The 121,896-nt window shown below is 43.3% G+C and overlaps 1 protein-coding gene across 2 annotated transcripts; it reads left to right on the plus strand.

The window, feature by feature from the left end:
* The first annotated feature begins 18,103 nt into the window (after positions 1-18,103).
* XPO6 (exportin 6) lies at positions 18,104-121,154 on the plus strand. 2 transcript variants are annotated; one of them, XM_041748196.1, is made up of 24 exons: positions 18,104-18,314; positions 49,067-49,157; positions 52,690-52,802; positions 53,784-53,981; positions 59,423-59,582; positions 61,491-61,568; positions 71,383-71,836; positions 75,146-75,272; positions 80,736-80,845; positions 89,798-89,906; positions 91,598-91,690; positions 92,934-93,003; positions 99,502-99,661; positions 102,427-102,519; positions 105,210-105,354; positions 106,938-107,084; positions 107,959-108,148; positions 112,523-112,678; positions 113,703-113,817; positions 113,992-114,163; positions 115,616-115,777; positions 117,986-118,084; positions 118,263-118,493; positions 120,447-121,154. In XM_041748196.1, the coding sequence occupies exons 1-24, from the start codon at positions 18,312-18,314 to the stop codon at positions 120,546-120,548; spliced, it is 3,378 nt and encodes a 1,125-aa protein (XP_041604130.1). In that variant the 5' UTR covers positions 18,104-18,311; the 3' UTR covers positions 120,549-121,154. The 2 variants fall into 2 exon arrangements, with proteins under 2 accessions (XP_041604130.1, XP_041604131.1); XM_041748197.1 differs by having other exon boundaries at positions 91,601-91,690.
* Positions 121,155-121,896: the final 742 nt, after the last annotated feature.

A 121,896-nucleotide genomic window follows, 5' to 3' on the forward strand; every position in this document is an offset into this window, starting at 1 on the left:
GCATCTGGTTCACATATCTAGACTGATGGTTTTACCAGTCATTGAGGATGGTATTGAGGACCAAGCAGGCAAGCCTGGCCAGGGACCTTGGAAACACCTGGGTGGAACTGTGGAGCAGGAAATTAGTGCTACAAAACTGAAGCTCCAAGGTAGGTTCAGACAAACAGCAATTAAAGCCAAGGGTGTGTGTGATGTCAAGTAGGGTCAGCATGGCGTGAAAGGAACCCAGCCTTGAGGAATCCCAACACTGGATTGCCACATATGGGGCATGAACCTATGAAGGGAATGGAGGAGGGAAAGGCCAGCATCACAGAAGTCAGCTTTTCAAAAAGGAGGAAGGGAGGGTCAGTCAACACGCTGAATGCCATGAGGGGATCAAGCAAGGTACATGAAAACTTAGAAAAAGTCCATCAGATTGAACTCCAGAGATACTCTTAATGCTGGGAATCTCAACGTTGGCCATGTTGACATTTGGGCTGGATGATTCTGTGTTGTGGGGTCTGTCCTGTACCTTGGAGGATGTTTAGAAGTTTCCCTGGCCCTTACTCACTAGCTGCTGGTATCACCCCATCCCCCAGCTATGACAACAAAAATTGGTGCCAACATTGCCTGATGTCCCCTGGAGGGCAAAACCACACCTAGTTGAGAACTCCTGCTTTGGCAGTGTTTTGGGTAGGCTCACAAATGGAGGCAGTGACATTAGATAGATGTTTCTAGAAGTTTGCTTGTGGAGAAGAGATGAGAACTAGGATAGTGCCCGGAGAGCACAAAAGAGACCACTTTGAAAATGTATAAATAGTAGGGGCACAGTCAGAAGAATATGCGACTCTTGATCTCAGGGTTGTGGGTTTGAGCCCCATGTTGGGTATAAATAATACTTTAAAAAAAATTAAAAACTTTAAAAAAGAGAAAATGTGTAAATAATGATGAAATGTTAACCTTTGGATTTTTTTTGTTACTCTTTAATAGGTGAAAAATAGCCTCTTGGTATGGGTTTTTTTAAAAAATATTTTATTTGAGAGAGAGCACACAAGCAGGGTGAGGGGCAGGAAGAAAGAGAAGCAGGCTCCTTGCTGAGCAGGGAGCCCAACGTGGGGCTCAATTCCAGGACCCTGAGATCACAACCCAAGCCGAAGGCAGATGCTTAACTGACTGAGCCACCCAGGCACCCCATGACATGGTTTTGATGTGCATTTCCCTTATTTATTTTTTTTAAAGAAATATTTTGCTCTTTTTAAAAAAAATATTTTATTTATTTATTCATGAGAGACACACACAGAGAGAGAGAGAGAGAGACAGAGACAGAGACAGAGACAGAGAGACAGAGAGAGAAGCAGGCTACATGCTGGGAGCCTGAGGTGGGACTCGATCCCGGGTCTCCAGGATCACACCCTAGGCCGAAGGCGGCACTAAACCGCTGAGTCACCTGGGCTGCCCTGCATTTCCCTTATTATGAGTAAACTTGGTCCCCATAAGTCTGAGGAAATGATTCTTCAGAGACTTTTTTTAAATGTTTTTAATCCATTTTTCCTATTGGTTCATTGGTCTTTTTATTATTGATTTTAAGAGTTGCATATATTAGGCAGGAGAGCTCTTCATTTGTAGTGTGAGTTACAAATACTTTTCCCTAGTTTGCCATTTTTCTTCTAACTCTAGGGAGCCAAAAGAGACACAGACAGTTGTATATATTTCTGAGAGGTTTTGCAAATGTGTACAATTCTTGTGATGGACAATTTGTCACTATCTATCAAAATTACAGGCGCATTTATCCTTGACTCAGCAGTCCTGCTTCTGGGAATTTATGCTATGGAGCTACTTGGAGTGGATAAAAGTGTGTGTGTTGGTTGGTCATTGTTGCTGCTGACTTTTTTCTCATGAGACTGGAAATAGCCCAATAGGGCACGGATTAAATAAACTATGGCGCATGCATAAACGGAATATTTTGCTGCTATAAAAAAAATGAAGAAAGTTTCTATGTGCTGTAATGGAAAGATACCTAGGATATACCATTAAATGAAAAAAAAGAGGCAATGGGAAGAAGTCTGTATTTGATGTACCATCTTTTGTGTAAGTCATGGGGGAAATGGGAAATATGAAAATATTTCTGTATTTGCTTATATTTGCATTAGAAACACAGGGAAAAACAGTAAAACATGGTTCTACAGGAAGTTGGGGCATGGGGATGACAAGGATGACAAATATAGCTTCATTTTTGTTTTAGGGTTTTTTTTTTTTTTTAACTGGTGAACTATCTTTAAAAAGTTAATGGGATGAGTCCAGTTGAAAGGGGTTGAAAATACAGAAGAGAGAAGTTTTGGAGAAGGTGGGAGAGGGTGAGATTCAAGGCCCAAGTATAAGAGTAGGGATTTGCCTCAGTTTCTCCATCCGTAAAACGAGGGTTCTCAAGCTAACCATGAAAGGCATCTAGCATGGACCTTTTTTAGATGTAACTCTCATCTCTTTTCTGAAGCCCAGGGCAGGCTGGCCACAGGGATGGGCCTTGTCCTCAGCTCCTCCAAGTGCATTACGGTGGTCAGTGGAGGGCCTGAGCTAGTCCCAGCTTCCTGGTGGGAGAGGGAGGGAGGACAGGAGGGAGACTGTGGGACTGCAGCCAGCACTTTGTCATCTGCCCACACCCTTCTCCAGCTACACCAAGCCCACGGTGGGGACAGATTGGCCCTAAATTTAGCTCCCCAGAGGGAGCTTTTGAGAAGCAACATGAACAGCAGCCCTCAGCCTGGTAAGGACCTTGCTTCACAAAAGAGGAAACTGAGTCACAGCAAGGGCAGGAGTGTGATTTACGCAGAGCTGCCTCACTCGCCTCCTGCGAGCAAGGGTGTGTATGAGCTGAGCGGCGGCGTCCCCCCTACAGTGCACGTGTTGAAGTCCTAACCCCAGCAGCTCCGAGCGTGAGACGCAGTCTTTAAGGAAGTGATGAAGGTAAAGACGAAGTCATTTGGATGGGCTCTAATCCACTATGACTGCTGTCCTTAGAAGAAGGGGACATTGGGACACAGAGGGAAGACCATGTGAAGACAGGGAGAAGGTGGCCATCTATGTGCCAAGGAGGGGGGCTTGCTGATACCTTACTCTCAGGAATTGTGAGAAAATGTTTCTGTCCTTTAAGCCGCTCAGCCTGTGGCACTTTTTTACGTCAGCCAGGGCAGGCTGATGTAGTGCGTCTCCCACTCGTGTCAAGGACATCTGGAGGCAGGCAGTCTTCGTCACAGACTCAGGCTCCACTTTCTCTCCCATCTTCTTTATTCAAGGTCACCTCCTGGACGAAGATGCCTGCTGGAGCTGCCTATGCCAGACAGCAAGGAAGAAGGGATAAAGGGCAGTCGCCTCCCTTATTTATTTGTTTATTTATTTGAGGGAGAGAGAGAGAACTAGTTGAAGGGGAGGGGCAGAGGGAGAGAGAGAGAATCTTAAGGAGGCTCCACATACACTGCGGAGCCCCACTTGGGTTCTATCTCACGACCCTGAGATGATGACTTGAGCCAAAATCAAGAGTCAGATGCTTAAGTATCCAAGCCACCTGGTTGCCCTAGGTCCTTCCCCTTTAAGGCGACTTTCTGTTAGTCCCACAGAGCAGTTTTGTTAATATCTTTCTGGCGACCATGTGGTCACATGATCACACCTTGCTGCAAGGGAGTCTGGAAAATGTGTTTGGCTAGAAGTAAGGACGTCTTTCTTTCTTTCTTTCTTTCTTTCTTTCTTTCTTTCTTTCTTTCTTTCTTTTCTTTCTTTCTTTTTTTTTAAGATTTTATATATTTATTCATGAGAGACACACACAGAGAGGCACAGAGGTAGAGGGAGAAGCAGGCTCCCTGCAGGGAGCCTGATGTGGGACTCTATCCCAGGATCAGGACCTGAGCCAAAGGCAGATGCCCAACCACTGAGCCACCTAGGCATGCCATGGATTTATTCCTAAGAAACAGAGGAGAATGGATGTTGGAGGAGGCGACCAGCCATCTCTATCACGGACTATCGCCTCAGTCCACATACTCAAGGGTGCATGAGTAACCCTCTTTACGTTTTTCATAATTCATGATCATTTCTATTGCAAGCCAAGAAGGTACATGCACCTTTCTGTGTGAATGTGTCTAATTCCTGGGTGGCTTTTGAAGTGTCAAGCTATGGTGGCTATCCCGAAGGCCTTTGTCCTTGCAGGTATGCCGAAGACCTCATCAGCTCTTAGCCACCTACCCCTGACCATCAGCTCACACAGGCCACTTAGCTTCCATCTGCACAGCTACTTTGGCCTCTCCTGGACCATTGCCAAGACTCCAGCATCATTCTGCTGCTCTCATGCCTGCTGGGAACCAAGGTACTCTGGGGAGCATTTTTTTTCCATCTGCTCTTGGGTTTCCCAAACCTTCCTTTCGAATCTTGCTGCCTCCCCCACAAGAAGGAGGATTTGAGGCCTGGCCTTCAGAAACCTTCCAAATTCTCTCTTTTTTTCATTATGTCTCCTCTTTCTTTTCTTCCTTATATCCCAGCAGAATATTCCTTTTTTTTTTTTTTTTAAGATTTTCTTTATTTATTCATGAGAGACACAGAGAGAGATAGAGGCACAGCCACAGGCAGAGGGAGAAGCAGGCTCCACGCAGGGGATGTGGGACTCGATCCTGGGTTTCCAGGATCACACCCTGGGCCGAAGGCAGGCGCCAAACCGCTGAGCCACCCAGGCTGCCCCCAGCAGAATATTCCTGATCTGGAGGTGGCAAACCCTATTTTCGGCTTTTATGTTTCTCCGATAAGGACTTAAAGTATTGGGACACAAAGCTAGATTCATGGATTTTTCTCTTTCTCTTACTTTTCCACATTCCTCTCTTGATGTGACCAGCGTAGCTTTTAGCATGATGGCAGAGAAGAAAAAAAAATCAAGAAATTGAAAAGAAGGCCAATGTCTCCAAAACATTATCCTACCATATTTATAATAAACTTTCCTGTGGTTGACATTATTTGTCATTCCTCACTCCTTCTCTCCTTTTACTGCCACTATAGTCTAGTAAAGTAGACTGTCTCCTTTCCTAGCTGCTCTTGCAGCTTAGGGAAGCTGTAGTTCTCAGTTCTGATCAATAAGATGGGAGCAGAGGCTGCTCAAGGTTTATAGGAAGTGGGGGGGCCAGGTGTGGCTGGCACATTCTCTTTCCCTATGCTTCTTACTTAGAATGTGAACACAACGTCTAGAACCACAGCAGCCATCTTGCCACCATGAGGGCAAGGCCAAGAGAATCACAGAGAAGCCATAGCACCATCAGCAGCCGAGTCTACACAGTGTCATATCATTTAATTATTATTATTATGCAAAAAAGCCCTCATTTTTAAGTCTTTGTTACTTATTGCTAAAAGCATTCCTAACGTATATACTATCACTGTACTTAAATTAGCTCAAGTGGGTTTCTGTTTATTGTCACACATGTTGCCTAAACAGTGGCGGCCTCTTGAATTCTGGGCCACGTGGATACAAGACAGTTCCTAACCACACTTCAACCTGTTCAGCCCAGGCCCCACCACCAGTTCTGCCCGAGTGGTTCCCATGCCAGCCTCTATTTGTCAAAGTGAGTCATGTGGATAAGATAATGCTGCTCAGGGGTACTGAAGAGAACATTTTGTTCCTTCAAGTGGGCTGGAGGATGGGGATAGTTCACCAGCTATTGTCAGCCTTGGAACCTACCATATCTCTTTGGCCCCCTTTTGTCCACCAGAAGCCTCCATTCACTGAATGTTTGAAGAAAATCCAGGCCTGTCTACTAACAGTATTTTCCAGGGTGAGTCATGATATGTTGGGCAGGTTCCTGACTGCTCCAAGAAGAGGTGCCAGGCTGAGGTCTCCCTTTACGTGGGGAGAAGTCCCTTTGCTAGTCTCTCCCTTTTGCATCCTTCCTCACCAGAGGTTACCAAGGTCTGGAAATAGAGGGGTGACAGAATAAAGATATGTACCCTCCAGGACTTCAAACTAGATACTACCCAGCTCAAAAGGAATAGCTTAACTGAGAATAAGTCATAGGACCCTTACCAGAACAATTTAGGAGAAAATCATTCTTTCCTTTAGACTTATTCCTGAGAGGATAGGAGTCTGGTACAGCCAGGGTCCACCATGAGGGGAGAGCTTGGCCAAGAGCAAAGGATAAAGTAAAAGACAGTGAGATCAAGTTCCAAGGACCTGGTAGGAGTTCCTGGATCAATCTATGCCTGAAGGCCACCCATACCTGGACTTTCAATATATATGAATCAGAATATATACCTGTTTTGTTAAAGGCAGTTTGAATTGTTTTTCTCTCAGACAAACTAAAACTATTTTGAGAATTTCAGCCCAAGACAGATAGTGTGGCAAGTGAGCAGCGAGGCTGAGACTTAAAGCCCAAATTGCCTGCTGTTGAATCCAGTATAGCATGCTGATGATCCATGCCTGGATCCAAAATGGCTCCGTGGAGAATTTGTGTGCACGTAGCTTCTCTTGATGTTTGAGCTCTGCCTTGTCTCTGAGGATTTCCCAGATCATTGGGTTCAGCCCAGAATGCATCTCTCTGTGCTCCACGTTTGTCTGTGCAGTGTATTCGGCATGCAAGTTGTGCCATTTCATTCCAGTGTTGTCCTGAGCTGGTCTTTAAATCTTGGCAAACTTGGGCTGCTCTCCAACTTTTCTCTTTTGATGTGAACTCCTCCAGGCTAAGGGCTGGCTCTTATCGATTTCATTTCTCCACAAACTCAGGACTCAGCGCACAGTTGGAACTTTTGGGTGGCAGCATGCAGCAATGGAAGGAACACTGGCTTTGAATCCTGGCTCTTCCACCTACTAGCTGGGTGACCTTCAGCAAGTCACTTAACTATTCTGAGCCTTATGAAGGTTATTATGAAAACTACACAATATTACATGTCACTCATTTGTTCATTCAGTAAATATTTATTGAGTGGGCATTCTGTGTAGACATGGAATTAGGGGCTGAGAATACAATGGTAAGTGTAACTTTGCTTTGTGGTGAGCAGTGGCAGCAAACCCTGTTTCTATTTTCATCATGACATGAAAACCTCATTTCTTAGCTTCCTTTGCAGTTGTGTGGGGCCATATGACTATGTTCTGGCCAATGGAAATTGGGAAGAAAGTGATATATGATCTTTCTCCTCCTGAAGCACTTCTGGAGCAATCCGCCACATTATCTTCCCTATTGCCAGCAGATGCAGAGGATCTGATGGCTCCAGGGACCCAAAGAGGGTATTGAGACCCAATATAGAAAGAGTCTGGGATCCTGAATGACTTGCCAACCCTCTGTGACTGTGACATGAACAAGAAATAAAATTTGAGTGTGTTACGCTACTGAGATTTTAAGTTGTTATTGTATCAACTATGGCCAACTTAAGCAAAAGTGAATTTCTTGGAAGGAAATGGGCTGTTCATGGGGTCAACAGGAGCCTTTGACGTGGGCAGCTCCAGAGGCTAGAAAGGAGGACTTGTCACATAGAGGGGACACACATCTGGAATGTCAGCCCAAACATTTCTATCTTTTTGTTCCAATATTCAAATTCATAGGAGGGAGGTCCATCTAGCCTACTTTTTGCCATATGCTCCTTCCCTTGACTAGAGGAGAGAAAACTTTTGATTTCAACCCCTACTCACTGTATTTAATGAGAGGAGGGAAATCTCAGAAAGGAATTGACAGGGGATGGATATTAGGAAAGCTGAAAATACATGCTCCCCAAAGCGAACAAATATTCCCTTCCCTCTTAGAGCTCCAGCCACAGGGAGGTGCTGACTAATCATGTCCTCCAACAGTGCAGCAGAGTGACTGGGGTGACCCCCCGTAATGGACAAGTACAGGCCACACAGATTTGGACAGAGAGGTTAAGGAGAGCTTCCTAGAGGAAGTGACATTTGATCTTGAGCTGTAAGTCTGACAGAAATCTACTACATAGGGGTGGCTGAGTGGCCCAGTTGGTAAGCATCTGCCTTCAGCTCAGGTCATGATCTCCAGGCCCAGGATTGAGCCTGCTTCTCCCTCTCCCTCTGCAGCTCCCCCTGCTTCTGCTCTCACGTTCTCTCTCACTCATGCTCTTTTTCTCAAGTAAATAAATAAAATCTAAAAAAAAAAAAAAAAAGAGAGAAAGAAATCTAGTATATAAAGGGAGAGGAAGTGACAAAGGAGTGGACATAAGTAAAGCTAGGAGGTACCAAGGAAGGTGTGAATTTCTTATTTCTTCCTCCTTACCAAACATGCAGGATTTGGAATCAGGGAAAATGCCCTTCTCTATTTTCAGTCATCTCTATGAAATGAAGAAAGGGAGGTTTCCTTCATATAGATCTTTTTAAACGTAATCTCTATGCCCAATGTGAGGCTTGAACTCATGACCCCAAGATCAAGAGTTGCAAACTCTATCAACTGAGCCAGCCAGACGCCCCTCAGATGATATAGTTATATACCTGGAAAACCCAAATGAATCTGTTGGGGAAAATAAAACAAACAAAAAAACAATAAAAATACTCAGTTGGCTGGGCCCAAAATTTAACAAAGGAAATCAATAATAGCTTCCCTATTTTTACTAACAACAGCCACTCAGAAGAGATAATGGAAGTGGTAGCCCCCATTTACAACAGCAGCACAAAAGGTAAAAGACCTAAAAATAAACTTAAGAAGAAAAGCATAAGATCTCTATGAAGGAGAGGTGCCCGCTGGCTCAGTTGGAAGAACTTGCAACTCTTGATCTTGGGGTCGTGAGTTCAAGCCCCACGTTGGGCGTAGAGATTACTTAAAAAAATCTATATGAAGGAAACTTCAAAATGCTATTGAATGATACAAAAGAAGACCGGATTTATTTTTTTTCTAGGCTTTGTCTGGAGCACATAAGCAGCTACCCAGGCCTCTCTCCTGGTTTCCTTGTGTCCTTGTGCTGACAGGGATCCTGAGTTTGCTGTCTTCTTGCTGTCACCCTACTGGAATGTAGTGCTGCTCTGGCTGTCCTGGCCAGTTCTGGGCTTTTGTTTTCTTTCTTTCTTTTTTAAGATTTTATTTACTTATTTAAGAGAGACAGAGATAGCAAGAGAGAGCACAAGTAGGGAGGAGAGGGAGAAGCAGGCTCCCCGCTAAGCAGGGAGACAAATGTGGGGCTTGATTTTAGGACCCGGGGATCATAACCTGAGCCGAAGCTAGACATCTAAATGACTGGGCCACCCAGGTGCCCCCTCTTTTTTTATTTTGTGCGTTGGATTCTGGCAATAGGTCTGGCGTCTTTCTGGGAACCAAATGACCTTACTCTGTGCCTGGTTTGGGTTTAGATTCTCCTGTCTCAAACAACAGCTTGAATTCATACCTGTACACCAAAATAAATTCAATGTAGATCAAAGATTCACCTGTGTTTTTTTTTTTATTAAAGGTATAAAAGAACTTGAAGAGAGCATGGGTAAGTTCCTTTAAACATTGGCATAGGAACATCCTTATTAAGTATGTCTCAAAATTCAGAAGTCATAAAAGATCAACTAATTCAACTATAAAAAATACATCAAAACTTCTTCATGGAAAAGTAAAGCCATAAGCAAAGTCAAAAGACAACAATCTGGGAAAAATATTTGTAAGTCAATATCACAGAGAGTTAATCTCCCTATTGCATAAAGAATTCCTGGAAATGTAGCCAAAGAGCCCAAAACTCAATAGCAAAGAGGGGCAAAGTACAAAGACAGTTTACAAAAAAAAAAAAATGTGATGTTGGGGCACCTGGGTGGCTCAGTTGGTTAAATATCTGACTTTGGCTCAGGTCATGATCTCCAGGTACCAGGATCAAGCCCTGTGTTGGGCTCCTCAGTCACTGGGGAGTATGCTTCTCCCTCTCCCTCTGCCTCTCCCTCTGTTTGTGGTCTTTTTCTCTCAAATAAGTAAATAAAATCTTCAAAAAATTATGATGTCACTTCTCAGGTGGGGAAAAATCCAAAAGGTTGACTGTATTTCCTATTGGTCAGTGTGTGTAGAAATACATACTGTCTGTGTAGCTGGTATGAGTAGATAACTCCTATAGAAGGTGATTCAGGACAATCTATCAAATCACAAAGGCATTTACCCTTTGACCTAGTAATTCTACTTTTGTGAATTTATCCTATAGATACAACTGCACATTTATGTGTAGGCGTAAGATTATTTTTTTATAGCATTGGTTTTAGATGAATGGAAATCACATAATCTTGGGTCACATGCTTACCTCTGACATCAAGTAGTGGGGTCAGCCCCATTAAAACTTCAAAAACTGAGTATAGGGACGCCTGGGTGGCTCAACGGTTTAGCGCCTGCCTTCAGCCCAGGGAATGATCCTGGAGTCCCAGGATTGAGTCCCACATCGGATTCTCTGCATGGAGCCTGCTTCTCCCTCTGCCTGTGCCTCTGCCTCTCTCTGTGTCTCTCATGAATAAATAAATAAAATCTTAAAAAAAAAACCTGAGTATAAAGGAAAGGTGGTCCTTCATAGCAAAACGAGTCATCAGAAGGGATGAGAGAAAAAAAAAAAACAACAACAAACCAGATATTCCCTGTACCATCTATACCCTTCTTGTTTCACATGATGGAGACAACTTTGTTTATTGGAATGCTCCAGACTAAGCACAGGTGGTACAGCACTTGGGTGTGGTCAAGTAACCAGCAGTGGTGGCTCAACCACCATCTACAGATGGTGGGTTCTATTAATGTGAGGGCCCTTTGCTCTGCTGAATACCCATAATGAGTGTGAACGTACAAATACGGGATAGCATCATGGGCAGTGTTGAGGTGCCTCTCTGCATAATAGTGAGAGAAACTTGATATTTGGAAAGAAATTCTGTAGGAAAGAAAGATAAAGTAGACAGTCAGGCATTATGAAGATTGAGGGGCTAAGGCAAAAATGATTTAGTAGCAGTCTGGCTGGCTGATAAAGGATTGCAGAAAATCACAGAAAGTGGGAATGAAAGCTTTAGATTGTTTGCTATGGGATGTGTGATGTAAGTCCCCTCTTCTGTATCCTTATAAAGTCTTCAGTAAAGATGGGTCCCTATTGTTTTGGTGCAAGGTTTCTCTGCTGAGGGTGATACTGCCTCCAGGAGCACTGGAAGCATGTGGGCTTTGTTTTACTTGTCATAATGACCGGAGGGGGCTGGGGGCATGGTCATTATCGACTTGGTAACCAGGATCATGCCCCCTGGTGAGATAGATGTCTCTCACACAAGGCCAGTTGTGCCCCCACTGGAAACATTGCTTTGGTGTGAGTGGATTGTTAAGGGAAACTTAAAGATGTTCAGAATTTTGTATTTGGGTTGAAATTGGACAAAACCAAAGCACACAGGAGCCAGAGGACAAAGGAACAGCTGACACCTGGGTCGCACCTGTATTGAAGACTTTGATGATGTATATAATCACTGCTTAATGAATCTTTTTATATCTTCTTTCATTACAGCTTTAGTTTATTTTCTCATTTGTCATCTGCTTTATAATAAGCTGCCCTTTTAGTTTTCTGCATTTTATACTTATTTTTTTATTAGTTCTAATCTGCATATAAAATAGAGGTATTTTATACCTAGTTTGTATTCATTGGTCCACAGACCAGGGCTCATCTTTTCTTTTGTCAGCACCATATTTTTGGATCCATTTGTGATCTTTTATTATCCTCCCCATTTTGTGTGCCATTAAAAAAGTAACTATTGTTCCATAACACACTGGATTTCCTAAAATTAGGTCTTGTTCGGGAAATAATTTAGATAAAAATAACTATTACACACACTGTTCAGAATGGAGGTACTGCGATATCACAGACTTTTTCCTATTAGTTATACACATGCCCTGCTTTAGCACTTTGTCATTTCTTCCGAAGTTTGTCATACCAGAGAAATCTGTTTTGGCAACTAGTTTACAGTGAAGGTGATGGGTTGGGCTCAAGCTACAGGGTCTCTAAACTGAAGATAGCCTGATGCTCACTGAAGCTGGGAGACTTTGGGTCTGGATGAGGGGTAACCTCGTATAATGTGAGCCTCGGGTACTTTCTGTCTTTTAAGGACCCAGCCAACAAAGATGGGCCAGGTCTTTTATTAGGGTGTTGCCCAGTGACTGATTGAAACTGGTTATGGACAACCAATTTTTCATAGTCCTCCAAGAAATGAGCTGTGAAGATTCCTTATGAGTCTCCTTAAAGGTCAGAACCTTACTACAGTGTTCAAGTTATATATTGTTATATCCCAAAAGATAATGACTTATAATAACAGCTCATTATTATCCCTCATAATACAGCACAGTTGATGGGGCCTAGCTGGGTGGTTCTCATTTGAGATGTCTCATGCAGTTGCAGTCAGAGAGGTGCCAAGGGCTGGAGTCTTCCCAAGTCATGACTGAGTTCAATGGTCCAAGGGTGCACTCTTGACTAATAAGGCTGGTGCCTCAGCTGAGCTAACTGTGATGGATGAAGCTGGTCAGGCAATACTCTTTTCACATGGTCTTTTCATATGTCTAGCTAGAACTTCCTCACAGCTTGGTGTTCTCAGGTAATCAGGCTTCTTACATGCTAGCTGGCTTGTCCCAAAAAAAAAATATCCTAAGAAATCCAAGCAAAAACTGTGCAGCTTTTTAAGACCTAACTTTGGAAGTCATGCTCCATTCCATTCCGTTTTACCAGTCAGAAATGAATTCACAAGACCAACCTACAGTCAAAGATAGGAATTCTGACAAACATGGTTCAGTGGGGGCCCTTCTTTGTAGACCAGCTACCACACATAGTCTTGTGAGCTAGTCCAGATAGGTCGGGTTGTGCTGCGGTAACCAACCACCCCTAAATACCAGTGCCTCAAAACACAAAAGTTTGTTTCTTGCTCATTCTACTGGCTTGGTGGGGTTGAAGGCAAGATTATGCCCCGTGTAGTCACTCCATCTCATGGTGCCCTAATCTCAGCATGATGCCTCAAGGGTCACTATGGCAAGGGAGAGAAGAACTAGAGGGACTTGGACAGGCAAGGACATGCTCGGGCCCAGAAGTGAAATGGGTCACTTCCACCCAACTGCCATTGTCCTGTACAATTGCAAGGCATGGGAAAGTATAAACCTCCCTTGTACTCGGAAGAGACCTGAGACAGATTTCGCTGAACATTAGGGATCTCTCTCCCATCATGGCGTGGCTGTAGATAATTTCTGTTGGATATTTCTGGTGGATGTCACAGCTAGGTAAGTCTTCAGATGAGATTTCTCCCTTCATCATTCTAATGGATGCTTGTAAGGAGCTATTTATTTACACAAGGAGGTCACTCAGGAGGAGGCAATTGAGTTGGGTCTTTGGGATGAGTAGGAATGTAAGGGAAGAGATGAGGAAAAGGACATTTCAAATGATGGAATGACATAAGCACAGGCTCAGAGACATGAAAGAGCCTGCTGCTTTCCAGGAGCCATGAGAAGTCTAGCTTGGTGGGCTTGCAGAGGGAAAGGAGATGGTAGGGTGGGCTGCAACTCAGATGGAAACAATAGTCAGTAATTAATAACTAAAAGTTATTGAAAATATTTTTGATGTTCCAGCCACAGTTCTAAACACTTTGCGCGCTTTGCCACAGTGATGGTAATGCTCTTCTGGATCTCTTCCGCGTGTACTTCTGGAATTCCTTTCCCCCATCTCTGTGTCCAGGAGGTTGTCCCCAACAGCTACATCGCCAGGCTCCCTTGCTCTCTGGCTTCTGGCTGGATTTGTCCAAAGGGGAGCCCCGACAGGAGATAGAAGGAGGGAAGAGAGTGAGGTCAGGGTATTTATTTCACTGGCTTCCTTCCTACAGGAACAACTTGGCTGCCTATTTCCCTCATCTACTCTCACATGATTCTCCCTAGAGAGGCAACTGTTCCTCCTCTTGCCCTTTCAAGCCAAGGGGTACTCATAGTCTTGCTGTTACTAGACTGGGGCTGCTGTATTATCTTTTGTTGGGTTTCCTTATACTCCTTTAAAAATAGCTTCCTTGTCAATTCTTCAAATTCTAACTAGAACTTCCTGATAGAACCTGACTGATACAGGTCCCTAATGGACCAGGTGGGTACTAGCATTGTTCTCATTTTATGGATGAGTTAACAGGTACAGAGTTGTATGTGTGTACAACCTGCTCAAGGCCATACAGCTACATAAGAAGAGTAAAAACTCAACCAGAGAGTATGACTAAAGGTTCAAACACCTTCAAAGCCTCTGGATCCCATGTTAAACAGAATTTTCCTATCATTTAAGAGGGTGTCATCTTTTATTCCTTTTTCATTAAATCCATATTGAGTGATATGCCTATGCCTTTTGAGAAACCAGTGCATTTCCAAGCAGGACACGTGAGAGAATTCCTGAGGCTCTGTTGGCCTCACAGAGCTGTGGTGGGGCTCAGTGAGATTTTAGCCATAGAAAGAACTATTCTGGAAATTGGGGTGGAGCATGTGACTGAGGTCTAGCCAATCAGAGCATCACATTCCCCTGGTCACAGCGACTGGCTTAGGAGTGATCCAATCAGAAGCCAAGGGGATTATTTTTCTGAAACACTTGAAAAGAGAGGCATGCTTTCTTCTCTATCAGGCTTCCATTTGGGAGAAGATAAAGCCTGGATTTGCAAGGGGCAATGGTGTGGATAAAGGACCCCCCAGCCAAGGAATCAGAACCAAGAAATGGGGAGAAACTTCGCTCTGTGATGCCATTTCAGACTCTGCATGCAGCCATGTCTGAAATTCATGTAAATCTTTGGAAGATTCTCTTACATGAGACAATAGAGTCCCTCTTCCTCTCTGATAGAGTTCCAATTACAGAGTTGCAACTTCGTCACTTGCAATGGAAAGAGTCTTGATAACAATGGGAGAGCTTGAAGTGGGAAGGGGAATGGGGCCTCTGCAGCAGTCAGATGAACTTCTATTCATCCAGCAAGACCCAATGAAAATGTTACAATCTTTGTTCAACCTTCCAACCACTCCTCCCTTCATAGCTAGCTGCTCCCTCCCCTCTTCCTTGCGTACTTAGGTTTGCACACATCTCTATTACAGTACCTTCTTGTACTAAAATTGTCAGGGTGGCTGTTTCTGCTATGAGGCAGTGAATAATTTGCCTAAATTGAATTCATTTGCAAATTTTTAGTCTTTAGGAAAAGGCTTGGCATAAAGTTGACGCTCACTGAATGTTTGTTGAATGAATAATCCAGTGAACGGGACCAAGGCAGGAACAAAAGGAATGGGCAGGAGGAGATGGATGGGGGGGGGAGGGGAGGCATCTCTGCAGTGCCAACAAAAAGTAATAGCAGCCTTAAATCTTTTTTTTTGGAATAGACAGGCTTGAGATTAATATTAATAACAAAGTGTTATTTAGTTGACTTGGACAAAATCCCTGGAGTAAAATTAACAATAGCTGTGATTTATCGCATGCCTTATGTGCCAGGTGTTCTGTGCACATTCAATTTAATATTAACTCCAGCTTGGCGATGGAAGTGTGCTGAATGTGTGGGACTCCACCACAACCCCTTTATCCTGGGGAGTCAAAATCAACTCCAGGGGAGTATTCTCATGGTCAATCATAGCAATTCCATCCTCCTGGGCAGTGGCGGGTTCAGGGATGGATTGGCCTGCACCAATGAGGACCAGTAGGATAAAGTTTATTGTCACGAGAAAGGATGTGAGATAAGGTGCTCTCTCTTGCTAGATGCCAATGTGGATGTTTGTGGTTCTGGCTGTTCCTGGCATCCAACTTGAGGACAAGACAGATCCACTGAGGAGAGCAGAGTCAAGAAAATCCTAGAGGAATGGATGCAGGACTTCCATTACTCCCAGCATGAATCTGACCTATTTCTTTCCTTTTTTTTTTTTTTAATTAAAAAAATATATTTTTTAGTGAGCTCCCTGCCCAATGTGGGGCTTGAACTTAGGAGCAGCCAGTCAGGTGCCCCAAACCTGAACTGTTTCCAGATGTCTGGTTATGGGAGTTACGTGAGTCAAAGGCATACCTCTGAGTCTGAGTTGAATTTCTGTTATTTCATCCAATTACACAGTGAGGAAGCCAAGACTTTGATTTAACATACCTCAGCTAGTGGTAAGAGTGGGGATTCCATTCCAAATCCTCTTACCCTACAGCCTTTGCTCATCCCACTAAGCCGAGCCAAGAAAGGTCAAGGCACTTGATCTCAGTTCTGAATCATCCATTTACCTTCTGATACGGATTCTCTAATACATGCGGTTTCTACTGCCTAGAAAAGTCTATGCCTCCTCTCTTTGCCCAGCAAACTACAACATGCCTTTCAGGCCTCAGCTTAAATAAATGTCACTTCCCGACATCCTCCCCCTTCCAACCCTGGAAATCAACTTGGATCCCTTGGCCTTTAATTCCCATGGTGGTTTATATTTTTCTTTCACATTCTTGCCACTATTATAATAACTATCACTTATCATATAATACTTTAAAAATAATGTCTACTTCAAAAGGGCACACGTGTATCTGCTTTCTCTGCACTGAATCCTCGGAAAAGTGGATGCCAATAAATATTTGATGAAGGAATAAACAAAAGCTGTTACTTTCTGCGGGCTGTTGTTCTGGGAGCGGTTCTCCAAGCGTGGTCCCCAGGACCCGCGAGCATTAGCATCACCTGGGCACTTGTTAGAAATGTCAATCATTAGGCCCCACCCAGCCCTAGTGAGTTACAGTCTCCGCGTAGAACAAGCCCTCCCGGTGATTGTGGTTCTCTCTGGTTTGCAAGCCACTGGGTTATACAGATTTGCTCTCGGCTATGCAGCGCGCACACCCCAGGGCTCAACCTCGTTTGATGGGGGGGGGGGGGGGGGGGGAGGCTCTTTCCTGCTTCTGTGTCTTAAAAATCAGGACTTTCACAAGTAGAGCGGTTTGGAGGATAGAACAGGAACTCATCATCACATTTTAAGCCCGCAGAACCTGTGCAATTGCTGTCCTTTCATTTTTTATTTTTATTTATTTTGAAGTCATCTCTATTCCCAAGGTGGGGCTCAAACTCCTAACCCCGAGGTCAGCATGTTCCACCGACTTGGGCCAGCCAGGCGCCCCCCACCCTTCCTTGGGCTTTTTTTTTTTTTTTTTAATAAATTCATTTTTTATTGGTGTTCAATTTGCCAACATATGGAATAACACCCAGTGCTCATCGCATCAAGTGCCTCCCTTGGGCTTTGATCCCCATTCCCACCACGGACTTAACATTTGCATCCCTCCCCGCCGCTGGCTTGCTGCGCTCAGAACGTTCAGAGCGGGCGGCCCCTCCTTCCGGTTAACCTCTCGCTGGGCCCGGTCGCTCCTCCGCCTCCCCGCTCCCCGCTCGTCCCCCGCTGCCTGCAGCAGTCCTGGCTCGCGGGCCGGCAGCGCTAGCACGTGCGTGAGCCGAAGGGCTGTCAGGCTCCACGAGGGCAGAGGCTGCGGGCCACGCGCTCCCGGCCCGGAGCCCGGGGCGTGGAGGGCGCGCGTAGAAGGCCTCCCTGCACGTCTGCGGAATGAATGCACGGGCCGCCGAAGTGAAAGGGAAACCGCCCCTTTACTAAGATGGCAGGCCCGGGCCCTTTACCAACATGGCGGCCGGCCCGCGTGGAGGGGCGGAGGGCGGGGCCAGCGGGGGGCGGGCCCGGAGGGGGCGTGGCCAGGAGGGAGCCGTCAGGTGCGGCTCCGCCCCGCGCGCCCCCCCACCTCCCCTCCCTCCCCGCTCGATTCCGGATTGGTCCGGTTCCAGCGCCGCAGCCCGGCGGCCGCGCCGTGGGGCCGCGCCGGGCGCTCGCCACTTCCGGCGCGTTGGGGCTGTTGGTCGGGGGCGGCCGTGCGGCGCGAGCGGGCGGCTCCGGGGCGGGCGCGCGCAGGGATGCTCCGGGGGGCGGCGGCGGCCGTGTGGGCTGAGGCGGCGAGGACAGCGGGGGCCCCCGGGCCTCGCCCGTGAGCCGGCCGCCGAGGCCCGTTCAGCCCCCGCCTCTCCAGCCTCCGGGCCGGGCCCGCAGCCGCTTCTGAAGGCGGAGGCCGGGAGCCCCTGCCTGGGCCCGGAGCCTCCCCTCGGGGGTCGGGCCCGGGCGGGGGGCGCCCCCTGTCCCCGAGCCGCTGCCCTCCGAGCCCCATTTCCTGCTTCTTTTTTTTTTTTTTTTCAGTTTCCTTGGGGAGGGCCGGGTGGGTCTAGATGAATCGTTCCCGGGGTCCTCGATGAGGCGGGCCGGGGGGCCGCGCTGCTTTTAGAGGGTCCCCGCGGGGCCCGGGCGGGGCCGCGGCCGTGTCTGCATGGGTGGGGGACTTCCCGATCCGGCCTGGACCATGACCTGAAGTGTGCGAGCGGGACGTGTCCGGAGCTCGAGAGCCAGCTCACCTGAGCCGCCCCTCCCCCGGCCAGCATGGTAAGTGGGGTCCGAGCCCCCTCTCTCCCCGGGGCGGGAGCGGGCCCCGGGACTGCTGAGCCATCGCTTCTCCCCGGGGCGGGGAGAGGCGCGTGCCGAGCCCGGCAGTGACACATGCGTGCAGGCTTTGCAGCCCCGGCTCCGCGCTCCCCTCCCCCCTCCCCTCCCCTCCCCCCCTCCCCCCAGGGATGCCTCAGGACTGGGAGGGACCTGGAAGCGCAGCAGGCACTACCCTCGTGTCCGGGGTTCGCCCCTCTCACGGTGCAGCTGGTTTGACAGGAGCCCTCCTGTGTTTACGGAGGGCCTGCGCCGAGGGGTTGGCTGGTGTTGCTTAATGAGCCCACCCGCGCTCTCCTGAAGTGGGGAGACCGAGGCACGGAGCAACCGACTTACCCGGCTCAAGGTCACTCAGGTGACAGTGGCACGATTGGGAGCTTCGGCAGTTTGACTTCAGAGCTTCTGTTAGACACAGCACGGAGTTGGATGGGGTCTTGCTGTCGGTTTATACCGAAGGAAACACAGGGTTTGTGATTTGCAGAGGTCACTTACCCGGATCGTTGCAAAGTCAGGAACAGGAGTGTGTTGTTTGGACTCCCCAGTGTGCTGCTGTTTCTGCCTCATGCTCTGGCCCTTTCCCCCGCTCGTGCCTGGAAAACTCATCCTTCCACATTCAGCTCAGAAACCACCTCTTCGCTTTCCACGCTTTTTCGGACCCAGAGACACTCTCAGTACTCCCTTAGATTTGTGTACTCACATCTGCTTATTAAGCTTTTGTCTTTATGGTCATAATTGTTTCTGCACCTTATCTCTCTGCAGCAGTAGGTTCAGTTCCCTCAAAGATGAAATTGTCTGAATCTTTTTATCTGCCCCAGCCCCCGGTACATGGTAAGCCCATGGGGGAGCGGTTGATTGCACGGCGTGTGTCTGAGCACCTCCCGTGAAGGAAGTGTTCTTAAGGCTGTCCATTTTACCCCTGTTAGAGATTTAGTAGAGAAAGGGACATAGTGATGGCATCTGTGATGGAGATGTTTAGGCCGGTGGGATTTTTATTTCTTTTAACTTTTTATTATTTTTATTTTTATTTTATTCCTTTGCCAGTGGGATTTTTAAGACATTCAAGGGGCCTGTGGGTGTTGTGTTAGGTTCTGGGCATAAAACGAAGGCCCGCAGTCATGGCCCTTTGTCCTCATGGGGTCACAACCAGTGGGGTAAAATAGACCATGAATGCTGAGCAGCACCGTGTAGTAGACAATGTATGTAGTGTAGTGGCAGATAGGTTAAGCTCTCTGTGTCCCAATTTCCTCATCTGTAAAATGTGGTGTTAGGAATTCCTTAATGAATAATCCAAAGGTATGAGTTGGGACGTTTAGTGAGTGATGAAAGTAGTACTCTACAGTATTCCCTTTTCCATTTACTCTTTCAATTAATTTTCTTGTTTCTTTTTAAGTTGTAAAATACACAGAACATAAAATATACTGTTTTAACCTTTTGTAAGTGTTACAAGTCAGTGGCATTAATTATAGCTGATCAGTTGAACAACTCGGGGGTCTGGGCACTGACCCCCGTGCAGTGGAAAATTGCGTATAACTTTTGACTCCCCCAAAACTTGACTGTTTGTTATTCTACTGTTGACCAGAAGCCTTACTGGTAACATTAACTGTCGATTAATATTTATTTTGTGTGTTAGATGTATTATATACTGTATTCTTAACAAAGTAAGCTAGAGAAAAAATCATTAAGAAAATCATAAGGGGGCAGCCCCGGTGGTGCAGCGGTTTAGCACCGCCTGCAGCCCGGGTTGTGATTCTGGAGAACCAGGATTGAGTCCCACGTCGGGCTTCCAGCATGGAGCCTGCTTCTCCCTTTGCCTCCTGTGTCTCTGCCTCTCTCTCTCTCTCTCTCTCAATAGATAAGTAAATAAATAAATCTTTTTTTTTTTTTTCTTAAAGAAAATCATAAGGAAGAGAAAATACATTTACAATATGATGCTATGTTAAAAAAAATCCATGTATAAGTGGACCTGTGTGGTTGAAACCCATGTTGTTCAAGGGTCACACTGTACATTCATATATTGTTGTGCTTCCATCCCCAGAACTTTTTTCATCTTGTAAAACCGAAACTGAACAATAACTTCATTCCCTTCTCCCTCATCCCCTGGTGACCATACTCTATTTACTGTCTCTGTCAATTTGAGTATTCTTGAGTATCTCATGTAAGTGGAATCATACAATATTGGGTCTTTTTGTAACTGGCTTATTTCACTCAGCACAATGTCAAGTGTGTTTTAGCATGTGTCAGAAAGTCCACTTTAACGCTGAATAATGTTCTGTTGTGAGTATATACCAATTTTGTTTATTCATTCATCTGATGGACACCTGAGTTGCTTCCACCTTTGGCTGTTTTGAGTCATGCTCCTGTGAACAGGGGGTGTACAAATCTTCAGTGAATTTTTTTTTTTAAAGATTTTTAAATTTATTCATGAGAGACACACGGGCAGAGACACAAGCAGAGGGAAAAGCAGGCTCCCTGCTGGGAGCCCGATTCCAGGCTCAATCCCAGGGCCTGGTGATCATGAGCCGAAGGAAGAAGCTCAACCACTGAGCCATCCAGGTGCCCTCTTTCAGTGAATTTTAAGTTGCCACTAAACACCAGGCTCTGGGGAATGTCGGATGAGAAAGCAGAGGAGCTCCTCCCTCCAGGGAACTTGCTAGGAATGTTGCTTTAGGACCTCTGGGCAGAATTTTATTGGTTTTTGACTCAGCTAGCCAAGCACCCTTGAATTCAGATTTCATTTTAATTAGCAATCAGAGCATTATGAAAATGGCCACTTTTGAGCAATCATTGTAAAGTAGTTGACTTCAGATTACAATGTACATTTTTTTCTTAGGGGTAAGTTTTGAGTCAAGGTTTTTGTAAGCTAGACCTCACATGCTTAAGCACAAAGGGGGTGGCCACAGTGGCTGTGACGAGAATAGGACCTGCTAATCATGTCCTTTCTTCATTACTGACACCGGGGGTTCATATCCTGTAGGTGTCCCAGGGTCAGGGGTGTGGGTGGGGCAGGGCTTGTCCCCAGAATACAAGGAAGCTGTTCCCTGGTGTGTATCTTACAGGAGGAGGAGGCCGCAGCGGCGGCTTTCCCTGAGATCACATCTCTTTCTTTAGTCCAGGAACTTTTTCCTATTTCTTACTGACTTAACATTTTTACTTTTAAGAGTATTAGTTGACACGTTTGAGCCTTTTGAGTGCATGTGTGTGCACAAACGGGGTGGGGGAGGGTCAGAGGGAGAGGGAGAAGGAGACTCCCCGCTGAACAGGGAGCCTGATGCATTGTGGAGCTCTATCCCAGGTCCCTAAGATCATGACCAAAGCTTAAGTCAGACCCTTAACTGACTGAGCCACCCAGGTGCCCCTATTTGAGCCTTTTTTTTTTTTTTTATTTGAGCCTTTCTAGTGTCTGTAAAACTTCAATCCGAATGAGGTAAAAATGGTGTAATATGATCAAACTACCATTTATCATGTGTCTTTTGTAAGGTAACTGTTTCTCATTTGTTCATTTTTCTTATAGTCACTCAGTATCTGTATCTGCTCTGGTTAACCAGACCAACCCTGCTAGGTTACATTATGCCAGTTTTTCCAGAGGGGGAGGTGACCGACCAGCTGTAGGATACCTGGGTGGAGCCACATTTGGACCAAGGCACTCTACTCCAAATCTTGCGTTTTTGGCAGGATAGATCTTCCTCAATTTACAGTGGGGTTATGTCCCGATTAACTTATGGGGATATAAGATATCCCCATATCTTGATCTTATGATAGTTTCAACTATAAGTCAAAACTATCATAAGTCAAAACTGCATTTCATATACTTAACCTACCAAACATCATAGCTTAGTCCAATTTACCTTAAATGTGTTTAGAACAAGTAAGTTAGCCTGCAGTTGGGCAAAACCATCTCACACAAAGCCTGTTTTATAATAGTGTTGAACATCTCATGTCATTTACTGAATAATGTACTGAAGGTGAGGAACAGAATGGTTATAGTTGTATTGGTGGTTGACCCTGGTGATTGTGGGCTGATTGTGAGCTGCAGCTGGCTGCTGCTGCCCAGCGTCATGAGAGAATTTCGTACTGCATGTCACTAGCCTGAGAATAGATCCAAAGTCAGAATTTGAAGTATGGTTTCTATTGAATATGAATTGCTTTTGCAGCCTCCTCAAGTCGAACCATTATAAGTTGGGGTCTATCCATACATGTGCAGATCTTGCGTGGAAGATCATGGAAGATGATTGGGAGTGTCATCCAACTCTATTTTGTTTGGTTCTGAGGTAGTGATGAGGGCTGGAGAGTATGGACATTCCTGTTCCTAGAAGAACAGTTTAACCTGCAAATTTAGAACCAGTTAAAAAAGAGATTTCTAAGGGCGGCTGGGTGGTTCAGTGGATTAGGCATCTGATTTAGGGTAGGGTCATGATCTCAGGGTCCTGGGATCAAGTCCTGTGTCTGGCTTCCTATTCAGTCCCTGCTTGTCCCTCTCCCTCTGCTCCTCCCCCTTCTCGTTCTCTCTCTCTTTCTAAACTAAATAAAAATATTTTTTTAAAAAAAGATTTTATTTATTCATGAGACAGAGAGAGAGAGAGAGAGGCAGAGACACATACAGGCAGAGACACATACAGAGGGAGAAGCAGGCTCCATTCAGGGAGCCCGATGTGGGACTTGATGTGGGACTCGATCCGGGACTCGATCCGGCGTCTCCGGGATCCGGCCCCGGGCTGAAGGCGGTGCTAAACCGCTGAGCCACCTGGGCTGCCCAAATCTTTAAAAAAAAAGAGATTTGTCATTGCAGTACAGAATTACTAGAACAGCTACTGTAACTACATTTTATTAGATTATCGGGTTTTGTTGAATTCCCATGGGTTCTTTTTTTTAATTTAAAGATTTTATTTTATTTATATATGAGAGACACAGAGAGGCAGAGACACAGGCAGAGGGAGAAGCAGGCTCCATGCAGGGAGCCCCATGTGGGACTCAATCTCGGGACTCCAGGATCCTGCCCTGGGCCGGAGGCAGGCGCTAAACCACTGAGCCACCCAGGCGTCCCAAATTCCCATGAATTCTTAAATGATGTAATATCTTAGAGGTTCCCACTACTCTGAAAAGGTTTTTTTTTTTTTTTTTTAAAGTTCTTAATATTGAATGAGCTGTTGGTTATTATGGAAATTATGTGCAAAACCAAGTTCTTAGTGTTTTTCTAGTTGTTTGGAAAAACTGCTTTACAAAGACTTATGTTTGAATGTCCCCTTCTGTGACATTCCTGATAATGAGTGGTCCCTATAATGGAGGCAAAATCAGACCTTAGGTTTGGCCACTCGAATGGTATGTCTTCCACTTGTTCATCAATGGTGTTACATGATGCCGCATGCTATAGGAGGCATGAAGAAGCCATGGTGGTGTGGGGAGATGCCAAGGAAAGGTTCTGCAGTACTCAGAAGTTCTGTAGGCAGTCACATAGTTAGAGCTAGGCCAGGAGGCTGGTTCCATGATCAAGAAATGACTTTAACAGCTTTTGAGAAAATTAGACATGCATGGTTCAAGTGATGGAATGACTTTACTGGTAAAGTAAACAAAAACACAATCTGTAATGTATAGAGAAGTAGTTCTCTACAGTAGGTGAGACCTTTTTAGTGCCTCAGTTTATTCACTTGTGAAACTATTGATCTATGTCAAACTTATAATCGTAGGTACTGTGGGTACAATATAATAATACAAAAGTTAATATTTATAGAGGTTAGATTAAGCCATGTATTTTACATATGTTAACTCATTTACTTTTCCAGACAATGCCAGGAGGTAGAGATTAGTTTTATTTATCATTTTATGAATGAAAACATTCAAGACCCTCCTACAACTGCAACTGCGTGATGGACCTGGGATTCAAACCCAGGCAGTTTGGCTCAAGAGTCAGCAGAGTCAGAGCTCATAACTGTTAAACTTTGCCCCAAGAGGGTTAGCAGTGCCCTGCCTTCTAGGAGTCAGTTTAATGAGGCAGATGAGACTATTTTCAGGCTGTTACGAGAGGCTGTAATGAGGGTGATAGTAGAAGAATGCATTGGTACAAAGGTAGCCTATCTGAGATAGACTCACTGAGGAAGAGGGGCCAGGAAAGTTTTCCCAGGAGGCATATTTGAGTCTTGAAGGGTTAGGAAAAGTTGTTTGCAGATACTTACAAAGATCAGATACATATCAGTAAAGATCACAAAATCGTAGATGTCAAGGGAAAAGTGAATGAATTAACATTTGTTGAGTGCTTAGGACTTTTTAGGGCTTCAGGTACTTACAGGACACAAACAGGTTATGTCTTCCCATGGTAAATATCTTTACTGCTGCTACCCAGATCAGCGGCTCCTCCATTTCTTTGTTCCCCTTTTCAGTAGAACTCCAGGGGATAGGGCTCTCTGATTTCTCACCTTCCATTCTAGCTCATGAATCAAGGTCCCTCTCTGCAGGTACTCCAGGTGGTAGTTAGTTCTCAAGTCCCCTCCAGAGCATCCACTCCTTCATATCCGCTTTACTTCTTTTTGTAGCATTTACTTTATGTATTTATTTAAAGGAAGCTTCATGCTTAACGTGGGACTTGAACTCATGACCCTGAGATTGAGTCGCGTGCTCTACTGACTGAGCCAGACAGGCCGCCCTGTGTAGCATTGACCATTTTTAAACATTTTACATACATAACGTTATTTATGAGGTCTATTTTTATCTCCTTCGGCCAAAATATTGACTCCGTAAAGCTAAGGATCTTCACTTTGTTCATTGATGTGTCCCAAGAGTCTGGAACAATTTTTGGTACAGGAGACAGTTATGTTGTGGAGGTCTTGATGTTCAAAGAGGCCTTTAGAAGGTGGGAGTAAGCCAGGTTCCCTATGATGAACAGAACTTGCAGAGAGAGGATATTTCAGAGGAGAAGGGCGGAACTACTAGAATGTTCAAACCATTGGCTGGACTGGTTTGACTGCGGTGGGTTTTGTCAAGTAGTGGTAGTTGGAGAGAAAGCCATAAAGATAGTTAATGGCTAGATTTTTGGAGGGCCTTCGTTACTACTCTAGGGAGTTTGGCTTTGTGGGCTGGTTTTTCCTACAACGAAAATGAGTCCATCTGCCTTGTAGAGTTTACGTTGGTATGGGAAACTGATGGGACATATTATGTGTATGGATGTGACAAAAGTTGGTTTTTGGGTGTGGAATTAGGGTGAGGAGAACTTGAGCAAGAGAGTTGTTCCTGCTTAAAAAAACTGATCCTGGAGTCAAGGGATAAAGAAAAGGGAAAAGCTCAAGCTGATTTTGGAAGCCTCTAACCTGGCAACTGGAAATAGTGTGTGTGTGTGGGTTGTTTACTGAATTGGTGATTTGGATTTGGTAGGAATGGAGGAGATGACAGGTAAAGAAAGTGACAGGACGATAATAGATGTCGTTCCGTGAGGTGGGCCTTTGCTGCTGTGTTGAGGTGCAAGTGATTGGCAATGGGGTCCTGATGATTTTGTGAAGGTGGGTTGTCGACATACGACATACGTATCCAAGTCAAGGAAGATGTGACAGTACAGGGTGGGGTGAAGAGGGAGGGAGCTCCTGAGCTTGTAGCTACTGCATTCAGCCTGCACTTTTGACAACCCATAGCGGATTGCCCTTCTGTCTTCACTGCTTTTCTTTTTTTTTTTTTTTTAAATTTTTATTTATTTATGATAGAGAGAGAGAGAGAGGGAGGGGCAGAGACACAGGCAGAGGGAGAAGCAGGCTCCATGCACCGGGAGCCCGACGTGGGACTCGATCCCGGGTCTCCAGGATCGCGCCCTGGGCCAAAGGCAGGCGCCAAACCGCTGCGCCACCCAGGGATCCCCGTGTCTTCACTGCTTTTCAAGATCACCTATAACTTCTGTGTGTGGAAGCCAGTATATATGGCTTCTTTTCAGCCGTTATGCCATCTGATTTTTCCCTTTGGCCCTTGGCAACCACTGGACTTCTTTTCTTTTCTGAAACTTTTTTTTTTGTTGTTGGCTCCCATGATATTACTGCCTTGGTTCAGTCTCCCTCCGTCTGTCTTATGGCTTCAGTTAGGATCTGTGTGCCAGTGAGAGCTCAGCCTTACTTCCGTTGACATCCACCTGAGCATCCTGTAGACATCAAATTAAACATGTCTAAACCAAGTCCATCATCTTCCCCTCAGGTTAGTGCCTCCTCCCCTGTGCCCTGGTTCTGTTCATGACTTTATTCACTTGGACTCTCAAGTGGTAAACCTGAGTCATCTTTAACTTCCTCTTTGCCTTCAGTCCCCACATGTAGACTTGTGGATGCTCTGCTGACTTGTGTTCTGACCCCAGCCTTTCCTTCCATTTCTCCCCCACTTTGGTCAGGCTGTGTCTTTTGCTTTCACTCTTGGTGTCTTGACAGCTTCCACGTCTCCCCCTTGCAGTTCATCTTCTATATTCCTGTTAGAGCCCCCTCACAGAGCTCAAGTGGGAGCATGTCATATGACCCCAAATCATTCAGAAATCATTCAGAGCAGAGAATCTCCATTGTCAGAGACCAAGTTGCTTTTTTTTTTTTTTTCTTTTTGAGAGAGAGTGGAAGGGAGGGAGGAGGGAAGAAGACAAGGTGGGAGAGGCAGAGGGAGAGAGAGAATCTTAAGCAGTCTCCATACCTAGGTGGAGCCCCAACTTGGGGCTTAATCTCAGGACCCTGAGGTCATGATCTGATGTGAAATCAGGAGTTGGATGCTTAACTGACTGAGCCACCTGGGCACCTTCAGAGACCAAATTTTTGGTCATCACAGAGTGGTGGAAAGCGCTAGGGCCCTGGATTTTCATAGTTTCACTCTTAGTTCTCTTGGTACGGATGCAGATTAATTATTAAATGCTTAAAGTGATTTATTTGGAATGTCTTTTAAAGACTTCTCAAATTATACCTGTTCTCTAGCCACAACAAACTGTCATTTCCAGAACATTGAGTACACTTCATACTTCTCTGCGTTTGGTCAGTGCTGTTCCCTCTGCTCTTCTGTCCTTTGCTTCATTTTCACAGGCCCTTTTGAGGGTTTCTGGCTATCATCTTTGATATAGTTAGGTTTTTTCTTTTGGCTTTTATTATTTTGATGTGTTTGTTTTTACTGTATAGGAATTAAAAGACTACGCTACATGCTTCTAGTAAGTGTCAAACAGTGCAGAAGTTTGAAGGGCACAGTGTGAGAGACTCTTCAGCTCCTGGACCCTCCATTCAGTCCCACTCCAAGCCTGTGGGTGGGGAGGATTAGTCCTTGCCTTTTTAAGAGTCTGTATCAGGGTGAGTCTCAGGCCTCTTTGTATTCCCAGTGCGCCTTAAGCATTCTGCAGATAGTGAGGCAGTCAAAAAGAGTCAGGTGTGAAAAAAAATCCAATAAGGTCAAGGCAGGTGCTAGAACTTAGTAAATGACAATGATGGTATTTGAGGAGTGTGGTAAGATTGAAATAAAGGATGAATATAGTAAGCATCCTGCTTTCCCCAAAACTCATGCAGCCTGCACGCTCAGATTATGGCATTTTTCCCCTGGGCAGGTGGGGGCCCAGGGACAGATGGGGAGGGGAAGTTGTTACAAGAAATGCTGTGTAGATGCGTGTTTCAGGGGAGGCTCCAGACACAAATTGCTGCTGCAAGAACTGCTGGGCTCAGTGGGGATTGGGTGTGGTGAGAGAAGGGTTGTGGATGCTGAGGAAACTCAAAGCGCAGAGGGAAGTGAGATAGGTGCAGGAGGCTGATGAGAAAAGGAAGGAAGCTGGGGGTCAGAGGGAGCAAAAGGTCTACGTGTTTCATAATTACGCTCGGCTCTTGGCATTGTTGAGGGACCCTCGTATACACTGCATACGGTACTTCATTTAATTTAATGGCAGCCTTGCAAGGTAGGTCTTCTCTGTTCCCATTGTATGTTTGGGAAGATGAAGGTGCTGAGACTCCAGGAAGGTAATGTAAGGAGCTTGACCAAAATTGCACAGCGAGTTGATAGGGATGGGACTCGGAGCCAAGTTTCTAACTCCACAGCTTATGTTTTTTCTGTATCCGTAGGTTTCTCCGTAAGCCAGTGCACATTTACACAGGCATATATACTTGAAATGTAGTCCACCTGGGTGTATTGTCCCAGGAAAAGTAGTACGTCTAGTCATCTAACCTTAAAATTTGTAAAACTGACTTCATAATAGAAAGGGCAAGATGGTAAAAATTTGCTGGTAACAAAAGAGACCCTAGGTATCCGCATAACCTCTAATGTGATAGGACAGGCATGGCTGTTGAGAGCATGGTGGTAGCTGGACCACATTATGGGGCATCAGCAGCAAAGAAGGTGGCTTGATTTCTTTATGCACTTCAGTTAAGTCCATTAGGTTTAGCTCATTTACATTAGAGCAGCCTGCTGTTTTGTGTGAAGGTTATCATAAAAAAGATCTCTGGTCTCAGACTCCCTGAAAAGGTAAAGGTATTTTATTAGCTAAATGCACCTGCCCCCCCCCCCCCCCCCAAAAAAAAAATCCTTGGTTTCTAAATTGGCTCGTAATCAGACCTGGGAAGATTTATTTGTTTATTTGGAAAAGAGTAATGACTGGATGACATGTGTTTATTAAAAATCAAGTAGGGTTAAAAGGTACAAAGAACATTGGCAAAAAAAGAAATCATCCCAAATCCTAGTACTCTAAACTATGATTAATCTTACATAAATATCCGTCTTTGTTCTTACGTATCTATCTGGATAAGTGAGATGGAGTCCTAAAATAAGTACTTGCATTTAAAAAGTGATCATGCAGGTTTTTGGGATCATATTAGTTTTAAAATAAGGAAAAAATCAAAAAATTTTTAAAGATTTTATTTATTTATTCACCACACCCACCCACACACACACACACACACACACACACAGAGAGAGGCAGAGACATAGGCAGAGGGAGAAGCAGGCTCCATGCAGGAAGCCCGATGTGGGACTCGATCCCGGAACCCCTGGATCACACCCTGAGCCAAAGGCACATGCTCAACTGCTAAGCCACCCAGGCATCCCTTGAAATATTTAAATACAGAAAGTTGCAAAAAGAATACCAGGAGTCCCCAGTGGTGGCATCATCTATAGCTGTGTGCAATATCAAAACCAGGAAACTGACATTGGTATGTGTTAGTTATCGACTAGACTATAGACTGTATTTAGTTTTCACCCGTTTTTAACCTACAGTCACTTGTGTGTATGGTTCTGTGCTGTTTAGTCCATGTATTGATTCATGTATCTACCACCTCAGTCAAGGTATAGAGCTGTCCCATCAGCACAGAAGACCACTGTCAAGCCTAATACTGTCTTGTGTTTTAGCCTCCCTCCCCCTTTCCTAGCACCCACTCATCTCTCTTTTCTCTCTGTCCTAGCATCTACTCATCTCTCTTTTCTCTCTAGTTTTGTCATTTTGAGAATGGTGTACGAGCATAGTCAGTATGTAACCTTTTGAGCTTGACTCTTTTCACTAAGCATAGTGCCCTTGAGGTCACTTGAATTTAATAGCAGGAAAAGAAAACAAGTGAAGCTGAAAAAGGAATTGTCAGTTTTCAAATAAATCTGTGCTTCAATAATTATTAGCTCTTGATAAATCCCTATAGGTTAAAGAAAAAGATCATGAAAGGCATTAAGAGGATGGCATAATTTTTATTTTACTTATTTTTAAGTAAGCTTTATGCCCAACATGGGGGTTGAACTCAATGACCCCAAGATCGAGTTGTCTGCTCTCTACTGACTGAACCAGCTAGGTGCTCCAAGAAGAGGGCATTTTTAATAAATATATTTCATGTTTCAGTTCTAGGTAATATCAGTGAGCTTAATATTAGGAAAAATAAGAACATTTGAACTCCTTCTCTTTACACCTTCTCATTCTTGGTGGTTATTTATAGTCTGTTCTATAACCATAATGTCTTTAGTATTTAGTTTTAGTTTTTTAGTTTTAGTTTTTTAGTTTAGTTTTAGTTTTTTTGTTTTAAAGGATTCAGTGTTCCCCATTGGTTCTTTTAACTGTGCTCTTTCCATATCTGAAGTCTTTAATTCATCTTCCTGTTGGCTAGATTTTACTGTCAATTTTGATTGTCACTTAAGTGGTGAATTAAGAATGCCTACTTTTATGCTTAAAGGACATCTTGGCTAGGTATAAAATTCTTGGTTTGCACTCTTTCCTGCAGATCCTTAGATATTGTTCCACCATCTGGGGTTGAGTGTTTTATTGACCCTTTTAATCTATTCAGCATTGATTAGCTGATAATTTTTTCAAAAGTTTATGGTTATTATATTCTCTGAATTATTATTTTTTAGAGATTTTACTTAATTAATTAATTAATTAATTTATTTATTCATGAGAGGCACAGAGACATAGGCAGATGGAGAAGCAGGCTCCCTGTGGGAAGCTGTTGTGGGATTTGATCCCAGGACTCCAGGATCATGCCCTAAGCTGAAGGCAGTTGCTCAACTACTGAGCCACTCAGGGATCCCTTATTTCATGTTAGAATATGCCTGTTGTCCTTGTCCATAAATGGTAATACTCATGGGTCATATATTCTTTTCCTAAGAATTTTGTTGATATTTCTCCATTGTTTTCTGCCATTGAGTGATGTGTGGAAAAGGATGGTTAGCCTAATTTATATAGTGTTGTCCCTTTACCCCAGTTAGAGATAGCTTGCCTTTATTACATGGTTATTAGAAGAAATCTGTATTGAAGTTCAGTAACTCAATTAGGATATCTTTTAGTGTGGATTTTTTTTTTAAGATTTTATTTACTTATTCATGAGACACACACACACACACAGAGGTAGAGACACAGGCAGAGGGAGAAGCAGGCTCCATGCAGGAAGCCCAATGTGGGACTCAATCCTGGGACTCCAGGATCATGCCCTGAACCAAAGGCAGATGCTCAACTGCTGAGCCACCCAGGTGTCTCAGTGTGGATTTTAAAAAAAAAAGATTAATTTGTTTTTTAGAGAGAGGGAGCAGGAGCAGAGGGAGAAGGAGAGAATCTCAAGCAGACTCCCCACTGAGTGAGAAGCCCTATTTGTGGCTGGATTTCACAATCCTGAGATCACGATCTGAGCTGAAATCAAGAGTCAGATACTCAACCGACTGAGTGACCCAGGTACCCCACACGTGGATTAATTTTTTGTCATTTTGCCCTAGAACATGCCTGCCTTAAGGTATTTAGCTAATTCCCTAATGTTGGCTGTTTTAGATTTCTAGTGTTTGGTGCTAATGCTGTAATAAACACATTGAATATATCTTTGTCTGCTTTGTGAAACTGTACGATAAGTCTCTAGAAGAATTGTGGGGCAATATCAGTTTTTACTCTCATTAGTAGAGTATTTCCTATTTCTTTGCCCTCTGGCTGACCATTAAAACTTTTTAATGTGAAAGGCGAAAATGGCACATCAGGCACATCATGTGTGAGCCTTTCTTTAGTTGTGAGTGAAGTGAACATCTTTTGATATTTTATTGCCATGTGTGATTTTTTTTTTCCCCCATGTCTGCTGACCATTCCTGATCTCCTGATCTGTGTATATTTCTCAGTTGGGTCAGCCAGCAATTAAAAAAAAAATGTAATTTGGCTCTATTTTAGAATCAATAAAGTTATGTTTGGAATGGCTTCCACATTTGGTAGATGAATCTCATACTGCTGATTTTATTCAGAAAAAGAACACTAACATTTCATGTATATTGATATTGTGGACTTGACTAAAGCGAGTGTTTCAGTGATGGGACTGCATAACCTGATCATTTTCTAAACTTTTGTCTGGTGATCCTTGCAGGGTGTTTTTTTTTTTTTTTTTTTTTTTGATCCATGCAGTTAAAACTGCTATTCTTCTCCACACAACTTCATGTATGTCATAACATCAAGTAAAAAATATTTAATTATAGGAAAGCAGTTCCATTGCCAGAAAGCTGTGGAGCTCACCATGGTGAAGTGATTTTTCTGGTAATCATTTGTTAACTGGGTTTATGAACCAGAATGTGAATTTAGAATGCTAAAATATATATGAAGTAATTTCATAAAGGAGTTTACCAGTCATGTGTAGTATGTCTCTGATTTTATTTTTTTCTGAGACTTCCCTGATGGCAGAGAGCCCTACATTGGTTAAAGGAAGGCACCTGTCCTGGGGATATAGGTCAAAGCAGCTCTTTGTAAATATGACATTTCTTAAAACTCTTGGGTTGTACCTTAAACATTTTTTTGTTTAAAAGTCAATATATATACTTTTTTCCTCTTATCTCTCCTCCCTTTCTGTCCTCCCCAGTCTTCACAAGCAAATTAAAGACCCAGGCACATATGTTATTTTTGAGCACACCAGGTGGCCTTCATATCGTTTTACTGTGGGAGTGACTGGTCCATGTTTCCAGACCTTTGTGGACAGACAGACTTGGCTGAGAAGTGCTGAAAATTCCCATCCTGGTGGAACCATAAAGGACAGTTCTTCTAAAGAGAAGATGCCTGAAGGCTTTTAAAGACCTTGAAGAAATGTCCGAAAACATTTTGAGAAAAAGAATACCCCTTTATACCTCAAAAACAAACAGTTTGAAAGTGAAAGGGCTTTGAGTGGACTGCTTTTATTGGCACATGCTCTGTAGACCCTTGACATTTGATGCTTGTGGTTTTGATGATTGTCACTGACCTTCAAAGTCTTTGATAAATCATTTGTTATTTTGTAAAGGTATGTCTTGCAGTGTCTAGAACAAGTCACTTAGCCGGCTAGTGAGTGAATCCTGCTGACCTAGCTCAGGGCAGCCTAGGGGTGCTTTACCGTTCGGGGTTGTGACTTGGGAGATGTAAAAAAAAGTCTACTTTGTGGAAGATAAACCCCAAAGAAATTCAACTAATGGAACTGATGATACAAGTGAAAAGATAAAAGGATGTTAAAATTCTTGGTAAGGAAATAAAAGTTAGGGATAAGTCCAAGAGTAGAAAGTTCAGTTTGCTGGTGTCTTGGATTCACCATGCCCTTGGTGTAGAGAGAAAGGAAAGCAGTTCCTAATGTGGGAGGAGTGCAGGGCTGTTGCAAATACTGCTGATGATGGAGGGAAGTTGAAAAGACTTTTAACTAATTAGGTGCCTGGGTGGCTCATTCAGTTGAGTGATGGACTCTTGGTTTTGGCTCAGGTCATGATCTTGTGTTTGTGGGATCAAGCCCCATGTCTGACACTGTGCTCAGTTTCTTTTTGGAGTGTGCTTCAGATTCTTCCTCTCTGTCTCTCCCTGCTTGCGTGCGTGCACATTCTCAAAAATGAATAAAATCTTAAAAAAGGAAAGAATTTTAACTTGTGGTATGAGTCTATGCACGGATAAGTGTGTAATTTGTCATTGTTTACCAAAATGGAAAGTAAGGGGGAAGAAGCATTGCGGGTGAATTTAGGGGCTTGCTTATAATAGAGTTTGTGAAATAATTGGGGACTCATCTTGAGTTAATTGAATGTGAGGATGGAAAAGAGTGAAGAGAAATTCTAGAAGTTTATAACTTCTGGAAGTTTCTAACCCTGGATGAGGATATATGCATGTCAACAAATGATTACCATGCTGGGAGATAAGTGCAGAAATAGAGCCTTGTAAGAGGTACAATTGTACTTAAAAAAAAAAAAAAAAAAAAAAGCCTGTCCAAAATGGAGAGTTGTATCAGGGAAGGCTTCCCAAAGGAGGTGACACTGGGGTAAGATTGCAGAGCAGACTAGGAAGTCACTGGGCAAAGAATTGGGACTTAAGGTGGAGAAGCAGAAGGGCCATTTTTGGGCAGATGGAGCCCCACATACATGCAGAAGAGTGGTCAGTTCTTGTAGACTAAAGTTCTGAAATACTGAAGAGTGAGCAGTCCTCTAGGCAATACCTGTAATCTCTGTGAAGGCATCCACTCCAGAAAAGGCTTTTAATTCATGACAAAAGGAGCCCTGTGCTTTAATCCAGCCCAGGAAATTATTCATCTGCATTCCGCATTCTGTTTTGAGAGAAAAATAAGTGGTTTTTCAAGGATTTATTATTTAACTTAAACATCTTATTTTGGAAGTACTTTTAGACCTTCAGAGGAGTTGCACAAATAAGGTGTTCCTGCATCCTCTTCTCCCATGGGGATTTAGTTTTTTTAAAAAGCTACTAAAAAAATAATCAAGCCTTCCAAGATTTGTGGCCAGTGAATTAGCTCAGTTTCTGTGGCTTCTTCATTCTCCTGCATTTGGTGATTGAATTAGGTGCTGATGTTATCATAGAGTCTTCTCTGCCACCTCTTGATTTTGCCTAGTTATATTTTTCCTTGATGGTAGTATTTTGAACTCTGTAGCCTACTATGATAAAATAGACAAGAGCTTACTGTCCTTTGATTCAGCCTCTTGGCTTTTGTTTCCTTCTAGTCTTTTTTCCTGTTTACCTTTTAAATATGGCTGAGATCACACTGTAAATGCACTTTTTTCCTTCTTTTTCCATGTAACATTATAGTATAAGTGGCTTTCCAAATGTTCAAATACTTCATAAATATTTACAGTGGCTGTGTAATATTGCATTGGATAGATTCTTGGGCAGTTAGATTGTTCCACTTTTTTTGCCATTGTAAATAATGTGATTAATGTTTTTGCAAAGAGCTTTTTCTGTATTTCAGAAAATTGCCTTAGGCTAGATTCCCAGAAGGACCCAAGGGTATGAAGATTTTTAATAAACCTTTTATTTTAAAATAGTTTTATTTTTTTTATTTTTTATTTTTTAAATTTTTATTTATTTATGATAGTCACACACACACACACACACACACACACACACACAGAGGCAGAGACATAGGCAGAGGGAGAAGCAGGCTCCATGCACTAGGCGCCCGATGTGGGATTCGATCCCGGGTCTCCAGGATCGCACCCTGGGCCAAAGGCAGGCGCCAAACCGCTGCGCCACCCAGGGATCCCTTAAAATAGTTTTAGATTTACTATGAATGTTTTTAAGGTGTGTCATCAGATATTTTCCAGAAAGTTTACACCAGTTTATTTTTCCCATCAGCATTGGGTAGTCTTAAGAAAATTGTTGCAAATTTCATAGGTTAAAAAACTAGGGCAGCCCTGATGGCCCAGGGGTTTGGCGCTGCCTTAAGCCCAGGGTATGATCCTGGAGATCCAGGATCGAGTCCCTCATCAGGCTCCCTGCATGGAGCCTGCTTCTTCCTCTGCCTGTGTCTCTGCCTCTCTCTCTCTCTCTCTGTGTCTGTCATGAATAAATAAATAAAATCTTAAAAAAAAAAAAAAAGCTTCATTGTTCCATAATATCTTTTTGGGCGGGGTGTAGGAAAAGTTATCACCAACTTAGATTTTATTTTTATCTGTTTTTTGGATTTTTGTTTGTTTTTGCTACCTGTATCCTCCCCTATTTTTCTCTATAGGATTTATAGGTCACACTTGTAGGTTTATTTTTATGTTTATTTACTATTTACTTAAGCATTCTTTATATTTAATGTATTAGAAATGATGCCTTAACATATTTTCCCCCACAAAATAAACATAAAATTTACCATTTTTACTTTTAAAGATTTTATTTATTCATGAGAGAATGAATTACTATTTATTTAAAATTTACCATTTAAAAATGTACAGTTCAGGGACTCCTGAGTGGCTCATCAGTTGAGCGTCTGCCTTCAGCTTGAGGTATGATCCTGGGGTCCTGGGATCGAGTTCCACATCAGGCTCCCTGCAGGGAACCTGCTTCTCCCTCTGCCTATGTCTCTGCCTCTCTCTCCACATCTCTCACAAATAAATAAAATCTTTTTTTTAAAAAAAGTACAGTTCAGTAACATTAAAATATGTACATTCACGATGTTGCATCTGTGTCCTCATTCCTAGCTTGGCGTTCATTCAGGGGATTGTCACCTGTACCCCAGGTGGGAGCAGTATTGGAGCACATTCTTCTGAGCCCTGTCTTCCCCTTCTCATTTTTTCTTTCCCACAGGAAGGATGTATCTCCTGATTTATTTATGATGGGTGTTGGGGAGAGCCCACCACCATTGGCCCACATTTCAGGTGTGAGGTCACTGTGGCAGAATGATGCCTAGCTTTGTCCTTGGAGTTCTCTCACCTGCTTATCTTCAAGAGAAGCTTGTTTCCTGCTGTACCTTCCTATCGTTATTAGGCCTGGCTGGTCAGTTCAGGATGGGAATGAGGAGGCATTGCGGCTTTGCCAGTCGTGAAGAGGACAGTGCACTTTGATCTGCACTTGATTGCTTGAGCCTATGTAGCAATTGGATAGAACCTGGAAGGGAGTAAGGAAGTGATTATGCTCCTTCAAATCCCAGCAGTCTGTAATACAGTCTGGAGGTTTTTTTTCCAAAAGGAAATGTTATTTTAACTGATATTTAAAATGCCAGTGCTGTCGACATAATTGAGGATGAAGGTGTCATGGGTTTTACAAGACTTGCTCTTAAACAGTTGCAGGTAGTAAGACAGCTGACATGAAACCCTTTATGTGTGAGCTGTAGTGTTGATTGGGATTTTAGATTTGCAGTATGCGTTTATAGTGCTCTATCAACTTCATACTCATTCATTCCCTGCAAGGTAATGCCAGCTCACTCATCATCCTTACAGCCCTAGAACTCTGTGTCCTTTAAGGGGGAGCTGTCCCTGAGGACTCTGCTTGGCCCTCCTCAGGGCCTTCATTTCACCAATAGCTGGTTGATTTTGGCAAGATACTCTCTCTGAGCTTCATTTTTGTCCTCTGTAAAAGGAGGTTGGGCTTGCTCTTCTCTGGGGATTGTATTTCTCTCTTAAGAGTTTGTAGTTCTGTTTTAGGATTTCTTGATAGCATGCCTTGTGTTAATGTGCCCGGTATCTCTTGCATTTAATTGACTAGGCACGCAGATATAAATATTCATCCTCCTGGGAGAAGTACCTGGGAAAATGCAGCAGATGGAATTGTGAAGAGAGAGCCTATTTTGGGCTCTATTACTCAGTTATCTTAGACAGTTTCTTGCAGAATAACTATTCTTATCATTTGCTTTTTTTTGGCTGTGTAATTAAAGCTTTCCACTATAATATAAATAAATAAGCATATCACTTATATGTATTTTAGCTGCTAGTGGGATATGCTTGCTGCCCAACCAGCAGATGCAAAATTTTTAACGCTTAGGTTATGTACTCTTCTTTTTCAAAAACTGTGTGATCGTAAGCCTGGCATCTAAGAACTATCAGTTTCTCTTGCCTGTTGTATCCTTGTCTCACTTTCTCTTTCCTCTCAGCTGGCTTGGAGCAGTGAGGAGCAAAGTGGGAGGGTACTAATCCAACAATTTTTTTTTTTTAAGATTTTATTTATTTATTCATGGTAGACATAGAGAATGAGAGAGAGAGAGGCAGAGACACAGGCAGAGGGAGAAGCAGGCTCCATGCCAGGAGCCCGATGCGGGACTCGATCCTGGGATTCCAGGATCTCACCCTGGGCCAAGGCAGGCGCCAAACCGCTGAGCCACCCAGGGATCCCCCTCCCACAGAAGTTTTAAAAAACTTTTTATTTGGAAATAATTTCAAGCTGACAGAAAGATTGCAAGGAATGAATAGTACGAAGGACACTCACACCTTTACCCAGACTCCACTATTGTTAACATTTTTCCCTATTTGCCTTATTATTTTCACCTTTTCTCTATATACACATGTACATACATATATAAATGTTTGCACACACATTTCTTTTTCTGAACTGTTGGAGAAGAAGTTGCCTACGTCATGGCCCAATGACTCTATGTAGTGTATTTTCTATCAGGGGTATTCTCTTACAAAGCTACAGTCTGAGGTCTATCAACCTCAGATAATGTAACATTGGTTCAGGACTTTTATCTGATGTACCGTCTGTATTTCAGTTTTGTCCTTTGGCCTAATTGTGCCCCTTGTAGCATTTTTCCTCCCTTCACAGGATCTACCCTTAGAATCAAGTGTAGTATTTATTTGTCATAACTCCTTAATCTTCTTTAGATTTGTTTTACATTTTTGAAACTAGTGTTCCTGTCCAGTGGTAGCTAATTGGTTCTTCTGTTTTTATATATTGGCCAGTATAGTACATGGATAGGTTTTCCCAGCATAAAACATACTGTCCTCTGTGTACAAGATGTTTCCTCTAATTGGTCCCTGGGGGGACAGAAAATGCTGCATCGTTATCACCACCACAGTGGCACCAGTTGGGCTTTTTGGCCTAGATGCTTGGCAGTTATCCTTCTTCTACCTCCTAGTCCTCAGCAGTAAACAGAACCCTTTTGTTCTTAGAAGAGACGGAGAATCAACCCAAACCCAAGAAATTCTGTGCAAACCCAAGAAAACTGGGAAGTATTTTTTGCCATTGGTCAACTCAATGGTTGTTTTAGACTAAAGCAGAAAAGTACTTTTTAATGATTAGAATTATGTTCAGATGTGGCTAAAGTACATTTTTTTTTTTTTGTTAAAGTGCATGTTTTAATCAGATATTAATCTGATCATCATGCATCAGTATCTGCATGATGATACTGTACTAAGGTATATCCATAATTACTCTCAAAGGGGAAATATTTTCAGGGTTAAGCTGTAGGCAAGACAACAAGCAGCCCTTCTGAAGTGAATGCATAACTTCAGTAGTTAGTTCCAGACATGCATTCATGGAATCGTGGTAAGTGCAAATCTTCCCTGGCCTTCCTTTCCCAGAACGTGGCGTGTCTCCGTTTCTTTCCTATAGTAGAAAACGTTTTTTCCTGTAGCTTCTGTAAATAATTTTTGGAGTTAATTAACTTCACTGTACATCTGTAACCCTAGATTACCCCTCTGTTTAGACTTGCCTCTTCCTCTTTGTCACGGGCAGGCTAAGGGACACCTGGACACTGGCATGGATGCACTGGAATCCGGATACTTGGTTTGCTGCTCTCTAGCTGTCTGCATGTGAGCAAGACACCCAGCACCCTGGGTTTCAGTGCCTGCCCTTCTGAGTGCTGGACTTCCAAGGTCCAACTAGTTTCAACACTGTTTTTAGAGAAGTAAAGTGAGATTTCTACTTAATCCTGATGTGTGGTTTCGATTCGTTTTTCTTCTTTTCTTTACTCTTTTCTTTTCTTTCTTTTTTCTTTTTTTTCAGGATAGTATCTACCATTTGAGAGAGCAGAGACAGAAAAGTGGGAGAAGACCTGTGAATGTTGCCTTACTCACTGGGGCTTCCTCTACAGTCTTTCCTGCTTTCTAGAGTTTTGACCTGAGTGACTTCAGAGGGGCCAGAGAGATGTCACATTGATCCATCATGCCTTCTTTTAAGCTTTATATTCATCTCATGTTTGTACTCAGGCCTGAAGGCCAGACCTGAAGGCCAGAGGGACTTCTTTGCTTATCTGTTTTCTTTGCCATGAAGAGAGTAGGGAAGAAAGAGTGTTCTTTAGAGCTTTTGAACACCCACAATAATTGTGGTAGCTTCCCAGTAAGTTTATATGAGATTGAGTATCTTTACTAATGGCATCTATTATAACACTTCAGGTATGCTTTGCATACTTTTCAGCTTGGTCAGCAGCTAGTACAGAATCACTTTTCTCAGAAACCTTTATATATAGGCAAATGGAATAATATTGTTCTGGATATACCACAGGAATGTTTGAATGGGACTCTGGGATGCTGGTCCTCATTTTTTTAGCTTTGGTGTCAGGGATCCCATGAACCTAAATACAGGAGGCTTATATGATTTACCTCTGTGTAGGATGTACAAAATGTGGCTTTTGGAAAAGGTGCCAGAAAGCTTGAGAAAAGCTTCCTTAAAAAAGTCATTATTTCCCCCAGCATCGATTTTGTTGAAAGGTTATGCTTTCTGTTTTTATTTGTTTATTATTATTATTTTTAAAAGTAGACTCCATGCCCAGCATGGAGCCCAATGTGGGGCTTGAACTCAAGATCCTGAGATCAAGACCTGAGCTGAAATCAAGAGTCAGATGCTTAACTAACTGAGCCACCCAGGCACCCTACAGGTTATTTTTTAGAGGGGCGTGTTTTAGAGGCAGTTAGATAAAGCATTACAAATTTTAGTCAGAGTTTGAGAAATCTGTCATGTAGGTGCCTTAAGGAATAAAGCACCATTTTATCCACCTTCAGTCTCTGTTTTTTTCTTTTTAAAGATTTATTTATTTATTTATTTATTTATTTATTTATTTATTTATTTATGAGAGAGAGAGAGAGAAAGAAAGAGGTAGAGACACAGGAGGGAGAAGCAGGCTCCATGCCGGGAGCCCGACGGGAGCCCGACGGGAGCCCGACGTGACACTCGATCCTGGGACTCCAGGATCGCGCCCTGGGCCAAAGGCAGGTGCTAAACCGCTGAGCCACCCAGGGATCCCCTATTTTTTAAGATAAATTGTTAGCAGTCTTCTATGTAAAAAAAAAAAAAAAAGAAAGAAAGAAAGAAAGAAAAGGTTTATTGAGTGCTTGTGAGCAAAGGTCATTGTGGTCAGAGGCCATAAAGGGGGAAATTTAAATAGTCAGATGTATCTTAAATTTGGAGAGATTACCAGTATTCCTGAGAAACTAAAAATGATACTGTCTTCTTGTTCCTTTTTCTCTCCTAAATTCGGACTAAAATATCTTATGTACTGGTCCATGCTGGGTGTGGCAGAAAAATACAGATGTGGTAGAAAATAGCAGAATCTCTTTCCAGACATTTTATGTTCTGGTAGGGAGAGAGGCCCATTACTGAAGAAGTGTTAACAGTTATAGATTTGGGTTTTGGCCCTTACTTTATTCCTGGCAGTGTGTTCACTGTGTGCTTTAAAACAGATTATTTAACCCTTAGGATGATCCCATGCATTGGATTCTCTTATCCCCAGTTGGGCACAAAAGGGAAAAAAGTGACATTAAATAACTAGGCTGAGGTTGAGGTGCATTTGGATTCAAACCCAAGGAACCCAAGCCCAGAGCCTGTGCTGTTTCATCATGCCATGTTGAGCTGACCAGAGGAGAGGGCCACGGGCAAAACTATGGTACTGATTACATGACAAGAGACATGAGATACAAAGAAGGGAGCCGTGCTGTGACCTTTGGTTTTGTGAGAAATTTCATGAAGGTAAAACTATGATTGCAGATCTAGGAGCAAATGCAGGATGGGAATAGACATGTGCTTAGGAGGCCATGAGTATTCAGACTAGAGCAATGGCTTCTTGTGAGTGGTGGTCAATCAGGCATGCTTCCTTCTCCTTTCATCCTAGTAAACTTCTCTACCTTCTTCAGAACCCAGAGTGTATTATCTCCTCTGTGAAGTTTTCCTTCTCAGACAGAGTTAGTTCCTTTTTGGCTCCTGAAGCCATTTATACATGTGTCACTACTAGATGATGTAAACCATCATATTCTTTTTTGTTATAGGCTCTCCCCATTTCTGCCCCAGGCTACCTTCAGTTCCTTGAAGTCAGGGGCAGTCTTACTCATCATCATTATATCTCAGGGGCCTAATGCAGTGTCAGTTACTTAGTGAGCATTGAACTTGTTTGTTTAATGAATGGCGGAGTTTCTCAGTCCAGATTCAGAGACCCTTTAAAGCTAGAGTTAGAATAATTGGGGCAGAGAAACAATATTTAGAAGAATTTATCTGGTGATGAAGTACAGATTGGATTGGGATTGGGAAAGCTGACATTAAGGTGACCAGGTTAAGAGAAATTATTAACCTAGGCTGGAAGGGATTAGGGCCTGGTAGAAGTAGTGAGGGAAAAGGTACAATTCTGGAAGTCAATGTAAAGCAGGAGCCAGCCAGCCTGATGACTTCAGTTGTGGGCATAGAAGATATAAGGAAGAGTCAAAGAAGATTTCAGATTCTGTGATCCTTCCCCTTTTAGGTTTTTCTTGTCATTTATTAGGTGATTATGGGTGTTGGTTGACTTCGTTGTTCCTTAATAAATGAGTCAATAGTAGATAGGTCTCTGAACTCCTGAACTGTGAGCAGTACGATAAAAGGAGCAGATAAAGTCAAAGCAGGCACAGCTGAAAGCTCCTCCACTTCACAGATTTTTACTCTTTTGGAACAGAAAACTGGTTTATTTTAGATACACAGCTCTCTGAGAGTATCTTCTGAACCAGGTTTATTTTCTCTTCTTACCTCAAGGTTTTAATTTGCTGCTGAGGTAAGCCAGCGAACTCTTGGGGAAGCATACATAGGCTTTTGGGATTGTAATCCTTTGTGTTGTTACCCTAACAGCCCTAACAGAAAAAAACATAGGTGATTGCTCCCAGCAGTCCAGGAGTCTCCCACTCAGATGTGACCTGCAGGCCCCCAATTGCTCTCAGTAGTTGTGTTAATGTAAGGAAAAAACACAGCTTCTAAATTCAGTATCTGAAATACCAACCTGAATGCTAAAGATAAGTAGGATGTTAGTTTTTTAAATAATGTATGTGCATTTACAGAAAAGTACGCAAATCGTAAATGTAAAGATTTTCCTTGTTTGCCTAACACTCAGATCAAGAAAATAGAATGTTACCAACATTTCAGAATCTCTTTTCCCTAAAGATAGCCATTATTGTGATTATAAAGCACCGCAGGTTCATTGTCCTTGTTTTTAAAATTAACATAGTGAATAATGAAGAATGTGTTTTGGTGACTTTTACTCAACGTTGTGTTTGTGAGATTCATCTATGTTGTTGCATGTAGCAATATTTATTCATTCTTGTTGTCTTATAATATCTCCTGATGAATAAACCAGAATTGATCCATCCCACTGGTGATGGTCATTTGAGTTCTTTTGACTTTTTTGAATATTATGAATAATGGTACTGTGGACATTTGTGTACTTTTTTTTTTTTTTTTGGTACACTTGTACAAATTTCTGTTGGGAGTTATCAAGGAATAGAATTGCAGGATCATAAGGTATGCATTGTTCAGCTGCCACTGGTTTTCTTTTTAAAAATCATTTTGTTTTAAATTCCAGTAGAGTTAGCATACAGTGTACATACATATATTAGTTTCACGTGTACAGTTTAGTGACTCAACACTTCTACACATCACCCTGTGTTCATCATGAAAGGTGCACTCCTTAGTCCCTGTTGCCTATTTTACTCATCCCCTCATCAACTTTCCCTCTGGTAACCATCAATTTATTCTCTGTAATTAAGAATCTGTTTCTTGGTTTTTTTTTTTTTTTTTTCCTGTTTGCTTATTTTTGTTTGCTTGTTTCTTAATTCCACATATGAGTGAAATCATATGGTATTTGTCTTTCCCTGACCAGCTTATTTCACTTAGCATAATACTCTCTAGCTTTATCCATGTCGTTGCAAATGGCAAGATTTCATTTTTTTTATGGCTAAATAATATTCCATTGTGTATATAGGCCACAACTTCTTTATCCATTCATCTATCGATGGATTTTTGGGCTGCTTCTATAATTTGGCTGTTGTAAATAATGCTGCTATAAACATAGGGGTGCATGTATCCCTTTGAATCAGTGTTTTTGTATTTTTTTGTATATACCCAGTAGTATGATTACTGGACATAGGGTAGTCCTATTTTTAACTTTTTGAAGAACCTCCATACGGTTTTCCACAGCAGGTGCACCAGTTTGCAGTCCCACCAGCAGTGCATGAGGGTTCCATTTTCTTCACATCCTCACCAACCCGTTGTTCTTGTGTTGTTGGTGTTAGCCATTCTGACAGATGTGAGGTGATATCTCATTGTAATTTTTTTTAATCTTTTTTTTTTTAATTTGTATTTATTTATGATAGTCAGAGAGAGAGAGAGGCAGAGACACAGGCAGAGGGAGAAGCAGCTCCATGCCGGGAGCCTGATGTGGGATTTGATCCCGGGTCTCCAGGATCGCGCCCTGGGCCAAAGGCAGGCGCGAAACCGCTGCGCCACCCAGGGATCCCCTCATTGTAATTTTGATTTGCATTTCCCTAATGATGAGTGAGATGAGCATCTTTTCATGTGTCTGTTGGCCATTTGGATGTCTTCTTTGGAGAAATGTCTGTTCATGTCTTCTGCCATTTTCATTGGATTGTTTGCTTTTTGAGTGTTGAATTGTATCAGTTCTTTATATATTGTGGATACTAACCCCTTATCACGTGTCATTTGCAAATGTCTTCTCCCATTCAGCCAAATAGTTTTCTAAAATGATCATACCAGTGCACACTCCCACCAGCCGCACTATATGCATATTCCAGTTGCTCAACATCCCTACCAATACTTGTTATGGTCTTTTTAATTTTAGCCATTTTGGTGATGTGTAGCACTGTCATGTTTTTAATTAGCATTTTCCTAAACTGATGGGGTTGAACACTTATTTTCTTGTATAGGCTTTTTGAATACCTTACGATGAATTTTTTCCCTGTCAAAAACATGGAGTCATTTGTTTTTCCTTATTGATTATACTCTAAGCCCTCTGTTAGTTATCTGTGTTGGAAATACCTTTCCCCATGTTGTGGCTTTCTTTTGCACTCTCTTTGTTGCAAGAAACGAAGAGAGGTTGCACTCTCTTCATTTGATGAACGTTCTGATTTATCTTTTCCTTTATGTTTAGTACTTTTAGGTGCCTTTAAGAAATTTTCCATACCCCAAGGTCATGAAGATAGTCTATATTATCTTCTAGAAGCTTTATTGTTTTACCTCTCATATTTTATATCTGCAGTCCAACTGGAATTTTTTTGTGTGACTGTGCCTTTTTTTTTTTTTAATTAAAAAAAATTTATTCATGAGACACACAGAGAGAGAGGCAGAGACACAGGCAGAGGGAGAAGCAGGCTCCATGCAGGGAGCCTGACGTGGGACTCGATCATGGGTCTCCAGGATTACGCCCTGGGTTGAAGGCGGCAGCCACCAAACCGCTGAGCCACTCGGGCTGCCCCTTTACTTTGTTTTAATTTAATCTTATCTTTCCTTTTTTTCTTCCTGTTCTAGATCTTAACTCCTAAGCACAAGTTGAGAAGCAGTTGGGGGTATTTGAATCCTGAGTGTGCTTTATAAATTAGTGCAGTGCTTGAATAATCTTTGGGATTTGGGGCCTTCTCTTCCTACCACATGACATGACACTTGGTTTTTGTTTGATGTTCTTTGTCCCTTTATTACTGGAAAGTGTAGTCTGCATTTATTATTACTCTTCTTACTTGCCTTTAATTCCTAAACCCATGGCAATCTGGATTTTGGCTTCACCACCTGCTTGAAACATCTGGCAGAGGTTCCGGTAGCCTTCTTGCTGGTTGAAGTGACTTCTCCGATATCCTTTGACCGTTTGCAGGTCTTGAGTCTATCCTTTATGTTTTTAACATATCTTTTCTAATTGTATGACTTTGACAAAGCCTCAGCCTCCTTTTTATCTCCTGTAAACTTACATAGTTTCAATTCTGAAATCCAGTTGGAAAAGCCTCACATATAGATAGGTTTGGACAAAGCACAGAAAGCCTGAGGATGTGAATCTCCAGTTTCAAAGTCGGCCCGACCACTTCTATTTTTTGTTGTTATTTTTGGTCTGTTTTCATTTGGTATTTCAGACCGAATGCAAATGATAGCATTTGCTATGAATTAGATAATTCTTTGAATTATGAATTCAAAGATATGAATTAGATAATTCTTTATACCTAGCAGCTTTACAGGGGTCACCGTGAGGTAGGTATTAGTACTGCAGTTATAGAAGTGATTGAAAATGCAAGCAACATGCTGTTTGTTCTTGTTGGGAAACACCTGGTGATACAACTAGATTAGGTTTTTAGTTTTTGATGTAACCATCATTTGATGGAGAGCATCCAATCTGTGATCCTTGTGGATATTTTTATCTTTTTGCTTTTCTGCTGGAATGCTTTGGTTGGAGCAGGGGAGGGATGGATGGGACTGGGAATGGAGTTAAAATTGCATTCTTTGGAGAGATTGTCCTAAACTTGCCCCGGTAGCATTTAATGCATGGCTGGTAATTGTCAGGTTCACAAACTTCTGCCTCAAAAACCAGTACAAAATAGACCTTGACGGTTGATTGCCTGAATGTGATTAGTTCAGGTGTTTTCAAGGATCATGATTCTGAAATGATTCACTACAAGAAAAAGTTGTGGGGTAGGTGGGATTTGAAGATGTGTCCTTAGTTTTCAGGGACCCATTTTGGATCCAGAACTACTGATTTATTTTAATAGCTGACTTAAGTGCAACAAATCTCTTAATTTATGTTAATTTTAACTTGAAACTTTTTTGCCAGTAACTTGAGGTTTTTCTTTGATTCTTTCAGATCTTCCCAGAAACTTTATATTTTAAAAAAGATTTTATTTATTTATTTTAGAGAGTGAGAGCGTGCACGAGTGCATGAACAGGAGGAGGAGCAGAGGGAGAGGGTGAGGGACAAGCAGACTAATAAGCACAGAGTTCAATACAGATTCAATCCCACAACGCTGAGATCATGACCTGAGCTGAAATTAAGAGTTGGAATTTGACTGAGGCCCTTCAGGTGCCCTGAAACTTTTTTTTAAAAACACCAAATCCTTTTTTCTTTTTTAAAAAGATTTTATTTATTCATGAGTGAGACAGAGAGGTAGAGACATAGGTGGAGGGAGAAGCAGGCTCCCCATGGGACTCGATCCCTGAGATCACGACCTGAAGGTAGATGCTCAACCACTGAGCCACCCAGGCATCCTGCAAATCCGTTTTTCAAATGAAATGGGTGTACCAGGTTGATTTATGAAACAGACCAAAGCATTCTTTTATTTATATCAATTCATTTTCGGTTGAATTTTCAGCATTTTCCTAGAAAGTGAGAACAGTGAGGATGTTCTCATCAATGCAAAAATTTGAAACAGGTTAAAAAAGTTCGCAGGTTTGTTTTAGCCTGACATTCCAGTTATTTTTCCATTTGAAAACAAAAATGTGTAGTTTTTTGTTTTGTTTTGTTTTGCTTTTTAAAGATTTTATTTATTTATTGAGACACAGAGAGAGGCAGAGACACAGGCAGAGGGAGAAGCAGGCTCCACACAGGGAGCCCGACGTGGGACCCGATCCTGGATCTCCAGGATCACACCCCGGGCTGCAGGTGGCACCAAACCGCTGCACCACCGGGGCTGCCCTTGTTTTGTTTTTAAGTAGGCTCCATGCCCAGTGTGGGGCTTGAACTCACAACTCTGAGATCAAGAGTTATGCGCTCTCTCAACTGAGCCAGCCAGGTCCCCTAAAATGTGTAGTTTTTAATAAAACAGCTTAAGTTGTGATCCAAGGATATTTATCAGTTGAACTGATGCGTTGGTTTGAAAAAAGTAAGATTAGAGGGCTGATCTTGATCATAAATAGAAAATTCAGACAACTCTCAAATGCCAAAGCTATTATACAGTAATTCATCAATCAGCGTGTCATTGTGAGTTGTCATGGCACAGCTGTTCATATATGACCGTGGCATGGAAGAGACAGCTGTACCTGACACTGCTTGAGTGGAGGAGCCCCTGTGTGCTCTGCAGTTGTTTGCATGTATTGGTTGATATAGACGGGCTGGTGTAAGCCTGCCTCATCCTCTATAATTAATACCTGTCCTAAGAGACTTCATCCACAGAGATATCCCAGGTTCCTCAATGTCTTCAAAAATCAGTTGCCAAGTGGAGGTTCTGGTAAATATTAGTTTGATACATATATTTGAGTGTGGTCTTGTTTTAAAGTACAGTTTTCACAGTCTGATCTCACTGGGGGCAATGGAGAGGGTATGGAGAAGAGAGGATGAGGATGGTGGGGAGACCCGAATAAAGAGATAATTAAGAAATCAGAACTTCTCTTGATTATCTCTGGGTAGATAACACCAGTGAGGATTCAGAAATGGTCTAGGAATGCTCACCTTTCTGCAGACGGATGAGTGAAGGAGTGTGGATTCCGGACTCCTTGCTTCAAATGATCCCTCCTACTAGCGTCGGAGAAGAGTCGTAGATTTGGGGCTCTACATGGAAGAGCGAGAAGATGGGCATTGGGGTCGAGAGCCCCTCTCCTCATTTGCCACCCAAGCAGCTCTGCTGAGAGTCCAGCGGGCTGTTGTTCTGTGGCTAGGATGTGTTCATGTTGAGTTCCTGCTCCACTTGGCTCTCAGCTGCCTTGACCTTTGTCTCTGCTGGTGGCTCATGCCAGACGGAGAGTTGTCAGAACAGGTGACTCCTGACATGCCTTCAGAAACCCCCAGGATCTAGGCAGCAGTTTAACTGCAGTTCTGAATCAAGAGATGGCTGATTATTTAGACTTGGGGCAAGTATAATATCGACAGGAAATCTATAGGGAGCCCTCCCCTTCTCCCTGAGTCTCTTCACTTTGCCTGTTTAGTCAGGACCAGGGGCTATTAATTTTTTTTTTTTTAAGATTTTATTTATTTAATCATGAGAGACAGAGAGGGAGAGGCAGAGACATTGGCAGAGGGAGAAGTAGGCCCCCTGCAGGAAGCCCGATGCAGGACTCAATCCTAGGACCCCGGGATCATGACCTGAGCTGAAGGCAGATGCTCAACCACTGAGCCACCCGGGCATCCCTGTTAATTTGCTTTTAATATGTTTCCGGAATTAAATTTTGAGGTATTTGTTCCCTTTTCCTTAGCATAAATAATTGAAAATTGGTTGCACAGTAATATGAATTTATAGAGTATACTCAAAATTTGGGTTCTGAGCCAGCTGGGAAATTCCCTTCAGTTTTTCTGAATCCCATGCATTTGAAGAATGTTGAACCAAGATGTTTGAGGAAGTAAATTACCATTGCTGTTGAATGTGACCTGGAGAGAAGTGAGGAAAGTAGCACTGATACAGTTACTGATTTTTTTTCTTTCAAATTCCTTTGTTAGGCATCTGAAGAAGCCTCCCTCAGGGCATTGGAAAGTCTGATGACAGAATTTTTCCACGATTGTACAACCAATGAAAGAAAACGTGAGATAGGTAAGTGTTGAGTTGTCAAGAGTCACTTAAAATGAAAAGGCCCTAGTGAGGAGGAAGGAGTTTATTGCCTGGGCTGGTCAAGCCTGCTTGTTTCCCTTGGAATTCTTGCTTTTTTTGCTCTTACTTTGCTAGTCGGTGTCATCTGCGAATCTAGCTGTGTAAGGGCTATATACAGTCCATGGGCCCACTATAATCCGTAGCAATGGATTTTCTTTCCTTTGGCTAAGTGTGGAAAACCCTTCCTTCTGCTTTGTTCTTAATTTCAGGATTGTTGAACTTCTATAAGAGAAACCTGAGACTATTAACTTAAAACTCACAGAAGTGTCAAAATGATGTAGTTTTGGTGTGTGGAAGTCTAATCCAAACCTTATCTAGTGTCCAAAGGTCCTTTAATTGGTATTCCTTTTGGGGGCTTCTTGCTTCTTTTTTCTTATCTCTACTATTGTCTGTCGCATTCTGTAAGTTTAATGAATAAAGGTTTCAAACAACAGAGAGATATAGATAAAATTACCTTAGGTCTTCTGGGAACCATTAGCACCTTCTAGAACATCCTTTTGAATATCATGTTTATTTACATGAACAATTCATTAAAGCATACTGTAAACTAGAATGTGTATTCAAGTGTCAGAGCTCTGCCTCGGAGACATGCTGCACTGGTCCTAGAGTAATCTTTTTTCTCTCTGTCCTCACTTAACCCCTGAATTTGAAAACAAAAAATGTTTTCTTCTCTATCCCAACCTAAAGGCTTTTCCCCTTGGATGTCTGGCTGCTCTCTACTGACCTTACGTTCATTGCCTTCACCTCTGGCGAGGCCTTTTTCTGTCTCTAGGACTCTGGAGGCCCATTTCTCTGCCCCACTTGGCTTCTCTAAGTCTTTTGGCCAGTTGACTGTTGGGGCTGACTTCTTCCTTTGGTCTAAAACTTGCCTGGAGTCTCCAGACTTCCAGGTGGCCAGTAGGCCTTTGGCTGTAGCTCATTTTCTCTTGGCATCTCTTGCATCAGCTCCTGGTAGATGTGAATTTCTTACTTTTTTTTTTTTTTTAAATTTTTAAACTTGGTGGTCTCTTTTAGGCCTGCCCTATACATGCCTGTCTTTTCTGAGGGAATATACTATAGAGAACTAGAACATTTATAACGGGATCGCTGACAGAAGCTGCACCCAATAGATAATCAGGCATTTGTTGTAGAAAATCCACTCTGCTTGCTTCCCTAGATTCTCTTATTACTCAGTTGAGCTAACTGTTCTACGTCCAGAGTCATCTTGTTAGGTTTATGCTACCAAAGTACTTTATACTTACAGTAAAAATATCACTGGTGATTTTTACCAAAGCAAGTGAAGGATCTGTCCTTTACATCAGTCTGCTATATCCCAACACTGATATCTTAAAGTCCTATTTTTAGCTTATTAATTGAAGTGCATTTGGTTTTTCTCTAAATTCTTTGGTTTGCAAAGCAAACATTGCTCACCCTCAGTGTTCATGAATTAAAAGTGGAACCTCTGCACTTAAATCATATTCTAATATGATTTTAAAATAGCTTTAAATAACTAGATACTAAACTGTCTAATTTAAATGCAGGCTAAGGGGAAATCCCTGGGGGTTTGGTTCTATATGGTGTATGTGTGCCTTAGTTCTTTGTACCTAGTCTTTGGAGCTTTGTCTGAGTGTGTGGGCTGGAACGACTTGCTGCTTTTTTTGATATCTTAGGATAAACTGAAGGCTTTCCTAGCAAGGTGGGAGAAAGGAGGGAGGCGTTTTATTACCGGGGCTCTACTCACCCTCCACCAGAGGTGTGTTATCAGTGCTTAGAAATACAGCTGTTTGTAGGGAACCTCAAGGGAAAATCTGGTCATTTTCACAGTAGAGCCTCAAAGAGGAGCAGTGATCACCAGGAATGAGTGGCAAAGTCTCTGGCCCGAAGTTCCTCATTTCCAGCCAGAACTCATTCTCTCTGGTGTGACTCCTGCTCTGGGCTTGTTAACAGACTTACCTAGTTGAAAGACTAGGCCATCAGCTTCCTTGTATGGGATTTTCAGTGAGGCTGCTTCAGTGCATTTAGCTTGTGTTGTAGAGTACTAGCAGAGCAGTAATTTTAGGACTAGAATAGGCTGCTGTACTTGTTTCTTTTCCAGGGGCTTCCTAGAATCTGTTGGGGTTGTTGCTATTTATCTTTTCTTTTCTTTTAAGTTTTTAATTTTTAAATTAATTATTTTTTTACCCTTTTAAATTTATGTTTGTTTTGATTTTTAAAGTTTTCACCCTTTTTGTGTTATATTTCATGATCAGTGTAGCAGGTCAAGGTGATTAAGGGGCAGCGTGTCCAGAAACATGGTGACAGACTCTTAGTGCTTGCTGTCTTGGGGTTCAGGCTTATGCTACCAGCAACCTAAGGAGGAGGAAGATCATTTCTCAATGATTTGGTGTGAACAGGGCTGCTCCTGGCAACTTCTGTGATTGCTGCTCTTATTTGTAGACTTTTTTTGGTGTGGTATTTTAAAATAAAACCATATGAACACCAAATAAAGAGAATTAGCTGTCTTTAATTCTCTTGCATTTTTTTCGTCCTGAATTTATAAAGTTAGCCTTAATGTTTCCTTTTCCTTTTTTTTTTTTTTTTTTAAGATTTTATTTATTCATGAGAGACAGAGAGAGAGAGAGAGAGAGAGAGAGAGAGAGAGAGAGGCAGAGACACAGGCAGAGGGAGAAGCAGGCTCCATGCAGGGAGCCCGATTGGGACTTGATCCCGGGTTTCCAGGATCATGCCCTGGGCTGAAGGCGGCGCTAAACTGCAGAGCCACCAGGGCTGCCCGCCTTAATGTTTTCTTGTCCTGCTTTTCTAGCCATCATTTTGTGTTTGTGTGAACAGTGTGAGCCCTAAAGAAATATAGCTGGTACCCCAGAGGAAACAGGTTAACAATTAGCCATCATTTATAAGGTGAAATGTTTGTTTGTTTGTTTGTTTATTTATTTATTTATTTATTTATTTATTTATAAATGATACTTTTGTAACTGTATGTCTATACTTGGGTTAAGTAAGAACTTTCTTTCTTTCTTTCTGTCTTTCTGTCTTTCTTTCTTTCTTTCTTTCTTTGAGGAGGAGGGACAGAGGGATGGGGGTGACAGAGTCCATGCCCAGTGCAGAGCCTGATGTAGAGCTTGATCTCACAACCCTGAGATCATGACCTGAGCCCAAATCAAGAATTGGATGCTTAACTGCCTTAGCCACCCAGGCACCCCAGGTTAAGTAAGAACTTTAACAGCGAAACTTTTTCTGCCTAAATAAGTGCCCATAGGCTATTGGATTGTAGATGGCTGAACACACTGTCCATGCTCATGGTCACCTCAGAGTCAGAAAAATGTTATATGGTCTGTCCTTTTTATCTTGAAGACACAGTTGGATTTTTCTAGTTGGTTTTGGCATTATTCACATGATATGGAGAGATATGTGTTTAAAAAACTAGTGAGACAGCCCAGCCTTGTGTTGGTTTCTTGTCTTTTCATAGCCTTCTTTTGTTGCTATTTAACTTTTCCAGAGGAGCTTCTTGATAACTTTGCCCAGCAAATAGGAGCATGGAGACTCTGCCTGTACTTCCTCTCCAGCACTAGAAATGACTATGTCATGATGTACAGTTTAACGGTGTTTGAGGTAAGTTGTCAGATGACTTTCTGCTGTTTGGAGAAGTATTTTGTGGTCACAGTGCTGGGTTATTGTCACTAGACTTTAGCTTCAATGTGTAGAAGGCTGGGAAACAGTGGTAGCTCCACTCACTGCCTCTTTCAATATGTCTGCTGTTCTGGGGCAGCTTTCTGTCTCTGACCTGAGAAAGGTGAGACTGGGTGAGGCTGGGTAAGTAGGTAGGTTTTTTGCTGTGTAACATGTAACTTTTCCTTCCATGTTATCATTTTAAATAGAAAGATAATGAAAGAAAAACAGTTTGGGAGGAGAGAGATGGTACCCATAATACTGTTATCTCAACCACAGACATTTTCATTTATTTCAGCTCTCTGCCAATTTTTGTCTTTCAATTCACATCTTTTTTTTTAAAGCCTAATTATATTCATATCGCTCATGCCACCAAATGATTATACCATTATTCACCAAGTCATTCTCCTCTATTTTTGAACATTAAAATTGTTTTTTCAGTTTTTGGTGGCCATTAGAAACAGTAGTGTTGTAGTATAGAGAGTTTTTGCCCATTGTAGCCTTTTGTTTTTGGGAAATTATTTAGCAGATCTTTCTAGCAATGAGATTGTTATATCACAGGGTTTGAATATTCCTAGTACTCTTTTTTTTTTTTTTTAATTTTTATTTATTTATGATAGTCACACACAGAGAGAGAGAGAGAGGCAGAGACACAGGCAGAGGGAGAAGCAAGCTCCATGCACTGGGAGCCCGACGTGGGACTCGATCCCAGGCCTCCAGGATCGCGCCCTGGGCCAAAGGCAGGTGCTAAACCGCTGTGCCACCCAGGGACTCCTATTCCTAGTACTCTTATTGCCAAATTGCCCTAAACCTTTGTTTAAAAGCAGAGTTTTTTGTTTGAGATGATATAGCTAATCATTGGATGAAGACCAGTTATTTTTGTGTCTACATGGTTAACTAAAAAGATGTGTATTTGTTTTTCAGAATCTGATTAATAAAATGTGGCTTGGGGTCCCCTCTCAAGATAAGATGGAAATCCGTAGCTGCCTGCCCAAACTCCTTTTGGCTCACCACAAAACCTTACCTTACTTTATCCGGAACAAGCTCTGCAAAGTTATTGTTGATATTGGCCGTCAAGATTGGCCCATGTTCTACCATGACTTTTTTACAAACATTTTACAGGTAAGGATATACCTAAGGAAACCTCATCTCATAAATTGTATGTTTGTAGAAGTGATTATTTCCTTGTCTTGAAGAAGAGTTTTAAGATTAGCATTTTGGAACCATAGGAGCGAGTTCATTGTAGGATAAATGATCTCATTCGCTTAACTTTGCATTCTTGACACATGTTGTACCTTTGTGCAGTGGTGAAAGAGGAGGGAGAAACCCAATCACTTTGTTAACCTCTAGTGAAGTTTTGTTCAGCAGAGATTTGAAAGCCTGTTAGGTACTGTGCCAGGTGTTGGGGTACAAGGATGAGACCTCTAATAGTTATAATTTTGTGGGGGGCTAGCTGTGCAAACAATAATTATCCAGCACTGTGGTAATTACTGTGTGGAAGTGTCTTTGGAGTGCATTTAGCTTCCAGGAGCTGAGGTATTTTCAGTATTGTTGGGTGAGATGTGAGGTGGTGGGGTGCTGGAGTAAGTGGCCAGGTTGATAGGCTGGGGCCAGACCAGGCAGGGCCTTGCTTTTACATGGGAGCTTCAGTTTGTAATTCATAGTCCTTCTTTGGGAGCAAATGAAAAGTGTGTAGAACACTTGGCCACATTGTTGTGTTGGAAAGACAGCAATGGAACATTGAGGGTTGCAGAGGGGCAAGGCTGGTGCCCTGAGGCTGCTGTTGAAGTGTGAGTGAGACAAGGAGGACCTGGCCCAGAGACCTTGCTGGTGGATGGAGGTGGGGCACTTATGAGCCTCAGTCAAGAGCCTTTGGTCAGTGACTGAGTGGTAGGGGTGAGGGAAGGGAGGTTTCTGGCTCAGATGGCGAAATTTCCAGGCCAGGGGTTGATGGAGGAGGAAATGGATTTGGTTAGAAGATGGGGAATTCAGTTTGGCAGAGTATGCATTCAAGATGCATCTAGTGAGATGTTGGGAGCCGTGGATCTGGGGCCCAGGAAAGAGATCTAGCTGCAGGTCAGGATTTGGAAGTCATTAGAGTGAAGGTGGGACTTTAAAGCCAGGCAGGAGATGCTGTTATTCATTTGAATCCTGTGATGAAGTTAAAAACATTTTCATATTACTGAGTTAGTCATGGGTATGCAGGAAATAGGTATTACATACAGTTCATAGGAGTAAAATTCTCTGAAAATCGGTATCTCAGTGACTGTAGGTTGAGGATTTTCTAGAACAGTACCATTTTCTAACCTTCTGTCTGCTCTCCCGACAAAGCATTTGAATGATGGGCCGCTGAAAAAAATACAGCATCCTTATTGCTTCTCTCAAAGTGCCTCAAGTGGCACAAAAATTCTTCATTCAGTTTTTTTTTTCTCTGTATAGCGATCCATTTATCTAGGGATTTGTTGGACTGATACTGCAAAGGAGATTCATTCATTTATTCACTAAGGTATTTGTTGAATACCAGCCATGTCCAAACTAAACATGTGGTGGGGATATAGTAATGAAACAAAAACAGCGTCCTTGCCTTTGTGGAGATTCTGATCTCAAAGGGCAGACATCCATAAACAATAAGCAAAAAGTTTATAGGTAGTTATAAGTATGATGAAGAAAATTAAATCCAGAGTAGGGAGAAGGGAATGTCAGGGGTTGTTATGTAGATGGGATGATGATAGAAGGCTTTTTTGGAGGGGCAGCCATTTGAGCAGAAACCTAGGTAGAAGTGATGGAGTGAGCTATGTGGGTATCTAGGGGAACAGTATTTGAGGCAGAGGGACTAGCAGGTACAAAAACTCTGAGGAATGGCAAGGAGGCTAGCAAGCCTAGAGTGGTAGGACATGAGGTGAGAGATTTTACTGGCTTTCTCTGACACTCTTGCCTTCACTCCAAGATGAGGACAGTTGTGGTAACTTTCCATGGCCCCCCCGGAGGGAGAATGCATTCCCTGGGTTGGTTAGTGGCATGCCCTGTGAGAAGAAGCAGTGGCATGTGAGCTGGACATGCACTGTCCTACCAGTAGCCAGGCGAGGAGGAGAACAGACGATTCCTGTCTACTCTTGAAGTATAATTCATAGTAACAAATAGCAGTTTGGAGTAGCATTTTTAGATGAAGTGCTCATGGAAGTTTAAAAAGGCTAGTTTTCTTCCTCTGTTCTCCACGACTTCCCTCTTTCCACCCTTCAGAAGTGACTCCATTTACCTCATGCAACTCTGACTTTGAAACACCCCATCGTGGCAAGAGCACTGGAGGGAACAAGTGGGTTTGGGATTTGCGTCCAGTTTTGTCACAAATCATCTTTGATTTTAGCAACACTTGCCAATTATTGGAGCCTCCATTTCCTTCTTTGTGAAACAAGAGGATTGGACTAAGTGATCTCTAAAATCCTTCAGTTGTGTTATTCTCTGCTTCTCATTTATTCATGAGAACCAATCAGTGGCATGAAAGCCATGTCAACAGTAAAGGTGCTCAGTTCTAACATTTCTGATAATGATAAAGTGAGCTTTCCTTTAGGTAGTGATAAATAAGAACAAACAGTTCTAGAGTCAACCTCACCTTCCTACAATGCTTGTTTTTTGTTTGTTTGTTTTGTTTCGTTTTTTAAATAGGCTCCATGCCCATTGTGGAGCACAATGTGGGGCTTGAACTCATGGCCTTGAGATCAAGACCTCAGCTGAAACCAAGTGTCGGATGCTTAACTGACTGAGCCACCCAGGTGCCCCCATCATACAGTCCTTTGAATAAGCCATCTGAAAGGTTTTTTTTCTGGGTCAGTTTCATCATGGCCTGCTTGCTGTCTGGGGTGCATAGTTGTTTGTTTTCATTTTTAACTCTGTGATGGTTGGTTGGTCGTCTATCCAGTTTCTGCCATCAATGTGGTGACCACCATAACAGGCAAGAGAGGAGCTGATTCAGGGCCCCAGAAAGATACTTGCAGCTTTGTGTGTTTGTTCTACCCTTTGTAGCCACTAGAGAAGGAAGTAGTTGAAGTTGAAATTGACCTCTGCGCCCACCTCTCCCCAAACACTAGCCCAAACATCACACCTTTCAGGCGTCTATTATTCAGATTCCGGAAATCTGCTGAGCTGGACCTGTGATCACATTGTGCCTGGGACCAGATAATGAAGGGTCAAGCAGCATAGAAAGAATTGCCATTTCTTTTCTAATACAGTGGTGTAGTAAAAATTATTGAACCTTTTAAGAAGCTCACACTAAGAACCTGAACTTCAACCTGAAAGTGCTTATTCTCTGTTAAAGTAAATTGCAGAGGATTACCTGAAATTATATATGTGATGATGGTGAAGGGAAACACCATTTTACTAACAAGCTGGACACAAAGCTAGTGAGAAAAAAATATTTGATTAGGCTACTCTTTCAGGTAAAGAATAACTTTCATTTTTAGCTTTTTTTTTTTTAACCTGCCTCCCTTTTTCCAAATGATGCGAGACTGGAGGGCTTTCGGCTGCACTCCCTATGGTGTAGGAATTTTTTACTTCCGGGAGCACGGAACATTTCTTATCCACAGGAAAATGTATTGCCAAATGGAATATTTGATAATACAAGACATTCCTAGCTGAGGGTGGCTTGGTGGTTCAGTGTCTGCCTTCGGCTCAGGGCGTGTTCCTGGAGTTCCAGGATCGTGTCCTGCATCGGGTTCCCTGCATGGAGCCCTCTTCTCCCTCTGCCTGTGTCTCTGCCTCTCTCTCTGTGTCTCATGAATAAATAAATAAAATCTTAAAAAAAAAAACCAAAAAACCCCAAGGCATTCCCAACTGAGAGAGTAAGAATGAGGGCTTTGGGGGAAAATAGTGACAAAAGACGTAAAGGGGAAAGACAGAAATGCAAGAGGTGGGGGAGTAATAAAAAAGTTTTATAAGTTTATTTTTTCAAAAATTTTATAAAATGTTTATTTATTCATGAGGTAGAGAGAGAGAGAGAGGCAGAGACACAGGCAGAGGGAGAAGCAGGCTCCATGCAGGGAGCCCAATGTGGAACTCAATCCCAGGTCTCCAGGATCAGGCCCTGGGCTGAAGGCGGTGCTAAACTGCTGGGCCACCTGGACTGCCCGATTTTTCCAAATTTTTATTTAAATCGTAGTTAGTGAACATACTGTGCGATACTGGTTTGAGGAGTATAATTCAGTGGTTCATCACTTACATACAACACCCAGTGCTCATCCCAGCAAGCACCCTCCTCCTTAACAGTTGTTGCCCTCAGAAATCTTTTAAAGTACAAATTGATAACCCACAGACCTCTGGGTGGAAGGAGATGTTTCTGAAGCCTCAGTTCTTTATTCTGTAAAGAAAAGCTGCTGCAGGGATTTCCTGTTCCTCCCCTCCTGCATTTTTTCAAGTTGTTAGAAGTAGCCCAAACTTGTGCAAAATGAAGGAAAGCTTGTGGAGGGTGTATTTGAAGTGGTAGCCTTTAAGAGAATTGACGTAATAGGATTTTCAATATGCCATTACTGGCCACTGTTTTTACATCGTGCTACTCCCGAAGGCAGTTGAATTTTTCCTGAGTTCCCACCATTGAAGGCATTTCCTGCTCTTTGGGATGAGCTTTCCCTTCATCTGCAATAGGGAGAGCCGCTTTCAAGGGAAAGGCAAGTGCCCTGTACTGCTAGAAGTGGTGAAAGATACTCTGTCTGGCTGCAGTTCCTGGCACCCTCCTGTGGGTCATTTTGTAGATTATTCAATCATTTTGTAGATTGAATAAGCAAATGGCTCATCTGTATCTGAGAATGAACTACATTTAAAGTTAATTATAAGCGAAGAAGATGGTCAGGTGTCTGTCTCTTCAATTGTGTGCCCTCACATAGATTGTAGCCTATAACACAACAATTTTAGTGGCAACTTGCTTTTACCATTTCTAGAAACTAACAAACCGAATTGAATAGTGATTGAATTTTGTGAAATCGATTAGAAAGCTCAAAGTAGTGTTATGGTGTTGAGAGTGTACCTTTTTCTGTGTCTTGCTTAAGGAAACTATTACAGCATAGTGGATATTGCAGGTGATAGAGTAACTAAAATATGCTATGTCGGTGTTGGCAAAATCATAGGCATGGTCTTAGGGTATGCATGTTTCTGTTCTGCTACGTGTTTAATCTCAAACTTTCATAAAGCCTGTAAAGCATAGAAACGTAAAATTGATTTAACACCGGAATGTTGAAAAGATGTCATAAACTGGTTCACCCATTTCTCTGTGGCTAATACATAGATCTGGGCAGAGTGACCAAGGCTCTATTAGCAACGTAGATGTGTATAAAAACTGTCACGTTAGATGTAAAAGAGCGTTGTGTTCATGGTTAGAATTTTGTCCTTAGAATAAGATGAGAATATACTTTGAATGGTTAAAAAGGTACATAAATGGACTATAGAGTCCTGAGTGATGTGTGGCCCGCTCCTGTGAGATTAAACGCATGGAGGGACTTGGAGGGCTAATGTTCCTCCGTCCTCCTTGTATCTTTGTCAGCCCGACGGCCTCGCTCAGAACTTCCTTTTCCCCCCAGCTGATCCAGTCCCCTGTAACCACCCCCCTTGGGCTGATCATGTTGAAGACCACTTCGGAAGAGCTGGCTTGTCCCCGTGAGGACCTCAGCGTGGCTCGGAAGGAGGAGCTGCGGAAGTTGCTGCTGGACCAGGTGCAGACTGTGCTTGGGCTCCTGACAGGTGAGCATTGTGGTGCTGGCAAGGGGTGTAGGTGTGGGGAGGCATTTCAGGCTCATTTTGAGCAGCCATTTCAGTTGGACCAGGACAGAACTGAAAACCAGCAAGAGTGTGGCCTGTACTGTGTGCAGTGGGCGCAGTGTCCAACACTTTCTGAAGTGCCCTGCGAAAGTGCTTGTCACCCACTTCCTTTACTGTCTATCTGGATTGGGCCATTCTGTGACTGTGATGAATGAGGTATAGGTCAGGCCACAGGGGTGGGATTGAAATGCTCAGCACTGCATTCTTATTATGGTGGGTGGCAAACACCTTATTGAAAATCATTTGACTTTAATATCAGGAGAAGTTGGAGGAGGGGAAGATGGGAAATGTGTAAATTCTGTGCAGGGAAGCAAGATCAGGTGTTGAATCAGCACCCTCTGCACTAGGTTGTAGTTGTAAGTAGCATTTTCTTCGTCACCTTGTCTGTTTTATCAGAGCCTCATGACGCCATGTGGGGAGTAAGAAACAGAAAGCAAAAGTAAACCACAGAATGAGACAGGAAGGTGTGGTGAGGGCGGAATGTGTTGGCCCCAGCAGGGCCTCGCCGCTTGTGAGGAGGAGGCACAGGTGCAGCTCTGGTCCTGGCACCCTTGAGGTGCAGAGGGCCTGGGCCTGCTGCTTGAGGGGATTGCTGTATTGAAAAAAGTCTTTTTGTCTCCAGCTCCTCTGCCTGGCTTTCCTCTTGGGTGTCTAGGAACTTTTTTCTTTCGTAGGGGTTATAGAAGTGCTTGGCATGCAGTGGGCACTTAAATCAGTGAAGAATGCTTGATCAAAGTAAACTTGTCATTTGCCCTCTGTTCTTCCCCACTTCCCCAGGGGAAACCCATACCTCAGAGCAGTTATTCATTCACGGCACATTTATTGATGTCCCCAACCAGAGGCTTAAATTTCTGTCATCAAGGACCATGTCTGATACTTCTGTATCCTGCTATGTGGACATTAAAATGTATTAAATTGCGATTAGTTTGCATAGCATAAAATCCACCATTTTACAGTGTTACAACTTGGTGGTTTTTAATATATTCTCCAAAGTGAATGCAGAATGATCATACCATCTAATTCCAGAACATTTTCCTTACTGCCCTTCCCTCTTGAGCCCCTGGCAACCACTAATCTGTTTCTCTATGGATTTTCTTATTTGGCCTTTTCATAAAAAGAAAAACAGTATGTGGCCTTTTGTGTCTGGCTTCCTTTTCTTAGTGTGATACTTCAAGGTTCATCTTCATTATACTATTAAATATTTTGAAAACACAGTGTTTTCAAAAGCTTTTACGATCCATCATCTTACGTGGTAGGTTCTGTAAAGAGACACAGAGAAGAATAAAACAGTCTCTGCCTCTAGGTTGGGGTACTCTAGTAGGGGAGAAAGACAGCTCAAACCAGTGTGTTAAGAGTTCTAGTCGAAGCGTGTTTTACTCACAGGCAGGACTGAACAGACAAGATTTCTGGGAATGATGACAAGTGGGTAGAGCTCTGAGGGGTAGTTAGTAGCAGTGAGTCTGGCAGGAGTAGAAGGAGGAGAGCAGGTCAGAGGTTGATGTGGAAGGAGTAGCACCTAGGTTGGCATGTGCAGCCTTGTGTGGGGATGTGGGCAAGGCCAGATGGGCCAGCAGAGGCCTGAGGCCGAGATCGTGTGGGCTGGTGCTGTGGGCTAGGGGAGGAGCGTAAGAGGAATAGTGGTGAGTTTGTGGGGGAAGATAAATTGAGTTTAGAACATCCAAGTGGTGTTGTCCAGTAATGTTCAGGTGGACATACAGTGGAGAGAGAGATGTTTAAATACTGATGTTTGATCAGGGATATCATTTTTCTAAATCTGATTTTCATAGGTTAGACTTTGTTTCTTAAACTCAGTTTTTCCTTTCTTGATAGGTATCTTGGAGACTGTCTGGGACAAACACAGTGTCACTGCTGCCACCCCACCACCATCCCCGACCTCAGGAGAAAGTGGTATGGTCTGCCCACCACATATGATGTTCCTCTTTTTAAATGCAATTTGGGGTCTTGATGGGGTAGCAATTGCTTATCTATGTCAGATACCTGTGCTGATTCTTCCTTAATCTATTTTTGGTCTTTCTGCCCATGTTTTCTGAGGAGCTAGCTCTGCTTAGTTCTTCGTAAGTACTTGTACTTTCTAATACACTTTGAGCAATGTATACTATTTCTTCCTTATCCATCAGAAAGATGGCACCTTTGATCTGTCATCCACCTCCGTTCCCTTCAGTCGTTGTTGTCCCTTCTGGTTGGTTTTTTGCTTTTTCTCAGATTTCGTGGCTGTATTGCTCATGCTGGGGTTGGCATGCACCCATGGGCTTGACAGGTCTGCTGTTCAGTTACGCAGGGGTCAAGGTTGCAGGGGCTGGTTAGTTTCCTGAAGGGGTGTGGGCAGGGGGAGGAAGAGGATGTGTTTAGTGCTTGCTTCCCTACTGGGCTGGGGGAAGATGGGATCAGTATGCAGTAATCAGCATTGACTTTATATCTGTTCAGAATAATAAAGTATGGGCACATTTGCAGTGTCACTAAGTAGTTTACTGGTGGTTAATTATCCACAGTTATATTAATACCTTTTTTAAAAGTCCAAGTGCAGTTTGCCTAAAAATGGCTGCTTTCAAGGATAGAAAGAGGAAATTGTGTCTGAGCAGAAACTTTTAGTTTCCAAATGCTTGTGTTTACACTGAATGATCACAAATGCTTTTCAAGTAGAGTACATCCTGTGAATTGCACACATTTCTTCCTCTACTGTAAATATTGGTATGGCTAATGAGAAAGATTTCCCCATCTTTCTCCTTTACCCTAGCAAACAGGCTGTTGAAATCAGACATTTCCAAGCCTGAGCTGTTTCATGTAGCCTGTTGTTGTTAATAAGTGGAAGTTGAAATTCTTGCAGAGCTACTGTAGGGCTGAAAATATAGCATGACGTTTTAGGGACGGCTCATAGTATACTAATTTATTCCAAATTCCATTTATCATACTTGGTTTAAAAGCTATTAGAGAGTCATTTGTCATACTTGTTAGATTAAACACTTCTTACAGAGCTTGAGAGTGTGTTAAAAATCAACAGGGATTTGAACTTTATTTGTACTTGGTGGCAGACTTTCATTTTCAACGTGAATATTTGAGATGACTTAGCAGATTTATATTTTGCAATATTTGATGTTTAAAGAAAAAAATTGCAAATGAGGCTGAGCTTTGATTTTTTTTTTTTTTTTTAATTGAGTGTACTCTTTTGAATCTCCTGCAGTTTGGCTGGTCTTAAAATGTGTCATTTCATTTAAATTATAGTTTACAAAAAGATTAGTTCTTTTGAATTGGATTTGGTTTTAGGTAGGTGAATACTGACTTAGCATCCAGTTCCAGTTAGCAGCAGTTTAGTAAAACTTGTTTCTCAGAGATCATTTTCCAATGCCAGAAGCTGTGTGTTTTAGTTGGCTTAGTTCAGCTACATCTTCTGAATGAACTCCATTTCTACTTTAATAGACCTATTTTCCTGGAGGCCGGGCTGGGGAATATCAGAATCAAAAATATATGCTTGCCTCCCTTCTGCGTTGCCGAGGTTTTGTTGATGAGGTGAGGTAAAATACAGTATGAACTGACTTGACATTTCCGTATAAACAAAACCTAACAGTGTGGTGCATACTTCTTGAAAATTGCCTCTTAGGCACTGTTAAAACATTTTTGAAGTCTTGAATTTTAGTATTTGAGAAAAGGCAAAAAAAAAAAAATTGGAGACTGTAGGGGGTCTAGGAAGTGAAGTAGGCTTTTAAGCTGGCATACTTCTTAAAAAACAATAGGTTTACACGTTCATGTGATATGCCTTTTTCCCCTTTATGACAGTTGCAGGCGAAGCTGTCAGATCTTGTTCCATTATTTGGACAGTGCTGATGATTTAATATTTATTTTGATGGTTTTGCTCAACTGCCTCTGTGCACTGAAGATACCAAGTGAAGCAGTAGTAAAACTCTAGAAGACTGTTTAGCTTTGGTGACCATAAGCTCACTGTTCTAGAGGAAAGTCATTCTGAGAAAACTTAGGGCCCAGTGAGTAAACGAGATACCGCCGCCCCCCCTCCCGCCCCATCCCATCCCATCCCATCCCATCCCAACCTCTAGTCGGGCATTCCTGTCCACCTCTCTCTCTGCCTGGCTGAATTTGCATGCAGCTCTCTGGCAGCCCCATGGCTTTTGGCATTTTTTCCCCCTCATATGCTTTCTGGTAACATCATTTTCAAAGAACAAACAAAGCCCAGTTACTGTCCCTGCATCCAGACTCTTAATAGTCTGGATGTAGAAGAAGCTTTGAAGGGCGCTTGTGGTCTGCTTCTCAGAATAGTTCCTCATATTGTTGCCTTATCTTTTAAATACGCCTCACTAGACCAAAATCCTGTGAGGTAGATGATGGTTGTATCAAACAAACAGGCTCATGGGGGGATCCCTTTGCCAGTAAGTGATGGAGCAGGGAAAGAAACCCGTCCGAGCTTAGGTGCCTGGTCTTCATCCTAAATTTGCTTTCTCGTCCTGCTTCCTCCTCCCCCTGATTTAGAGCCCTGGCTCTGCCACGTACTTAGTGTGCCATCCCTGACCGCTGGCCCTGTGGGCTGTGAAAGGCAAAGAATGGAGGACCGAGTATGGGGAAGGCGTGGCTGAGCCCTCCGTATGCTGGGGCTGGGGCTGGGGCTGGGGCTGGGGCTGGGGCTGGGGCTGGGGCTTCCTGCTGCATTGGAGCAGCCTCAGCCCTCTTCCTTCCTCAGCCTTCTCTTGTTTTCACCTCTTTGCTTGGACAAATGAGGGGGGCAGGGAGGAAGCAGTGAAAAGAATGAAATGAGATAAATACTGCAATTCTGGGTTCGCTCTCGTCATTCTGCAGTAAAACCTGAGACCATAGCATTCCCGTCTGCAAGATGCATACTGTTGGATATGGATCTGTACATAAACGGACAATCGCAAGTTTCTAGAGTACAAGTACATCAGGGAGCTCAGATTGATGGAGACCAGTTTATGCCTTCCTGTTTTCTCCTAGACTTTGCAAATTGCAGGTCTTTGTACACTTCCAAATCTTTTCGAGTATCCCCTAATCAGCTACTTGTAGGCAGATGGGACTGGGGAGGGCCACTCAATCCTGTGAGCTCATTTTCCCATTCAGGCTCCTTGAATGGAATTACTCCACATTTTGCTGAGGCCGCAGTGAAATCCCTGGTTCTTAGTTGGGGCGATTTTGCCCTGCACGGGTTCTTTGGCAACATGGAGAGATATTTTGGCTAACATAACATGGAGAGTGGAGAGGGTACTACTGGCATCTGATGAGTAGAAGCCACGGATACTGCTAAATGTTCCATGATGTGCAGAACAATAAAGAATGATCCAGCCCCAAATATCAGTAGTGCTGAGGTTGAGAAACTCTTGAGTTAGTAGATGTAGAACTGAATAGGAAACATGAAATTTTAATAATTAAGAAAGTAAAAAAGCCAAAGGGATCTTCGCATGAATACTTAACACATTGCTTCCAGGTGAGTAAATACACCAGAGTTGTCCACTACTTCCTGGCAGGGGTACGTACTGCTGCCAGAGCCTGGCCCAAGTCAGAGAACCTGAAGTCTCTCACAGGCTTTGTAAATTGAGTTGTACCCTCTTGCACAGGTAGCTTATTTAAAGCTCTCTTAGGCTTGCATTGGAAATATTGGCAACGTGAAGCAGAGTCCCTCTGTTCTGTGGAAATTCCTTCCACTTTGATTAAAATACAATTTTTGAAAAACTCTTTGTAACCTACTAAAATACTTTGGAACATTTAAAGTTGAGTAAAATCATTTTCATTGAGAGCAACCTTAAAAGATTCTTGTTTTGAGGGGAAAAAAGATAATAGGGATCATCTTATGCACTTAAATAATCTTTACCTTTGCATAATTCTGTTCGGCATTTGTCCTTTTGCCTGTATTGTCCTACAGTTGCCGTCATGGTGTACATGCTGGTTTATTTAGGACTTCAGATCAAGCATATTTTTCTCCATTTGAATATTAGCTTCCTTACTGATCTCTTTTTCCTGGCTGCATGATCTTTCCAGTTGACCTACTTTCTGGGAAGGAGCATAAGCTTAGGGGCCAGGCTTGGATTTCCGTTTTAGCTCTACTTATTTATTAGCAGGGAAACGTGGGGGAAAGATTTCATCTCTCTGTGTCTTAGTTATTCTAATAGTTTGTAAATGCAGGTAATACCTGTCTTAGAGCTGTGAGCGTGAAAGGAGAATATGTATGTAAAGTGCTTAGTGCAGCACCACGCATATAATAATAGCACATCAAATGGGAGCTGTTCATAATGTAATTATTGTTGCTTTGCTTTTCTTCATCCCTTTAGCAATCCTATTCTGGAAAAGTTCTTCTGAGCTAAAGAGTAGGGGCAACTTTTTGTTTGTTTTCGTTTTTAAAGCCACAATTTATTTCTATTTAAAAATGTTCAGGAGACTTTAAAAAAAGGTCCAAGGGTCCAAAGATGTCCAGGTTTAATAGAAGATCATACTGACAAGGTGTCTGATGGTTCCTCCTTTGCTTAAGGAGGAAAGCCTCCATTTGATCCTGCTTAATTATCCACCTCCAAAATTCTTCTAGTTGGAGAGTGGTGATTTCCTCTGACTCCAGCACCTTCCATAAATGGCCACTGGTCCTTGAACAATGAGAAAAGCGATACCAGAAACAGTTACTGTCATTGAATGAGAGAAAGTTGTACATACAGACTCAAGTGAACAGCCACGGCAGCAATTCAGAAAATAGCCTTATTAATCCAGTAACGAACTGGATAAATATTTATAGATTGTACTTGAACATCCTTCTTGCATAATTCTTTGAAACTAGGTCTTCTGATTATCAGCATGGGTTGCTGAGATCATGATGAGTTTCAACTAGTATTAAATGCAGCTATTTCCAGGTGCCTGGGTGGGTCAGTCATTTAAGCGTCTGATTTGGCTCAGGTCATGATCTCCTCGGTGGTGGGATTGAGTCCCATTTTGGGTTCTGTGCTCAGTGGGAAGTCTGCTTGAAGATTCTCTCCCTCTGCCCCTTCAGTGCTCTTTCTCTTCCTTTATCTCAAATAAATGAAATCTTAAAAAAAAAATACAGCTCTTTCAGAATAGAAACCAGTGAACACCATACAAGATATGATCCCTAGGGACAACTTTTTTTTTTTTTTTAGTTGTACAATTCAATTAACTTTTATTGGTGTTCAATTTACCAACATACAGAAAAACACCCAGTGCTCATCCCATCAAGTGTCCACCTCAGTGCCCGTCACCCATTCCCCTCCAACACCCGCCCTCCTCCCCTTCCACCACCCCTAGTTCGTTTCCCCGAGTTAGGAGTCTTTATGTTCTGTCTCCCTTCCTGATATTTCCCAACATTTCTTTTCCCTTCCTTTATATTCCCTTTCACTATTATTCATATTCCCCAAATGAATGAGAACATACACTGTTTGTCCTTCTCCGATTGACTTATTTCACTCAGCATAATACCCTCCAGTTCCATCCACATTGAAGCAAATGGTGGGTATTTGTAGGGACAACTTTTTAATCTACTTTTAACAGTAGAAATTAAACCCCTTATTAATAAATTACAAGATCCTCGTTTTAATGGCTAAGGAGATGAGGCTGAGAAAGGTTAACTAATCTGTTCATATTCATCCTGCATTAGTGTAAGGCGGGAGTTCTCAATAGATCTGGGAGCCCTTTCAGGGGTCCCAAAGGTCAAATACACGTTCATAAAAGTACTAAGATGTTATTTGTCATTTTTACTCCTTCTCTCATGAGTATACTAAATAAAACTCATTCAGATCCCACATTGCAATTAACCTTTAAGAAATTACTACTAGTAAAATTTTTTTTTTTATAAATTTTTATTTATTTATGATAGTCACACAGAGAGAGACAGAGACAGAGAGAGAGAGAGAGAGAGAGGCAGAGACACAGGCAGAGGGAGAAGCAGGCTCCATGCACCGGGAGCCTGACGTGGGATTTGATCCCGGGTCTCCAGGATTGCGCCCTGGGCCAAAGGCAGGCGCCAAACCCCTGCACCACCCAGGGATCCCAGTAAAATTTTTATATATTAAAGAACAGCTCTAATCACCTAGAAAGGCCACAGAAACACTTTAGTCTTTATCAGTTGCATATTTGTGTGAAGCTGTTTTCTTCATATACTTCAGCGAAAACAGCATATTGCAACAGATTGAAGCAGATGAGAGAGTCTATCTTCTTTTGAGCCAGACGTTATAGAGATTTCCAAAAATGTACAGTGCTACTCTTCTCACTTATTTTTTTGGCAGCAAAATAGTTTCTTCATTTAAAAATATTTTATGCTTACATGTCAGGCATTTATTATTAAATGAGTATTTAAAATATTTGAAACTTCAGTTTTAATTTCTATGTGATGAATATTAATAGACATAACCTGCGTAAGTGAAAGTTCTTTCGCTGGGCACCTGGGTAGCTCAGTCAGTTAAGCGGCTACCTTTGATTTGGGTCATGATCCCAGGGTCCTGGGACAGAGCCTCCAGGCTGGGCTCTGTGCTCAGTGGGGAGCCTGCTTCTCCCTCTGCCCTTCCCTGCTACTTGTGCTCCCTTTCTCTCTCTCTCAAATAAATAAATAAAATCTTTTTAAAAAGTTCTTTGGCATCCTCAGTAATTTTTAAGAGTACAAAGGGTTCTGGGACCAAAATGTTTGAGAACTGTTGCTATAAAGCACAAAATACAGTATAAAAATTTAGCCAATATTCCACCATTCAGAAATTACAGCATTCTAGACTCCTCGTTATATGTAGTTGCAGTGAGGTTAAGCTAAATAAAAAGACAAAAAGTGTCATCCTACATTTTAACGTTTTTTAAAATTTATCTTGACCCTATCTAGAACAAGAGTCTAATACTCTTCTGACTGAGCCAGCCAGGTGCCCTCAGTTTTCTTTTTAATAAAAACAAATTATAGTTTTACTTGAATTTAATGGGAGGTTTTAAAAACAGTCGGAATTGCTGACCTTGAGATACTTTTTCCACAGGGAATATTAGTTTGTAAAAGATAACCTCTAGGATTAAGAAAAAAAGAGGAAAACCAATTTCTTACTACGTGTTTTAATTCTAGCCCATATTATTTTGAGACTTCTTGCTTGTATAAAAAAAAGTTAGCTAGCACACCCTCTGTGGTTCCTACATATATTTAGTCTTGATTCTACATTTAATTCAGTGCTTGCTCTAGTCCCCTTGCACAGCTGCTCCATTCCTTAATTCTGCATTTTTATTTATTGCTTTATTTATTGCTTTATTTGGTTTCTCTATGCAGTTTCCTCAAGAAGAGTTTGTGGAATGGGACATCTGGGTGGCAGTCAGTTGGGTGTCTGCCTTTGGCTCAGGTGATGATCTCAGGGTCCCGGGAATGGGCCCCATGTTGGGCTCCCTGCTCCCGCTCCCAAGCAGGGAGTTTGCTTGTCCCTCTCCCTCTGCTCCTCTCCCATTCATGTGCATGCTCGCTGTCTCTCAAATGGATAAAATCTGAAAAGAGTTTGTAGGCAGTATATTACTTGAGTTTCTGTGTTTGGGAAAATGTTCCCTTCCCTTGTTACTCCAAGGAGAGCTTTGAGTTAAATCATTCCCTGCCCCACCACTTGTGGACACAGTATCACTATTGTCTGGCTTCTTGTATTACTATGGGGAAGTCTGAATTGGGTGTTTTCTCCTTTGTGTATGTGCTTGTTATACCTACATCTCTTCCTTATTCCTAAAAAGTCTTAGTATTGATTAGTCTTTATCACTTCTTCTTGGGGGCAGAATAAACCCCTTTCTTTTGTATATATACCTTTTATTTCAGGAATGTTTTCTTGTTATAGTTTTGAATATTTGTCTTATATCCTCTCTAAAATCTTTTTATAGCTTTTTGCAATCCCATTTCATTTGCATGATTTCTTTGAGTCTGATGCTTCTCAGAAATTAAGCATGTTGGAGGTTCCTTAGAAAGTTAAAAATAGAACTACCCCATGATCCAGCAATCACATAACTGAATATTTACCCAAAGAATACAAAAACACGAATTCAAAGGGATAACAAAAGGGATAACGCAGTCCTATGTTTATAGCAACATTATTTACAATAGCCAAGATATGGGAGTCTATCAAGTTGATGAATGAATAAAAATGTGGGGTGTGTGTGTGTGTGTGTGTGTGTATATGTATATCGCATGCAATGGAGTACTATTCAGCCATCAAAAAGAATGAAATCTTGCCATTTGCAAAGACATGGATAGAGCTAGAGGGTATTATTGTAAGTGAAATAAGTCTGTCAGAAATGGATAAATACCATGTGATTTCACTCCTATGTGGCATTTCAGAAGCAGAACAAATGAGGAAAGGAAAAAAGAGATAAACCATGGCTGGGGAATGGGAGAAATAGGGGTTGGGGAGTAAGGAGGGCACTTGTGATGAGCACAGGGTGATTTAAATAAAAACTTAAAAACCACTGGAAAACAATTAAGAATCACCTCTTGGAAAATGTGTAAAAACAGGTTTCTGGGTGACACCCCTCCAGGATCTACCACAGTACATGTGGGGTGGGGCCCGATAATTTGTATTTCTGACAAGCTCCCAGATTGTGCTGATGGTGCAGATTCACAGACCTAACTTTGAGCAGCTCTGTAGTTCTCAGAGTTTTAGTCTCCCTTTAGTCTCCCTTTCTTCTTCTTTTTAAATTGAAATATAATTAACATGTAACATTGTCAGTTTCAGGTATACCACATAATGATTTGATAAATGTTAAATATTGCAAACTAGGGCAGCCCGGGTGGCTCATTGGTTTAGCATCGCCTTCAGCTCAGGGCCTGATCCTAGAGATCTGGGATCGAGTCCCATGTCAGGCTCTCTGCATGGAGCCTGCTTCTCCCTCTGCCTCTCTCTCTTTCTCTCTCGCTCTCTGTGTGTCTCTTATGAATAAATAAATAAAATCTTAAGTAAGTAAGTAAATAAATAAAGCAAACTGATCGTAACAGAAAGTTGCGATCGCAACATCCATTACTACACAGTTAACATTTTTTTTTTAATTTTTCTTTTTTTTTTTTAATTTTATTTATTTATGATAGGCACACAGTGAGAGAGAGAGAGAGGCAGAGACATAGGCAGAGGGAGAAGCAGGCTCCATGCACCGGGAGCCTGACGTGGGATTCGATCCCGAGTCTCCAGGATCGCGCCCTGGGCCAAAGGCAGGCGCCAAACCGCTGCACCACCCAGGGATCCCCAGTTAACATTTTTTTTCTTACTGTTGAGAACTTTCAAAATTAACTCCCCCAGCAACTTTCAAATATACAGTACAGTATTGTTGACTAACTGTAAGTCCCCACACTGTACATGACATCCCCAGGACTTCTTATAACTGGAAGTTTGTACTTTTGATCCCCTTCACCCATTTTTGCCCACCTTATTACCCAGGACCCCTTTACTCTTAAAGATTATTGAAGTCCTCAAAGAGCTTTGTGAGTTACATCTGTTAACACTGAGAGCATTTATTTACGTTGATTCATTTAAAAGCTGTCATGAACTCTACATGTAAACAAATGATATGTTCTCATGAAAAATACATTACCCAAAGCAAACAAACTTACTGAGCACCGAGAGGTGTGAGTGGCATTATTTTACATTTCTACAGATCCCTTTAGTAGGGAGCTTAATGAAAGATGGCTTTGGCTTTCTCTCTGTTGTAGGTAAACTTATTTGTAAGAGACTTGATAGCGTGTGTTAAAGGCTTTTTGTATTTCCAGGTGACTTACTGAGTAACCTGTTGCAGAGTCCTAGTTCAGCCAAACTGTTGAATCAGCCAATCCCCATCCTTGATGCGGAGAGTGAGTATATCTGTTCCCTGGCCTTGGAGTGCCTGGCCCATCTCTTCAGTTGGATTCCTCTGTCTGCCAGCATCACCCCATCCCTCCTAACCACCATCTTCCACTTTGCGCGCTTTGGCTGTGACATCCGGGCCAGAAAGATGGCATCAGTTAACGGCAGCAGCCAGAACTGTGTGTTGGGTCAGGAGCGCGGCCGGCTTGGGGTCCTGGCCATGTCCTGCATCAATGAACTCATGTCCAAGAACTGTGTGCCTATGGAATTCGAGGAGTATTTACTACGTATGTTCCAGCAGACTTTCTACCTCCTGCAGAAAATCACCAAGGATAACAATGCCCACACGGTGAAGAGCAGGCTGGAAGAACTCGATGAGAGGTAATGAAAACAGATGTGGAATCGGCTGTGTTCTGAGAAGGGGCCGTGACTGTTTATCATGCGGTGTCGCATAGTGTCTGTAATCCTCTTTGGTTTCAGAGTTTGGGGCTCCTGACAAGGAATGGACAGGTAGGTGTGGACCAGTAAGTCTGAGCGTAGCTGGAAGGGCTAGGGTGGCTAGAGGGATGAGTCAAGCTGGGAACATGCCTGTGAATTGTGTAGGTGTGTTGTCTTTCCCCCTCTCTGCCTCCTGTCCTCCCTTCCGCCCTCTCCCCCACCCCATCCTCACGATTCGCCTGCAGGTCTGAGGTGGCGCAGGAGCCGAGTCTGCTGCTCGTGCGTAGCCAGGAACGTGAGAGGAGGCCTTGGAGGTACAGGAGCTCCCATCCCCCTTTTCACTTGATATTGCCTGTCAGTTTTTACTACTTGACTTTTCCCAAGTGAACATCGTGCAGTGTATAGGAATGTTATTACCATGAGCTTTGCACGGATGGCACACTTCCATCAAAAGAAAAGAGATGTGGAAAAGGGCACGTATGAATATGGCACACACTTGGGTTTCTTTGTTACCTCCCCTTGCTTGGAGCCAAAAATGACCTCACTTTTCTTTCTGAAGTACTCAAAAAGATGACTCCATCACAGTACGCTGAGGCGTGGTCTTCCGGTCTTCCTCTGGATGATGTCATTATTTGTCCCACAGCTTTCATTGATGTGATGCCACTGCTGTGTAACAGCAAGAGGGAAAATTAAAAGCATCATGTTGACTGTTCAGAAACTTCCAGGTGGATAAATTGTATTGAGTTAAAAGATATTTATCGATTGTCAGGCAGCAAATGTTGTTAATATTTTAATCCATCTTTCGTGGCTTGTTTTTTGTTATTAAGCTACACCGATTTAAGGCATTTTCCTTTTCCTTAGAGTAAGTAGCAGAATATAAAGTCAAGTGCTTAAAGACTGTTTTAGTGCTTTTTTAAATATAGCAGTTTTATTAAGGGTTTTCTGAAGTTGAAAATGTGGATACAAAGATTTTTTTGGTTTGGTTCATTGTAAACAAGCTTTGTGTGAAATTTTCTTTGTATAATCACAAAAGAGCTCATAATCTCGTATAGTGATATGTTGGTTTTATTTTCCATTATTTTGTAATCGCTTTCTGTATGAATTCAAAGGCATTGGTATGCAAACACACAGTTTTATATCCTTTCTAGCTTTGGGTTAAGAAAGGCCATATTTTCATATGTTAAAAAGAAAAGTTCAGCTGCTTGTACGGAGCGTCAGGTACCTGGGCTTTGAGTTTGACATGTAGCACAATGTTCATGACGGCTTATGTTCGGGTGGTAAAGAAATAATTGTCACCAGTTATCAATGTACTGTTTTTGTTACGTGTAACCCTTGTGCTTTTGGTTTTATATTTCAATCCTATGCTTCCTCTTGCCCTGAGAAAGCTGAGAGGTGCCCAGAAGCAGAAAGGTGACCTAAATAGTACTGTGTGCTTGCTTCCTGGCTCTTGAGCCCCTGACCACTAATTCTAAACAGCTAAGTCCATTCTCAGTTGTTTAGGAGCTTTTGACCCAGGGCCTCTGCTCCTGTCATTCTCCCTCTAGTGCCTGTTTCACACCTTCCACTGCTCATTAGCACCTGTACCAGAAGGTGGGCAAGGGAAAGAAAATGAGGTGAAATAAAATCTAGATTTTCAGCTACCAAACAGCCATTGTTTGTCTGCTTAAAAAATTGGGTTGGAGATGAAAGTAAAATCGAGGCAGTGTGGCATTTACCCAAGACTTCTCTTTGTTTTATGGGTGGCAGAGATTTGAGGGTGTCTTCCCAAAGAGCAGTAAAGTGGGCGATGGCTCAGAATAGCCACGGCTGAAGATCATGTGATACGTGGAGCAAGGAATGAGGAGCTCCTGCTCTTGAGTATTCATGATCTGAGGCATCAGAGAAGTCTCACACTTGACTCTAAAAACAGGCAATTTGAATGCCTTACTATGTTTCAAGTACTTGGTCCCATGATCCACAGAGACGGCCATTCTCCTTATCAAGCAAATTAATGTTTTTGTTTCTGTTTTTTTTCTTTTTTTTTTTAACTGCACAAATGCTTACACATATGTGTTAGCTAGCTGTGCAGAGGCCAGATAGCTGGGTTGGCTGCCTCCAGGGTGCTAGGTCTCAGGAACAATGCAGGACATTTTATTTATGGGCCAATTTGCTCTTCTGAGTAGTAGTCTTTTTCTCCCCTTTTATTATTGCATAATCCTTGCGTTTAAAAAAGCTTTTTGCAGTGGTGAGTTTCAGAGTTGCCTGTAACCATGATTTAATTTTTGACTAAGGCCTGTAGTGAGTCTTTATATTGTTTATTGGTCTCCGAAATGTGATTTATGGAGGTATGTCCATCTCATTTTCTAATCACCTTTTGGTATCGAGGGGCTTATAATGACAGTTTCTGAAATGTGAGAGTGATGATGTGCTTTGTGTTTAGTAACAGCAGTCTCTTATCCTTGCAGCTGGGACTCACTCTCCTCTGGGAAATGATACTGGGAATACACATGAATTGGGGAGTCACTGTGCTGTTAAAGGAAAGAGCACTGGCGTGGGAGTGGATGGGGGGTCCCATTCTGCTGTGAGCTGGCCCAGCGACCTCAGGCGGGTCACTTTATCTCATTGGGCCTCATCTGTCCAATGAAGCACCAGACTAAATTGTCCCCGAGGCCTATCCAGCCTGGGCAGCCCTCCTCCCTTATTTTTGCAATCACTTTCAGAGTTGACCAGGATGTACTTATGTTTAATTAGCACCAGGAGCTAGGGGGTGGGGTAAGGGGGTGGGAAGAAAGAGCATTAGGTTGCAAGCCTGCATATGCCTTACCTGGATGCCATGTCTTTGGTCTAGCCTTGTTTTGTTTTTGTTCTTAGCACATTCATTTTAATATTTTGGCCTCATAGCAAAGCCTCCCAGACTTGCCACATTGAAATGATGCACATGCTCTGCCCATCAACTTTTTAGTACCATTTCCTTTCACTTGAATGGGGTCATAACATGAAGGAGTTAGAAACTCTGAGAGCACTAGTTTATAAGATGCCTTACGAGATAGTGTCTGAGGATTAAAGTTGCTTTTCTGCTATGTTTCAGGTGGTAATGGAATGAAGGGTTGCCTGACCTGTAGGTAATTGTTGCAGGCCTTTATATTTTTAACTGAAACTATATTTTAAATCTATGTAGTTCTGTACTGAAAGAAATTTGGTTTGAATTTGAGTTCTTTTCTAAGGAGATGGCTGGGTTTCAGATTGTCACCCCTTGTCTTCTTGTCTTACTAGCTACATCGAGAAGTTTACTGACTTCCTCCGGCTCTTTGTGAGTGTTCACCTGAGAAGAATCGAGTCCTACTCCCAGTTTCCCGTGGTGGAGTTCTTGACGCTTTTGTTCAAGTACACATTTCATCAGGTAAAACACCAGAACTGCCCATCCTTTCCTCCCGCAAGAAGTCTACTCTCTCGTTTTCAGGGGAAAGAGCTTCTTTACCTCCCAAACATTTAGATAGTGCTTACTTTGTGAAGATGAACATGTGTCTCCTTTACAACAGCCGTTGGAGGTGGGTATTATTAACTATCTCCATTTTCCAGATAAACCGAGGCACAGGGAGTCCCTTGCTCAGGGTCATATAGTCAGTAAGTGATGGGGCCAGGACTTGAACTCACAGAGTCTGTGTACTTAACCACTGTTTTGTTGGAGAAGCAAGAGATGGAAATAAACTTTCGTTCTATTCTGTAACTGTTGTTAAAACTTCCGATAAGGATGTTAAGTAGTGAAGCTCTCGAGAGTTAAGTTTTGGTGGATCCGATTTTTACCTGCACTCGACAGATACTTTTTGAGCTCATCTTGTATATCATGGGCTAGGCATATAACCCTCACAAGCAAAGTCCATGCCTTAATTGAGTTTGACTCAATGTCTTTTATACACACACACACACACACACACACACACACACGTATTTTTTAAAAGCTTTATTGAAGTGAAATTGAAATTTACATCTTATGAACTTCACCCATTGTAATTGTATAATCCAGTGATACTCAGTTAATAGACTTGTGCAACCATTATCACAATTTGGTTTTAGACATTTCTATCATGCCCTATCCCTTATGCATTTGTGTGTGTATGTGTGAGATTTATTTTTAATTCCACTATAATTAATGCACTGTGTTACATTAGTTTCAAGTGTACAATATTCTTTACATTATTCAGAGCTCCTCCTTTTGTGAGTGTTTTTAGAATAAGTTTTTTATTTTAAAGATTTAATTTTTTATTCATGAGACACAGACTGAGAGGCAGAGACACAGGCAGAGGGAGAAGCAGGCTCCTCGCAGGGAGCCTGATGCAGGACTCAGTCCCAGACCCCAGGATCATGACCTGAGCTGAAGGCAGGTACCGAACCATTGAGCCACCCAGGCGTCCCATAGAGTAAGGTTTTTATTGAAGTATCACACATATACAGAGAAGCACACAAGTTATACATGGATAGCTTGGTGAATTTTCCCAAAATGAATAAATCCATGTCACCACCGCCTTAATCAAGAAATAGGACTTAGTGCCAGCACCCCCCCGTGTCCTTTCCCAATCACTTCTTCCCTTCTCTCAGTATGTAACCCCAACCCTGCCTTTAAGATCCCAGATTAGTTTTGCCTGTTTGAGAACTTTTCTAAATGGAAGTATCCAGTATTTGTTTTGTCTGCCCTTTTCATTCAGCGTCAGTTTGTGAGATTCATCTGTGTTGTGTGTGGCAGTGGTTTGCCCTCATTGCTTATAATAAGTCATTATCTGCAAATCCATTCCACTTTTGATTTGGGCAGCTTTTGGTTTTCGGTGATCATGAATGGTGTTGCAGTAGACATTCTTGTACATGCATTTGGGTGTACCTATGTAGCTTTTTCTGTTGGTGTATCCTAGGGATGATTACTGAGTCAGTTAGGGCATGTGATTTTATAAGTAGACTGTTTAGGTGGTTTAAACCACTAACATTGTAGCTTAATGAAGCTGGAAGAGAGACATGGGCCTAGGCTAGCAGGGGTGTGTGTATGTGGTTGGGAATTTAGAGCGAGGTTTTGGTGGTGAGCTAGGTTTTCTCTCAGGGCACATAAAAGTAGTGCCCCCAGTGGGTATGGGTGAACTGTTCCTGGGGGCAGCAGGGAGGGTGCAGGTGGAGGAGGACCAGGGCTGAGGAAGTGTCAAGATGTCTGATGGGGCCAGTGGGTGTGGAGCAGGAAGGGCAGCATGCTGAGCTCACCAGACCTAAGAAGGAATGGAAGAGGTGTTGAGAAGTGGGAGGGTGAGGAGATAGGAGAGAAGCATTCAAGGTGGGAGTGTTGTGAGATGGATCCAAAGAAATGGATGCAAAGGGACCAGGAGGAAAGGATTTGGTAGATACTTAAGAGTCTGTAGCAGAAATGAAAGAGATGAGGAGCAAGTGGTGCGGTCAGGAAGGAGTTTATGTGGAAAAATGGAATGAAAATATTTTGCCATTTTGCTTTATGTAAAGTTTTCTATCTGTCTTTTATGTGCGGTATAGAAAAAAGCTAAATACAAGTTTTAAAGTATGTAGGTCTTATGCCTACTTCTTTGGACCTGGACCCAACAAACAGTTCAGTGTTTGAGCTCTGGTTATTTCTTTGAGGCTTGTGCCCTTGGACGAGTCTTCTTAATTTCCTTAGATTTAGTTTCCTCACCTAAGAAGATTGTGGTGGGCATCTTCACAATCTGGCCCAGTGGTCATCTTCTGTGGTCCCCTCTCTAGAATCGTATATGTTCGTTTTCCATTGAACTTTAGTGTCAGTTTTATATATTTATATGTGTTGCATTTATATACTGGGAAAAGAAATGGGTCTGGTCATGAAGCAAACAAGCTTCTTTCTTCCTCCATTACCTGAGTTCACTGTTAGCCAAGCTCCTTTGTACTCTCTTGGTCTGCTGTATGTGAACCTTGCTTACTAGGTGCAGGCTCTTACTGTGGGAGTCAGTGTCCTTTGAGGTCCAGGCTGAAGCGGATTTGAGCATCCGGTAGAGGAGCAGGAAGCTGGAAGGTGCTCTGTGCAGTTTGCTGTAGGCTGGGCTGCCCCTTACTGGAGAGGCAGAGTTGAAAAAAGGTGGCAGGGTGCACTCCAGGATCAGGAGCGAGTTTGGGGTAAGATTTAAGAATAAGAAATGAAGTGCTCTCAGCTTTAAGTTCTCATCTATTCATTAGCTGTGTGATCTTATTTTATTACAGTTTAATTATCTATGAAGTGGGAAAATGTTCTTTCCTCTTGTCTAAAGGGTTATGAGTATACTCAAGTGTTTCTGCCTTTTGTTTCTGAAATTCATAGAGAGGTGCCTAGCTAGCTCTGCAGTAGAGCATCTGCTGTCTGACACTTAATCTCAGGGTCATGAGTTTGGGGAGCCCTATGCTGGGTATAGAAATGACTTAAAGAAAATTCATAAGAAATTTTAGTACTGGTCATCGTATATTGAAAGAATAGTAATGAGACAAAGATGATGTTAGTATCTTTCTGTGATTCTTTCCTCTCTCATTTCCTTTCCTACAATTTTTTTTTTTTTTTTTTTTAACCAAAGCATCTTGCTGCAGTGTCTCTAGCCCCTTGGACTGAGCAGATATTTGCCTCCACTGTTGCTTTCCTTACTGAGGTGTCCCTAGAAGCATCTGATTTCTGTCTTATTTCCATCTTCCTGCTCCTTCTCTTAGCATATCGTCAGCAGGGCCTTCTTGGTCTTGCATTTTTCACCCCCCACCCCACACCTGCCTGTCCTTCTTAAAACAGTGCCTGGGGTAGTGTAGCATGGGGGCGAGGGCTCTGGACCAGGAGTCTTAAGTTCCATGTTCTAGTTCTCTTTCTGTTCCTTATCTCATCACCTTGAGCAGGTAACTTTGCTTCTGAGCTTTGTTGTCTTTATCTGTAAAATGGGAAGAAGAAAAACACCTGTCTACTTTCCAGGGCTATTATGAAGATCAAATAGACCAATGCAGATAACCACTGTAAAGTGCTTGGAGAGAGAAGGGTGGTATCACTACCCTTCTTGAAGAAACTTGTCTGGATCTTTAGTGATTAGTTAGCCCTTCAGCATGAAAAATAAATCTGAGTATAGGTACATTTTTAAAATGGGTCTGTGAGGGTTCTGAACATTGGATGACTGCAAAAGTGCAGCTTTTGGAGGTCATCTGTGTGACCTTAATGATCTGTATCCACAGCAGTTGTCAAAGGTGAGATTGTGGGCAGCACACAAGGCCTCACAGCGGGCCCTGCAGATAGGAAGAAGTTTCAGGTCCTGCAGAAGGTGGATCTGCCCACCTTATTTTCTGGTCTTGAGCCACGTGATATATCCTCAATTCAAAGGCATGGAGAGGATGTGTGTAACGGTAAAGTACTTTGACATAACCATAAGCCCTGGGTTTGTGTAGTGACTTTTACCAAAAGCACTTCCATATGCATCTGATCAGTTATGTTCTATGGAGGGGGGAAGGTGGGTGTTCTCAAACCAAGGAGGGACAACTGAGTGATTGACCTACAGGAAACTCAGCAAGCTGCAGCTAGTAAAGATTCCATCTCCTGGCTGTGCAAGTTGAGTGCCTGTCTATAAGCTACCCATATTATTTCCACATGGCTTATTGTTTTTTCTCCTTATTCTGGCTCATTTCATGTCCTGGATATCGTGGGTTTTGCAAAGGATGAAGTGGAGACAGGAAATGGTCATTTTGTTTTCTTGAGGACGGTCCTGTCAGTGGTCCTTACTGAGCTGTGCATTACAGTTCCAGGGAGACCCTGGGGGTTTTGAGGTTGGACTCTCCTAGTCTGCTCCTGAATAAGTTAGTTTTTCTGTCTCAGACTCAGCCTGGGTTCAGAACTCCCATCTCATGCTACCGCCCAATGCGTAAATCCCATATATGCCCTCAAAAGCCTCTGGATTTCCTAGTGGATCTGAAATGGAAGGAAACTGATCCCAGAAGATGATGGCATTGTTTCTTTTCCTGTCTGGTCCTGCCACCAGACATGTGGTTCAGTGAAGTAATCACAAAACCAAAGAGCTCTAGCAAGAGCTAGAGGTAGCAAGAAGTTGAGTGAATATAGAAGGGATTGAGGGTCACAAATTGAAATAGAATATGTGCAAGAAGGACTAGATTTTGGAGAATATAGTGTCTGGATTTTGCATGAAATAGAATCTCAAGGCTCTTGAGAAATCAGAGCATTAGGATCCTACAAAGACTTGCTCTTCTCTCTTTACTTTGTCTTTATCAACATCTGTTTAGAGCTTGCAATTAGTCTGTTGGACTACCTCTCCTTCTGCAGAGGATTTGATGCCTGAGGGCCAGACCGAAGCTCATTTTCAGTCTGCTCTGTAGGAACACTGCAGCTGTTACTTTCTTAACCTTCAGATATGTGAACTTGTCACCTTTGGAGCCATTGGAGCTTGTTTTTGGTTTTGTAAGGGTATGTATTGGGAAGAGCATTGGTTGGGGGTAGAAGGACCTGCTCCTATTCCTGACCTTGAATAGATTGTGTCTCTGGATCTGAGTTTCTTTTTCTCTTAAAACAGATTTGAATTGGATCATCTTTGAGGGTCCCTCCCCCCACACCCCAGTCAATCTCAGATTTAAAGATTGGCGTCTGCTCTGCTTATTTTGTAATTTGGTTGTCTTGCCTAATGATGTGTTTGTTCCATGGCACCCTTGTCTTGTTAGGATCACCAGGGCCCAGTCATGAAGACCATCTAAAAGACACCAGTTGTGGTTACCTGGAAGCAGAGGGAATCTAGGCTTATGGTTTTACCATTCTGGTGGAAATAAACACTGGTGGGTGTGTTTCTAAGGAGGAGTCGCATTAAGTAATCTCATTGTCTGGATTTCTTTTGCATCATAGCCTACTCATGAAGGTTACTTCTCTTGTTTGGATATCTGGACGCTCTTTTTGGACTATCTGACAAGTAAAATTAAAAGCCGTCTGGGAGACAAGGAAGCAGTTCTCAACAGGTAAACCCCAGAAACATTGATAACTAGAAATAAAAAATTTTGCCAGTTTTTCCTGTGACCTGAAGGGGCAGCCATGCAGCCCAACCTCTTCAGTGAGACCAGGTCACATAAGCTGGTTAGGTAGTTAATGTCATTGTGCATATCTGTATTCTTTTTTTTCTCCCTTTTATCTCATTTTCTTAAAACATTTTTTTTCTGGTTAAAAAAGTCATTTGTATTGTTAATGTTTTAGATATGACAGTGTTTTCATGAGTTTGTTTTTAAATGGCCCTATTTTAGAGATGAAAAACTGAAGTATTTATTAGATGAAATGATACGACATCTCGGATTTGCTTTAAAATAATCCACTGGGGGGATCCCTGGGTGGCGCAGTGGTTTGGCGCCTGCCTTTGGCCCAGGGCGCGATCCTGGAGACCCAGGATCGAATCCCATGTCGGGCTCCTGGTGCATGGAGCCTGCTTCTCCCTCTGCCTATGTCTCTTCCTCTCTCTCTCTCTCTGTGACTATCATAAATAAAAATTAAAAAAAATAAAAAAAATAAAAAAAAAATAATCCATTGGGGATAGAGGGAAAAGCAGGTTGGTTATGTGTTGATAATTGATGTTGACCTGTATTGATGCTAACTTGGGGTTTATTATATTCTTGCTCTTTTGGTATGTGTTTGAAAATTTCTTAAAGTAATAAAGGCTTGTTGTGAAAAATAAGTATTTTAAAAACTAGGAAAAGATAAAAATATAAAGTAGTTATCCATAATCCCACAGTACAGCGATAACTACTTTGTACTTTTTATTGTATTTTTTAAAAACAAAATGGGGGGCAGCCTGGGTGGCTCAGCGGTTTAGTGCCACCTTCAGCCCAGGGCGTGATCCTGGAGACCCTGAATTGAGTCCCACATCGGGCTCCCAACATGGAGTCTGCTTCTCCCTCTGCCTGTGTTTCTGCCTCTCTCTCTCTCTCTCTCTCTCTCTCTCTGTCTCTCTCATGAATAAATAAAATCTTGAAAAAACAAAAAACAAAATGGGGAATGTTTCTTCCCCTCCATGTGTTTCTCAGGTCATTTTTCTTACTTGCAGGCAGAAGGTGTATTTCCTGTATATTATAGTTAATTCATTTCAGAAATGAAATAATGAGCTAATGTATCTAGAATGCTTGGCACATTATGAATGTTTGCTCAGTAAATGGCATCAGTGGTTGGTGGTGGAGACAGTGAACACCCCTTCCCCAAAAATATGCCAAATGGAGATGGTGAGGCAAATCCCTGTTTGGGAAGAGGTTGGACTGACCCTCTTAAAACGCTTTGTATTGCTGAGGTTTTATGAGTTTTAAACATTCTAAACAGATTATTTGCATTCCAAGTTTAAAATTTGCACTTTTGTTCCCAAAACATTATTTTTGTGATTGCAGAATAGCTTATAAGTTGCTATGGTAATGGGTCAAATGTGCTTTATGGGTAGTATACTCCTGTATCTGAAACTTCATTACATAACAGTAGATCCTGTTTTTGGTGAATTTGCCAGCTATAAGTAATTGTGTTTTTGAATGAGATTCTTCAAAGAAAAGGTATTTCTGCCCTATTCTCTATTTTGTATGCTGAACAGTTGTGTCCTTTAGTTCTGGGACTGTGCCTGATTTTGCTATATTTAGTGGTAGATATTCTTTCACATCTCCCAGGCTTGTTGGAAGAATAAACTGAGGAAATGATTAATATGCAAATGCTTTTTAAAGCACAGTACAAATGTGTTTTAGGTGTGGAGAATATGGTTTCATTGAGAAAGTATGCGCTGGCAGATTATTAGTATTAAATATACACTTGTACACATTATTGTACCAACAGAAGAAGCAGTGGTTTAGAATTTAAATTCCTTTGCTGCTTCATGGGAGCAGTATTACTTTTGGTCAAGTTATATGCTGATCACATTTCCTGTTGCAAAATACGCATGCTGATATCTCTTGCAGGATGGTTAGAATTCAAGGAAATCTTGTATATAAACTGCCTGGCACAGTATTTACCCTGTTTAAAGCACTCAGTCATTGGTCACAGTGATGCCCACAACTGTGATAATAAGTAACAGGAGATGTTGCTGCCCTTTGACTGCCAATGACTGTGGAGTTAAGTGATTGGGCCTTCTACCTGCACATGTTGACCTGCCTGCCCAAGTGTCTATCATCTGATGTCACAGTTGTCAGGGGCGATGACTGACCACTTTAAACTCTAGGAGTTTTTCTCATTGATCGTTTGATCATCATTCTAAATGAGACTTTCTAATTTTTTATGACTTTTTATTTTATTTTTATTTTTATTTATTTATTTATTTTTTAAAAGATTTTATTTATTCATAGAGACAGAGAGAGAGAGAGAGAGAGAGAGAGAGAGAGAGGCAGAGAGAGGCAGAGACACAGGCAGAGGGAGGATAAGCAGGCATCATACAGAGAGCCCAACATGGGACCCGATCCAGGGTCTCCAGGATCACGCCCTGAGCTGCAGGCAGCACGAAACTGCTGCACCACCGGGGCTGCCCTGACTTTGTTTTTTAAAGTATATACACTTAGAATACTTTTATGCCCTTGAAAAAACAAAACAAAAGCCCCAAACCTTCAAAGCTGGTCTGTGGGGTTTTTTTTTTTTTAAACCATTGAATAGTAACCATCACCCTGGGAACTGGAAACTGTTGATCAGACATTGCCTAGGGTCTAGGGTTGCAGGCTGCAAAGAAGGGTGTATAAGGTAGTCCCCTGAGGGGCACAAAGAAAATAGTTGAATTTTAATGTCTACATTTTTCCTGTCACCTCTTACACTATATATTTATGCTGATGTATGCTCAGTTCCTTAAATGAAAGTTTTGAAATGTGGCAACCACTCTTCTAGGTTCTAAGAGACCCTAATATGTCAGAGATGTATTGTTCTGCAGAGGTAGCTGATAAGGAGTGCTGGCTACTGGTAATGACCCACTCATTTTAATAAAGCTCATAAATGTGATCAAATGTTTTTCAGCCGACAAAATTCATCTGAAAGAAGTTGAGGTGCTTTTGGAATCACATTTGTGGCCAGAATTTTAGAAGCAACTGATCTTGCAGGAATTAGTCAAGAATGTTTTCTTGGTGTCTTAAATGGGAAACGTAGGTGTGGTTAAGTGACAGAGGCAGCACTCAGTTCCTGTCCCTTGTGGTTTATAGGTTTTGCATCATTCATCACAACAAAGTGGTGTAGGCATTGTAGGCTATAAATTTAGAAGCACAAATGTACATGGATTTATTTTTGGGCCTAGGAGCATTGGAGCTGTGCATGTTCTTTATTCAGTGAGAATGCTCCAGAGTTTCTTAATCAGAGCTGCTGGGGACTTGCATCCCACTGTCAGAGGAATGTGTTCAGTAACATTGCCAGCTGAACAAAGCTGCTGCTGGAGTTCATTGTCCAGATTGACCATTTTCAGGTGGTGGTTTGAGAAGACCTGAAGTTCAGGCTCCTTTTCCTCTGCTGTACTCTGGGGAGGGTTGTGCCTACTTACAAGCTGTTGAGAAAAGGAAGTGAACCAGTACATGTTTGGTACCTTGGCTGACAGTAGGTGTTTTGTGAATAAGTTCTGGTTTTCTTCTGTTCTCTCTCCCTCACTCCCTTCTCTGCTTGTCACTGTGAAAGCAGCCACCTGTGTAGAAACTTATTTTTACAGGAAGATGAGGAAACCTGAAGGGAGTTAAGCAACCTAAAGTTATTGAGTCATGTCCTGTTAGCCCCTTTGTCATGAGAGTACTGGCAAGTACTAGCCACAGACCATCCAGGGATTCCGGGTGACACTGGGTTGGACTGTAAACAACTGTGGGTGAGCGTGAGAAAACCTGCTGCCCTTTCTTTCTGGGTGGGTTTTTCTGCTTAACGAAAAGGAAGTGCCATTACAGCACGTGGCATTTTGATAACAGTTAATATAAGGTGTTAACTAGTTAACTAGGTTTGTGTCAGGGCTCTAGTAGATTTCTGGGTCCTGTGAGGAAAAATCCATGCTGTTGATGGCCCCAGACAGCCAATGAGTAGAGTCTCGGTTATTTCTTTGAGTTGAGAATTGGTCCAGGGTTCTGCTCCAGTCCTTTGTAGTCACCTGATTTGGACTTTTGTCTGTTTCTTGCCTGTGCATTTATTCATTTTTTTGCTCATTTGTACTTTGACTCATCATTTGTTTACTGAACACCTACTATGTAGTTGCCCCTCCATGTACAGCTTTTTTTTTTAACTCGTTGCCCCTCCATGTACAGCTTTTTTTTTTAACTCAGACGTTAGAGTGCTTTGGGATCATATTTGTGGCTCAAGGCACACAGATCTGTGGGTTTATTTCCATTGCATGTTTAAGCATGTAATGCTACAAATTTCCCTCTGAGCACTGCTTTAGCTGTGTCTACCAGATTGTCATTTGTTCTATTTTCCTTTGTTTGCTGAAGAGATTTTCTGATTTCTCTTGGGCTCATCTCTTTGTTTAACTTCCAAATATTTGATTTCCCATCTATCTTATTACTATTTTCTAGTTACCGTGATCTGCAAACATAGTTTGTATGATTTCAGTTTTTTTCAACTTGCTAAGGTTTGTTTTATGACTTAGTTTTCTTGGTGATTGTCCATACTGCACTTGACAAGAGTGTGTATTCTGCTGTTGTTGGGTGAGGTATTCTGTAGATGTCGGTTAGGTCAGGTTGGCGGGTGGCATTCTGTGTGTCCTCTGTCATGTTCTGTCAGCAGGAGAGAGGCAGGTTCTCTGGGTATAATTCTGGGTTTACGATGTCTTCTTTCAGCCCTATTATTTTTGCTTCATTTATTCGGAGACTCTGTTAGTTTCATACAAATTTAGTTTCCCTTTTCAATTTTTTGTTGTTTGATGATACCTCTGAGTGTTGTAGAGGTCACTCTGGTATTATAGTATATCTGCTTTTCACATTCACATTTCACTACTGCGAGTGTATGGGGAAACCTTACCACCACATAGATCCTTTGCCCTCCCTTCTTTGTATTGAGGTTGCCGTGTTTTACATCTATATTCATGGAAAACATCATCAATGTTTTACTTTTGCTTTTATCCATCATTAATATTTTTAAAGATCTTAAGAGGAGCAAATACTAGAGAAATGATATTTACCCAAATACTTGCCAATTCTCTTGCTTTTGTCCTTCATTCTTGAGGTTCCAGGTATCTTTCTCGTGGTCATTTACCTTCTGTGTTAATCAGCTCAGGCTGCCATAACAAAATACCACTGGCCGTTTTATAGGCCTTATCTCCAAAGTTAAATGGGGGTTAAGGCTTCAACATAAATATTTTGAGTAGACCCAATTCAGTCCCTAGCACCTTCTATCTGAAAAGCCTTATGGAGGATAGTTGTAATAGCTGCCTTAAAAGTCTTTAGTAATTCCAGTGTGCCATCATCTTGAAATCGGCTTCTGTTGGTTGTTTTTCCCTTGATAAATGGTCAGTGCCTCCACATTCTTTGTATGTTGACTCATATTCTGGGTCCTTTTACCTGTTTATCCTACCAGCCTCAGGCATGACTTCCATCTCCAAAGTCACCTTGTGGTTAGAAATGGATGCGGCGGGATCCCTGGGTGGCGCAGCGGTTTAGTGCCTGCCTTTGGCCCAGGGCGCGATCCTGGAGACCCGGGATCGAATCCCACGTCGGGCTCCCGGTGCATGGAGCCTGCTTCTCCATCTGCCTATGTCTCTGCCTCTCTCTCTCTCTCTGTATGTGACTATCATAAATAATAATAAAAAAAAATTAAAAAAAAAAAAAAGAAATGGATGCTGCATTTACAGACCCCATACCCACAATTCTGATTCAGGTAGCAGGAATGAGAAAGGGAGAAATTGGACAAAAGATGCTCTGAAAGAGGCTCGGCCTAATGACTTCTCTTAGTTATATCCTCAACCACTGCCATCTACAGGGGAGGCTGGGAAATGGTAATCTTCCAGTTGGCCTCAGTGCCTGGTTGTCTAACTGAAAGAGAAAGGAAGAAAGGGTATTGGGTAGGTCACCAGAGTCTGTTACACCCATACAGTCTCCCCGCCTTCATCAAACACTTTGGGGGAGCAGTTACTATCTAAGTGTGCTTTAGCCTGGTTCCTAGTTGGGTATAATTTTTTATGTGATAATTTCCGCCCCCCCCAGCTAGAGTTGCTAACTGCCAGTAGGGTTTTAGGTCTGATTTAGGGTTATCCTATGCATACAAAGTTTTTAAATTCCCTTTTAGCAAGGTAATTTGTAGATGACAAGTTTCATCTGCCCTTTAGTCTGAAGTAGATTTTCTTTCCTAGAAAAATTGTGAAAATGCATTGGTCCATCATAGCAATTTATAGCATAAAACTTCTATAACTTTAGGAATTTTTTGTCTGAGCAAATGGCAAATATAAGCTCCAGGCTTAAGTGTTTGATCTTAACTTTCTCTGAAGTCTACTGAAATAGGATTTTGAGACTATTGGCAATTTTTCCTTTAGGTACTATTTTTTTTTTTTTAAGATTTTATTTATTCATGAGACACACACACACACACACAGAAGAGACACAGGCAGAGGGAGAAGCAGGTTCTATGCAGGTAGCCTGACGCAGGACTTGATCCTGGGTCTCCAGGATCATGCCCCGGGCTGAAGGTGGCGCTAAACTGCTGAGCCACCTGGGCTGCCCAGATACTGCCTATTTTATTAGTGATTTTCGCTGCCAGCATTTGTTTCTGGGGCATGTTCAGTTACCCATCTAGCCTAGGTTGTTAAATCATTTGCAAACGCTGAGTGGGAGAGGTGGTCAATGTTTCTTAGTGAAAAAATGTGCTCTTACACTCCCCAAACTCTGCAATGTGACAGTTCAGGAGGATCCTAATGGAGTTTTTAGACTGTCTTTAACGAGTCCCATTACAGGAGTTGTAACTTAGACTAGATGGTGTATTTGACCTTGGCTAAAATAGCTTTGGCTAGCTTGTCCTGGTACTCACCTGCATTGGATTAGATGGTTTATTAGGTAGGGTCCTGTCAGGAAAATGGAAACCAGACTTAATTATTTTAAGAATTCAGCGTAGGAAATTACCAGTTTCACTGGTGTTGGAGGATTGGAAGAGCTAGAAGGAAACACCGAGATAAGGCAGATGAAAACTACAGGAAGCAGCCCCACTCGAAGGGTTGAGGGTACAAAGAAAGAGGTGGAGTTTTTAAAATCTAGATCAGAGGGATAGGCCTCATGCAGCCAGAGCTCAGGTCTCCGAGGAGAGGGTAGCACCCAGCTGCCACAGGAGCTCAGATGAAGGGCCCCATGGAGCTGATATTCAGAGGAGGGAGTGCAAGCTGGTATCTGCTGGTACCTCTGAGAGGGCATGAGGCTGGTTCTAGGAATGGAGAAGTGGAAAGTGGAACCATTTATTACCGCCAGGTCATGGTTGACTGAAGCAGTTGTGCCAGAACAGGGAGCCCACAGGAGGATTGGTGTGCCTGTGCCTCCTCTACCTCTGGGTCTTCCTGCAGTGCCCCTGCTGCAGAACCTCCAGGCAGAGAAGTGTGCTCTGTGCACTCTCAGCCCCCAGCATCCCTAGGTATGCGGTAGATCGGTGCTGAGTGCCTGGCATGGGTGCCCAGCTTTATGAGTGGGAGTAGTCTCTGAACCTACCTTAGAAATGTTTCAGGACAGATAGGCAGCTGGTTTGTTCTTGAAAATTAGTGGTTTGTTGGTCCTTGTGGTGCAGTTGCTGCATATAACTTGGTGTCTTCTGAGGTGGGTTCTTACCATATGTGGGAAATATCCAGGCCTGGGGCTTTAAATGTTTCTTTGAGGAGTTCTTAGATATAGGTCAAAGGGCAGGGTTTCCCCAGACTTTTTCCATTTCTTACTTTAGGTTTTAAGTGTTCTGAAAAATTGACTGAAGGTAAGGTTTTGGGGAGTGGGTGGAGCAGGCTCAAAGATCATTGGTGGTTTATGTGGAGAGCATGGAATGTTGAATTCTGGAGCCCCAACCTCAAATCACCTAGCTTGGTGACCTCAGGCAGTTTACTTAACTTTTATTAATTCTGATTTCCTCATCAGAAGAACACCAGTAGTGACACCTACCTCTCACAGGTATTAAAAGGATTGAATTATTGAATTGAATCGTATATTGAATTAGTATAAGTTGATGCTTGTATATAATTACCTGTAATCCCCAGAGCAAACCATTGAGAAAATAACCCACAAATGCATGGTGAAAGAAATGACAAGAGAATGAAAACGGCACACTAGGAATTATCGGTATACAAAAGAAGGTGGTCATAGAGGAACAGAACAAAAGCTATGACTTGGAGGAAATAGGTAGCACAGTAGCAGAAGTCCCTCCTTTTCAGTAATGACATTAAACGTGAAGAATTAACTTCTCTGGTTTAAAAAGCAGTGGTTGTCAGAATAGATTAAAAAAACATGTTCCAACTACATACTGTCTATAGTAAGACTCCAGTTTCAAAGACGCAAATAGGTTGAAAGTAAAATCTGTTCCATGCAGGCAGTAACCAAAAGAGATTCAGGCTATGCTAATATCAGGTTGAACAGACTTTAAAATATGAGTAGCTGCTGGCAGGGCAGGGTGGGGGGTGGGTGGCTCAGTCGGTTAAGCATCCAACTCTTGATCTCAGCTCAGGTCTTATCTCAGGGGTGTGAGATGGAGCTCTGCATTGGGCTTCATGCGGAACATATAGTCTACTTTAAAAACAAAAAAGTGGCTGCCAGGGAAAAGGAAGGATATCATCTAATGATAAAAGGTTAGTCCATCAAGAAGGTGCCGGAACGTAGTGAAATGAATAACTACCCCTGCTACCATTGCACTTAGCCCACAAACTAAATCTAGTTAACATGCTGTTTGTATGTGATAATCCAACAGGGATGCTGTTCTTTCTCATAGTGCAGGAGACCCTTTCAAAATCCTAGGCTAAAAGCCTGCTGTCACCTGATGTTGAATTTCTCCCTGCCACATAGGTACGAAGATGCTCTAGTCCTCTTGCTCACGGAGGTGTTGAATCGAATCCAGTTCAGATACAATCAGGCCCAGTTGGAGGAGCTGGATGACGAGACTTTGGATGACGATGTAAGCGGCATGTCCTAATCAACCTTAGTCATTGTCGTGTTTTGGTGTGAGTCCAAATGGAGACTTGGAACCTGTAAGCTCTCTGCTCTGGAGCCAAAGTAGCCTTACAGTTTGAGTTGTGCATATGAAGGTTACAGATGACCTTGAATGGTGTGGGGCTTAGGGATGCTGACCACCTGCAGTTAAAAATCTGAATATAACTTTAGACTCTCACACAACTGCTAACAGCCTAATTATTCACTGGAAGGCTTATCAACCAACGGTCACTTAATCTGTATTTTGTATGTTATATGTATTATATATGCTCTATTCTTACAGTGAACTAAGCTAGACAAAAGAAAATGTTATTAAAATCATAAGAGAAAATAAATTTCCAGTATTGTACTGTTTAGTAAAAAATCCCATATAACTGGACAGTTCACACCCCTGTTGTTCAAGGGTCAGCTGTATATCCTAGGCATCCTTTTGGGTTAATTATAAAAGTAAGTTGACAGGCATTTTTACCTGTATGAACTAGAGATATAAGCCGAGAAACCATATGCACAATAAGGAGAGATTTAGTAAGGGCTGTGCCCTCCTCTCGTTCCCCTGCCTCGAACCCACACCTCTGCTCCCCATTCTGGGGAACAAACAAAAGTCAGGTGGATGCAGGTGGAAATAAAGAACAACTTAAATGGTAAGCCTAGAATGGTAGGAAGTCTCTCTTGAGTATGTTTTGTAAATCAGTGTCTTAAAATCAATCTTGAATTTATTGATGCTGGTGTGCCCATCGTGGATAAAGAAAACATGTTGAAGGACATAATTCTTATGATCCTTTTTCTTAACCACCATGCACTGTAGAATTTTCAAAATAACAGTGACAGTGGCATGGTTGAGACCTTAAGGGTGGCCATGTTTGGGTTAGAAGGAGCCTTATACTTGAAACCCAAAGGCCTTAGGCCCAAAGGAGATAGACGTGTAGGCCTTCAGTATCTCTGAGCCTTAATCTCCTCTCCCAAAAGGAGAGGAATGTGTCTTGACTAGCCTGTGCTGACAGTTATATGATGGTAGCTTATAGAAGGATTGGCTACATGCCTGGCACATTGTCGGTGCTTGGTAAATGTGAGCTTCACTTCTTGTTAACCGTATGATTTAGTACAGTGCTTCTCGTATTTGAGCATGGTTAAAAATCACTGGGACAGCTTGTTAAATAGACTTTGCTTTGGAGCTGGGGACCACAGAATTTGCATTACCTATAAGCCCACAGGAGAAGCTGGTGCCGCCCAGTCTGTGGACCATACTTTGAGTGGCATTGATATAGTCCGTATACTGATTAGGAAGGTAGTGATGGACTATCTCAGAAGTTAAGGAATGAGTGACCACTTCCTATAGCTAGGACGTCAGAAAGGAGGCTTGAGCACTTCACAGGGGCTTTTTTAAATCTCCATATTCCTGTGACCGTAAAAGAAGAATTAGATCATTCTTTGTGGATTCTGTGCTGAGGGCATAACTTTTTATGAATTCATTGGATTGAAAAAAAAAAATACTCTAGATTGATCTTTTTAAAGTACTAAATAACCCAGTGCCATCATATGCCATTTCTTTAAGATCTTATGTCTGAGAGTGGACTTGAGGTTGTGGATAAATGGGCAGGGGAGATGACAGGACTCTGTCTTTCTGGGAGAGCTGATCCTTTTGTGTTTCCCCCGCAGCAGCAGACAGAGTGGCAGCGGTACTTACGCCAGAGCTTGGAGGTAGTGGCCAAAGTGATGGAGCTCCTTCCCACACACGCCTTCTCAACACTGGTAACTCACCACTTGGAGGGGAATGAAGAGCCTGTTTTTTTTCCCCCTGAACATGTAGCATGAGTAGTAAGCTTTATTGCTCATGGGTATTTAAAAAATAAATAAATAAAAATAAATCTATACACACGCACACACACACATTTTATATGTGTGTGTCTGTATATATATATATATATATATATGTGTATATGTGTGTGTGTATATATATACATATATATATATATATATATATATGAAAGAGAAAAATAATTACCATAACCGACCCTCAAGTTTAACAAGTTAACATTTCCCCCCAAATATTTTAAATCAGCTTTTGGAAGCACTGTTTTTCTTTCCTAAACTCTTGGATGTAATAGGAATTTTCCTAATGCCTTCATGCCTGTGTCAGTAACTCACAAATGGCCAGGCCACGTAGAAGACTTACTTAAAAGATAGCATTGCTGGAAAGTGAGCCTTTGTAAAGCTCATTGCTAGCACTCTGCCTATATTTATGTGCTAGAATCTTAGTCATAAGGACTGCTTTCATTCACTAAGTGGTGCTTGTTATTTGAGGAGATTTCACTAAGCCCAGCTCTTCTTCAAGGGCAAGATGATTTGGGGGGCTTGTGTTCTCTAGGAGAAAGTGCTGTTGTGTTTTGCCAGCTGCCTTTCATAGGGGCCTGTCACATTAAAGTCTGATCTTTATCTTAATATTGAGTTAGCAGCTTTAGAAAGAAAATACAGCTTTGGTTATGAGGGTCCTGTCTGCTAAATGAGTAGGGGAATCTGACTTCCAAAAAATTTGGCCTGTCTTTTCATTTTGCCATGCACTTTAATAAGGCATATCTGGTAGTTCTTTCCAGAATAGAGTTTCCTTTGGAATTCAAAGGAGATAAATAGAACCTGTCTCTGAGCTATAGAAGGTATAGATCATTTGGGGTTTGATGTCCTCTTTTAGGAACATTGCAGTTATGACAGCCATACCCAGCATCCACTGCTTCACTTAGTTAAAGAGCATTGAACTGATATGTTGTTTTCTTTTTTATTCCAAACATTAATTGGTGTGAATTGTAGAAATTGTTGAGAGCAGGGCACCAAATGGAGACACTTCTGCTTAGCTGCCTGTGGAGGTTCCCAGAGAAAAGTTTCTTTTATCTGATGCCCCCCCCCCATAGATGATTGTAATGTTTTAATGTTAAAATGCTATTAAAATTTGCATTTATGTTTTTTTTTTTTTTTTTAATCTTTGTTTCTTTGTTTTCAGTTCCCAGTTCTTCAGGACAATTTAGAAGTTTATCTGGGGTTACAGCAGTTTATAGTTACTTCAGGGTCAGGTAAACTGGTTTTTATTTTCTAATTTAACCAACATTAAGAAAAATACTGGGCTGATATTTAATTACTGCTGTCTTTGCTGTTGGAACATGATTTCTCTGCTGTTACCTCCCCACCAGAATAGAGTTTCCTTTGGAATTGAAGGGAGGGAAGCTATCTCTCCCCACTTCTACATAGGGAAAGCTTTTTTAAAGAATCATGGTCAAAAGGAGCTGTGGGGGGAGGTAAAAGATGAGGTTTTGACAGTGTGTTCTGAAGAGATGGGGGAGGCGCTAGTTTGGAGCAGAGAGAGGGGGGACTTTGAAAAACCCCCCAGCAATTAGAATATTTCCTTATGTCTTTTAAACCAGCAAGTACCCTAGGGAAAAATAGCCTTGGGCTTCTGTGCTTTGTGCTCTTTGCTCCCTGGTGTTCAGAAGCAGGAGGACCCAGTGGCTCTGGAGGAGGCACATGCTTCCAGCTTGTAACTCTCCTCTTGTAGATGGCCCATGGGAGGCCTGGTCATGGCTGGGTTGAAGGACTTAGGGTGACCTTTTGTAGGCTTTGCCTGCTTGCTGTTTAGGCTCTGCATTTTGGGGTTATTTTGTTGATAACAATAACAGCTTCCGTTTGGAGAATGTGCGCTACCTGCCTGGCACTGTGTAGTATTGGTCTATGTTCTCCTTAACTCTTTTGGCTGTCCTGGAGCTTAGAGGGCTGATACCACCGACTCCTGTTTTGTGGAAGAGGAAATTGATGTCTAGAGATGTTCATTTTTCCCAGGATGGTGTAAGAGGGAAGGATTGAAGAGTTGAATTAACTCAAATCTGACAACAATTTTGCTAGCTGCAAACACGGGAAACTTAATCATTGCACTTCCAGATACACCTGTGCTCACCCCACTGCCCAGCCAGCCACCCCCCACCCCCCCCCCAAAATCTCTGGTGACCATGTCCTACTGCTCTGCCTCACAATGTCTCCCCTCTGGGAGTTGTGCCTGGCATTGGCCTCCAGTCCCTCTGTTGTGTAACTGTTGTCTCAGCCTGGCACACAGCCGCCGTGGGTACAGACAATCTCCTGGACGAGCTTGTTATTCATGGCAGAGCCTCCATAAGAGGCTCTTTTGGAGGCTGCCCTTCTTAGTGGCCTGTGACGCTTGTTTCCATGACTCTGTTAGCTTCTAAATAATCCACTGGGCCCCAGGAGGTTGATGGGACTTGGCATGCCCCAAAGTTTGTAGATAGGCTAAGAACAACTTAAAAAGAACTTTAAAATACCACTTTTCAAAGCAAACATGCATGTAAAATATTCTGTCAACATGAATGAAAATCATTTGACTGTGTACCAGTGCCACACATGTTTCCAGCATCCATTCTTGGAAAAAATTGTGCCCTGGTGGTCTCTCCCTCAGGGCCACTCATCAAATTAGAATGTACTCAGCATCCTCATTACATTATTCTTGATCTTTAAAAAAGTGGAGCAAACACCCCTCTTCCCCTGCATTGACCCCTATGTTCCTTTTCGGGATTGTAGCTGCCTTCTTTATGTTACATTGAGTCTGTCTTCAGGCAAAAATCTGAGTGATTCTTAAATCCTTTTTCTGAGAGGTAACTGGTAACTTAGAATTTCTCATCCGAGAAGGATAAGCTGATTTATTTTTCCCTACATGAAATATCATATACCTGGTTCTCATTGAGAGCCATTTACTGGCAATTTCACAGTGTACTTGGTATTTCCAGATCGTTTATAAATCTTATCCCTAACGCTGACCTTGGTGCATACTCCAGGGGCAAATCCTCTCAGGCCAAAGAAATATTTCCCATTTTGAAACAAGCTCTCTTATCCATGGCAAAGCATTCCCCATCCCTTGTTGGCTCCAAAGCCAAGTTTCCAATGCAAAGCCTACTAAAAAGATGGAAACTCTGAATACATTTTGTTCTCTGGTTCCCATGGTCATTCACCTTCTCAGATAAGCTCTGTGTTGTAATGGCAGCCTTACTGCCTCATAACAAACTGTGGTGTCTTCCTCTTGACAGGGTGCCCCTGACATTAACATGTACTGCTTCTCACCAGCCTGTAATTCTTGGGTCTCCCCTGGAGCCCGTGTAGACTGGAGTCTTACTGCTTACCACTGCTGGTCTTCTACCTCCATGTCTCTGATTAGGTCCAAGGCAAGACATATTGTCGCTGTGGCATCTCAGTGGCTACACATCTCTTCCCCTGGGAGGTCACATTTTGCTCCCGTTGTTGATTGTTCTCACCGTCTGTGGGTTGAGAAGTCCTGTCTTTGGTTGTTGTGTGTCTTACATTCTTTGTTCTGCTGGGGTTTATATACGACCTACTTGTTTTCTCAGAGTGAAATTCCTCAAATGCCGATTTTTACACCCCTACTTCCCCACTCCCCAACAGAGAGAAGAGTGAGTTATATTTCACATTAAAATGTTTTTTTTTCACCAGGGCAGTGATTTGCCAGGGAGCTGTCCTTTGGACGTGGTTATATTTCACATTAAAATGTTTTTTTTTTCACCAGGGCAGTGATTTGCCAGGGAGCTGTCCTTTGGACGTGGTAAAGGGTGCATCTCGACAGCTTCAGGGTGATTTCGCTTTATGGGAGAGAGAACTTCAGTGTGGCCATGATATTTTCTCTCTCAAAAACCTCTGTGTAGCAGTAATTCCCCTCTGAGGGTTCCTCTTTGCAGATAATTCTTTGCTATTAGAGGGCCATCTAAGCCTTCACCAAATAGAATAAGATGTGGGTGGTTTGGAACAGTTTTCTCAGTGGGAACTCAGGCCTGCCCCTTGAGTTGAGGTGATTGCTTGCAGTGTTTTGTGCTACTGGTAGTATGAGGGTTCTAGGCCAGGGGGTGGCAACTTTGATTTGTGGTACTTCCTGTGCACTTGTCTGCCTTGCAGCTGCAGTTTGCATTAATGTGAACCTTCCATGGCACATGTGTATTCAGTTTAATTATATGGAATTGCAGTTTTGGTTGGTCATAAATGGTTAAACATCAGCAATTTCTTATGGTTCAGACTAATAGTTTAAAATCACAGTAATCCCAAGCTGTTTTTTTATTCTAAGTACTGCTCTTTGTTTAACAAATTCAGGTGGGTTTTAGGGGAACGGGTCAGGATGTCAAGGATTCTCAGCAGAGGGTGACATGGGAAATGAAGGGACCCAGGGGTGTATTTCAGCCAAGAGGAGAATCTTCTTCACCTCTCCCCAAGACTGCCATATGTCAGTCAGCAGGCTTAGGCTTGTTTTGTATTCCCTCAAGGGGTGGGACCAGGTATGATAATAAGGAATTGGCAGGTGTGGGGTTCGAATGGGGGACACTTTTCCCCTCATTGTTTCTGACCAAGCTGTTTAAAGATGGAAGACTCCCTGGAGAGGCATCGGGAACAGACCGATGAACAGAACAGAACATCGGGGCAGTTCTGGGAGGAGGCCCTGCCTCAGGTGTATTCATGTGGATGCAGGCACAAGGGGACAGGCCTGCTTGGGATGACTTAATGACTATTAGGAACTGTACTCCAGTGGAAACCTACTTTAGGGTGGTATCTTGCTTTGGTTTTTAAAAGAGAAACAGAATGTTCCCCTTCATGTTTATTTATTTATTTTTCAAAAAAGATTTATTTATTTATTTATTCATGAGAGACAGAGAGAGAGAGAGAGGCAGAGACACAGGCAGAGGGGAGAAGCAGGCTCCACGCAGGAAGCCCAATGTGGGACTCATCCCGAGTCTCCAGGGTCATGCCCTGGGCTGAAGGCAGGCACTAAACCGTATTGCCTTGGGGAAGGAGGGCTGGCCTTGTCTCTTCGGCCTCTACTACCCCACATCCAGTTCCAGGGTAGAGTTTTCTTTTTCTTTTTTTTTTTCAGGGTAGAGTTTTCTTAAAGCTTTATTTCTACAGCCTTAAACTTTGTTGGTATGCAAAGGAAGAACACATTTTAGTTTACCCTGGGAATCAGTTACTTAGCTGTAACCTGAAAATCCTAGACATTCAGAAGGTACATAATTGTGGTGCTTTTGTTAGCCGGGAGAGGAGGAGAGGCAGTGTTCTCTGCACGTGACCGAGAATACTTCCTGGTTCTGTCTGTTCCCTGGGTTCATCTGGCTGGCCATGTGGGGTAGCCAACCTCTTGTGCTGACTGGAGGAGCTGGCTTGCTCTCCTCGACGCCCACCCCCGGGCCTGGGCAGTGCTGCCTACAAGCTGAGAATCCTAGTTGTTTACTGCTCCGAGGTGCTGCTCCCAGTGCAGGGTGGAGGGTGGAGGAACAGGTGATTTGGGAGGCAAGCAAAAGCCAGCCTTTGTCACTGGCTCTGTCTCTGAAAGGTCCTTCCTTGAGTTGCCCCTTCCTTTTGTTCTCCTGATCCTCAGGATGTGACCCACACTATTATCCAGACTCCTGTCCGCCTCTGAGGGCTCTTGGAAGTCAGTGTAGGATCTGAGGCATCAAACTTGCTACTTCCCAGCACTTTCTTAGGTGTTCGGCCTTGCTATTCGCATTTCCACAGGTGTTGCTTATCCATAGTCAGGTTTAAATAATCAAGGGAACATTCCCAAGGGCAGTATGAGGAACTCCAGCACACCCTCCGCCCCAGACTCCCTGTCCTGCTCTAGTTTGCTCTGTGTTCTGTGGTATCTAATTCATTCATTCAGTGTGGCCACCTATTCTAGACCCGGCACTGGGCTGGATACTGACCTCAGCTCTTCACAGGGAAGAAGTTCATAGTCCATGAGGGGACTTGGAGATCCTTGATTTATTCCCATAAGCACATGAGGCGTCCTGGAAGGGAAGGCAGGGAGGGAGGAAAGTGTACATTCCTTCTGTTGTGTAGTGCAAAGGGAAGGCCTCCCAGAAGAGATAGTGCTTATGTGAGTGTGGAAAATGTGTAAGAGCCTGCAAGGTGTGAGTGGCCAGAGATGCAGTGGGCAGTCCAGGCAGGGACCTGAGGCACCAGGGGTTAATGGTGGGTCCAGGGGAGAAATTGGAATGGCAGGAGGCATTGAGGTCACAAGAGTTCTAGAATTGATGCTGGGGGTGTTAATGTTCTCCTACAGAGCCAGGAGAGAGCCCCAGGAGTTTTGGCACCTTGCTTAAGGGGAGCTGTGTGCTTAGGTCTGGGTTCTGGGAAGATGTTTGTGGAATGGATGCCTCGGGAGGAGGGTTGCCTTTAGCCAATTCTTGTCTCCTAACAGAGAGGAAACTCCTGAGATGGCAGTGGGACGGGGCTGGTATTTTGGGAGTGGTGGCATTACAGGTGCCCTGTGGGCAGGGGCAGGGGTCTCCCCATTATTGCTACTCTACCCTCCCTCTGACTGGGTGAGGACAGAGAACTTTTATCCATTGCAGAGCGAGCTCTCCCAGTCAAGTAGTTCCCACTGTCTTTTGTGGACCTTGGTGAAGAGGGGTCCATAGGGAGGGGTGGCCTAATGGCAGATGTTTTTGTCTTTCTCCTTTGGATCTTCACTCTGTGAAGAAATCTTACTAAAAAGTAAGTTTCAGGCCTTAGAAAATCACAGGCTCTTTGTTATATATAATTATTACAAACATTAGTGATGCTTTATAGTTTATAGGGTTCTCTATATATTTTAACTTTGCCCTCACATTAGTGAATTTGATGGGAGCATTATTTTCCATTTTAAAGATAAGGAGCTAAGACTTAGAAGGGCTCACTGGGGCCTAGAGCCAGCAGGTGGCAGGGCACCTGTGTCTTCTAGGCCTTTCTTCCAGACTGCTACTTGGGACCTGCTGACTACACCCTATTCTGTGAACAGAGGTGAATTCTAGCTGTCAGCCCATGGAGATTCCATTCTGTTACAGGGCCATGTGTAGAAGGCAAGCAGGTTTGCCGTTGAGGAGGCTTACCCTAGGATACCAGTTCTGCCCCAGAATCATGACCTGTATTGGGCAAATGACTGGACCTCCCTGCATGTGTTTCCTTGGGTGTAAGATTGATGCTATTACTACCTCAGGGTCAAGAGGAATAACATCAGACACTCAGTCCATGTTCTCATACCCCAGGCTTTGTGTCCCACTTGTTCACTCTCTCTGGCCTTAGAGTGCTTGTGGATATGGGTTTGGGTGGAGACAGGGCCTTGCTGTCCTGGCTAGTTACTGAGACGCAAAGCAGCATGTGGGTTGCTGTGTTTCACAATTGTTTTTGTTTTTTTAAGATTGATTTATTTTAGTGAGAGAGAGACTGTGTGTGTGTGCACACGTGCAGTAGGGGGAGAGGCAGAGGGTGAGGGAGAGAGAGAATCTCAAGCAGACTCCCCACTGAACACAGAGCCAGATGCTGAATGCAGAGCCTGATGCGGTGGGACTTGATCTCACAATCCGGAGATCATAACCTGAACTGAAATCAAGAGTCTGACACTTAACCAACTGAGCTACCCAGGTGCCCCTCAAGAATTGGTTTTGCTCACTGTAGTCTGCCTGGAAGAGCTATTCCCTGTAGTGGTAACTAAAGCACGTTCTTCCCAAGGGAAACCATTTGTGGTATTTATGTTCCAGGTCACAGGTTGAACATCACAGCAGAAAACGACTGTCGGCGATTGCACTGCTCCCTTAGAGACTTGAGCTCCCTTCTGCAGGCTGTGGGCCGGCTGGCCGAGTACTTCATCGGTGATGTGTTTGCAGCGCGGTTCAGTGATGCCCTCACAGTTGTGGAGAGGTAGGCGGTGGTTCCTTGGCACCCTTCCATCTTCAGAACCCAGTTGTGCTTCTTGGGCAGCATGTTGCCAGGCATGAGGTGCATGTGGAGCAGATAACCTCTGAGAACTCAGGTCTGTTGTCTGTAACTTGGAGGGGACCCTGGTATCTTGTAGCTTATTGTGAGAATTTAATGAGAGGAAGCACTTAGCACAGTGCTACTAGTCAAAGATCGAGTCTGTAGATAAAAGACAGGATTAGCCTCAGAAGAAACGAAGTGAGATCAATCTTATGTCTCTGCCTACGAGGTAAAGAGACAATAGGAAAACTCTGGCAGGAGACAAATAGTCAGCATCTTCTGATTGGACAGCCATATGCCAGAGGTGGGATTTTTCTTAGTTCTGTTAAAGATCCTCAGGAGTTTAAGCTGACCCAAGAGGTGGCTGCCAACCTCTCCACCACCAGGCTTCTTTCATTACTCCTCCCCTCGGGTGCCTCTTAGGGTTGATAGCTGCATTTATTGAGGACCACTTCCCACTGCCCAGGCTTTCCCCGCTTCCCCCCTCATGAACTCATATGCTTAAAAAATCAGATGCTTCAAATGTGATAGGTTTAGATTGTTTAAAGGTAACGTGGATTGATTAGATCAAAATTGGATGGATGTGGGTCCAGCCAGCCCAAAGTCGAGACTGGATTCTTTCATTGCCCCATAGCCATATCATTGGTAACATACCAAGCAGAGCCAAGCCCAAAGCCAGATTAATATTAATAATAAAAGTAGCATGCAGTTGGACATTTTCAAAAGTGATTTTGTACATTTCATTTCATTCTTTACTTTGAGGGATGGGGATTGTCATGTTATCTGTGAGCAGACTATGGCCCAGAAATGCCAGATACCTTGCTTCAGGTCACACTGTTCACAGGAGGGAACACATGGATTATAGCCAGTTTCCTGCTCTTTCCAAACCACAGAACTCCTACCTACAGTGCCCTTTTTCCTCTCCTTCCAGGCTAAGCCGGTTTCCATTGATGGTTAGGAGGAGTGGGATGCATCTTTCTTCCTATATGAAATCCCAATTTTCAGACTTTAGAGTCCCTGCATCATTATTTTTTATAGGTCCTTATATGTACATTTTTCTGCACTGCTTGGGTTTGCAGGCCCAGTACTTGAAGATAACTGTTATTTTGTCTTCATTTAGAATAAAGTGTGGGAGAAGGCTCCTTGTTATGGCTACGTGATCTTCATAGCCAGTGTGATTAGTTGATTTTTCACTTAGAGGTTACACACAACAAACATACTAGTGAAACTGCAAAATGTAGAAATAATGAACGACACGTTTAGAAGTCCATTTTTTTTTTTTTAGAAGTCCATTTTAAGTGTAGAATAGCACTAAAGAATGCTGTAGAATGTGAAAACAGAATGTAAAGTCAAACGTGGTATGATTCCACTTATGTGAGGTACAGAGAATAGTCAGAACCAGAGAGAAAGGGGAATGGCAAGCACCAGGGTTAGGGCAGGGGCAATGGAGTTTATCTTTAGTGGGTACGGATTGTGGGTTTTATAGGATGAAAAGGTGAAGGAGACGCGTGGCAGTGGTTGCACACAATAAGTATATTCAGTGCCACTGAAATGTACCCTTACTGTGTACAGAATGTAGAGCAGTTTAGAGAATTAAACGCGTTGGTGCATCACTTATGTTAGCACCCTCGTCCCTTCCCAGAACTTCAGATTGAGAGCCCTTGGCTCTTTAACCCTCACTTTCTGACTGCTCCTCCCACCTTGAATGCTTTGGGACTTTAACCTTGTGGTTTTCTAGGGAAGTCCTGCTTTCTGCTCCCTTCAGAGAAGAGCAGTTTTCAGAGTGTGGTCTGCATGCATGGAGCCCTGGATGTTTTTCAGAGATGCAGATTTCTGGGCTCCTCACAACCACGGGCTTGTACAGTGACAAGCCTCCCCAGTGGATTCTTCGGCTCATTGAAGCTTGAGAAGCTCTACACTGTACCTTGGGAGAAGAACACCCAATGTCTTCCCTGGCATCTGCCTCAGACCTGCTCCTAGGCTTCTGTAGAGAGCCAGCACAGACAGAACTTTTGCTGGGCCTCCAGCTTCTTCCCTTTGCCCAGAAAGGAACGTCTGTCTCTAAGGAAAGAGGCATTTTCCATTTCCCCTTAGAGCTGGCTGTCAGTTTGTATGCAGTGAGCCCTCGGGCAGCCAACGGGCTCAGCGATTTGCTTCTGAAAGGATTGTGCTCAAAGTTAAAAACCCCTCAATTTGGTTCTAAAAACTTATACTTCATGCCCTGCCCCTTCCTTCAAACATTTTATCATGAACATTTTTGAATCTTCAGAAAAAGTTGAATAATTGTACAGTGAATACCCATATATACTGATCACTTAGATTCTATAGTGAACATTTTGCTAGGTTTTCTCTCGCATATATCCATATGAAATGTTTATTTTTTCTCGAATTTTTTGTTGTGGTGAAACACACAACATGAAATATTTCCATCCTAACTATTTCTATTTTGTATATTGTCTATATTTCCCAGTTATTTATTTTGTGGTCAAAATTTTTTGATTCTGTAAATCATGCTTTAGTTAGTATCTTTGTTTAAATCTTTATGCACATCTAAGATCAGATCTTTGGGATAAAATTGAAGGTCTAGTCTTGATTTCTTATTTGGATGGAAAAATACCTGTCCTCAGGACCTTGTTGGTGCCTTGTCCATTTTGTCTACTTTAGTCCATAAGCTGAGTGTTTTCTTTTTCCTATTTCTTTGCCAACAGGTTGGTTAAAGTCACTCTGTATGGATCTCAGATAAAGTTGTACAACATTGAAACTGCTGTGCCATCAGTACTGAAACCTGACCTCATCGATGTGTAAGTATGGAGCTGTTAGTGCATTCTCGGGTAAGACTTAGTCCTCTAGCCCCCTGTCATTTTATAGGTAAAAGGGACACTGGTGGCTGCCATGAAGAAGAGAAAGACTCCCTCCTCCAAAACCTAGGAAGAGAGGGTTGATTGGGGGTGGGGGTGGTTGGAGTAAGTAGAGTGCATCAGGTGGTGAGAGCTGAAAGCAGAGGGCATACGGAGTGGGCATTTCAGGAGGGAGGAGCAGCATGAGCCAAGGCACAGATGAGTTGCAGGGTCCCGCAGTCAGGGAGGCTGTGAGCAGTTTGTGTGGTAGGGGAGGAGGCTGGATAGTTATGGAAGGACCAAGGTGGAAACAACTCGAGTGCCAAGAGTCTTACCCTGTAGGCCTTTGACTGAACTGTTGGGTCTGGACTTACTCAAGGAACACATTCTCTCAGAGCTTCTGACTGCAGCAGGAGGGCAGAAGGCTTCTTGGGTGTTCGTGTGTTACATAAGAACATGGGTGATTTTGAAGGGCATTCAGGGACCACACTTTTAGAAGGTTTCTGGACTGTGGGGAGCCATTAGTGACTTACAGAAGGGATAGAAGAATGGGGACTGAAGATGGGGCCATATCCCAGAGATTACACTGCCCAGAAGCCTTGCAAACTATGTCCTGTACCAAATCCGGCCCACTGCCAGCTTTCATAAATTAAGTTTTATTGGAACACAGCCGTGCTCATTTATTAACATATCATCTGTGACTGCTTTTTGTGCCACAGCGGCAGAATTGAGTAGCTGTGATGGAGAGAGTATGTATGGCCTGCAAAGCCAAAAATATTTATACTCTGGTATTTGCAGAAAAAGTCTGCTGATCCCTGTTCTAGATAGTTCTTTAGCTACAAATTAAGTAAATGATAGTCTTATTTACTATAGTGGTTTTTTTTTTTTAAAGTATGTGTGTGTATATGCATGCATATATGTGTGTGTGTATATATATATATATATATATATATATATATATATACACTTTTTGAGACTTTAGAGAAAGCTGTGAAGCTTTTGCTGAGAAAAATGCTAATTTGCTCATAAACACAACATCTTGCACACAATTTCAGGAAGTTTTGGAGCCTCCTCTCTTCAGCTTTGTGGAGCTCTCTGAATTTGATAGATTGACTAAAATTCCTAGACCCTAAAGGCAGACTTAGATGTCCTTTTTCTTAATTTGGTACTCAAGAGCTTGAAGGGTAAAATGATCAATGCATTCTAAATATAAAATACAAAATAACTTCTGGGTCACCATGAATTACTTGTATTTTCTTTCTTTAATGTATTTAATACCTTTTCTTACCTAACTTCTTATCTTGAAAAAGTTCCCATCTTTTGTAGAAAAGGGCAAAAATAGAATGAACACTCTCACACTAGATTCATCAGTTATATATATTTTGCTATATTTGCTTTTTTTTTTTCCCTTAATGCTTTTTTTTGGTATACACAGGAATACACACTTTTTTTTTTTTTTTTTTTTAGGTGAACTATTTGAAAGTAAATTGCAGTCAACATGTCAATTCACCTATAAACCCTTCAGCATGTTTCTCTAGGAGCAAGGTCATCTTCCTACATAACCATAATACCATTTTCACCACTCAGAGACTTTCACGGATACAATAATACCTATATCTCACTGCTCCTAGGACCTTTTAGTAGACAGAGGATCTCAGATAAAGCATTTTTTTTTTTTTAAGATTTTATTTATTTTAGAGCGAGAGAGAGCACATGCATGGGGGCGGGGGACAGAGGGAGGGAGAGAATCTCAAGCAGCCTCTGTGCTGAGGGTGGAGCCTGACATAGAGTTCAATCTCATGACCCTGAGATCATGACATGAACTGAAACCAAGAGTTGGATACCAACTGACTAAGCCACCCAGGCGCCCAGTATGTAGCATTTTTAAGAATATATGTGTATATATAATATTTTTCCATACTCAGATTTTCCCAGTCCTCTCAGAAGTGTCCTTTATATATATATTTTTAAATCCAAGGTCTAACTAATCATGAATCATGTATTACATTTATCTTCTATAATCTAGACCAGTGGGGAAGAAAGGGAGGGAAGGATAGAGAGGGAGAGAAGGAAAGAGAAACTGATTAGAGATTTAGACCTTATTTCTTTTTCTTTAAAGAAAATCTTAAAGTCAGGATTTGTCTAGTTGTTTTTGTACTGTATGAGATTGATATTTAACATTTTTAGCAAGAACACTAGATAGGTAGCAGTATGTTCTTCTCCTTGCATCCCATCTGGGGGCACTTTAGGTCAGTTTACCCTCCTGAATTGATACTCCATTTGATTTCCACGTGGTGTCTGCCTGAATCCTACCTCTCTTTCTACTAAAAGGTCCTAGGAGCAGTGAGATCCCAGAGAGAGTGCTCCCCTGAGTACTCACGCTCTTGGTTTCTCAAGTGCTTTCTCCACTAAAAGGAGCCACAGCGACTTAGAGAGCTGATTGCTTTCTGTGTAAGAGGTAGTGGTAGCAAGGTTTAGATGATGAGTTTCAATGTTTACGTCCTACCTGAGCAAGTAAATTATTTCTGTGCTGTCACACGTGTCTTAGAACAGCAAATGCACTGGGTGGAATTCTTCCTTCCTATGAAAACGAGTTTAATGCTAATATATTTTGGCCTTGACCTTGAAAGTTGCATCTTTTCTCCCCTTTGCAGGCATGCTCAGTCCCTGGCTGCTCTGCAGGCTTACTCTCACTGGCTAGCACAGTATTGCAGTGAAGCTCATCGGCAGAACACACAGCAATTTGTTACGCTCATCTCCACCACCATGGATGCAGTCACACCTCTGATCAGCACGAAGGTCCTGAAACAGCAGAGGCTACACTTTGTAGCTAACTCTTTGTCTTCTGTCCTACTTATTATAAAATTAAAGTATTGCTTGGTGTTAGATCCATAATTCTCACCACTGTGGTAGAACCATATGTCATTTCAATGTTCCTTTTGAGCTGTGATCCACATAAATTCAAATATAACTTTATTTTTTTAGCTAGGTCCCACACTAATAAATACATGCTCTTTGTGAAAACATAAAACACTGTTCAAATTTATAGACCAAAAAGTTGTGGTACTCTTTAATCCCCTCCTCCAAAACACTGCTGTTCCGTAGTGGGGATGTTTTATACTTTTCCTATTGATGGAAGTGAGTTCTTGGTGTGTACATCCCTGTAGGATGGATCCTGGAAAGTGGATTTGCTGGGTCAAAGATGTATCCAAGTAAATTTGATAAGATTCTACTGGGTTGTCCTTCGAGAAGACACTGATTTGTATTATGTAGCATATAGAGATTTGTTTTTTTGTAGTTTTATTTTTAAAAGATTTTATTTATTTATTCACAAGAGACACAGAGAAAGAGAGAGAGAAGCAGAGACATAAGCAGACGGAGAAGCAGGCTCCAAGCAGGAAGCCCGATGCGGGACTCGATCCTGGGACTCCAGGATTACACCCTGAGTCAAAAGCAGACACTCAACTGCTGAGCCACCCAGGCATCCCTTTTTTGTAGTTTTAATCAGGCATAGCATTCTCTTCTGCTCTTAACAATGTATTGTTTTCTGTAAATTTTTGTTGAGTTTGTAATTGTAATTTGTAAATGAGTTACAATGTCCCATGAGGGGGATTTATATAATTTATAATATACCTAGTCATTGCTGGACTTTATAGTTGCCTCCATTTGAAAAAAGTTATCCTAGATAATTCTGAAATGATGTACTCCTGAACTTAGCTTTATCCTTTTGGATGATTTTCTTAGAGAAATTGGGATTAAAGGTGACGGAGTTTGTGGTTCTAGGAAATTATTATATTTCTTCCCAAAATAATTGTACATGCCCACGACTCTTTGATGTGTATTTTTTTTCTACCAGCCAGCACTAGGTCCTGTCTATAAAGAGTTTTCTCTTGCTAATTTGAAAAGTACAGATGGTCCTTGAACTTAGTTTTTGATTGTAGCTAACTACAAGATTGTCCCCTAACTACTAGGGGAGGAAGCAAGAGAACCTGGCGTGACTGGTGGAGTATAAAAAAGGCAGGTGGAGAGAAAGGTTGACTTGGTTGGAGCTAGAGGAATGAGATGAACAATGCCAAGTAATTTGAATGGTATGCCAAGAAATTTGCCATGGGACTGTGGAGCTAAGAAATGACGGAGTCTGGAGGTGTTGGTGACTATGGACAAGAGAAACCAGAGGTGGTGTTTCTGGCCTGAGGTCAGGAGCCAAGATGTAGCACAGAGGAGGGTGTTGCATTGCTGGGCATCGTCCCCAGAAATTTCTTTGATATAGAACCCATGTGGGTAATGGCTCCCAGAGCCTTATTTGGCTTGTGGCTGCCTCATTAAAGTTCTAATACCAGGCTCACAGGAGAGTGAGCTGACATGTCCCCTTCTGTCTCCAGGTCCAAGACAAGTTGCTGCTATCTGCGTGCCACTTACTGGTCTCCCTGGCCACCACTGTGAGGCCCGTCTTTCTGATCAGTATCCCCGCGGTGCAGAAAGTATTCAACAGAATCACCGATGCCTCTGCTCAGCGACTTGTCGATAAGGTGGGAGACCCCAGGGCCACCCTGCACTGGTCCTGGAGCTGTGTGGCTCAGACTCAGGGAGACCTTTCTTTTGCACTCGGAGCTTACAGCCCATGCCAGCAGAGACGGTTTCTTTACGTGTGGCACTTAGGGCAGCCTCAGCACTTTCTCATTAGGCCCTTCGAACACAGGCGGCAGGCAATATGTGGATGAGGATGTAACACATTCCTCTTGGTAGGCACACAAATGGTGCTGCTTTGAGAGCTGGCAATTTGACTGGAGTTGTTAAGAGTCCCCTTTGCATTCTTTTTGGTTTGAAACAGTCTGTTTTTATTGTTATATTTCTTTTCTTAGGGTTGAGACACTCCAGACAAAGATTTTCATAATCTTTAGGAGGCTCAGGCTAGAAGTTTAAAAACAAAACAGAGGTGGTGTCAGAGGGCAGTCAAAGCAGTTACTTGAGAGCACCTGGGATGTGAACATACTGCTTTGGACACAGCGCTGAGCATATGTCCTAAGAGGTTTTTTTACTGCCTCACACTCATCCCTGTTCTGAGCAGCTTCTCAGAGGGTGTTGAGTGCTAGCGTCTGCAGTATCTGTGACTTTTCCCTCTATAAGTCTTCTGGTACCAGAATTGAGGGGAAGTGATGGCACCAAGAAAGATTATTAGGGCTGGGTCTGGAATGTGTTGGACCCAGACTTGTTGTTACTGCTTCAGTTTCTCTCCCCTCCCTGCATTACCTTTGGCTGGGCCCAAAGCTCCAGGCCCAGTCTGGGGGAACAGAGCCTGGAGGCCTGAGCTATGTGTGCCCATGCTAGGTGCCAAGGCCACGTAATGTGCACTTGTCTGTTGCTCTTTGCCCTCTGATGGATGCCCATGGGGGTCTCTTCCAGGCTCAGGTGTTGGTGTGCCGAGCCCTCTCTAACATCCTTCTGCTTCCGTGGCCAAACCTCCCTGAGAATGAGCAGCAGTGGCCTGTGCGTTCCATCAACCATGCCAGCCTCATCTCTGCACTCTCAAGGGACTATCGCAACCTGAAACCCAATGCTGTTGCCCCACAGAGGAAGATGCCACTGGATGACAGTAAGTATCCCCTAGGCAGGGACAGCCTGGGAAGACAGGTAGGGCAGCACTTCCTTTGTGGCTGATGAGGTATTCATCTGTCTGTTGTCACATGGCTGCTGGGTGGGAGAGCCAGCCTTGGCTGGTGGAATCCTGCTTCTCTGGAATTCTGTGAACCCGTCAGCTGGACCTGTTTCCTGAATGTAGGACACCTCTTTTCTTAGTTAAAATGTCAAAAATAAGTAAACCATTGATGGTGTCTTCTGTGGATAAAAAGTCTACAGTGACTAATTGATTCATTTTAGATACTTGTATAAGCAATCAAAGCAATTCACCTCTACACACTGGGAAAAATGGATTTAAGTACTGTCTTTTGAAACTATTTTTAACCTTTCTCTAAATGCATGTGTTTCAGAGGCTTTGAAAGAAGTTGGTATCTTCATAAATGGCACTTCAAATTTGATTGTTTATATTCAAAAGGGAGGAAAAAGATGAATCAAGAAAACCCAGTTCAAATAGAAGGCATCAGATTTCTCTGAAAAATCTTCCAGAAAGTACAAATTTTGTAGAAATATTTTAAAAATACAATATTTTCACACTAAGAAAATACTGGAATGTTGGATGACATCATTTATATAATCAACAAAAACGCTTTGTGAAATGTTAGAAATAGCAATAAGTACTCAACATACTTTCTAAGAACATTATTTTTATAATCAGGAACATTAACAAGTGCTCATTTTACAAAAATATTAGGAACTGTAAAGAATGGAAAAAAATCTCTTAAATCTCCCATTTCAGTATTTTAGAAAGTAACCATTTTAGCAATCTTGTCTTCCTTTTTCTCTGTTTCACTATCTTCTCTAGTTCTGTGGGTGCTTAAGAGTGGCAGAGTTAGGGGCACCTGGGTCTGTTAAGGGTCTGCCTTTGGCTCAAGTCATGATCTCAGGTCCTGGGATCAAGCTCTGCGTTGGGTTCCCTGCTCAGTCTGCTTCTCCCTCTCCCTCTGCCCCTCCCCACCTCTTGTGCTCACTCTCTCTCTTGCTCTCTCTCTTGCTCTGCTCTCTCTCAAGTAAATAAATAATATCTTAAAAAAGAAAAAAAGAAGAGTTAGTGAGGGTGCCCTATGCACTGGGCACCTGCTTGGGTGGTCTCATCACCTCATGTCTGGCTGTGCCAGCACCACCCTTCATGGTCTAGTGTTTGTCGGGTCCTGGATCTCAGTGTTTTGTGTTCAGTAATTTAATTCCCAGATCAGCCTTGAGTTAGTTACTGTTGATATCCTGATTTAATTCCTGAGGAAACTAGGGTAAGGTGAAGTGGTTTTCCTAGGGGTTATGTACAGCTAGTGTCTTTTCTCCCTTTATCTTACATGTACTTATTATCAGTCAGTGTAAGCTACGTGGTAAATAATGCCAAAATCTTAGTGGCTTAATCCAGGAACAAGAGGTATTTCTTGCTCCTACTACATGTCCAGCTGGGATCAAGGGAGTTGGGAATGTCCTGTTTGTTATTCTGGTCACTTGAGGCCCCAGGCTGCTGAGGCTGCTGTACAGTTTGCGCTTACACTGAGGTTGGGGCGTGGGGGATGTTGCAGTAGTGCTCCAGGAGCTGGTCTGCAGGTGACACCTGGCCTCTCTATTTCTGCTCACATTTCACTGGCCAGAACATACGAGTATATGGCCACGGCTTCCCTGCAGAGTGCATGCCACTGTGTGCTGGAGCTGTCTGCTGAATAGAACCAGTGATTTCCACAGGGAACATACTTAACAGCAGAGTTAACATCTGTGGCATGTTCACTGTGTGCTGAGTGCTAGGCTGAGAACTTTCTACACGTTCCTTCATTCAGCCTTCCCTGCAGCCCAATGAAATTTGTCTTCTCCTCTTCTATGAGTGATAACATGAAGGCCTGGAAAGCTTTTCCCATTGCAGCTTAGTATGCTGAAAAAATTTTGATACCTACACAATATTTGAAAGACTAAGCAAAGGAACAACTGTCTCTCTCACTCAAGGATTTACCACTTAATATTTTGCCACACTTGTCTTCTTGCCCACCCCCACACTTTTCTTTTTTAACAGAGCCATATAAATAGAGTAAGCTGCTTACATTGACACTTTATCCCTGAATTCTTAACCTTGACTTTTGAAACATGATACTCTCTTATATAACCCAAACACCATGAATATAACCAGGCTGTGCAGCCTTGTAAATGATAATGTCATTTTACATATAGACCACATTCAGATTTTTCCCAGGTGTTACCAAAGTGGCCTTTTTGCTTCTTAAAAATCCAAGATATAGTCAGGGATCATGTATTCTAGTTGGTTGTCCCATCCTTCCAGTCTTTTAATACAGAAAAGCATTCCTGGTTTGTGTTTTATGTAATCTTGACATTTTTGAAGAGTCCAAACCCACATTCTTATAAAATGTTCTGTAAGCTCTTCTGACTGTTTCCAGCAGTTTGGGCAGGAATACCACTTGGGCAGTGTTGTGTCCTTTCTGTTGCATCGCTTCCATGTGCCCCATTTTTGGCCTGCTCAGTGTGGTCACCTGCTGGAAGCAGGGCCTGCCAGTTTCTCCATTGTAAAGTGCCCTTCCCGTGTGTGTGTGTGTGTGTGTGTGTGTGTGTGTGTGTGTGTGTCTGTCTGCACGTGTCTGCACCACCCCCGCCTCCAGCTTGCAGGTGTAGGTTGCTTAGGATCAGAGAGAAGGAATGGGGTCAGGAATCAGCCTTGCATCTGAATGGCTCCAGATCCTGATTCTTTACCACATTGCCCCTTTGTTCTTGAAAGAATTGTTTTTAATGGTCTGGTAACATCCTATCCTGTGGAAGTACCACATTTTATATACCTATTCTCCTATTATTACATATTTAATGGTGCTTTTAGTTTCCCCTTGTACATTTCTGTGAATGTACTTTGGTTCTTGTTTCAATTTCCTTACACATCAGAGGTCAGATTTTGGTCTCTTGACTCTGTTAGCTTTTCCCCCTAAACTACTTCTCCTGTGCCTTGTGTATTCTTGGGGAAACATCTAACCGAAGTACAGTTTCCTGGTTTGGTTAAGTCCCTGTGCTTGGAGTAGTGGTGTGTCAGTGGCTCCTTCAGTATGATGTGTGTGCCTTTGGCTCACATGCCTCATCTGCATGACCAGCCTTTAGAAGACCAAGAGTGTCGTGAGTTGTTATTTTCAATTACACTCAGTCCTTTGAGTGAGGTGGTTTTATCTATCTATCCACACTTTCAGATGAGAAACTGAGACTTAGAATCTAGTGGAGTTAGGAGTCAATCCTGGTTGCATCCACTGCCAGACATCGATTCTTTCTGCCGTACCCTTCCCTGGAAGCTGCTTCAGTCTCCAGAGAGGCTGGTGAGCGTGGGGGCCCAGGGAGCATGGCCAGGTGGAGGCCAGCTCTCAGCCTTGTCCTGGTTCAGCCTCCAGAGCTCCACCAGGGCTGAGTCTGCCAAGCTCCCTGAGCCATGGGGAGGCAACTCTGTGTGTAAGGGTGAGAGCTAACTCCACCAGTGCTGGGGAAGGACAGCTTCCCTGTACCGAACCTTCTGATATGCCAGGTACTTTGCTGAAACATTCTCAACCTTGTCTATCATCCTCACAGCAACCCTGCAAAGGTGGGGCTGTTGGCTATCCCCAGTGTCCTGACAAGGGGCTTGCCCCGGTTCTAGAGCCATTTAGTGCTCATCTGTAGTTCTTCTCCAGGCTCCTCTGGTCTGGGCCCTTGCTGTGTCCTCTTAGCTCCTGCCAGTTTGCTGGCCACTGCCTCTGCTTTCTCTGTGGAGGAATCACGTGAGCATTCACATCAGGGTCTCCTTAGAAGTATTTGTGGTTAATAACACAATATCATATGATAATTGTATGTATTGTCAGGCCACAAGCACAGTGGGCAAGAATTGATCAGATGGTCTATTCCTGAGGACAGCAGCAGCACATGTGCTGGCAGGTGCTGGTGTGGATTTCAGGAGATCCACATATACCTCTGGTATATATATATAGCTGAAGGCGTGCTTGATCTGCGTGTGTCCATTCTTGCCTGGGGTAGTTGCCTTTTGAGTTTCTCACTCGTCCCCTAACCAGAGGCTGCACTTTACCTTTCCCTCTCTGTGGACTGGTTTCTGGTGGATAGAGGCAGAAGAGAGGCAAAAAACGGAGTGGGCAGGCAACTGGAGTCCTGACAGTAAAAGGGCAAAAAGAGAGAAAAGGTTGTATGGAGAAAGAGAGAGAGATGGATAACTCAATCAAGAGAGACAGTGTTCCTTTAGCAAGACTTCTGCAACTGTCCTCTGAATACCTGTGCAAATGTCCCCCCTCCCCGTGTGTTCCCTTACCCTGCTTTATCCTCAGACAAGTTGTAACGTGCACTGAATCTCAATTTGCAGCAAAAGTGATTATCCACCAGACACTTAGCGTCTTAGAGGACATCGTGGAGAATATCTCCGGAGAGTCCACCAAGTCCCGGCAGATATGCTACCAGTCGCTGCAGGAATCCGTGCAGGTCTCCCTGGCCCTCTTTCCAGCTTTTATCCATCAGTCAGGTAGGAGCTGGCGGCAGGCCCCCTGGTGGCTGGTGCCGGCAAGTCCCAGAATGACTGCTTGGTTCTGCAGAATGCATGGCATGGGCAGTGCGGGCCTTGATGCTGATGGTAGAGGGCAGGGATGCTTAGGGGCAGCCCTTACCTGGACCTTGCACCTGTGTCATGTGGCCCAGAGCCAATTTAGGGCATCTTGCATAGTGTTCACTTCTGAGTCTTTGCCTTCTCCCAGAGTGGAATATGAGAGGATGAGGTGATGGGGTCATTGTACAGGAGAAGAAAAAACTTTTCCCCATGAGTGCTGCTTATTTCCTTAGATGGCAAGGTGGGTTTTGCTGACATGGATCCCTCTCTCTGTCAGTGTCACCAGTGAGGTGCTGTGGCACAGTGACTGCACATGGCCTGGCTCTCAAAAGGGAGATAGTGGGGTTTGTCAGTCAGCACGCACTCCCTGATTGCCTCTTGTAAGCAGAGTTTGTGAGATTAGAGCCAAAATGTACTGTACAAGATGATTGTTTAGATCTGCAAGTGGAACCAGACTAAATGTAACCAGTATTTTCTGCAATTAATCCCTTTAATGGACTAGGGCCATGCAGCCTGAATACACCCTCATTATCCACTTTTAGCCACTTAACCCCTGACCCGAGTGCGAGGATTAGTGGTCAGAGAGAAATGGCAAGAGCACTCAGGTGTTGGCCCAGTTGAATGGCTCCATCAGAGTGAGCACAAAAATGATCTATCTACATTGAGAATTCAGTGCTGGTGGATGCCGAGTGGTGAAGGAGGCTTCCTAGTGACCTTCACTTCTCTAGTGAGCCGTTGTCAACCAGAGGTTCATGACGGCAGACTGGTTTTTTTGGCATGTCCCTAGTTATTTCCCACTTTCCATCATGGACTCCAGTGGTGTTGGGGAAGCTTCTTCCAGCAGGAAGTCTTTGGGAGAGATGGTGGTGCAGCTTGTAAAAGGAGGGCTTCTGTTGATATCTATGCATGTGTCTCTGACTGTTTGCTTTATGCCTTTATGTAGATGTGACCGATGAGATGCTGAGCTTCTTCCTCACCCTGTTTCGAGGCCTTAGAGTACAGATGGGTGTGCCTTTCACGGAGCAAATCATACAGACTTTCCTCAACATGTTTACCAGGTAACTGCAGATCTACTGTCCTTGGCTTCCAGATTCCCAAGGGAGAAGTAGTGGGGCCCGGCTACAGAGCCTGGGACTTTCTGTTCCTTTTCTTCACTTGCCTCAAGTGTTGGTTTCTGTGCTGGCCCCTGAGAAACATTCCCTTGGCTACCGTGTGCTTCCCCTTGTCTGTAGAGAGCAGTTGGCTGAGAGTATCCTCCATGAAGGCAGTACTGGCTGCCGGGTGGTGGAGAAGTTCCTGAAGATCCTGCAGGTGGTGGTCCAGGAGCCTGGCCAGGTGTTCAAGCCTTTTCTCCCCAGCATCATCTCCCTGTGCATGGAGCAGGTGTATCCCATCATTGCCGAGGTACGAGAGTCTGGGCCGGTACCCTGTGCTGCCTCCTGTGTGCCCCTGGGGACAGAATGAAATCGTGAAGAAAATGCATTGCATTTTAAAGCTAATTTGTTAGTTACTTTTCTTGTAAAATAATTTTTTTCCAAGAAAGAATGCCTTTAGCTTGGTCCAGTCTGTTTATATTGGTTGTGTGAATCTGAACTAGTCTAGTGAAAGCATAGCAGGTTAATTGCTACCAGGTTGGTTGGCAATAACTTTAAGTGAATATGTGTTTTCTCTAGCAAACATTATAACAAATGTATTATCCTAGTAAGAACATTTCACTGATCTAAAGGATATTAGGCTAGTTCTTGGAACCATGCAAAGGTTCTGTTGTTAAAGGAATGTTCTTCCTCCTTTGAAAACAGACATTCAGCATGACAAGATTCAGAATAAGTGTGGATTTAATTGCATTTTATGTCATAGTTAAATAAGAACTAACCTTTTTAAGTGCCCCAACTAAGGCTTAAATAAGTCAGTTGCTTTGCATCATTAAACACACTTGGGTCCTGTAAGGATTCCTACCATGGGAGCTCGTGCCCTCTGGTCCCAATTTAATTTTAATCAAGGCTGAATTAAATATATCCGGACCTTACAGTTTTGAATTCTGCAGAGACATCTGGAATATTGTGACCTGGCATGCCCCTCAGTGACTTGGAGATTTTTGGTTCAATTAGAAAATATTGCTGAGTCTATCTTCCCCTTCACCCCTCCTCTTAGAATCTTGCTACCAGTGGCTGGGGAGATGGGCCCAGAGTACTTAGCCCCACACGCTGCCTCCCCCTGGAGATCCTCTAGTGTGGCTTTCTGTGGCTTGTAGGTGCTCCTTGAACTCCTGTTCCACAGAGGGCAGAACTGCTTTTAAGACTTTTTACTTGTTTTGCATAAGATCAGCAGGTTAGCTGGGACAGCAGTTTTTATCCTGGGAAAAGGAACAGCACGACCAAGAAGATGTGGCAGGTCACAGCAGCTGCTTTCTAAATAGGAAACCCACATTCCTACTTGTTCTGCCATTTGGTAGCCTCTTTCCCCAGCTGAGAGGACTGAGTGCTTCCGATAGAAAAGAGGCCCCTGGGGGCGCCTGGCTGGCTCAGTTGGTAGAGTGTGCTACTTGTGGTGATCTCAGGGTTTGAGGTTGAGCCCCACTTTGAGTGTAGGTTACTTAAAAATAAAACATTTCAGGAAAAAAAATATAAAATAAAGGGCCCCTTGGAACTGACTCCAGTGTGTCTCTGGGGAAGTTGGCCTGGTTTGAACTGCTGGCCCGAGGGGAACTTGACTGGACAAGAGTGAGGGTGGGACGCTGACACTCTGTGTGCTATTAACCAGGCATCACTTAGGCCTCTTTGTTGCTCTGAGCCAAGGCTGTGAGTGGCCCCCTGAGCCGCAGGAAGGGAAGGTTTGAGGGTCTGTGTGTCTCCGCAGCGCCCCTCCCCTGATGTGAAGGCTGAGCTGTTTGAGCTCCTTTTCCGGACGCTCCATCACAACTGGAGGTACTTCTTCAAGTCCACTGTCCTGGCCAGTGTCCAGAGGGGGATCGCTGAGGAGCAGATGGAGAATGAGCCTCAGTTCAGTGCCATCATGCAGGTAACGTGCAGGCAGAGCTGGTGAGGCTGCCACACAATCCCAGGATGGAGAGGCCTCATTCTGGACACCACCTGGGTCCTTTGGCTGTCTATCCCTTGGCTTGCTTCCCTGGCATATGAGGAAGCCATGTAGTGTCTGATCAGAGCTTAGTGCTACCACTTAGTACTTGGGAAGTTAGTTAAGTTCTTGGAGCCTCTGTCTCTTCATCTGTAAAGTGGAGAGAATGCTGCCTATTTCATGGGTTTTAGTGTGAGGGTGGACTGAGTTAGTTTCCACCCAGCAGCTGGCGCCTGCGGGTGCTGGATAAATACCTGTCCATGTGCCTTGTAGTGGGTGTTTCCCCAGTGTGAGGGGACTACCTGTAGTACATTGGGGCCCACTTAACTGGAAGCTAAGTGAAATCCCTTGGGGAGGGGCCCAGGGATCTGCATTTTGTAAAGATCATTCTGGCTGGTACTATACTGGGGAAACACTGTCCTATGAGCAGGCTGTCTTGGGGGCTGACTGGACCCTGCTGTAGGAGACCAGGGTACCCCCCCCCTTGCTGGGGATGGCCGGGCTGCCTAGTGGCTGCTGCTTGGTTGCTGTCCTCATTCCACACTTCATCGTATAGCTTTTTATTCTAAGCCCAGGTCGAAGTAGAACATCTTTCTTTTTTTTTTTTTGTCACTGCAAGATTTTCTTTTTGGGGTAACCAGAGAGATTCTCCCCTTCTTCCCTTGAGCTCCCTGTGCAGAGATTCTAATCTGGATAAACACAAGCCCTACCTCTGACCTCTTGCTGCCCTGCTGTCTCCAATGTGGCTTTGGGTGTGGAATATTCGCGTGCTTTCCTCCTCCCCCGACCTCAACCTTGTTTTTTAAGCCTTCTGGGGCATACGGATGCCTGGTCCCCTACTCAGGATTGTGAAAGCCATTTTGGAAAACAGCTTCATAGTGTCAGTTTCTTATCAAGTTGAGCATGTAGTCACTACCTGATCAAGAATCCCACTTTCTAAGCATTTTGCTTAAGATAAATGAAAATGTATTCATGCCATGTGTCTGTAGGTGTTTATAGTGGCTTTTTTCATAATTGCCAAAATCTGGAAATAATCCAGATAGCCATCAGCTGAGACACATGCATGTAATGGACTGCTACTTAACAGTAAAAAGGAACATGTTCTTACACCAAGGCCATCATAGATGCTTCCAAATATGTTATCCTGGGTGAGAAGCCAGATCCAGAAGGCCCCAGACCATATGATTTCCACTCCCATCATGTAACTTTCGAAAAAGACAGCACCAGAGGGACAGAATGAGCAGTAGTTCCCTTGGGGTAGGGGAAGGAGACTGTGATGGGGACATGAGAGAACTTTTTGGAGAGACGGAAGTGTTGTGTGTCTTGTTTGTCATGGTGGTTAGATGACTGTGGGTTGGTCAGAATTGCACAAGGGTGAACCCCAGAAGGGTGAGTTTTTTTTTTTTTTTACTCAGTGTCATACTTCAGTAAACCCAAATTAATAAATAAAACCATTGGGCATCATTGGAGATCTCCCTGCTGCATCAGGCCTTACAAGACTCTTCTTCTCGTAGCTCAGGGGCCTGGACGCAAAAGGACAGACAGACAGCAGCTTGTTGGGCTTTTTTTTTTTTTTTTTTTTTTTTTTTTTTGCAGAGGAAGGGTATTACTTTTTGCCCTAGAACTTGTAACTTTTATAGTCCAGAAACTCAAAGCAGTTTAAAAATTTGTTGTTGCTTAGCCCCCAGGCAGAGGCATCCAGTTTGAAGGAGCCTCCCAGGATTTGTGGTTTATAAAAGTTGGGACACCAAGGAGAGGGTGTGTGGCTTCCAGAGGTGAGGGGTTGGCTTGAGAGGAGGCAGCAGGAGTCTGCTGGGATTGCTGAGGATTTGACTAGAGTCATTTGACCAGCTTCTTGCTTCAAAAGTGGAATCCATGAAGGGATCTGGAGGTTTATTATAAAAGGTTAAGGTGAGACTAGTATGTGGAGTTAAGCTCAGTGCGGGAGGACTGTAGAGCTAAGACTACACAGGAATATTCCAAGATCTGACCAGGAGAATCAAGGCAGTGGATACCCTTGTCCTGCCATGGGCATGAAGAACCACCTGTGGGGTGTGGGTTCTTTTGGTGGGGAGTGAGGGTGGGGGCCCAGGAGGGCTGGGTCTGAGATGGTTTAAGTGCTGCTCATCACATAATGGTCTTATTTCCTAGGCTTTTGGACAGTCCTTTCTTCAGCCTGACATCCACCTATTTAAACAAAATCTCTTCTACTTGGAAACTCTCAACACCAAGCAGAAGCTGTACCACAAGGTTAGCACCCCCTCTCAGAAAGGGTCCTTCATCAGAGGTGTCAGTGGGGTGGGTGGAGTCCCAGTCTTCTAGGGCAGCAGCTGGGATGCATGGCAGGAGGCGGGCTGGGGCATAGATAGGCCCCCGGGGGCAGAGTGAGCCCTTATACCCTCACTCACCCCAGCCTCTCTGTCTGCAGAAGATCTTCCGGACCGCCATGCTGTTTCAGTTTGTGAACGTGCTGCTGCAGGTCCTGGTTCACAAGTCCCATGACCTTCTGCAGGAGGAGATCGGCATCGCCATTTACAACATGGCCTCTGTGGACTTTGATGGCTTCTTTGCAGCCTTCCTCCCAGAGTTTCTGACCAGCTGTGATGGTGTGGATGCCAACCAGAAAAATGTGCTGGGGCGAAATTTCAAGATGGATCGGGTGAGGAGAGAGAGGCTAGGCTAAAGGGAAGGGCAAGCATGGGCTTTCACCCTGGTGCCCACTCAGTGGAGAAAGGGCAGGCCACTTCCCTGTGTGGTCTGTACCTGCTGATGGCTCCTGATGGACTTGGGGCTGTGGCTGGATGTGGGAAGCCCCCCCGTATGGGCTTCTGCAACACATGTGTTCTTCATCTCAGCCACTGGCCCCAGCAGTCCATCTGATGGCCTCTGCTTCTTTGTGCTCACTGCATCCTGTCGAGCATCACCCCCCCACCGGGCCCAGTCATCATTTCCTCAAGTATCCTGAGCAGTTGTAGCCTGAATTTGCAGATAGGCTGAGAAGACTGGTGCTCAGGAATCACATCTTCTGAGAGCCCAGGGTTAGGGATGGAATTGTGGGCTCTACCCAGGCCTCTGGTTCAACATGGGCTGACTGCTGTTGGGTCCTGGGATGAGCTCCCACAGGACTCACCCTTGTGCCCCTTGCTATCTGCCCAAGGAGCATGGGGAGGCGGGAAGGGGGCTGTGATAGTCCCGTCACCGCCGCCCCCCCCGCCTCCAGTAGTCCCGTATAGCACCTTAGGTAGGGGCCGGGGTGAAGGCGCTGGATGCATATGGAGCCATCGTTGCTGGTGCACATGCCATCTCCTGTCCCAGGGTGTCCTGTCAGGGCTCTCACCTGCCCTCCTTCCTCTCTCCACCATTAGTTCTCTGCATTTGCCTGCTAGGCTCTTTCTGGATCTCTTCTCATGGGATGAGTCTGTTTCATCCCTCACTGCGTGACAGCGTGGCAAAATGCAGTCTTGTTCCATGCCCTCGTGCTGTCCCTGCCTTGCCTCCCATGCTGGAGTAGCCAACCCACAGGCCTACTGCCCTCTGCCGATTTACACGTTGCTCTTGCTGGAGCAAAGTCTGCTCACTTTTTGCTTATCACATCTGTGATATGTGTGAGGGTAGTTTCCTTTTAGAGTCAGTTCCTGTTTTCCTTGGTCTTGAAATCTTTTTTTTTTTCTCCCTTGGGATCTATCTTGTCTTCTCCTAAGCTTCTGGAAGTTCACTTCAGCCACTTGGGTAGTTTCCTTCCTGTTCCTTGAGGCCAAATCCTCATATTTAACCCTCCGTTTCTAATGATATTCTTATCAGTCAATTCTTGACTTAAAGTAGTGGCTTCTAAATCTAGTTATATGTCAGTGCACCTGGAGGGGCTTATTAAATATACAGAAACGTGCTCTTGTGTTCCGCTCAGGAAATTTGAATTTGGCATTTGTGAGCCACTGATCTAAAAGACACCCCTTTGGTTTGTTTTCTGAAGGATGAAGTAAGTAAAGGAATCTGTGCCTTCATTCATCAGTCTTGCTGGATCATGGTAGAGTTTGGGGTTCTAGCTGCAAGGGATCCTCTCCACTGGTGTCTGTGGCCTGTGGGCTCCTATTGGGGTGTCTCTCTTGATTGATAGGACCTGCCTAGAGCCCTGGATAGGGAGGAGGAGTCTGTGGACGCCGCTTGGCTAGCTGTGGCAAAGGAGAGGTGTACATTGGCAGATGTACCCATGTTCACGAGAGAGTCTAGTCTGGACCCCCTTCCCTTCTTTCTGTGGAATCTGGGGCAAGTTTTGGAATATCTCTGTGCTTCACTTTCTTCATCCTTCAAATGGGAGTACTAATGAAATCTATATCTCAGGCTCGTGGCGAAGTTTGAGTGACTTAGTATCTGGATCCCTTGTGGCAGAGCCTGGTACATGGTGAGCACTAGGGGAGTGTTAACTATTGTTCTTTTGCTCCTATAGGGCCTTGGCTGACACATGGTGCATGAATGAGTAGAAATTTTGAGTTTAATAAAACATTTGCAGACCTCTGAGGCCCACCCTGGGATGGAAAGAGCTGGGGTGGGGTGGGGGTGGGATGATTTGGGGTGTTAGATGGGGCTGGGTTGCAGCTGTGCCCCTGCCTTCCAGGACCTGCCCTCATTCACCCAGAACGTGCACAGGCTGGTCAACGACCTGCGTTACTACAGACTCTGCAATGACAGCCTGCCCCCCGGCACCGTGAAGCTCTAGGCACAGCCTGCTTGCCGCCAAGGGACTCGAACTCCTGCTGCTGCCACCCGCATCACCTCTGCCCTCTGCCACAAACGGCTCCCAGACAGGCCTCGGCCGCTCCTTGGATTCTTGCACCCTGAACAGTGCTCCCTGCCCCCCTGCCCCTCTCCACGCTCCTCTCCTGCTGCCCACCCAGCCGAGCTGGCTTCAGGGTGCATCTTAGCACTGGTTGGAGTGCCCAGGGCAACGGGAGCAAGCAGAGGGTCATGTGGCCAGGTTCCAGGGAGGCCCCAGGGAATTCTGTGGGCTGGTCTGCGCCACTCCCTCGGACGTCAGCCATGAGGCAGAAACGCCAAGGACCGCTCATGACAGTGCCACCTTCTCACCATTCCACCCCCATCCCCGGCCCAGCCGGCCCGGAGAGACTTGATGCTGGAACTGTTTTGGCACTTCTGTCAAGCCTCTCCTGCCCTCCCCTCCGATTGCCTTGAAGTCTCTGCTCTTCGTCAGAGATTCGCAGACTCATGGGTTTTTTTGTTCTTGTTTTCTCATCATTCCATTGTGATACTAAGGAACTAAGAAGCTTAATGAAAAAATAAAATGCTTATGTTGTTGTTATATAAACACTGGTCAGGGAGCATGTTTCCCCTCAGCCTCTTGGGGCCAGTATGTAGGTGGAGGGGCCATCCTGGTGGGGAGCTGGGCAGTAAGGGATGAGGCCTGTGGCCGTGCCCTGGGAGAGCACAGCAGAGGAGGGCCGGCTGGGGCAGGGTCTCCTCGACGGCCTCTCCATTAAAGCTACGGGAAGACATAGGGCCCCTTTTTCTCAGAGTCTGATGGTAGGGACTTGCCCTTACAGTTCACCTGTGGTGGGAATGGGTGTGGAGCCCAGGTGCTCATCAGGCGTGGGCTCACACTCTTCCTCCCCCTAGGGAATGGATCCTTGCCAAGAGACTCAGCCGGGTTATTGCCTGTCAGTGGGCCAAAGTCTCTCTTGAGGTCAGCAGCAGGGTGGAGGTCTGATAAGCAGGTGGCTTATCTGAGAGGAGGGGTTGAGGAGGGAGGCTGGAGGTGGGCGAGGGGTGGTGGTGGGTGGTGCTCAGGGCTCACTGGTATGTCTGAGAGCTGGGCCTTGTCAGCCATTTGTGTGTGGAAGTGGTGCTTCTGAAGTTTTTGGGGTGATGTATCAGCGGCTCCTTCCTGCCTTAAGGACCAGTGACCAGACTGATAGGACTAGGCTAGATTCTTTTTCCTAGAGACTTTTTTTTTTTTTTTAAGTAATCTCTACACCCAGTGTGGGGCTCGAATATAACGCTGAGATCAAGAGTCACACACTACCTAGAGATTAGTCCTCTAATCCTGCTCA

The sequence above is a fragment of the Vulpes lagopus genome, chromosome 3 (genome assembly GCF_018345385.1).
Source record: "Vulpes lagopus strain Blue_001 chromosome 3, ASM1834538v1, whole genome shotgun sequence".
NCBI lineage: Eukaryota > Metazoa > Chordata > Mammalia > Carnivora > Canidae > Vulpes > Vulpes lagopus.

What these genes read in the sequence shown, in the direction of transcription:
- XPO6 (XM_041748196.1), top strand. An exon ending in TGTGCTTGGGCTCCTGACAG is followed by an intron (nt 59,583 to 61,490) that starts GTGAGCATTGTG and finishes CTTTCTTGATAG; the next exon opens with GTATCTTGGAGACTGTCTGG. An exon ending in TGTATCCCATCATTGCCGAG is followed by an intron (nt 114,164 to 115,615) that starts GTACGAGAGTCT and finishes GTGTCTCCGCAG; the next exon opens with CGCCCCTCCCCTGATGTGAA.